This window comes from Solenopsis invicta, chromosome 8 (genome assembly GCF_016802725.1).
Source record: "Solenopsis invicta isolate M01_SB chromosome 8, UNIL_Sinv_3.0, whole genome shotgun sequence".
NCBI lineage: Eukaryota > Metazoa > Arthropoda > Insecta > Hymenoptera > Formicidae > Solenopsis > Solenopsis invicta.
In genome coordinates, this window is record NC_052671.1 from 22,897,505 (window position 1) to 23,041,683 (window position 144,179).

General features: G+C 40.3%; 12 protein-coding genes, 1 long non-coding RNA gene and 1 pseudogene across 20 annotated transcripts in view; 8 read left to right on the forward strand and 6 right to left on the reverse strand.

Moving 5' to 3' along the window:
* The window catches only part of LOC105200587 (nuclear factor 1 X-type), an 89,959-nt gene extending 85,395 nt beyond the window's left edge, over positions 1-4,564 (reverse strand). For 2 of the 7 annotated variants that reach the window (XM_026138992.2, XM_026138988.2), the window contains exon 1: positions 4,437-4,564. In XM_026138992.2, the coding sequence (XP_025994777.1) occupies positions 4,437-4,517 (81 nt within the window). In that variant the 5' untranslated portion in view covers positions 4,518-4,564. The other 5 variants (XM_039452296.1, XM_026138989.2, XM_026138987.2 and 2 more) reach the window with 5 other exon arrangements.
* Positions 4,565-29,147: 24,583 nt separating this feature from the next.
* Positions 29,148-35,391, reverse strand: LOC105208015. Its single transcript, XM_039453177.1, has 3 exons — positions 35,182-35,391; positions 29,576-31,323; positions 29,148-29,472 (listed from the first exon to the last, which is right to left on the reverse strand). Exons 1-3 carry the CDS (start codon positions 35,389-35,391, stop codon positions 29,148-29,150), a joined length of 2,283 nt encoding a protein of 760 aa, XP_039309111.1.
* An 11,672-nt stretch (positions 35,392-47,063) lies between these two features.
* LOC120358580 lies at positions 47,064-56,493 on the forward strand. The gene is made up of 4 exons (XM_039453178.1): positions 47,064-47,397; positions 47,836-48,844; positions 48,939-51,732; positions 56,119-56,493. The coding sequence occupies exons 1-4, from the start codon at positions 47,064-47,066 to the stop codon at positions 56,491-56,493; spliced, it is 4,512 nt and encodes a 1,503-aa protein (XP_039309112.1).
* Positions 56,494-56,799: 306 nt separating this feature from the next.
* Positions 56,800-61,332, forward strand: LOC105207012. The gene has a single exon (XM_011176460.3). It carries the CDS (start codon positions 56,800-56,802, stop codon positions 61,330-61,332), a length of 4,533 nt encoding a protein of 1,510 aa, XP_011174762.3.
* Positions 61,333-71,307: 9,975 nt separating this feature from the next.
* LOC105203224 (transcriptional regulatory protein AlgP) lies at positions 71,308-72,396 on the reverse strand. Its single transcript, XM_011171999.3, has one exon. The coding sequence runs from the start codon at positions 72,394-72,396 to the stop codon at positions 71,308-71,310; it is 1,089 nt and encodes a 362-aa protein (XP_011170301.3).
* A 93-nt stretch (positions 72,397-72,489) lies between these two features.
* LOC113003597 (uncharacterized protein K02A2.6-like) lies at positions 72,490-76,903 on the reverse strand. Its single transcript, XM_039453179.1, has 2 exons — positions 75,440-76,903; positions 72,490-73,725 (listed from the first exon to the last, which is right to left on the reverse strand). The coding sequence occupies exons 1-2, from the start codon at positions 76,901-76,903 to the stop codon at positions 72,490-72,492; spliced, it is 2,700 nt and encodes an 899-aa protein (XP_039309113.1).
* Positions 76,904-81,931: 5,028 nt separating this feature from the next.
* Positions 81,932-82,655, reverse strand: LOC120358581. The gene is made up of 2 exons (XM_039453180.1): positions 82,370-82,655; positions 81,932-82,311 (listed from the first exon to the last, which is right to left on the reverse strand). Exons 1-2 carry the CDS (start codon positions 82,653-82,655, stop codon positions 81,932-81,934), a joined length of 666 nt encoding a protein of 221 aa, XP_039309114.1.
* A 5,942-nt stretch (positions 82,656-88,597) lies between these two features.
* LOC105203543 lies at positions 88,598-90,170 on the forward strand. Its single transcript, XM_011172348.2, has 2 exons — positions 88,598-89,370; positions 89,516-90,170. Exons 1-2 carry the CDS (start codon positions 88,598-88,600, stop codon positions 90,168-90,170), a joined length of 1,428 nt encoding a protein of 475 aa, XP_011170650.2.
* A 57-nt stretch (positions 90,171-90,227) lies between these two features.
* LOC120358582 lies at positions 90,228-91,403 on the forward strand. The gene has a single exon (XM_039453181.1). It carries the CDS (start codon positions 90,228-90,230, stop codon positions 91,401-91,403), a length of 1,176 nt encoding a protein of 391 aa, XP_039309115.1.
* Positions 91,404-117,838: 26,435 nt separating this feature from the next.
* Positions 117,839-119,338, forward strand: LOC105203542 (uncharacterized protein K02A2.6-like). The gene has a single exon (XM_011172347.2). The coding sequence runs from the start codon at positions 117,839-117,841 to the stop codon at positions 119,336-119,338; it is 1,500 nt and encodes a 499-aa protein (XP_011170649.2).
* A 5,267-nt stretch (positions 119,339-124,605) lies between these two features.
* Positions 124,606-126,038, forward strand: LOC120358500. Its single transcript, XR_005575442.1, has 3 exons — positions 124,606-124,814; positions 124,907-125,182; positions 125,616-126,038. It is a non-coding gene; the product is annotated as an uncharacterized LOC120358500 (long non-coding RNA).
* Positions 126,039-128,693: 2,655 nt separating this feature from the next.
* LOC105206450 lies at positions 128,694-132,900 on the reverse strand (annotated as a pseudogene).
* A 5,294-nt stretch (positions 132,901-138,194) lies between these two features.
* LOC120358583 lies at positions 138,195-140,107 on the forward strand. Its single transcript, XM_039453182.1, has 3 exons — positions 138,195-138,462; positions 138,548-138,919; positions 140,004-140,107. The coding sequence occupies exons 1-3, from the start codon at positions 138,306-138,308 to the stop codon at positions 140,105-140,107; spliced, it is 633 nt and encodes a 210-aa protein (XP_039309116.1). The 5' UTR covers positions 138,195-138,305.
* Positions 139,851-141,710, forward strand: LOC113003761. 2 transcript variants are annotated; one of them, XM_026134569.2, is made up of 3 exons: positions 139,851-140,173; positions 140,337-140,537; positions 141,072-141,710. In XM_026134569.2, the coding sequence occupies exons 2-3, from the start codon at positions 140,375-140,377 to the stop codon at positions 141,587-141,589; spliced, it is 681 nt and encodes a 226-aa protein (XP_025990354.2). In that variant the 5' UTR covers positions 139,851-140,173; positions 140,337-140,374; the 3' UTR covers positions 141,590-141,710. The 2 variants fall into 2 exon arrangements, with proteins under 2 accessions (XP_025990354.2, XP_039308856.1); XM_039452922.1 differs by having other exon boundaries at positions 139,851-140,537.
* Positions 141,711-144,179: the final 2,469 nt, after the last annotated feature.

The window sequence follows — 144,179 nt, forward strand, 5'->3', positions numbered from 1 at the left end:
ACAATCCACTTCCAAAAATAATCAATTTTTGGGATGCCTCTGAACCAGAGACATCCTTTAAAGTTTACAATCTGATGAATATAATAAATGTAGATATGATTTTTCAAGTTTGTAAAAATAATACACATTAGATATACATATGAATACAATAGCTATTTTATAATAAATCAGTAAAATTTACTACAAAGAAATAATTTTCACTTGTTTGAGATAAACAAGTTACTTGAATAGTATTAATATATTTATTTAAGTTCAGTTATTTTTTCTTTCAGTGTGTGTATAACACAATATTTGCGTAACGTTCTCGTACTTGTATTTTACTACATAAAATATAAATTTTAATATTACTTAAATAAAATTTATTAGTAACATTTATCAATTTTTCTTTGAAAAACTCAAAATAAATTTCTCTAAATTAAAATGTGAAGTTAAAGCATTAAAACGAATACCATTTAATTGGTTTACCATTTAATTGGATTACCTATTACACTAATCCATTATGGTTATTGGTACCATAGTCTGATTATAAAAAACACATAATTGTATCAATCTATTGCTCTAATGTTACCATAAGCTATAGAACGAGCCACAATAACGTTAAAATGACATAAATATAAATCATGATTGCAAAGAGACTTCTTTTACTAATGATTTTGATGTCATAACTTTTTGTTTTGCATGTTTTGGGCATGTTCTGTGCATGTAATAAATTTTAAAATATTTTTGTTGCATTTTATTTCACATTTTATATCACAAGATTGTAGAAACTTTGTTGTAACATTTCATACGACATTTTGCAAAATTTTTTAGAATTGTACATGAAATGTGAAATATGTTAAAATCTTTCTAAAAAATGTGTATATATTGTATATATTGACAGTAATTTAATTTTTAATTGTTTGTACTTGATTTACTTCTTTTATATACGTTAAAAAAAATATTAAATAAACTTTAGTTTTGCGATTTACTTGTTATCAGATCTATTAACATCTTTAATATAAACGATGTGTATATCTGATGATATATCTAACGATAATAATTTAATTCAATAGCTTTTCTCTCTCTCTCTCTCTCTCTCTTTCTACACACACACACGCGCGCGCGTGCACACACAAAGAAAAAATTCTTATTCACCCACGTTTATTAAAGTCTTCAATTTTATTTTAAATTATGTATTATTCGTATAATTTTTGTACGCTTTAGGGTACCAAAGCACTAAATAAATGTCGATTTATTCATTCTCTCTTTTCTCTATTCATAATGAATATTATTCTCTTATCGTGTACATCTTGAATGCTACAAATTAATAGCTAAAGAATACAAACGAACCATCGAGTATTCGCAAACACTGCAGCCGCTGTAGTACACTACCGTCTGTCCGTTCCTCCTGTCAGCGTTTGGCTGTCAGAAACAGCGATTCTCGCGGTAATGATTGCGAAGACTCCGATGCTCCTCCACGCCGCAATTGCAGATCGCTCGCGGCCTCATCTGTACCGATCGGATCTGTTCTAGAGAAAAAGCGATCCTTCTAGAGAAGAAGGCTTCCTCGCGACTTTATAGCAGCCGAGCGCACACGAGTCAATAGTCGAGAATCCTTCCAAGACTTCCTTGATTCACGCGCTCGCGCACTTTTCTCTCTCTCTCTCTCTCTCTCTCTCTTCCTTCTCACGTATTTTTCTCCTATTCGACAAACCTATTTATCCTCACTTTTGACAAGAAGTCTCACACCATCGAGGAACCGCTGCCAACGACGGTAATCTTGCGACACCGTCTCTGTAAACGCTGTCGCGCCTACAATATTCTGCGTGTTCTGTATCAATTGTGCAATAATCCCGCACAACTCTTACTGACGCTATCACCGTGGAATTATTTTGACATTTGTTACTCGAGCGATCGTCCTTTCGAAGCGATGTCACTAATGTTAGAAGCGAGACAATCCTTTTCTAAAGAAAATCCCAAGCTCATCCCTATCGAATCTCACTTACAGCTCTTTTTGTTTAAAAGAGATTCTTTAAACTTGTTTCAGTTTGAATTTCAAGCATCAAAAGCACCAGCGATCCCGCTGGGTTCTCGAAACGTAAGCGAAATGTGCGCGCGACGAAGCGACGAAAAGAGGAAAAGGAATCGAAGGAGAAGAGTATATCGATAATGCTCGCGCTCTCTTCTTCGGTAGCTCGTCAGACATCGGTCGGACGAAGCGCCTGTCAGACGCGTACGGTTATCAGGCGAGAGAGAGCGAAGGAACAAACGTACGTATGAGCAAAATAATAAGAAACGAGCGCAATGGAGAGACGGGACCGTCGCTCACGGACGTTTTACGGACGCGCCATTGCACGTTTACACGCGCGTCCATTTGTCTATGTAACGCTGTTATTTTCGGAGGCCAACGAAAATCAGAAACATTAAACACTCGTCATCGCGGCAAGGATAAAAAAAAAACACATTGAAGAAAAAACGCGCGGTGAATTTTTGGGATATATTTGGGAGGTACAAGCGGAAAAGCCAAAGGAAACGATTCCAATGCGTCTTCTCGTCTCCTTTTTTTTCTTTTTCTTTTTTTTATTTTGTCTTCCTTTTTTTTTTTTTACTCTAAGTTACTCCTCACGCGAGAAAATTCATGCCAAAAACCGACGAGTAGCCAAGCGGGAAGAAGCGCAAAGTGAATCACTCCCGGAAAACGATGGACACACGGGAAACGTACCATTGTCAGGTACGAGCGATTTGCGAACTCAAATTAGAGTCCGTCAACTCCTCCTCCTTCTGTTCTTCCGCCACCACCGTTTTCTCCTCCTCCTCCTCCTTCTCCTCCTCCTCCTCCTCCTCCTCCTTCTCCTCCTCCTCCTCTTCTGCTCTTACTCGAGCAATAACGCGTGGCGCAAACTCGCGTTTGAAAAAATTCACGAGTCACAACTGACGAAACGTCTCGGGTTAACGTAACTTTTGCCGGTCATTTGTAGAAATGAAAAGAAATTCTCTATACAACGATATAGTAAATAAACAACAAGGCGAAACTGTGAGAGCCACCGTAAGAATGAGCCAGGTGTCTTTATAGTAAATAATGCATTGCGAGCATCGATTCGATGGGAAAGCGCGCAACTCGAATCCACCGATCAGCATGGAAAAAAACGGAGCGACGAGCAATCAGCGAAACCAAACATAAAATTAACACTTTCGATTCGCCCACGCAAATTCAAGCAGCGAGAATCCGTATCCGTCGAACATCTGGCTCTATATAAAGCGCTTGGTACAGTTTTCCCATATTCTTTCGAGAGATACGTTGCACCGCGCCATTTCAGCGTTGAAGCTCCAACGAGGCACAGTCGAATAGATGATTTTGAAGGAGCGCCGTAACTTTATTGCGATAACGCAGACACGAGATAACAAAATAACCGCCGAGATAATTTTTTCTTTCTTTCTTTCTTTCTTTTCTTTAAGCGCGAACCGTCACTTCGGCTGCAAAGGCAAGTTGGGCACGCAATTACGTAGGAGGGCGCTATTTTGGATTCCGCGGACTCGTACGTCTCGTCGTTAGCGGGACCGGCGGTGCGACGGATGCAACGTCGGTCGTCGCGACGACACTGAGACGCCGGTCGTCAGGACGCGCGTATCGAGACGCGGACGGTTCCGCGCGCGCGGCGGCCAGGTACGGCACCCTAAACAGTTATTAATAGCCCCTGTCCTAGCTTACTAGATTTGCCCTCGAACTGACGCTACGCAACGCAACGCGACGTCAGGCGATTCCTGCGTTTTCTTTTCTAATCCTTCCGCTCTTCTCCTATTAACACTCTTTGTCAAAAGGTAAAATTTGGATTTGTCAAATTTCGTAATGTAACCTTGCGTTTTACCCGTGATTTGGAATCAAATTTTAAATCTGGAATAAGAACGGCATCGAAGCACGTTGAATTGATGCGTAGTACACACATACGTGCACGTACGCACGCGGGCGCGCACACATGCACACACGCACACGCGCGCGCGCACACACATGCAAAGTTTACGTTGCATAAATTAATCGAGATGTGAGAAAATTATAATTGAAAGTAAACTGAAAAGATTTTACCTCTAATAGTACAAGATATCGTATGAATATTCTAGAATATTCTAGATATCGTACGAACATTCGCACAATATCGTGATATCGTGCATATATTATTGAAAATCACAATATTCGTTCTATATGTCTCATAAAATATAACGCTAAATAGATCGATCAGATCAAGTAAATAAGATAACGAAGCGCGCGCGTTTGAAACACGCGTACTCGTGTAATCACTGTCACCGCGCTTTTTAATATTGATAAAATCTATAAATGTTTGAAAACTGTCGATCAACAAAATAAAGTGGGAAGCAGAAGCGCACATGCACGAAATAACAAATTCGAGTAATTTTCTACGCGAATGGCGAATGTAAACAAGGTGTTTTAAAAATCTAAGCACCTGTCCAACAGAAGGAGCCTGCAGATAAGTCGAGACATCCGGTTCCACCATGCAGCTTCTCAGAGTGTCCGGGATGAACATGAGTAGTCTGAACGTTTTCTGAGAGCCAGGCTGGAGCTGGTTCGACCCTGCCGTCGGTGTCTGACGTCGCTGGACGTCGCTGGACGTCGCTGGACGCCGCTCGACGCCGCTTGACGCCGCTCGACGTCGCGCTTTAACACCCAAGTCCAATGACGGTCGTTACCATGCGAAAAAAGAGTTTAGTTCGGCTAAGGAGCGCGGAGTCCAAATTATCCGTTTTCGAAATTCCGTTATCGTTCAAATAACGAAAACCGCGTACTAGGAACCTTTTTCAATGTACAGCTGTACGATCGCTCTCGCGAGTTCTCGAGGGTAAAGCACGTGGATCGAAGGAATTTTCTTCCCTCGCGAGCTATCAGGAAAGTTTCAGACGATCCGGTGATAGTAGTGGTAGTAGTAGTGGTGGTGGTGGTGGTGGTGGAGGCGGTGGTAGTGGTGGTGCGGTCGTACCGAGTTCTCAAGCTCCGGGGGGATCTCCTGTCTTTGATGATTCGAGCGCTACCTCTCGCAAACGATCCCGCGCTCTCGAAAAACGTTCTCGTAGAACTGTCGTTCCCGACACCGACGAGTCTGCCGTTGGCGATAGTATTACGGATGCTATTGACACTGCTGAACTGTCGTTTGTCGGGTAGTGACGAGACGCCGCACCCAAGCACACGCATCCTATCTAACCGCAGCAGCCACAATTGCGAACTTTTCAATTTCGGATCTCCTTTGTGTGTGTCCCTCTTTCTCTCTCTCTCTCTTTCGTATCGTCAAAATTCGCGATTCTCCCCCACACATACACACGCACACACTCACACTGTATCGCTCCTTCCTCGTGTCTCTTTCTTTCTCTCTCTTTTACACTCTATTTCTCCTGCCTGTTTTTATCTTACCGATTTTTATTTCTTCCTATTTTTGATATCACTTTTTCTTTCTGCCTGTGGGAGGGTTGTTCCCTAGATTTCTCTCTTTCTCTCTTCAGACTTTTGTTTTTTAATGTGTTTCTTGCTCCCCCTCTCTCTCTCTCCCCCTCTTCCTCCCTATCTCTTGTTCTCTGTCTTTCTTTATCAGTATTTCACTTTTCTCTTTTCTCTCTCTCTCTCTCTCCTTTGCCGCGTAATTTTAATTAACTGTCTCTATTTCTACATCGACGAATGCAATAATAACAATAACGGCAGTAATAATGAAGGACTTTTATGCTTCGGTTCCTTTTAGCTCCCCTGTGTCCGAAGACGCCAAGCCTCGGACTACATCGACTCCAAACCGCGAACACTGCGTCGACGTCGGCGTCGGCGTCGGCGTCGGCGTCGGCGTCGGCGTCGACGTTGGCGTCGGCGTAAAAAGCCAGCAGCGTCGCGCAAGCTCGATGTCAGAGTGCAGTCCACCACGAGATATAGAAAGATAATCCGAAAGAACGAAAAGTAAAAACGTATAAATTGAAACAAATAAATAACGGGTCTAAATAATACGCGTATTGCTTGGAAATGAACCGTAATAGAAAAATAAAATTCAACTTTTATCAACTTTTTTTTGAAATAAAAATGTTGATATATCTTGATGACGTGTATATCTTGATAGCAACTCTGATAACACAGATTTATACAACATTGCGGGGAATGTTTCAATGTTATGTCTCTGCAATGTCGTAATGACGTTGCGTCTCTGTAAAGCTACAACAACGTCAAAATGTCCGCATCGATCTGCAAGAAATGTTTTTGAAATATCACAGAAATCTTTTTGAGAGATTCTTTTGGGTTGCAATGGCTTCTTTATCAATTTCATTTGCAACATTGCAGAAATATAAAAAAAAAGTTTTTACAGAAATAATATCGACTGTGTTTAGCAGACGAAGCAAATCAATAAGTGCTTGCCAGTGATTCTTTATTATTCTATACTTAGTTTTTACACTTAGATCCAGAAAAGAATTAAAGGCAAGAATCAATATAAATTACATTAAATTGTCATAAATTATATAAAATTATATTAAATGAGATATGTAGCAGTTTTTAATATTGTTTCAAACTTTGCAATAATTAAGTTCTTTGTAAGATAAACAAAAATGAGCGTCTGATAAATAAACCCTAAAATTGACATATTAGGCAGTAATGTTACATCCTTTTCTTTTCCTTTCGCACGAGTTATCTGTACAAAATACTTAAGTTAATATATGTATATAAGGTTTTCTAGAAATCTTTCAATTCGATATAAAATGTTTTTGTCATTTACACGAAAATCTCATACTATTTTGAAAACGCAATATGTACCACGACAATATCTAAAAATTAGAAAGTTACTATCTTACAATTAATGGATAGATATTATAATGCTATGCCTTCTATTCTGTCCAATGTAATTTTTATTATCTTATATCTTACAGTATTATCGACAAGTGTACCAGTTTACGCTGTAGTCCGATTTTATGTTTAAACTTCTAAGAAAGATATAAGGAAAGAGAAAAATATAAATAAAATGATTTTAAAATGCTACAGATATGCAAAATAATTCAATTCATTATCAATATTAAACTATTGATTAAACCACATAAATTGCAAAAACAACTCGTGCAAATTTTATTCTCATTTTTAATGAATTTATTTTTAGCATATTTTATATAGAAAAAAAGTTATAAATGCATGAGTTGCGTATGTGTAAATCTATGAATTTTTACTTCTTTAAACAGATATTTTAATTTGACGAATAAAAAAAACGATTTTTTCAATCAATTGTTTAAACTTTATATTTTTGAAAACTTTATATTTTGAAAATAAGTATGTAAAACGATTTAATGAAATTCAAAGAGTTAGTTGTTGTTTTCACATTTTGAAGAATGTGGCGCATGGGCCAATCAATATGTGATTTCATGCAGTGTAACAACGCGCGCGAAATAGCACGCAAATTTGTTATTTATTTGTTTGTAAAACCGATTGTTTTCTTCGCTCCCAAAACCTATATCGAAAGAAAAAGAGGAAAATGTATTTTATAGACCTAATATATCAGAAAGTAATTCATTCTTGTTATACATGCAAATCTTTTGTAAAACTTATTTAAATGTGTTCCAGGCTCAGAAATTGAACCGAGCGACTTCTGCTTTGAAGCATATTCGCAAGACTTGGATTTATGATGCACTGTTAAAAATATCATGATATTTAATGTATCTTTATGTTACACATTAAATTTAATGTATCAGTAAGTGAAAATCTTGTGTATGAAATTAGTGCACTTTTGACAACATTAAGTTTACATTAAATGTACATTAAATGTTTTTTAATGTACCTGCTTGATATTTGTTTCCGTTATTTTTTATTAACTTTGCTGTCGATTTTTATATCGTAACAGGATATTTCTAATATCTTGAAAAGTTTTTTCTTACAATAAATTAAATCAAGGTGCTGAAAGAGCAAGATCTTAATGCATATTCACATATTATTCACAATGAAAGGAATGGAGTACACATTTGGTCGTTTAAAAAATTTTTTTATTTGTACTTAAAAATTAGTAAACCCAATAATTCATACATTTACTTTGAAATTTTAGCTCAAAAGTTCTGTGATCAAAATATTAAGAAAGCTTACACAATCGAAGTAAAAAATTAAAACGTAAAAACACTCATTTTCCATTTTTTAAAACGTGTTCTAAATTTTGCCCATCTACTTTTAAGAGTAAAAAATTGAAAAAAATTATAAATCAACTTTTATACGTTCAGATAATATTTATTCATTAAACTATTTGTCTCAATTTACGAAAAATATAAATATTAAAAGGTAAAATAATGGAAGCATGAAAAATTGCACAAAAAATTTTTTTACATGAGATTTGAATATTTGAATAAACACACTTCATGAAACCAATTAAAAACACCTAGTAATCATCTAAATTGTACAAAAAGTACCTTGTAACTTTAACTTTAATTTTCACATACATGGAAAAAAGAATATGTTCCAAATTTTACCTCAGGGCAAAATTAGGAAGGGGAGGAAGTCAAAATTAGAAAAATAGCCATTTTCTATTATAATAACCGGTTCTCTACAATATATGGCAGAACGAGATTCCCACTTCAGAATCTCAAAATAGAAACAGTATACTATAAGTAGGCACAAGCAAGTAATAAAGTCACATAGGAGAGAGACAGGGCAAGATGATGATCTTGAGATTTGTCGATTATTCCTAATTTTTGTAATAATGCAATAACAATCTATTTTTTTTTTTAGATTCACTAAAGCTTTGTTTATTATAAGTAAAAATTAGAAGCTATTAAATAAACTGGAGGAGCTGTTACATAAATCAGAAATTTCTTAAATTTAAATTTGTTTAAAACATGTCAATTTCGCCATTTACCCCCATATGTGGATAAAATAATTTTTAATAATGAGTAAAATAAAAAACAGTTAAGTTAAAAATATACTTTTATAAATAAAAAGGATTTATTATAATATGATAACCTTATACTAGTTTAATATTACAATCCAGTTAAAGAAAATTGTAAATGGAACAAAAAATAAATAAATTATAATTGTGATGTACATTACATTACATATTACGATTAAACTTGAATTGTAGATTGTTAGACCAAAGAAAACTAATAATACACAAATCCAATATCTTGCCCGTGCATGATGTTCGTCATCTTACCCAAAGTCGCCGTGTTTATTTATTTATTAAATATAAATATTGCAATATAAAACTTTTAAAATATGAATACGTTACCAAATACGTTGTGTTTTTAGTTACACAATATTGTGATTTTTTAAAGAAAATAAAAATATTTACTGTAATCATGTCATTCCTTATGAATAAACATAAAAATATTACATATAAACGTTTCCAGAACACGTTTCTTATTATCTACTCTTGTGGACAAATTGAAATTAAACCACAAATTATTTATTATCAGCTAAAGTCTTTAATGAATTAAGCACTGGTTCGTTATTTGTTATTGGACAAATTTACAATTCGTCATCTTACCCACTTCGTCATTTTACCCCCTACTTTAGACACTGAAATTCGATTTCAACAATTAGCAAATATTATGCTGCATTCTATGTAAATAAACAAAACAATTTAACTCTGAGCGAAATGAACGGATGCTCATAGCAATATTGACAAGTATCAAGTTTCGTCTTTAGTAAAACTGTTCACACAGTTATCAGCAAACTGCAGCATAAATAGCTAAGAGCGGCTGAGGAACAAAATTAGGGAAGGCGATAAATTTCCCTTATTTATTTATATACATTTTAACAATTTCCCATATAATCATGTTTTGTTTCCTTTTTGGTATCTCTCACTACTTTCCCTTCTATATGTTTCCTATCATTTTATATTGTTATTAAATATCAATGGGTATCACTTAAACCGTTCCACTTCATCAATAAACACATTTTTTACACGTTATCATTCTTTTCATTGAAATGTCACATAAAAGTCGGAGTATATCTTCGAATATCTTTGAATTGAAATAATGAAATATCGATATTCTAATAAAATCTAATAGAACATGTTGTACATATCTTAACCATTTAAAAATCTGATGTTGAATATGTGATACAAGTAATCTCTCTTTTTTTAAATATCGTATAGAGCGTAAACTTCGAAATAAGCTTCTTTTGAGTATTATTTTGGTACGATGTAATATTGATAATTATGATTCGATTTGACATCAATTTGATAGATTGTTTCTCGTTGGGTCAGGATTGTGTATACATCAGTAATTCGAACTGTTAAGAAATGGTTTGAGAAATTTAGACACATGGTTTCTACCTTATTAATGACCATCAGCTCTGGCTGACCTTAGAGATGATGATATTGTACACAATTTAGTACGAAATAATTCACGGATTGCAATAAAAGAAACTACTAAAAGACTTAATATTGACAAATCGACTGCATTTTAGCATTTAAAAAAAAATTAGATACACTTTGAAACTCGATATATGGATGTCACATTTGCTAACCAAAGCGAACAAATTAAATGCGAATTTCTACAACTGTTTCTTTGCTTGGTCGACTAAATAAACAGTCGTTTTTAATTAATTTGTAACTGACAATAAAAAATGAATCCTGTACAATAATATTCAATGCAAGTGCATTTAGAAACTAGCATAACAAAAGACAAGACAACAAAACCCATAACAAAAGATAATTTCCTGAGAAGATGATACTTTCTGTTTGGTAGAATTGCAAAGGAATAATTTATTTTGAGTTGCTCTACGTTAACCAAACAAATAATTTGAACAAATTGAGAAAAACCATTCTGGTGAAAAAATTTTAATAAGGTTTTAATAAAATTTTTTGAATTTTGGAACATATTGATGAATGATTTCATCAAAATTTCATCAAGATTCAAAATTTTATTAGAATTACAATAAAATTTCATAAAAAGTTATTTTTATAATGTGTCAATTACAAATTAATAAAATATTGAATTTTTTATGACAGTTTACTAAGATTATTATAAAGTTTTCTTGAAATCTTAATATTTTACTGAATTTTTAACAAGAATTTACTGTAAGTATACTGAAATTCTAATGAAATTTATATAATGTAATAAATAAATGTTATAAATTTTTATACTTGACGTATACTATGTTATTATACTCCAACAAAGTAACGTTAAATGACATCTAAATAATATCTTAATAACGTCTATATTGTCAATAAGACGTCATTGAAATGTCGTTTGACATCATCTTGTTCGATGATCTTCAATGCTATTTCCTTGAATTTATGGAACAATATCGTAAAAATAGTATTTTACTATTTCACAATGAATATTTCGTTAGAATTCAGTCGCGACTAGCGAAAACTAAACACAAGTTTGTGATGAAAAATAAGCAAAATTTTACAAGAATAAAATAAAAATTTAATAAAATTATAACGGAAAACGTGCAGTACTATTTAAAAATAAAAACTTAAGGATTAAAATTAAAGACTTTGTTGGAAATTTTATCTTAAACAATTTTATTACAAATTTAATACAATTTTGTTATTTTGTCACTATGAAGTATGTGATTTTTCGTTGCAATTTTGTTAAAAATTTATTACTATTATATTTCGATAAATATCATTAATTTGTTGTCACAGGATATGTCCGATTCTTCATTGCAGTTTATCAAAAATTTATTACAATTTAGATAAAAATTCGTTATTTTGTCATTGCGGAATATCTGTGATTTTTTGTGACAATTTCATCAAAATTTTATTACAATTTCTTTAACATTAATTTGTCATTACAGATTAATAATTCCACACCGTAAAACATATAATATAAAATTATTACAAAACTAACTATACATTCTTGTGTCAATTGTGTGTTATTTAAATAGGTATATTATATTGTTATTGAAAAAGTTGATGAATATATTTATTTTCAATATAACAAAGAAACGGTTCTTGTAATTGTCGAAAGTGTCGAATAGCATGTCTCAACTTTTTAAGGAGGAAAAGTCATGTAAAAATTGATTTTGTTTTTATTACATATATATACACACACACACACACACACACACACACACATATACAGTTTGTCCCAAAAAGGTCGGGACACTTAAATATCTCGGGAAATATAAGTTTTACAGAAAAATGTTTCAGACAAAAGTTGCATGGTTTCGAGGAGGACATAAGATAGTGTCATTAATTTGATTTTGAATAGTTACTTGAAGGTCACGTGAAAGACGCTAGCCAATTTTTTAAATGGGACTGCAAACTTTTTATTACATATTCTTATAGCTTATCTCGAGACCTTTTCAAAACACTACAAGAAAGTTTATTTTTGTTGAGTACTTTCCGAGTTGTATGGTTTGAAATCTACGGTGTACTGTAACTTTCAAGCGTCACAACTCGGAAAGTACTTAATAAAAATAAACTTTGTTGTAGTGTTTTGGAAAAGTATCGAAATAAGCTGCAAAAATATGCAACAAAAAAATATAAATTGTTAAAAAAATACCAATACCCTTTAATTAAAAAACTACCGATACTCTAATATTGTATTTTTTATTGCGTATTCTTGTAGCTTATTTTGAGACTTTTCCAAAACACTACAAGAAAGTTTATTTTTGTTAAGTACTTTCCGAGTTGTGACGCTTGAAAGTTACAGTACTCCGTAGCTTTCAAGCCTCACAGATCGGAAAGTACTTAACGAAAATAAACTTTCTTGTAGTGTTTTGGAAAGGTCTCGAGATAAGCTAGAAGAAAACGTAATAAAAAGTTGGCAGTCCCATTTAAAAAATTGCAGGCGTCCTTCAAGCAACTATTCAAGGTCAAATTAATGACACTATCTTATGTCCCCCTCGAAACCATGCAACTTTTGTTTGAAACATTTTTCTGTAAAACTTATATTTCCCGAGATATTTAGGTGTCCCGACCTTTTTGGGACACTGTGTGTGTGTGTGTGTGTGTATACATATATATATATATATATATATATATATACACTAAAACATTTCAAGAATTTAAATTTCAAGTTATACCACCTCAGTTAGTTCACCTCATATTAGAGATCGACATATTAACGATCCTACAGACAAGCAGGCTTGGGAAAGTTACTTTGTAAAAATAACTAGTTACAGTTACAGTTTCTGTCTTCCAAAAAATAACTAGTTACCGTTACAAGTTACTGACTTTAAAAAATAACTCGTTACAGTTACAGTTATTGAAAAAGTAACTTAAAGTTACTTTTCAGTTACTTTTCTGTTTTTTTTTGGTAATATTATAAAACATTAATAATTTAAATATGAGACTTTTACTGAAGAGCATCCACGTAAAGTCTTTTCTATCTTTAATTGTGTAAAGCGTTATCTACAATAGAGACTTAAGCCTTTAACCTTAAGAAATTAACCAATAATAATTGATTTATAGAAGAATAATCGATTGTGTTTGGCCAATTTCTTAAGGCTAAAGGCTTAAGTCTTTATTATAGTCTTTATTGACGACGCATAATTTGCATGTGACATGTTTACATATATTAAATATTAATTACCTATATGTACAGATGAAAACTATGTGAATTATGTTCTAAATTTTTTGAGGATAAAGGTTGGTTTATAATAGCCGTAATCGTAAGAAATTGGTCAATCATAGTTGATTTATAAAAGAATAATTGACTATGATTGATCAATTTCTTATGGTAACGGCTATTATAAACTAACTTTAAGACTAAGTATAGAATTTAGACTCAAAGGCATTCTTAGTAACCAATTCTCTGCTGGCTGATTATCACACGTATGTACACGATAGACCAGCCAGACGATCACACAACACGCAGTGATTCTTCGCGAGCATCCCGGAATCGTACTTGAATATCCGGGCCCTACAAGTACAGTCGTGAGCTAAAAGGTTGCAACACGTTTTCTTGGATGGTTTTTAGAATGTAGACTTGCTCCTCGATCGGCGAACATAATTGGTTGAATCCACAAGTAAGAACCAATTACGTTCGCCGTTCGATGAGCAAGTCTATATTTTAAAAACCATCGAAGAAAATGTGTTTCAATCTTTTAGCTCACGACTGTATGTACATACAATCGTGTATCTACATGTAAATAACTTGTAACCTATGACTACTGGTACGGGGCTGCCAAATGTATAACATATAACCGTTCATTGTCACGTGTATCTTTCTAGACAGAACTTTTTCTCGGATCACATCATCTCTCATCATATCATCTCTCTCGGATCACATAAGAAGCATAGAACATAAAATTGTCACTGCATCGAGCAACAGTGGCTGCGTTCAGCAAACTCAGTGGTTGAGTGAGCGCTTACTGCTATTAGTGTAATCTTTTAGGTCTAACCAATCACCAATTATATTAAAGCTGCGTTTGAAAACATCAGTTGAGTACCCTCATATATATCATTTTATCCTTGTTGTTTACCGATTGTTAAATAAAGATAAAATGATACACGACGCCACTCGGGTGATGTTTGCAAATGCTATCTAAATTGGCAAATGAGTTTGAAATATATAAAGTAACTATAAAAATAACTATTAATTTAGTTACTAGTTACACAAATAATGTAACTAAGTTAAGTTTATAGTTACAGTTGAAAAAAAGTAACGAAGTTAAGTTACAGTTACCAAAAACAGATAACTCTAACTGTAACTTCGTTACAAGTAACGAGTTACTTCCCATCCCTGCAGACAAGTTCATACGTGCGCGCCCAATAGATAGTCACGCGTAGTTTAAACTTTAAATATGTTTTTCTCGAAACTATGTCTTTCAAAACGGCGTGCAATATAACTCAAAAAATATTCGATCAATATAGCTGAGACAGTGCAAGTTTATTTTTTACTAAATTCTCCCATGGAAAATACCTGTAAAACTTGCAAGAATAACCATCCTCAAACTATTTTTTTCACATGATAAAAATAAAAATTTTATGCGAAAATTCGACATTTTTTTCAAAATTGCGTAGAATTTTTTTTAAGTACTTTTTACTATCCAATTTAGGTTCTTCCGGTATGCAATTTTATCAAAAAAACAGATTTCTTTGATTTTTTATTTCAGGATGAGATAAAAAAATATTACATTGCACGCCATTTGACCCTCTCGAAAACTAAGACTTGGAGAACGACCGCTATTATGCCGCCATATTTGAACTAATTTAGTTTAAAAAAATTTTTTTTTATATCTACTAATTATAAGAAATATGTGAGAAAAGTTATGGATAGTTTATTAAAAATCTTGTACCGCAAAAAAAATTATGAAAATCAGTTTTTTTTCGACCGATTACATGACCTTCCCCCTCAAAGGAGAATTAAAAGAAACCTATTATATTCGAAGCGTTATAGAAGTTAGTTGACCTGAAAGTTGTCAGGAGTATTTGTACTACTCTTATAGACCTATAAAAAAGAATTTAATTTTGATACAAAAAATACCTGAAAGTAAATCATCTAAAAAATGGATAATATATGAGAAAATTAAATTATAGGGGAGAGTGGGATAAGTCGGACCTATTTGCAGTTTTTGCTCTCTATAAGGCGCAAATTAAGTCCGATCGTAAAACTGAAACATGCCGTTGGAAAAATAATTTAATTCTTTTCATTTTTGCTTGAGACTGTTTTAAAGTATTTTTCACCTGTGTTGAACTATAATGAAAAATGTAAAAATGTTTTTTCTATTCCGATTTGGAATCAGTGGTTCTTAACTACTCCCTGGTCCAAATCGGACATTTCTATTTTTACCGATTATTAGATAGAATTTTAAAAGATTTTAATATATTTTTCTTTTTAGTAATAAGTAAAAACGAAAAATTTTAGTAAAAAAAAAAAAATTAAAGAAAAGAATTAGTGACAGTTTAAATAATTACACGCTTCCTAATCATGTTATAATATTGTATAATTATAGTTGAAATTAATAAATTTTAATTATTCTAAGTGATAACTCATAATATTCTATTAATTTAATATTTCTAGGACCAGATTTGGTCAGCCGATTACCAGTGCTACAATCAGGTTGCAACTCCGAAGTAAAAGTCCGACTTGAACACAAGTCCTTTCAAACTTTGGAACAAATTTTACAATAAATCGTAAAAATGATCAGAAAATGCTTAATATTTTTTAATTTTACACACTTTAACTATCATAACTCTTAAACACACCAATCCTGTAAAATACGGAAACACATTTTCGGGTCTGAGAGACTTTTTCAACTTTGAGAAGCTATAACTTTGATTACAATCAATATTTTTTTACAATTTTTTTTTTAATAAAAATTTAGAATCTTTCAAAATATGACTGTATAATCGGCATTGCTGAAAAATTATTTATTGTGAAATTATAAAAAGAAATCACTAAGCAAAAATGAGAAATTGTTCAAAAATTAAGGGCTTTAAAATAAGGCATTTTAAAGCTAAAGAGTCATTCTTTCAAAAAAAATATTATGGTATTGCCATTCCTTTTAAAAAGTATAGTTATATAACAAGGAGAATATGAGGTAATCTTGGATGTCTAAAAATCCATTATTTTTTAATCATATCCTTGTAACAAACAACTTTTAAGGACTTTACAATACGGCGTTTTAAAGCTAAAGAATCACACTTTCAAAAAAAATTGTCGTTACCATTTCTATTAAAAAATATACTTACGTAACGAGGCGAATGTAAGATATTTTTGATTAACTCAAGATGTTAAAAATTGAAAATTGATGTGTTTCATAATATACTTTGAATCCTACGCAGAAGTTCTCTTTTCCACAGCAACATAGTATTTTAACCATAGACAGAGTAATATACGCGAACGGACTTGTTCGAAAGTGTTTTGTCCAGTTTTTTATATAAGATTATTCACAAAAAAGTTTCACTCACAAATAATAGCAGTTCCACAAACCCTAGCAAAACTTTGCTACTGTGCCTTTCGAAGTCTAGTTGACAAAAAAAATTGATCAACTATGTCAATTGAAAGAGAAGATTTCAAACTATTTTTACGTCCTGGTCCGAACTTGTTATCTCATTCCGTTTTCACACAGCAAACATTCGAAACTTCATATAGGGTCTCTTATTGTCAAACCCACTTATGTGTTTAAGGGTTAAATCAATTACTTTTTAAAATTTTAACATTTTTTAAATAATAATTTACAAAAAGTTTCTTTTTTTAAAAAATTTTACACAATGCCTGAAAATACATATTCGGGTATATTTTATGAATGTTATGACAGAGAACTGTTAAACTGCTGTCACATGTTTGGTGTTTTATAAGGATTTTACATTATAAATGGCACGCAAATCTGCTTAACCGTATTCATTTAAATTAAAATGGTCCTATTTGGAACACGGTCCGATTTAGTCTACTCTCTCCTATTATTTTGTTAATACATTTTTTATTAAAAAATAATGTACTATAAATAACAAAAGTTTACGTACTTAATATTTAAAAGAGACTTTTAAAGTATTGGAAGAATAGTCTAAAGCTATAAAACTATGTGTTGGAGAAATAAATCAGATCCTGCTACATAAAAACAAACGTTTAAATTTCAAACAAAAAAATATTTATGAAATTGTCAATTTTTGAAATATATATTGCAAATCCGTGTTTAAGAACATCGAATGGATATTTATGTGTAAAAATAAAATTATTTTTATTTGCTTGATAAAGATATTTTTGCTTTGAGAAACGCTTAATTGTTGAATAAATTCGAGAAACATGCATGATATTAAAAAAAAAAGTAATACAGAATTGTATCAGAAATATACTGTTTCTATAAAATTTTAAAATTCTAAACATATATTTCACAATTTCATAATCAATGGCATAACATGCCTATCTGCATTATTAATTTTATTACAAATAAATTTTTACAAACACAGAAACAATGTCTTGCAGTTTCTAGCAGATTTCGATGAAATGCATGTTGGCAAAAATTATAATTTCAAATTTAAATGATCTGACGTTGTTGTTAAAATTCTAACTGAAGCTGAAAGACGTAAAGGTAATAGGATTAAAAGCATTCTTAAGGAAAATAATCACATATTCATAACAATAATACAAAAATTAACAATACTTACGTAAGGCAATACCATTCTTCAAATTCTTTCATTAATCCTAGTACACAACATATCGGCGTCTATTGATTTCCTAGCATAGGGTCTGGGAGATAACTTTGCTACCAATCAATATTTCTCAGCAAAGAACCCCGCATACATTTCTATGTAAAATTGAATCCTGCTAAAATTAATTAGTTATTTTATATGTTGTAGTTTATGACCTGCTAAACGAAACATGTAAAACTTATAGTAAAAGATGAACAGTTTTCGTGTTTGATTTACCTACAGTCATCGACATCTTACCATAAAGTATTCAATAACTTCGAAACGGCTGATCCAAAATGAATAAAATTATGGTGCTTTGAAAAGATCTCGACAAAGGCTGCAAAAATATGTAAGAAGAAATGTGAGGTTTACGATTATACAAGGTGTTCCTTTTTAACTTTGATATAGAAATATCTTGAAGTGTACAGAAGAATGGAAAAATGTTTGAAACGAAAGTTGTAGAGTTAGAAGGGAGACATAAGAGGGTATCATTAATTTGACCTTGAGTCGCCAAGATCAGATCAAAGTCACATAGATTTTTTTAAAATAAAACATCCCATTTTTGGTTCCAGAATATAATAGCAAGTGTCAATAGCTTTCCAAAAATACTACAAATAAATCACTTTTTATTAAGTACTTTTCGAGTTATAAGGCTTGAAAGTTACAATACTGTTGCATTATCCAAAATGTACGCGATGGTTGGCCAGCCGGATTTACACTTTATTTGTGTTCAGAGACAGGTAGGAGAATGATCTAGCCAATCAAGACAAGATCGATCAGTGATCCGGCCAGCTAAGGCAAAATCGATTGATGATTCAATCATCTAAGGCAAGATCGGTCAGTAATCTTCATTGGCTGAATCATTCTCCAATTTATTTTTGAATACAAAAGAGGTGTAAATTTGACTAAGCAACCTCCGCACATTTTGAGTAATACGATGGTAATACGATGGATGTAATTTTCAAACTTCATAACTCAAAAAGTACTTGATGAAAAATAATTTATTTATAGTATTTTGTAAAGTTCTTGACACTAGCTATTTGATTCTGGAATCAAAAATAGGGTTCTATTAAAAAAAATCAATGTGACCAATAGTATCCTCTTATATCTTTTTTCTTATCTTATAACTTCTGTTTGAAACATTTTTCGATATCTTGTGTACACTTCAAGATATTTCAATGTCAAAGTTAAAATGGGACACCCTATATAATCGTATGTAAACTTCTTACTTCTTTTTATATATTTTTGCAGCCTTTATTAAGACTTTTCCAAAGCCTTATAATTTTCTCTATTTTGGATCAGCCGTTTTGAAGTTATTGAGTATTTTATGGTAAGATTTCGGCGACTGTAGGTAAATCAAACACGAAAACTGTTCATTTTTTTTCTCTGAGTTTTACATGTTTTGTTTAACAGATTATAAGCAACAACATATGAAAAAACCAACTGATTTTACTGGGATCTAATTTTACATAGAAATGTGTACGGGGTTTTTTTTTCTAAATAAAAGTTCAGTGTTTCAGAATGTAACTGCACAATCAATATTGCCAAAAAATTATTTATTATAAAATTATTGAGAAAAAAATCATTATAAAAAAACCAAGCAAACATCACAATTATTAAATAATACATTTTTTTAAACAAATCTTATCTTCGCAATAAAAAACTTTTAAGGACTTTACAATATCGAATTTTAAAGCCAAAGAGTAATACTTTCAAGAAAAAATTTTAGCATTTTTTTTTAAATTATAATTATATATCAGTCAATCATAGCGATCAAAAGGGGAGATTTCAATCTCTCCTCCCGCCGCGCCGGTTCGAACCTTCTTTCCCTTTTCATCTTCACACAGCAAGCACTCGAAATTTCATAAGTATCTCCTAGACTCGTATGCTATTTTCTAATATTAAGTATGATGTTAAATTATGTATCAAAATTGTGGCTGGCATTACACTACTTTATATCTATTTTTAACAAAAATGAGTGTACTTCCATTAATGTAAGCATTAATGCGGCATTCCACGTGAAAAGGGTCCACCTAAAAGTAAACTGTTTGAGATTTTTAAAATAATAATAAAAACATGTTAGCGAATGTATTATATAAGGTAAATGATAAAAAAAATAAGCATTATATGCCTTGCATCAAAGATATTGAAGGCTATCGTTTAAATTTAAAAAAAAATTTTTTTTTTTTAACATTTTTAGCTAAAAAATTAAAAAATTTTTAGAGACATGAATTTTTTATGATTTTTTCTGTACTTTCAGATAAAAATATTAATTTTAATGACAAAAATTTAATAGTATCGAAAAAAAATAATTTTTTAGTTTTAAATTAAAAAATGAACAATTTTATCCATTTTTAAAAATCTAAAAAAATCCTTCCTTGCACTTCCTTGTAAAGTAGCTTTTCTTACAAATTGTTTAAAATTTCCACCTTTCCCAAGTGATACCAAAAAAATCACACACATGGTAAAGCAAATTCTAATTTAATAATTATAATTTGCTTTACAATGCGCGAGATTTTTTGATATTATGGCCGAATGGCACTTCTTTACTACAGCACATCTGTCATGAAAATTTTAAACAATCAGTAAGAAAAGCTACTTTGCAAGGGTAATCCTCAATGCTGAGGTATTGTACACGTTGGCTAAAAATGATATGAAAGTGACAACAATTATATTTAGTTCAAAGACAAATCACGACAAATTAAGTAAGTTTTTGGAACCAAGATTCGCATTAGCAAAAACAATTTCAGGTACATTTAAATATCATGCAATTGTTCCTGCGAGAGAAGATCAATTAATTTAAAAAAAATTCAGTTTTGATGAGGAAACGACTTTTTTCCAAAAAATAAAAAAAATAAGTCTAAATAATATATAATACAGACGTCACAACTATTTTTTATTTTAAAGTTATTTGTTAGAAATATATTATTTACTTAGTACTAAATAATTGGCCAATAAAAAATGATATTATTTAGCTTTTGGCTGAAATTATAATTTTGTATTGGAAAAAATATTTGTTTTTGAGAGGATCCCATTGCGATCCCAAAATTTACTTTATGGTGCAATATTCTACAAGTATTAAAGTATTTTTGAGAATATTTTCAAATTTTTAAAAATGGATAAAATTGTTCATTTTTTAATTTAAAACTAAAAAATTACTTTTTTCGATACTATTAAATTTTTGTCACTAAAATTAATATTCTTATCTAAAAGTACGGGAAAAATCCTAAAAAATTAAGTCTAAAAATTTTTTAATTTTAGCTAAAAATGTTAAAAAAAAAATTTTTTTTTATTTTAAACGATAGCCTTCAATATCTTTGATGTAAAGCATATAATACTTACTTTTTTTTATCATTAACTTTATACAACACATCCACTAACATGTTTTCATTATTATTTTAAAAATCTCAAACAGTTTATTTTCAGTTGAACCCCTTTCACGTAGAATGCCCCTAATGTATAATACTATCTATTGATATGGGATTGAGAGATAGAAAGTAAGGAGTTACAGTAAATAACATCGTTACTTGTTATTCGTTGTTTTTTTCTAATACTTTTTTATAATTTGGTAATAATATGTTTTCCATAATAGTAATGGTAAGACCAAAGTTGGAACAGTCATGTTTGACAATCGACTCGTTGTCATTATGGATTAAAGGAAAGGAAAATGTTGTGGAATACCATTTTGTTATTTGACAATAACTCCTGTCAGTAAATAATAACGCCACACAATTCTAACCAACGCCAGTTTATTAACCATAGATTTCTACCAATTACTCTATAGGTAGAGGTTCATCGGGTATGTCGAAAAAACGTAATTTACAATTTACTGAAGAGGGAAAAAAAGGTTGCGTTTTGTGGAATACTAATATTACAAAAGGCATTTTTATTTATAAAAAGAACATAAATTAATGATCTTTCGTAGATTTTACACACAAATAAGTGCCACAAAACAAGATTTTACGAATATTTCATAAAACATTTTTTATGTATTCTTTGTTTGAAAAACTTTTTTTAAATAATCCTTTTGGCTTAAAAACTTTTTAAATAAAATTTAAAACTTTTTAAAATAATTTCTTTGCTTTTAATAAACATTATACATCTACAATGAGATTATTGTAATGTCTCAAGAGAAATTGCACATGGCATACAATTGTATTCCACGAGCACAACATATTATACAGGGTATTTTAGATTACCCGTACACCCCTTAAAATATAGAATGTTCGGGAAGTACCGATACCCTTTAATTAGGGAACTACCGATACTCTAACATTATATCTTTTATTGTATTTTTTTGTAATCAATTTCGAGAATTTTTCAAAACACTATAAATAAGTTTATTTTGGTTAAGTACTTTTCGAGTTATGACGCTTGAAAGTTATAGTACATTTTAGCTTTCAAGCCTTACAACTCAAAAAGTACTCAACGAAAATAAACTTTCTTGTAGAGTTTTGGAAAGCTTTTGATACTAGCTATTAGATTCTAGAATCAAAAATAGGGTGTTCTATTTAAAAAAGTTAATTTGATTTTGATGTGATCTTGGCGACGCTATCCAAGGTCAAACTGAAAAGATCAATAAATAGATTTTTTGAAACCCTACAACTTTTGTCTGAACATATTTTTGATAGGACCTACCTTATCAGCAGACAATGTTTTTTAAATGTTTTTTTTATATTTATTCTTTATTATAACATTTTTTAAATATGTATTTAAAAAACATTTAAAAAATATTGTTTCCTGGTAGGGCAATCTTGTGAAGATAAAAGGGGTGTACGGGTGGTCTGAAACACCCTGTATAACATGACTTTATTTGTCGAATTCATACACACATTATAAGTTCATAGATACATTAAACTCAATAATAATATGTGAAATTTCAAGATCTTTAAGTTAGACTGAAGTTAAAAAATTAATATGTAATATATTGTACTTCTTAAAATTACTACGAAATGAGAGTATACATCTGTAAAAATTTCTATTACCTGCAAAACTGAAATTCAGCTTTTACATATAAAACCACAGCAAATACTACCGACCAGTAATAATCTTACAATATCTAAACAGATTGTAATAAAGTAATTTTAACGATTGTTCTTAGAATTTAATATAAATTATACGAGTTATTATGATATTCAACCCAGGTATATTTCAAGGACGCCGTTCTGCTACATTGAAAAATATTAACTTGTAATTTTACTTGTTACTTAATGAGTCAACTAACGAGTTACTCTTTTCTTTACTTAATAAATAATGCATAATAATAACAAGTGGTTTATTAAAAATGGTTAGTCTTAAATTCTAGCGTTATCATTATCATTATCAAAAATTGTAATTCCATTACCAAATCATTATTATACAAAATAAAAATATTTAAAAAGTAAAATAGTAACAATAAAGTAGCGACGATATGACATCCCTGTTGATATTTATTTTACTGTTACGTCCGCCGGTTCGCGTACTAGCGGAGTAATAGTTTGTGAGTTGGCCGCTGTCACCAGTTATAATGATTCCGGGCTATACGCCCATCTTCACGACAACAATTATTTATTTAAGCCACTTTTCCTTACGAAAGCTTTCGTGTGCGCGCGTGTGTGCGTGAGTGCGTGTGTGAGTGCGTGCGTGCGTGAGTGCGTGCGTGCGTGCGGGCGTGCGTGCGGGCGTGCGCGCGTGTGTACGTGCGTGCGTGCTTGCGTGCTTGCGTGCGTGCGCGCGCGCGCGCGCGTGTGTGTGTGTGTGTGTGCGCGTGCGTGCATGCGTGCGTATGTGTGTGCGTGCATGCGTGCGTGTGCGCGTGTGCGCGCGCGTGTGTGGATGTGTGTGTGTGTGTGTGTGTGTGTGTGTTGTTTAGAAAGAGGGATTTTTACGTTTGCGCGGCATAGGGTGCGTGGTTCAAAAGAAAAGGTGCTAGAATTCGTTTACAACTTTTATTTATTTACTTGTGAAGTAAGCGTTAATATATAAAAGAAAGGTAACAATAATAATAATACCCTAGATAATCGCTAACGGAAATTCTGAAAAGAGTAGAGCGAGGGAGATAGGCTAAAATGCTTCTGGTTCTCTAATGATTTTGTGCAGGTCCTGTAGTGATTTTAGGATGGCTATGCCGGATGGTAATTTTAATAGGGAACATCTTATCCTCTCTACCCATGTTATTTGTGGTTTTGTTAGTTTGGTAGTGAAAGTTTCCGCTATAGAGGTTTGCTTCCTGGTTACTATCTTTAAGGACAGAGGCCTAGTGGGTTTTTTCTGCGGAACAAAATCGTTCAGAAGCTTAGCGATTCTCTTCCGGAAATCCAGAACGGGTTTTAGTGTGGGAGTTGGCGGTTGCTGGAAGGAGCGGGGGTGGGATTCCTGACCCCGGGACTCTGGTTGGGGTCCTAATAGGAAGTTTCGAGTTGTACTCTCGCTTTCCTTGCGTGAACACTGAGGGATCAAAAGTACCAAAAGCTGTGAACTCGTTCTTGAACTCTTTCAAGAATACGCGTTTGCCGGCTCGCTTCCCTCCCCGATGGGTCTTCCTGCCTATGATTGCCTGACTGGTAACATTTTTAATTAGTTTGTTTTTCCCGGAGAGCTTGCCACCAGAGTCTATGAATAGAATTTCTCACCGTTGTGAACATAGAAGAAAAGAAAAGAGAAAGAATGAGCGCGTGTAAGTGTGTATGAAGTTAGGCGTGATCTGGGTTTCTAAAAGAGAAGAGAAAAGTGTAATTTGATGTGAATGGTTTTTCATTGAGGATCAGAAATGCCCTACCCCTGCTTTTATTCGAAAAGGGTGATATTTTCGAGAGGAGTGCGGTTTAAAGGATCGAGTCCGTGAAGGCGCTGTATGAGCGGTCTCAAGAGCGCGCACTCGGATCTTGCTTTTTAGGATAGAGTAGATTTTTCCTGTCTCGACAAGGACCAAGGAGGCACTGTTTGAGCGAGGCTCATTCAGCGCACTACCTGGCCGCTGCCTCTGACATCGGAGTAAGGTGGAGGTTTTGGTGGAACGGTGGAAGTCAGGAAAGAGACATCCCGAGATCCTCCATAAAAGTTACTAATTATTGACCCACCCGTTATCGTATCAGCAATCTACAGTTTGAGGGGCTGCAATGGTTTGCGCCTTCACCGATTGCTGACTTGATAGAAGAGAAGTGATTTCAAATTTTGCGTCGTATTTATACCATCTGGTTGTAGACAAGGGGTACCAGGGAGGAGAGGTTCCCGAGGATCTGTTAGTTTTTCAATATAAGTAAGCCCTTTAATGATCACGCGCTCTCCGCGTGCCGCGCGGCTCGCGAGTTCAAGAGGGAATCGCATATGAGATCAAGAATTAATTTCAAAGCTTTAAAATTTAATATAAAATGTAATTTCCCAAGGATCTTTGAATTGAGCGCGCAGATCTGTAGTGCTGATTTTTCTAAGTCGTTACATAGCGAAAGAATTAGAATTTTACAACGCGAACTATTTATTTATCGATCTTGAATTTTCAGAAGAATCTAGCGGTTGTAATTTTTACGAAATTTTAATATAGTGCGACGGAGTGCAAGCCGGGAGTGAGTGTATAGTAAATGATTTTTAGATTGAAATTAATAAGTTTATTAAAAATACTATTTTTAATGGTCCCGTAAAGATAGACGGAGTTATCGTCGAGAGTCGCGAGGAGCGTGCGCCCGCACGCACCGGTGTCGCGACGAAAATTATTCTGAGATCCTTTAAAAATTCCTGTAGGTTACAATTCTTAAGCTATATTAATTTTGATTTGACCGGATGGTAATGCCGATTTTTCTGAATCGTTATGGCGGCGCACTTTTCGCTGCAGGAAGGCATTTCCAAATAGTTTAGTTTAAATTAAATTAAATTGCGAGAGGACGAGGAGTAGCAGAGACGGGTAGTACAACGAGCACGCGATTAACAAGAGCGGACACTTTATTCGATTTTCGCACAAATGTTTCTCTCTCGAAGTCGTACAGTAAGCTAAGGCTCGAGCTCGGAAAATCGCTGACCGAGGAACCGATCAGGAGGGGGGGAGGCGCGAGGCTCGGGAACGCAACCGCCGAATCTTGCGACGTTCCGCGAGATGGAGATAAGGGTCTCAAATTCGCTACTGCCGAGGTCCCTCTACAAGCATTCGTAATGCTCGTATGCGGAGCTCGAGTATTATTAAGAAGTACCCGTTTGCGGCGATAATTCCGCGCGAACATTCCGCCCGCCATCGCTCGAAGTGTCAGGTTCGAGCGATCGAACGATAGAATAACTTGGTGCGATCACAACCTAACATACATGTCGCGATAGACACAAACAAGATTACAGGGTAGAGGCTAATATTGTAACCCAACCTGTCGGAGGTAGACACACCCAAAAATTCACAGACTTAAGTTAAAGGTTAACAGGGTCAATACGATTCAGCAACCATGAGATGGCTGTGAAGAGGGTCTTAAAATTACAATTTCTTAAACACTAGTTGAATAAATTGAAAAAGTTTGTAACTAATAAGACCAGAACGCATGACTAAGCAAACGATTGAATTAAACTAATGGAACGAGTATATGTTACAAGAATAAATTAAGTACCCGCAACACCTAGAGATTAAACACTCAGTGGCAATTCAGAAGAATTGCGGGTATCTTTGGTCGACTAAACTTAAGTTAAGCAGTCACTGTACACAAGAGAGGTCACATATCTTGAGTCCTGATACAGCTCTCCTACTGGGCGCCGCCCGCCATGGAGGACTCAAATTGAGAAAACTTAACGAGTGTCTGTTCGTGTGCCGGCAGCAGAATGAGTCTGTTGACGAGGGTTGCACCAACTCCGACGTCGATGAGCGGATGGTGGCGACCCTCGTCAGCCCATCCTTCCCAGGATAAAGTTGCAACACTCTGGTCAGTGGCTACTTTGTCGGAGGAGTCAGCTTGTCCTTAAACAGGACCAAGTCTCCCACCTGAAGCTGCTGGTTTGGCTTAAACCATTTAGCCCACTGTTGCAGCTGAGCCAGATAGTCCAACCGCCAGCGTCGCCAAAAGTGACTCCTCATCAGCCGAAGCGAATGCCAGCCGGAGCACGGTTGCCCTGTCTGATCGGTCTCTGTGAAAGGTTCCGGGGGAGCAACCAGAGGCCTTCCGATGATAAAGTGACCAGGTGTCAGGACTGAGGCATCGTTAGAATCCGAGCTAAGCGCGCTGATCGGCCGAGAGTTTAGGCAGGCCTCTGTACTAGCCAGCACGGTCGTCAGTTGCTCGTATGTGAGCTTAGAATCGCCAATGACTCTATAAAGATGACGTTTCATCGACTTCACGTTAGACTCCCAGATGCCCCCAAAGCTTGGAGCTCGAGGGGGGATGTATCGCCACTCCACTCCATCCAACGCCACGGCAGCCGCTACAGCTTGGCCGATAGCGGAGGTCTCCGAGAAGAGCCTATGCAGTTCGACCTCGCTGCCCTTGAAGGTGGTACCGTTGTCGGTGTAGATCACCCGACAAAGACCACGCCGGGCGGTAAAGCGACGGTATGCCACTAACAATGCGTCGGTGGTCAAGTCAGAGACCAGCTCCAAATGTATGGCCTTGACTACAAGGCACACAAACACCGCCACGTACCCTTTCGATGTCTTTTGACCTCGCCCGGGTGAAGCCTTCACCCAGAAGTAGCCGGAGAAGTCGACTCCAGAGTGTGCAAATGGTAGCGCCGGTTTAGCTCAGATGGCGGTGCCATCTGCTGCTCGAGAGTGATGGCGTTGTGACGCGCGCACCTGACGCAGCTTCGCACAATGCGTCGGATCGACGTGTTGGCGCGCAGGATCCAATACCTCTGCAACAGATAGCTGTGTACTAGTCTGTAACCCCCATGGAGAGTAGAGATGTGAGCCTTGCAAATAAGGAGAGCGGTGACGTGATGGTCCTTGGGGATAATGACAGGATGTTTCTCGGATTCCGAGAGGAAGGAGTTTTGCAGTCTGCCACCGACGCGGGTCAACCCGTGAGTGTCGATAAATGGCAGAAGTCTACAAAGGGGGCTGCCAAATCGAACCTCCCCTCTCGAAGTTAGGCTCCGGAATTCTTCTGAGAACGCCTCCATCTGCACCAGCCTGAGAAGTGTCAATAATCCGAAGGCCAGTTCCTGCGAGGACAGAAAACTCCTGCGGCGATCAAATTTCGCCAGCTTCGAGTTGAGTCGCCAGCGGTAAACGTACGCAAGAATCGCGCACATCCTGTCAAAGGACGAAAATTTCCGTAGCCAGTCGGAAAGTGGAAGGTCGGATCGAGTCAGCCAGACGTTAACTCGACCGCGCGACTCCAGTTCCGTGGCCTCGAGTACAGTTTTAGAGGACCATTCAGTCTGTGGCCGAGTCAGCCACTCAGGCCCGCTCCACCAGATCCCGGATTATTGCAGCTGTCGTGAGGTACATCCCCTCGTAGCTAGGTCCGCGGGATTCTGAGCAGATTTGACGTGGCACCAAACAGCAGTGGGCAGCAAGGTGAAAATCTTGGTGACTCTGTTTGCCACGTATGCCTTCCACTTTGATGGGTGCGACTGTAGCCAAGACAAGACTAATTGCGAGTCGCACCAGTAATGTATTTGCGCCGGTTGAGCTTCTAGTTGCGGCAAAGTGCTAGCGATCAGCCGCGCAAGAAGAGAAGCCCCACATAGCTCGAGTGTGGGAAGGCTCACAGCCTTCAAAGGCGCCACTTTAGATTTGGCCATCAACAGTCGAGAGTAAGATGCTGCTGGTACCACGACATAGAGACTGCGAACGCACGCTCAAAAGTGTCGCAGAAGCCGTGGAGATGCCACTCCATGGTCTCACTGATACCCAGCCAGCGTGGAATGTTTATGGCCTCCAAATCCGTCAGTTCCGTCCGGTATGTAAGCCAGGACTGTGCAAATCGACCTGTGACTTGAGCGTCCCAGTCTACACCCTAAAGCCACAGGCACTGGAGAAGCAGCTTCGCTCGTATTACCACTACACACACCCAGCCCACCGGGTCGAACAACGTGGCAATTTGAGACAAAATTGCGCGCTTTGTTACTGCAGGAGGTGACGGCGGAAGCCGCACCTCGAAGTTGAAGACGTCCGTGTGAGGCAGCCACTTCAGGCCCAAAGTCGAGACTGCGTCGCTTGCTGTAAGCCTCCTGTAATGCAGCGGCTCAGCTGTACCGAGAAGGTCGGCGTGATTGGCAACCCATGTCCACCGCCATTCCCGAGGAGGATAGGATGCCAACAAGTTCCGTCTTAGCAGCTGCTGCTTTCTCGGGTGTGTCTCCTCCCGCCAAAAAATCGTCCACACAGCAATTTTTTCGGAGCAGCTTGGACCCGAGTGGGAAGCGATGCGCCTCCGCTTCGGCGAAGTCCAATAGACAGGCCTTGGCGTGAAACGGTGCAGAGGCGGTACCATATGTCACCGTGAGCAGGCGGTACGAAAGCAACGGCGTCTCGGGAGAACCTCCAGAAGATGCACTGCCAGTCCAAATCCTGCCGATGTATTAACATCTGGCAAAACATTTTCACCACATTGCAGGTGAATGCATACCGGAAGAAACACCATCTCAACAGCACGACCAATAAATCCTCCTACAACTTAGGACCAGCATGGAGCCTGGAATTAAGTGAGACGCCTATCGCGCCTTTCTGAGAGCCGTTAAACACGACTCGAATTTTGTCACAGTCTCTTTTGAAAACGGGGTGATGTGGCAGATAATAGGCCTGGTTTGTTGCCACCTCGCTCTCCGGAACCACCTCCATATGGCCAAGGTCGATGTATTCGCGCATGAAGGCAGAGTATGCGGATGCGACATCGGGTTGTTTGGCAAATCGACGTTCGAGACGCATCATGCAGACTCGCGCCTTCGTGTCGATGCCAGAAAATTGAGGAGTTTTGGAGAAGGGCAGCCGTACAACATAGCGGCCCTCTCTGTTGCGGAAGATCGTCCTCTTGAATTGGTCCCAACAGTCCTGGTAGCTCGGCTGATGCACACGCGGGACCTCTTCTGTCTCCCAGAACCTAGCCACGGCTTTAGTAAGCTCATAGTCGACGGAGACGTGATGCACGGAAGTCCTTTCGCTGAGACTGTTGTTCGGTTTTGCGCTGCCCATGAGGACCCAACCGGTCTCGTGCGCTATCGGAGCCTCAAGAGGATTGACAGCCGCATTCCGGGTAGCATAGCGACGCCAAAGACTGCCGAGCTGAGGATGCAGTCTGCTGGGCGCTCCGTAGTGAGGGTCGGCTAGGTGAAGGCCGTCAAGATGGCTCCACCTTTCCTGAGGCTTGACCCGCCGTTTGGGCACCAGATTGGAGATCTTTTTCAACACCAGAGCTGAGAACTTAAGTAAAAAATTAGCGTCTCGTTGCGATTTCAAAATGAGTCCGACGCGACTCTGAGCAACTGTATTTGGAGTGCCGCCCGTGCTATTGACAATGACGTGAGCGGGTTTGCGTTTCAAGTTGAGCGCCTGGACAACGTATTCCAAAACGATGCATTGCTCTGCGCAGGAATCCAGGAGCACGCGTGCAGTCAGAGACACCCCAGTCTCAGATTGCAAGGTGACTACGGCCGTCGCTAGTAGTTGCTCACAAAGAATCTGTGGAGAACTGGATGTAACATGCGTGGTGGTTTTCCTTGAGGATTCAGAGAGATGTTGCGTTATAAATCCGAGATGCTGTCCGTCTTGGTGAAGTCGCGTGTGGTGCAACCCAGCGCACACGAGACACCGCCCTTGAGATTTGCACTCGTCGACTTTGTGGTTGCTTTGACGGTTGCTGAGGCAATTCGTGCAAAGATCTTTGTTGACAGCAAGGTGCTTTCGTTTGCCCCGCGAAAGAGCGGCAAAGCCCTTGCACCTGCTGATGAAATGTGGTCCTTGACAATGCGCACAGGAACCAGGGTCCGAGAACTTCGAACTGTTTGATTTTGAAGAGGAGGAAACTGTCGTGTGAACAGCGGTGCTCTTCCCCTTTGGTTGCTTGCCCGAGCTTCCCTGTTGACCGTTAGAAAATTTGCCCTTGGAATCTGCTGATGCCTGAATTACGGCCTCGACTCTGTCCAAGGTCTGGATCCGGTCTTCAAGAAACTTCTTGAAAAGTTCAAACTTTGGGAAGAAACCGTCCTGAAGGGTTTCAACCTGCTTCGCCCAGTCCATGCGTGTTGCAGGAGCTAACTTGGACTCGATGCATTGAATGAACACCATATCCCAGTGTTCAACAGGAAGCTTTAGCGACTTGAAGGCGTTTATGCTTTCGTTAGTCGTATTGAGAAGGCCATTCAAATGCGCGCTTGTCTCCTTAGCCAAGGCAGCGCGAGCAACGCATTGAAGTAAGTGAAAAACCTAAGAAAAATGTTGTCGTATCGACTGCAGAGCGACTCCCAGGCAGTAGTAAAATTCTCTCCGGTGACCTCCAGTCCCTTGAGCTTGCCTCCAGCTTCTCCTTCTAAGGAGTTGAGAAGATGCTGAAATTTAATGACCGCGGTTATGCTCGGATCGTTCAAGACGAGCGATTGAAATTTGCTTTTGAAGCTCTGCCAATCCCTCTGAGTCCCGTTCGGGAGCTTGACGTGTTCAAGTTAGGAAGTCGAGGTTGAAACGATTGGACCAGATCTGCACGCAGGTCCACCGCTTAGCACAGTCATCGTTCTCGCGGCAATGCGCTCGGTTAGCCACGACTTCGCCAACATATAGGCCGACAACCCTGACTCGTAGAGGTTCTCCTTAAAATATGTGCGACCCTTGAGCTCCTCGGCATGAGGAAAGAGCGCATAATCCCTTAATTGGAAGTTTTTTTAATAATCTTCAAGGAGACGATCTCGCGTTTGAAAATCGCTTAGCGTCATGTCCTTTGCTGCCTTCTGTTTAGAGGTATTTGCCTGAAAGTTCGCGATCAGCTTAAGGTTCTGATGCGCCAAAGTCTCGTCAATTTCCGCACGCTCCAACGGCATGATGTAGAAAACAGCGCGTTTCAAAATTAAATTTGCGCCAAATAACGGCGCGAATAAAATTTAAGGCGCGTTTTGTTTCAGCACCGTCGCGGAAAGAAAGTAAACGAGAGTCCGGTCGCGAACAAATAATGCGAGTCGACGGAAAAAGAATCAGCAAATGTCGCACGAATATCGCACGAGTCAACAAATGTCGCACGAAAATCGCGCAAGGAGATGAGAGTTAAATGCGAGCGAGCGTCCAATACGGAGCACGCTGTAGCATGCACGTTCGCGGGCGTGCGAGCGAAAGCGCTGCACGCTGGAACGCTAGTGGAAAAAGAGAAAGCAACCGATTTCGCACCGTGCTCCGAGCGAGCAAGACACGTGCGCGAGGCGTGTAGATGCGTGAAGCGTAGATGCCAGTATCGTCCCTCACCGCGCCGCTCCCCTCTTACCAAACTTACGTTGCTTGCGGGGGAGGAGGGTGTGCTCGAGGACGATGTCCACGTTCCACCGTGGTTTCCGGTTGCCCCGAGCTCGTTTACGACTCGAGGATTTTGCGCACAGCTTTTTTCTCAATGTCCTGCTCCACGGCGCGTACAAGCACGCACGGCAACACGGTGTGAGCGAATGTAGAAAGCCCGGAGACCGGCTCCTGGTGTTCCGCACGGCTATGTCCTCGCTCCCAGTCAACAGTCTGACGTACCGTGCACTTGCGAGTCCACGCACACACACACGCTATGCGCCAAAGACAAAGAGTTCACAGGATGCACGGAATGTTTGTCGGGAACCGTGCCGGCATCCAAGATGGCTCACAAAATCGCGTGGCGAGTTGCCGACCTATCGCTCGTCCTTGCTCCGATTCCAACGCCGTTGGTATCCGGCTCGAAGGACCAAAAATTATGGTGGCGCACTTCCCGATGCAGGAAGGCGTTTCCAAATAGTTTAGTTTAAATTAAGTTAAGTTGCGAGAGGACGAGGAGTGGCAGAGCCGGGTAGTATAACGCGCACGCAATTAACAAGAGCGGACACTTTATTCGATTTTCGCACAGGTGTTTCTTTCTCGAAGTCGTACAGTAAGCTAAGGCTCGCGCTCGGAAAATCGCTGACCGATGAGCCGATCAGGGGGGGAAGGTGCGAGGCTCGAGAACGCGACCGCCGAATCTCGCGACGTTCCACGAGATGGAGATAAGGGTCTCAAATTCGCTACTGTCAAGGCCCCCCTACGAGCATTCGTAATGCGGAGCTCGAGCATTATTAAGGAGTACCCATTCGCGGCGACAATTCTGCGCAAACACGTTACGTTACCGAAAAATTTAAATTTCAATATTGCTTTTGGGTGAAATTGATTTTTATACTTTGGTCGCTTATAATGCTCTCAGTTTTCTCGTTTTTCTAGTTGCGCGTGCATAGTAGGATAGTGGAATAGGTGCTCTACAAGAATGCACGTTGAAGTTTGCAAGGTTATTATTCCTACTATGAGAAAACTATTTTTCTTTATGCCTGGATAAATCTTGGAGAGTTGGTGCGCGCGCGAGCTTGGTGACGCTGGCGGGGGCCGCAAGGCACGGGAAAACCGCGCGTGAGCGTTGTAAATTGCATTCCGCGCATTATTTCCAATTTAATCAAATTTATACTTTAACTAGTGATCTCAGGTTCGCATGTACGGCGCGATAGCACCTAGTGCACGCAATCATCACGCGATCACAAGTTTATTATTTTATTATTATTCTGTTAATATTTTTATTGAAAAATGTTACAAAATTTAGAGCGGTTATGTGATGCTATTATAATTCTAGATTTGACGTGGCTATTTATGTTACATTATCTCTATGTGTCAAAATTTGTTTCTGTAATTTTCTCTATAAGGTTTAAAGTTACGTTAACAAATGCATGCGGATGGTGCGTAAAGTTAAGGGAAAATTTTGGGCATCAGACGTAACTTTACAAAAAGTTAATATTATATTTTGGATGTAGGAATGGATGGTAATGCGTGAGGAGTGATTAAGTAACGGAGTGATTGAATGAAATTATATATATTTCTTTCAATAGAATAAGTTAAATAGCAATCTTAACCGCGACGGAGATGTGCTTGCAATCATAGTCAAAAAGGTTCTGGTCTGCGTGTTTGTCCGGGTCAAGCATTTTACTTCTGATCCATTGTAGAACGAACATGCTCTAACAATGGACCAATTTTTATGATTATCAAATGTTAGAAAATTTATGGCTAACATTCGGAGACCATATGCCCGAGACATAAACATTTTTTTTTCTTTTCTTTTTTCGTTTGTATGAGGATTGTGGCAATTGCTTGCCACATGATTTCTTGCCAGTAATACACCAGCAGTACGATAAATATTCTAAGCTTACTTACAATAAATGCAAGAAAAGAAATTAATGAATTAAAGTAACTAAAATAAGCAAATGTACTATGTAAAATACGACTACGTAAAAATAAGCAAATTGCGTAAATGCATGTTAATGATTAATAATAATAATAATAATACGCGTTTCAAATCTTTTTACTTCTATGAATATTTGATGTTTTATCATATAAAATAGATGTACGTTTGGATAAATTTTATTGTTATTTGAGCCTGAAATCAATCCGGGAAGCGAACCCTACGTCCGACTCTCGTCACAGCTCCTGTTCGTTCTCCAGGAATCGATGTGCTCTTGCCTCGTTCTCGCTCCAAGTCCTATGTATTGTATTGGCTGCGTCGTTGATTGTGTTTTGCCAGCATCTGTTAACAACTCTGAAAACAAATATGCTACGTAGGTTAACGGTTTATGGTCTGTATACACTGTAAAAGCTCGCGCCTCTAACATATTGTTGTGTGCTCGCCCTGAGGAAGCGATTAATATCGATTTGCGCAAGGCGATCGATGTGCGCAACAGGAGAAGATCGTTCCCTGTCAACGATTGTTGTAGTCATTGTCGTCTTGATCTTTCTTATAAACTGTCACGTTCTTATATTTGTAACGATGCACCCCCCCCCACCGACAAATAATATGCATCGTCCCCAGTCATCAATATCCGGAAAAGAGCCGCCGGGTTATAACCGAGGGGTGCGTGCTTCGGGCACTCAATTGTAAAAAATATCACAGGCTACGCGCGGCAAAACCGTGTCGAGCCATCGCACGCGCCAAGTCGGCGCGCACGCGCACGCACTTTTGTCCCACTCCGGCGACTCCGCCGTCAAGCGCCGAAAATGACGGAGGCAAACGGAGTCGCCGGGTATAAATAGGGTCACGTGCTCCGATAAAATCACCTGTTTTCCGTCAGCCAGCATCACCGACTGATCCGCTGCGCCTGACATCACGGAAAATAAAGTGGTCGAAGGTTCTTGGTCACGGCGAAGGTACTTCGCATTTCCGCCCAGCTCCTTCTTCTCCCGCATCTTCGCGAGCACGAGCGTCCGACTCTCGTCAAGGTTCTTAGTGAGAGGAAGACTCCTGACCAGCTCCCGAGCAGCGGACATCTCCGCTCCTCCGCGGAACGCAGACCGACGGGATCGCCTTTACGGGGTTTCGGTTGAGTTACTCGACGCGTTCCGTGGCTTCTAGACCGCCATCGCTCCCGGCACGCACGCGGCCGCCCGGCTGTCCTGCCGATTTGCACACCGCAACATCGTGCCGCGAAAGCTTTGTCCACCGCGCGACGATAGCCGTGAAAAAACCGCGCCCGCGTCGAGACGTCATCTGCGTCCCGTCGCCTGGCGACGGTTTGTACATATCCGCGTTTTGTAATTCGTCAGTCCGCGCACTGTCTCGAATTCGTCTTCTTTGTCCGTTCGCGAGTGTAGCACATCTGTAATCTTTCTGTTCCGCACACCGGAGAAAATAAATGTACATTCAGTCATACATCGCCGCGTAATTATTTCCAAGCCCGACTTCTTTTCTCTTTTCCCGCTCAAACCTTTCTTTCGCATCGCTCCGGCGAGCTGATCCGCGCGGAGAAAAACGGTACATTACATATTAAAGTTATCTTTTTAAAAGTCTGTCTTTTTATTTCAGGAGTACGCGTGTTATTGTCACAGCGTGAGTGATAACGAGACGACCTTCCCGATCGTAACATTTTAGGAGCTCGTCCGACCGTTCTTGGACTGTTTTCACGAATATAAAAATGAGCCATGACAGAATCAAGAAAGCAAATTTGCACGCGTTCGGTAAAGTGCTAGAATCCTCACGTGGAGACGGCGGAGACGGAAGCTGTCCTTCGTTCAACTTTAGAGGTGTTGAGGAAGATGCGTGAGGAGCGATACATTTGTTTACAATGTTGGAAGGAGTTAGCGACGTTATTTCGTCAACGCGATAGGAAGCTACAACATCTGCGGGAGACACAGCTAAGTCCTTCCACAAATGTTTATTTACGTGCGAGAGGTTTTGCTTAGAATGTTGGAGACGCATTTGTCCGCGTTGCTTTATCGTGAGTTTTCCGTCGAATATTCAAAGCACGTTGTTTCTGTATCGCTTGCACGCGAGGAGTTTTCGCGTTGGATGGACGGGGGGCGCGTTGCGTTTGCGTTGAGAAAGAGAGAAAAAAAAAAAGAGAGAGAAAGTTATAGTTTTAGCTTAGAATTGCTTCTTTTCGGGATTGAGATTTTGTCCCAGGAGGGAGGGAAACGATCTGGGTTTCCTTTCTTCCAGAAAGGCATTGGTTTAAAACTCGGACGGCGCTCGGTAACCTATGGCAGGAGCCAAGAGTAGAGCAGAAGGTCGTCGTGCTTCTCTGAAAGTCCTCGCCTTGGGGGATGGATTCGGGGGACCGTTCTTTCTTCAGAAGCTTAAAATTAGCTTCTATTATTTTAGAATGTTTTGATTTAGCTCAAGAGAATGGATTTGCACCATACGGTGTTTGACTTCCCGAAGCAGAGGCCCGGGTGAGAACAAGAGATTGTCGAGTAAATTTTGATTTCAGAAGTAGACGACGCTCAGTAACCTGTAGCAGGAGCCCAGGGTAGAGCAGAAAATCATCGTTTTTATTTGATTTTGCTCAAGACCACGCTCGATAACCTGTGGCAGAAGCCCAGGGTAAAGCAGGAGGTCGTCATTTTGGTTTGAATCGAGAAGGATGACGCTCGGTTATCCGTGGCAAAAGCTGGGGATGGAGCAGAAGAGAGAGATTTAAGATTTCTTTCTCTTCCAGAAAGAAGCTCCAATGCTGGTTTGGAAGTGACGCTGGCAACGCTCAGTAACTTGTGACAGTGGCCTTGGGTAGAGGTCGTCGAGTTTCCCTAAAAATCCTCACCTTGGGAGATAAATTCTAGAGATTGTTTTTTCAACAGGAGCTGAGAGTGAGCTTTGATTATTTTTCTTCTGGATCACAGAGGGCGGTGCTCGGTGGCCTGAGGCAGGAGCACAGGGTGGAGCAGAGAGTCGTCGGATTTAGATCTTTTCGCGAGAATTTTGTCTTAAATTTTGTTTAAGTTATAGGAGACGAGAATTCGTGACTAAAAAAGTTTTTTCCCTTAAAGGGGTATTTTATTTTAAGTAAGAAACTCGTTGGATTCTGTTTTAATTTCAGTTCCAAGATTCGTGCAAAGTGACTTTCTTTGTTTGAAACATCGCCATTCTTCTTTTTAAGAAAACCGCCCCGGTTTTTGATTTGGGGTTTTCCCGTGGGCCTGAGGGCAAATACCGAAGCGGGGACATGGGAAGTCTGAAAGGCGTTGGATCCTTGAAAGTTCATTCCCCTCCCTTGTCCAAAGAATAAAGAAAGAAGTGCGCAAGACTCAAAATGAAGAAAATGAGCGAACAACAAGTCGTGAGGAATCTTTCGGCCTTCTGAATTAGTTGTCGGGACGACAACTTTGAAAAAAAGGGCAGTGTTGTGTGCTCGCCCTGAGGAAGCGACTATTATCGACTTGCGCAAGACGATCGGTGTGCGCAACAATAGAATATCGTTCCCTGTCAACGGTGGTTGTGGTCGTCGTTGTCTTGATCTTTCTTACGAACTGTCACGTTCTTATATTAAAGTTATCTTTTTAAAAGTCTGTCTTCTTATTTTGGAAGTGTGCGTGTTATTGTCACAGCTTGAGTGTGTGATAACGGGACGACCTTTCCGGTCGTAACAATATGCAGGAAATGTTTAATTGCGAGGTACACTGCCAACAATTCTCTGTCGAACGCACTGTATTTCGATTCAGCTGGGCTTAATTTCTTCGAAAAGAACGCTAACGGCTTCCAACTGTTGTCATCTCGTTGTTGCAACGCGGCTCCGACGCTGTGATCAAATGCATCTGTAAACAAAGCTAGCTCCGCGCTTATCCTTGAATGTGCCAACAAAGCCACCTGTGCCAAGCTTTTTTTTGTTAATTTGAACGCTCGTTGTGCCTGTTGCGTCCACGGTACCGGTTCCTTTCCCTTTGCGTTATTTTGAAGAAGGTCATTCAGCGATACTTGTGTTTCGGCAGCTCTCGACAAAAACCTTCTATAAAAGTTTAACATGCCTAGATATCGCCGAAGATTTTTTACTGTCCTTGGCATCTAGTATTATCGAATAGCTTGCACACGCTCGGGCAGTGGCCGAGTTCTTTTTTCTGTCACCAGGTACCCGAGGAACTGTACTTCTGGCTGTCCAAATACGCATTTAGCAGGGTTAATTACGATTCCGTACTTCTACGATCGCTCAAACAGTATCTTTAAATGCTCCTTATACTTTTTCTCCCTTGCGCGACCAGTATATCGTCAATGAATTCTGAATTCCAGACCCTGAAGAACTTCGTCGATGAAGCACTGAAAGGTCTGCGCTGCATTGCGTAATCCGAACGACATATACGGAAATTTGTATAATACATACCAAACGGTGTTGTCGCAGTCTTTAGTATATTCTCTTCTGCTACCGGGATCTGATGATATGCTCAAACGAGATCCAATGTTGTAAAGATCTTCTTTCCCTGTAGGTTCTGTGCGTGATCCTGGATATGACGCACCAGATAGCAAGTACACAAGGGATCGTTTGTGCGTTGAACGCCCTGTAATCTCCGCAAGGTCTCCATTCTTCTCCTTTCTTGAGTACCATATGCAAGGGCAAGGACTAACAGCTTTTAGATGGTCGTACAATTTCGAGTTCCATCATCTTCTGTAATTCTCTTTTCGCGGCTGCTAACTGCTCCGGTGCGAATTTTCGTGGCCAACCGACTGGGAGACCCGGCGTCGTTTTGATAAAGTGCCGCGTATCATGGTTAGCCTCACTCGGTCGACTTTCTGGTCTCGTCACGTCAGGGTATTGCATCAGCAACTCGTGATACGGAGTTGCTCTAGTTATCGTTTTAATGCTTGTAATCTCACATCGTGAATATCATCCTTGCACTGTCAGACTCGTCATGCCGTTCACGAGTCAACCATTTCTTAGATCCACCAGTAGTCTGTAGAATGAAAGGAAGTCAGCCCCGATAATCGGCCTGGATACATCCGCCACGACGGAATGTCACACAAAAACTCGTCGCAATCCAAAGTTTAGTGTCAGAGAACTTCAGCGTCACTCTGTGCCATATGTATGGATAATTATTCTGTTTGCGACCGACAGCTCATAATTCGATTTTTGTCGCGAACCACGTACCATCCTCCGCAGATAGACACAAAGATCAGTTCAATGTATCAATCAGAAAACTGACTCTCGTATCGTGGTCCGTCACGAAGAGGCGACGTGTCAACAGGCCGGAATCGCTTGCCGCCATTAACGACTAGCCGTTGCGTTTCCCGCTTGCTGTTGCAAGGAGCATGGAGTCTTGCATCGTCTAGCGTCCGGGCCGAAACGCCAATGATAATAGCGTAAGCCATTAGTTGCATGGCCATGAGCTCGCAGGCAAGAACGCGAATGCAAACGCGAGCGCGTGTACCGTCGCTCGTTGCTATGGCCTTGCTTGGGTTCGCCGATTGCTTCGATAGATTTTTGGATGGCCGTTAGCTGCTCTGCCATCTCCTGTTGCATCGACAAGCGCATCTGCGCTATCTGCAAGTTAATTCTTGCCTCTAAAGATGTTGTCCTGTCCGGTGTTGCACGAAGCCAAAGACCGCGCCGTTTCCGCGACCTGCAACAACGCGTCGCCTCCATAATCGTATCCGCGATGTCCGCCACCTGATCCAGCGAATCTTCCGTTTGCGTCACTAGATGCGGCTGAATATGAGCAGGTAGACGGTTCAGCCAAATCGTTTGCAATACCTTATCGCCGATAACATTCCCGGCGAGGCTACGAAGATGACGCAAAAATTATGATGGATTGCGGTCGCCGATCTCCTTGTGCTCGAGTAAGCGACGCATCTTATGCTCCTGCGATGAGCTGAGGCATTTGATCGGTTCCGATTTTAATATTTTGTACGCGCGCTCCTTTGGCAAATTCAATACGATGTCTCAAACCTCGGCAGTATAACGCGGACCGATTGACGTCAATGCGTATTCGAACTTTTTCGAGTCGACCGTTATTTCTGCGGCTTGAAAACTACGGTCTATGATGCTAAACCATAATTCAGGATCCGTGGGCGAAAACTCCGGCATTCGCATGCCCACGCAACTCACCTCGGATCCAGGCACAAAATATCCTGGTGGCTCTATTATTGCAGATAGTACCATCGGCTGTACCGCCGACTGTGCTGGCGGCTGCACCAACGGTTGCCTATGCGGCTGCGTCGGCGCCTGTTCCTTGTCTTCGTGCATGAGAAGCATGTCGCTGCACTTCTGTTCCGTTCGTGCATTCACAATTTTACCCACGAACATGGGTTAATTGTCAAAATTCCGCAAAACTTTGCGTTTGGTCGTCAAAAATATTGAAAAAATGATCACGTCGGGGTCACCACTTTCCTGGCGAAAATAAGAAACTTTATAAAGCGTTCACAACCGCTTGTTGAAAGTTTTTTGAGAGTTTATACGCTTTCAAACTTTGTAAAAACGCTTACAAAACGCTGTTGGATTAGAACGCTTTTGAACTCTTATCAAACGCTGTATATAAGGTTTGATGACAGTTTGACAATGCTCAAGTAACGCTTTTTAGAATACGCTAGTAAACACTGAAGATATTTTGTATAGAGAGTTTGCTACCCGACGTTCAAACGTTTAGTAAACGCTTTTCCTAACGCCGTTTATTAAACGTTTTCCTTCGTTCAAGAAACGCTCATCTGATAAACCTCTTCCTAATTTTTTTTCACATAGGAGGTTAATGTAAAAGAAAAAGTTTATTTTCTTTCAAAATTAAATAATATTTTCTTTAAAATAATTAACGTTAGCCTCTAAGGTTCTCTATTTTTTACATTCTTATTAAAGCTATTATAAATTAATTAAAATTGTTTATAAATAAGAAATAGAAAAATATCAAAAGTTACACATTAAAAATTTATAAATTAATTTATTATAAATCAATTTAGAATACATTTGAAGTTAATCATCCCGATGACAACCAAAAGGTAGTCCACACACATAAGTATTATTAGGTAAATTTATTACAATACATGGTTCTTTAATAAGTGACAGTTTAATACACATCATTTCGGCTTCTCTTTTAATTTTGAGAATGTGTCTTAGAGCCACGTAATTATTATGAACTAATAAACGCTTAGAACATTTAACTACTTGTACAAGAAGTAAAATTTCCCCTAATGCTGATAGAGCAATGTATTTTATTTTTACAACTTTCCCATCTCTTAGGATAGCACAAGTATCATTATTTTTTTTGTCAACATATTGAAAGGAGGTATATCTCATTCCATTGCACAATAACCTATGAAAAAAGGTAAAATTCTTGATGTTACAATTTCCAAAATGGACTAAACATTGCTCTTCTTCAAGCAAAATCGAAACATTACGCTGTTCCCTTCCTAAGAGAAGTGCTCCATCGGAACGTACAAAATATGTAAGATTCTTATTCAAAATCTTTTCTGAGAAATCAATGGTGCTTTCAGATGACACAAGCTTCTCACATAGGGTAGATAGTGAATTAAACATAAGAAACTTGCGAGCAATCTGTGAAATAATTTGAAACGGACTCTGATACAGTTGTAATAAATGTCTATTCTGTCCTTCATAACAAAATGCATTATGTGTCCACAAGGGATCCCAGTTTATGACACATTTAGACACATGAGTAAGAAGATGAAGGTTGTATATTGTATGTTTAGGTTCTAAATACTTTTGACAATAATTACAATATTGAATGAAAAAGTGCGCTTCCTCAATTCCAGCACGAGATACAGAACGTTGAACGAGAATATTAGTTGCTTGGGAGAGCATCGCGAGATGAGCTAAATATTTGTTTTTAAGCAAGCCTTGCAAGCATGGTATACAATAAAATAATAGCCATGATTGTCATTCCAAAGCTTTCCACTTGCAACAGTATTCGATTGAACGAGGACTTCTACTTATTCCTGTTGAAGGTTGTATGCTAAGAAGACGACAATCTATCGTATCCGTCAAATTCTTTAAAGCAATAGTATCTGCCATATCTAGCCAACATTTCTTTTTAGTAGATTAAAACAGATATTCCATATGAGATTTTATTACACCTAAGAGGATAGCATGCATGTAATCGACGACAAAACCCCCCAAAAAAATCAAAATAGAGTAGATTCGTCAAAATAGATAAGTCCTTGACACCCTTGTAATGCTGCTTACTTATATATGGTTCATCTCTCCTTTGATGCGCTATCATTGCATCCTGATAAGTAGATTCTGCTATTCTGTCATCTGCTCTAGAGAGGATATTAAAGCATCGTGATTTTAAACCTGTTTTCTCTTGTTTTTCATAACAAAATGTACAGCCGTAATATGCGTGGAAGGATTGCATATTGAGAAGTTGCCAATGTGCAACAGAATCAGTTACAGCGCATAACTTTACTGACAATCTCTTTTCTCTCGTGAATTCAAGAAAAACCCTCAGACGAAAGTTTATTTGTTTCTTTAACAAAGGGTTCAAAGAAAGTCAGTTGATTCGGATCTTTAGGTCCAATATATAGCCCAGCAAGAAGCATATATCTGCTACGGTCTTTAAATGAGAGTTCATTAATAGTTACATAAATAGGCCACAATGATTTACCAGTCGACTTTCCAGTTGATATTCCATCTGTACAGAAAGAAAATGAAAAATTAAAAGGGGAAGAGAATATTCCTCCAGGACCGCAATGCTTTTTGAATTGTTTCTCATCATATATGTCCTCAAAAGCATCAGGATGTTCCTTCTTACGGTTAAATCTGTGGATAAGCAATAAGGTTGCTATACGTGAATCATTCACTAATTTTTGTAACTGCAACTCTAATGATATAGATAAGACAAAGTTTGACGGCTTAGACACATCTACATCATTAACGCAGTAAGGACAATGCATAGATTCTGACAAACAACTCTTTTCTCCTAGATACACTTCACATGTTGGACAATAGATGTGATAAGATATCGTCTCTTTTTCTTTCTCTATATATTGAAAGTATTTGTACTTTGTTAGTGGAATATGTTTCTTATCATAAATTGAATTGATCATTCGCAGAATATCAAGCTGTGCCTCCCATGTTAAATTATGCCTGACTCCTAACGCAAGACACATAAAAATAACATCACCGATTGTAGTATTTGTACAATTACATAATCTCTCTGGCAATGTCTTCTTTGTCTCTACATTGCTGTGATCGATAGGATCTGATAAAGTGTGTGATGAAGTATTATTAGCCAAAAAGTCGTTTTCTGATGATGATAAAGATCTTGAGTCTCTTTTTGGTGATGATGCGGATTTTGATGATGAATTCGAGGCAACCTCTCTGATTTCCTCGTCATCGTTAGATAAAATATCGGATTTACTTGATTCTTTCATATTGATAACGTTGTGTATTTTATTACAGTTGTTCTTAAAAAAAAAACGAAATGTTAATTAAATGTAAAAAAAGGAATAAAAAACAAGGTAGTCGTTATAAGAAAATGAGAATTCTTATTCTATCAAAATGTTATTTTCAGAATATTTTCAAAAAATTACTGCATACCTGCCAAGAACACGACGCATATTGGGCATCAGTAACTCTATTGATGACAGACATTAAATTGTTTTGTGTTATTTCATCTGTCTTTTTAGTGTCACTTTGCAATGTTGACGTTGCAAATGATATTGTATTCTGAAATAATTTCTAGTAAAAAATACATACATCGAAATTTTCATACAAATTGTCAGTATATTCAAATTATTTTACTTAAATTATTAAATATCAAATATATACAAAAATAATGTCAAACTACCACTTTTGAGATTATTAAGGACTATTTATTATATGTTATGATACGTAAACATATAATAAATATGACTCTAAATAAGAGCACAATCAAAAAGATAAAATTTTTTGTACATGCATCTGCAGAATGATTCTAGTACTGTTTTAACAGAAAAATGTCAAGCAAGTGATATAACTAAATAAACAATACCTGATCAGGATTGTAAGGATTCTGATAATTTAATGATTCTCTTTGACAAACGCCTCGTTGTCGTCGACGGCAAGCAGGTAAGCGAGGGATATTTTCTTCAGTGTATAAAAAACGTTTGTAACGACGCGGCGACGTCTCATTGTGATTTTCAATTGATATTATAATGAAGAAAATTGTAAGAAAATTACGGTTTTTGGACAATTATAATTTTTTGCTTTGGAAAATTATAATTTTCTTTTATTTTGATACCAGCGTGATTATGAGTGTCTACAATAGCTACGTTTAAAAAACATAAAGTCCATTACATATTGAAAATCATAGACACAGAAACAATGAATAACAACAGGTAACCGTGATAAAAATTGTTCTCAGATTTCTTCAAATACTTTTTCAGATTTTCGGTATAATTTTAGAACTCTCAATTTTTTTATACGAATTGGAACACTTTTCAAAAATACTCAGAAAGTCTACATCTTTTCTCAAAAGTTTTATATATGTTAAGTATAAAATATCCTGAGATTAAGACTTTTTATTGTATAATTTCTGATAAAATATTAAATCTATAATAAAAAAAGTTAAAAGTATTTTTTAGACATTATAGAATAAGAAATTTCAGAATATTTCAGATTTAACATGTATGAAAAATTCTACGAGAAGATGTAGACTGAGTATTTCTGAAAAACGTTCAAATTCTTATAATAAAAATTAGGAGAAAAATTTTCACCATTAGGGAATAGATTTCTATTAATCGGAAGTTGCGAAATCTATGACTTGTTATTCTCTGTGCCTGGGTTATCATTGTGCAATAAGTTTAATGAGCTTTCTACAATAAGCCGTAAATCGTAAGTCGTAAGAAAATAACCAATCACAGTCGATTATTTTTCTGTAATCTTGTTTGTGATTGGTCAGTAACTCGAGGGCGTAGCTACTTCTGCTTTTCCCTCCTCACCGCGCCGCGCCTACAGCCGCGGCTGCCAACGTCTCGGCGACCGGCGGGCGGTCCTTGCGCGCGGTGATACGCTCTTATTCGCAAACTTTATTAATTTTTTTTTCGTTAACTATGGCAAATATTAAAAAATTATAAAGGACTTTTCTGCTCAGTTTTACTTGATCTATCAATCCACGAAACCACGGGCGGTAGTTACCTGACATCCTGTATGGACCTATTTCATCTATTGATATAAATATTTATGTTTCTTAACAATACTATAAGGCACACAGTACCACGGAATCGCATGCCTTTTTTTAGACGTCTTAGAGTCAACATTTGAAGGATCTCTGCAGACGTCTATGCAAAGTCGATTTGCAGTCAACTTTGAAAGCTTGACTTGAATGAGTCGACTTACAGTCGATATACGGTTGTCGATATACAGTCGACGGTTGTACTTTTAGGGAATGTAGAAATTCAGCGGAAAATTTAGTTATGTCGCCCGACCTTAGTTTGCTAAATGCGGATGAATAATTATGGATGAATTAAATTAATATATTATTATACGCGAATAGTTTGCTTTGGTTCGTTATTGGCACTACTTTATTAAAAAATTATGATATTGATATATTTCCGGAATATTACTAGCATATGCAATGCAATCTTCCAGGCATATTGTTAATTTATGTTTCTGCAATGTCTCCGTAATATTGCATTGCAATCTGCAACATTGCAACATTGCTGCAATGTTGCTGGAATTTTCTATGCTGTATGAGACCTGTCTAAAACAATGCTCCAAATTAGTCATTTTGGAGCTTATTTCTGAAGCAACGCCCATCATCTCCCCACTGCTGCTTGTACCTTGACAGTCAAACCGCTGATCGCTCGGCTGGCGCTATGCCTCAAGAGCGTTCCTAAATATGCTTCCAGCATATTTTTCCTTAGATCCAATTATACCAACATTAATTTTGTTTTAAAGGAGACTTAAACATGTATTTGTCTTTATATTTCTCTTTCAATACATGAAGACAGTTGCATATTTAAGTCTTACTTAAAGTCAAAATAACGTTAGTGCAATCGGGCTTTAGGGACGCTCCTGAAGCATAGCAATAGTCGCGCGATTCGCGATTCGACTGTCGAGCTACGAGCGGCAGTGGAAAGACGATGGGCGTCGCTCCATGCTTCAAATATGCGAGTTTGTTTGAGACCTAACATGTTCGAACGTGCTTATTGTTACCGGATATCAATATTTTGCATTATTAACTGTTATTTTATTTTAATTGCAATGAGCGCAATAAACAGTGCTGTTTCCGTTTAAATCAAAAAAAGAAGGGATCAACGGTCGCTACGGTTACCTTCTACTCAAGGACCATAATATAAACATCTTAGATCATGCTCTTCGCGCCGAAAGCGACCCTCTCTCCTTTCTTTCTCTACCATTTCCACTAATTCACCTGCGAATTCTACGAAAAGGGGGGACCGGGGTTTTCCGGCGGTTGCCGCGCCTTTTCGCGAATGCTCAGATTCGTTTCTGACCGAGAGGCAATCATACTGTAGTAGCATAGTATAAATACATATTACTCAAGGAGATCAGAAGTGCTTTACTCCTTTCCATTCCTCTCGACGCGAGCCTTTACTAAGGCTGTACTAGCCAACATAGCGAATTAACACCAAAACCAGGAGAAATTCGCAAATCCAACATCAAATTGGTCCTTCGAGCCGGATCGTTGTCGAGAGAGGACTCGAGCCGATAACGTGCATTGCCTTACAGTCAAGCTAATTAGCCAACGTCTGATTGAGACGCAGAAGAGATCGCAGCACCAGAGGCGTGATGGCGAGTTACGAGGAGATTTTTGCGAAGCAAAGCAAATTAATAAATTCCATTGCCAACGCCATCACAAACTTCAAAAAGCTAGGTCAAACAAGGATGACCTACGCTGCCGCATCAAGCCGACTTGAACGAGTGAAGGAAGCATTCCGAGAAGTTCGAGACCACGACGCCAAGCTCCATGTCCTGGCCACTGAGGAGCAACGGAGCACCCACGCTTATTTCAAGGAGAAGCAGTTCGACAGCTGCGAGATTCAGATGGACGCTGCCCTCGATTATTTCACGGAGATGATCACGCCGATGACACACAATTCAACGATGGATCTCTCTCACGCAAGTAATGACATTCCGACCGCACCACGTCCGATTTCTCGCCTACCAAGGATCGACCTCCCCACGTTTGATGGTTCGAGCGCTGGGAGACACTTCGCGATCGGTTTAAATCCATGATTATTAATGATCCGAGTTTAACTAATGTCGAGCGATTGCATTACTTATGTTCGAGCGTTTCCGGATCCGCCGGGAATGCTTTAATCCACTTGACCGTAACCGATGCGAACTTTGAAGTAGCATGGCGCATCTTATCGGCGCGATATGAGAACAAACGTCGACTTGTAAATTCACATTTAGAATCACTCTGGGCGTTGCCCGCAGCCCCGCATGAATCCTCGAAAGATCTACAGACGTTACTCGACTCTGCGGATATGTCGATACATGCGTTGAAAAAGCCTTGGCTGTCCAGTAGATACATGGGATGATGTCCTTGTGTTCCTAGTGTCGCAACGTTTAGATAAGACAACACGAAAGGCATGGGAACTCAAATTAGAACAATCAAAAGAGCCTCCGTCGTATTCTGACCTTCACGTGTTTTTAGAATCACGGATTCGCGCCTTTGAAGTTCTTGCGCCAAGAAAAGCGAGCAGTGCCACCGATACTGCCGCGTCAAAGGCGAAAGCCGTGAAATCAATATCCTCGCATGCGACTTCAGTAAAATTTCAATGTTCCGTTTGCAAGGGAGATCATCCCTTGTATCAATGCTCACAATTTTGGTCTTATACTCCGGAGCGTCGATTCGAATTCATAAAAACAAACAAACGATGTTATAATTGCCTTGCCTCAAATCACACTCTTAAGGAATGTAAGAATCCGTACCGTTGTCGTGAGTGCCGACAAAAACATAATACGCTCCTTCATTTAGCGAAACCGGCGGAATCACCGTGCGAGGAAACGGCGAATGCGACAGAGCTTACCAAAATAAATACAGGCGACAGGACTGTTTCGCTTTCCATTGCAATGCCCGTTAGGACTAAACGAGCCGCTGTTCTAACAACCGCGCGTGTTCGCGTACATTCCCCGCACGGTCGGTTTGCAGTCGCGCGGGCATTAATCGATACAGGTTCGGTCGCTAACATAATATCCGAAAATCTAGCGCAACTCCTACGCCTTCCGAGAATGAAGGACCGCGTCAATGTCTCGGGCATCGGCAAAAGGAAATCCGCGGCGCATCATGCCGCAAATGTGATGATTAGTCCGGCAACGAGCATCGAGCCCGCGTACTCAATTAACGCAATTATTTTGCTATCATTGTCGGATTATGCTCCCGTTAAGGTGCCGTCGAGTGCGCCATTAACACACATTCAAAACCTTCCGCTGGCCGATACCGATTTCTTAAGTTCCGATCCCATCGAGATTGTCCTCGGTTCGGACATTTACGCAGCGATACTTCGGGACGGAATAAAGAGGGGAGCTCCCGACGAACCGATAGCCCAGAACACGTCGCTCGGGTGGATCCTGGCCGGACCGCCAGCGAGATCGAGTTCAATTAACACCGTTCACGTACATCAAGATTGTGGACGATCTAAACACCACGCTCCGCAGATTCTGGGAGATCGAAGACCTTCCGTCTGGCCACTTCCCTACTCCGGAAGAGCAGCAATGCGAACAACACTTCCTCTCTACGCACTACCGCGACAACGACGGCCGATATATTGTTCGTCTCCCATTCCGCGACGGTCCTCCACGCGACCTCGGAGATTCTAAACGCTCGGCGCTCGCGAGCCTGCACCGTCTTGAGCGACGATTCCAGCAGGATCCCTCAACCGCAAAAGAGTATTCCGCTTTCCTCGCGGAGTACGAGAATTTAAACCATATGGAAAAATTAACTCCTAACGACTTAACACAACGCGCTCCTCGGTATTATATTCCACATCATGCCGTAATTCGCGAAGACAGCGATACAACACGACTTCGAGTTGTGTTTAATGCCTCTTGTCGAACCGCGAACAATAAATCGTTAAATGATTCTCTTCTGATCGGCGCGAAGCTACAAACCGATTTACCCAACATAATTATGCAATGGCGGCAATATAAGTATGTGCTTGCAGCCGACATTGCAAAAATGTATAGACAGATTCGAGTCGATCCGCGCGATGCTGAATATCAGTGCATTCTGTGGCGGTCCTCCACCACAGCTCCCGTCGACACCTATCAACTTCTCACCGTCACTTACGGTACTGCTGCCGCTCCCTTCCTCGCAATTCGCGTGTTACAACAGCTGGCTCGCGACGAAGGAGCTCAATTTCCGCTTGCCGTGCCAGTAATCAATCATCAAACGTACGTCGACGATTGCACGTTTGGTGCCGACGAGATTAACCTCGCAAAAAACACACGGGATCAATTGATTTCATTGTTGTTAAAGGGTTGCTTTCGTTTACGTAAATGGGCGAGTAATTGCTCCGAGCTTCTCCGCGACCTTGATCCGTCAGATCATGGAATCGCTTGCGACAAAAGTTTGCAAGACGACGACACGATTAAAATACTCGGCATCGCGTGGAATCCGGACCGAGACGTGTTTACCTTCCAAGTGTCCACGACAATTTCCATAGCCACTACGAAAAGGGAAATCTTGTCCGTTGTTTCCAAGCTTTTCGACCCACTCGGCTGGGTCGCGCCAGTAATTATTACCGCAAAGATTTTCCTCCAACGATTATGGTCAATCAAATGTGATTGGGACAACGCTGTCCCTTCTGACCTCGCTACCGAATGGGAGAGATTCCAGACTCGATTACCATTGATAAAAAAGATCGTCATCCCGCGATGGACGCATCATCACCCGAGTTGCAGCAATATAGAGCTACACGGGTTCGCCGACGCATCAACAAAAGCTTATGCCGCCGCCTTGTATTTACGAGTCGTTTCGTCTGACGGAAAGATCACAACTTCGTTAATTATCGCGAAGTCGAAAGTGGCTCCACTCAAGGTTATTAGTGTGCCGCGTCTCGAGCTTTGCGCCACGCTCCTGTTATCGCAACTCGTGGTGTTCGCCCAATCGGCATTACATTTATTACAAGTTACTTGTCGATGTTGGACGGATTCAATGATCGTCTTAGCTTGGCTTAGCGACACCCCGTCGCGATGGAAAACGTTCGTCGCGAACCGGGTGTCCAAAATCCAACAATTACTTCCTGAAGTCAAATGGAGACACGTACCCACCCACAAAAATCCCGCAGATTGCGCGTCCCGTGGCATGGATCCCGGAAATCTCCAAAATTATTCTCTCTGGTGGACCGGTCCTGAATGGCTCCAAAATTCACACGAGAGCTGGCCAAACGGGCCGGCTCCAAATGCCGAAAGCCATGATGCCGAGCGTCGAGCGTCCATAACTGTGTGCGCAACTTGTCACCTCGAACCGTGGAATCTCGACTCGCGATTTTCGTCCTGGACAAGATTGCTGCGAGTCACCGCGTATATACTACGCTTTATCCATAACTCGAAACCCGCGCGCGGGGGACGCGGTGCTCTCCCCGACGCCGCATCATCACACGACTCGATTGCGCTACGCTCCGACGAGATTAACGCCGCGAGAGTGTTCTGGCTCAGATACATTCAAGCGAATTCGTTTCCTGACGAATTGTTGAGGCTTCGGAAGAATGAATCTGTGTCAAAATCGAGCCCATTAGCGCCGCTCGTACCATATCTTGATTCTGACGATCTCTTGCGAGTTCGAGGACGCCTAGAAAATTCAAATCTTTCCGGTGACGCCAAACATCCTATTATTCTGAAAGCCCACTCGCTCATAGACCTAATCATTAACGACATACATACGAAAGCATTCCATGCCGGTCCGCAATTGACTCTTGCGACTTTACGACAACAGTATTGGCTGCTTCGCGCGCGATCCACTGTTCGTTCTGTGCTCTACCGATGCGTCTCTTGCACACGCGAGAATGCGCGTGTTCCAGAGCAACTAATGGGCGAGTTACCCGATTTTCGCGTTAATAAAACATCGCGCCCCTTTATACACACGGGCGTCGACTACGCGGGGCCGTTGCTAGTTCGAACTTCCAAGGGTCGTGGGTACAAATCTCATAAAGCTTATATTGCAGTGTTCATTTGTATGACCACAAAAGCCCTGCATATCGAACTCGTGTCCGATTACTCTGCGGCTACCTTTTTAGCAGCGTATCAACGTTTTATAGCGCGCCGAGGAGCTCCAAGCTCCCTTTATTCAGATAACGGCACAACGTTCCACGGTGCTGATCGGGAACTAACCGCCTCCTTCCAAGCTACCACGCGGGATCCAAATTTTCAAAATTATATAGCTTGTGAAGGTGCAAAGTGGCATTTTCTTCCACCGTCAGCACCACATTTCGGTGGTCTTTGGGAAGCGGCGGTTAAAAGCATTAAATATCATATTAAGCGTTCAATCGGATCGCATACATTGACGTTCGAAGAACTAACGACATTGTTATGCCGAACTATTTTTAAATTCACGACCGCTTGCCGCTGCGTCCGATTCTATCGATGATTATGCTCCTATCACCCCCGGTCATTTCTTGATCGGTACGAGCCTGACCGCAAGTCCTGAGGCAAGCGTACTTGATCTCTCAGAGCAACGTTTGTCTCGCTGGCAATTAATACAAAAATTAAACGAAGAAATCTGGCGAGCATGGAGAAATAATTATCTTCATACTCTACAACAACGGCCGAAATGGCGTAGCGTACAGCAGTTAGCGAAGCAAGGACGATTAGTCCTGTTACGTGATCCTCTCGCGCCTCCGAGCAAGTGGAAACTTGGCCGCATTACACAGTGTCACCCGGGCCCTGATCATCTCATCCGAGTTGTTACGATAAAGACGGCAACTGCTGAATATAAGCGACCGATCACAAAAATCTGTTTCTTGCCTGTCGACATCAATTCTTACAATGAGCGCGACAACGCCACGGCGGGCGGTTTAGCACGATAAATAAACCTCGTGCCTGTATACGAGGTGTGTTCAAAAAGTATCGCGAATTTTGTGTTTTTTCAAAAATTATTTATTTATTCATGAATATCTATTTTGTCCCCTTCAAAGTAATCCCCATGAGATATTATACACTTGTGCCAACGGTTTTTCCAATCTTCGAAGCACTTCAAAAAATCATTTTTTTTTATCTTGTTCAGCTCCTCCTTCGATGCCGTCTTTATCTCGTCAAGCGTAGCGTAACGTCGTCCTTTCATGGGCCTCTTCAGTTTAGGGAACAAGAAAAAGTCACAGGGAGCCAGATCTGGGGAATACGGTGGCTGCGGCATCATTAGTGTGTTGTTTTTGGCCAAAAAGTCGCGCACAAGCAACGATGTGTGAGCAGGGGCGTTATCGTGGTGCAAAAGCCAATTTTTGTTCTTCCACAAATCCGGGCGTTTCTGGCGGATTGCTTCGCGCAAATTGCGCATAACTTGCAGGTAATATTCCTTATTGACCGTTCTACCCTGTGGCAAGAACTCATGATGCACCACGCCCCTGCAATCGAAGAAAACTGTCAGCAAAACTTTCACATTCGACCGAACTTGGCGCGCTTTTTTCGGTCTTGGTTCGTGCGGCAGCTTCCATTGAGATGATTGAGCTTTGGTTTCCACGTCATAACCATAAACCCACGATTCGTCACCAGTTATGACCCTCTGGAGCAAATTTGGGTCGTCGCGGACAGAGTCCAACATCTCATTAGCAATGTTCATGCGATGCTGTTTTTGGTCGCAATTGAGCAATTTTGGTACGAATTTCGCGGCGACCCGTCTCATGCCCAAATCATTGATAAAAATCGAATGGCACGAGCCAATCGTTATGTTTAGGTCCTCAGCAACTTCTCTAACGGTGATTCGACGATTGGCCAATACCATTTTCTCCACTTCATTAATTTTTTCGTCTGTTGTTGAAGTGCTCGGGCGTCCGGCACGCTCTTCGTCATTCACATCTTCTCGGCCTTCTGAGAACATTTTGTACCACCGATAAACGTTGCTTCAGTCCAGGGTAGCTTCTCCGTATGCCACAGTCAACATTCGGAATGCATCCGCGCACTTAATTTCGTTTTTCACACAAAATTTGATACAGGTTCTTTGATCCATTTTTTTGAATAGGTAAAAATCGAAGACGATCCAAAACACGTGCAAGCAAAGCAGCTGTCAACAATTAAGTGAACATTCAAAATGGCCGAGCTTGTCGGCATAAGTGAGAGACATGAGTACCAACATAACGCCACAAAAAGATCGAAATTCGAATATACGTAACCCGCGAAAATTCAAAATTCGGGATACTTTTTGAACACACCTCGTATATGTAAATATTAATCTCAGCTACTGTTCATTACATTGTTGTATTCCGCTTAGCTTTAAGACCGGTCGAATTTATCGAATGTCACACACATTCGAGGCGGGCGGTATGTTTCCGTTTAAATCAAAGAAAGAAGGGATCAACGATCGCTACGGTTACCTTCTACTCAAGGACCATAATATAAACATCTTAGATCATGCTCTTCGCGCCGAAAGCGACCCTCTCTCCTTTCTTTCTCTACCATTTCCACTAATTCACCTGCGAATTCTACGAAAAGGGGGGACCGGGGTTTTCCGGCGGTTGCCGCGTCTTTTCGCGAATGCTCAGATTCGTTTCTGACCGAGAGGCAATCACACTGTAGTAACATAGTATAAATACATATTACTCAAGGAGATCAGAAGTGCTTTACTCCTTTCCATTCCTCTCGACGCGAGCCTTTACTAAGGCTGTACTAGCCAATATAGCGAATTAACACCAAAACCAGGAGAAATTCGCAAATCCAACAAGTGCCGAATGGTATGCGCTCGTAAAATATAAAAGTGATAACACTACTAAGATAGTGCCACTGTGTAAAATTAAAGTAAAAGTGGGTAAAGGTTTACGAATACCATTCAAACCAAAATCATTGACAGATTTTGATAAAACGGCTTTTTATGTTGTAAACACTGCGCGCGGCAATAATGATGGGAAAGAGCATAGATGGTATGCTTTAATCGGTATGCTAAATCGGTTTACTTGTTGGTAAGTGATGTTATTATAAAATCTAACCTAAATCTAAAATCTCATAATCCAGAGATCACAGATTATATTTGGATCTTTTCACATGCCGCACACAAGCATAAGTGTCATATATGTTTTTGCTGAAGTGTGCTCGTATGTCTACCTCCGTGAAGTTGGAACCCGACTTTTACGAAATCAGATTTCAAAGTGTGTTTCTTGTAGGATTTTGTCTGTAGATGATTGTAATAAACATTATTTTGTTTGTAGTTAAAAAATAAATATGTTATCGGTTTTTAAAAAATAGTAAGAAATTATTTAATAGCTACAGCTCAAATGGTATCAGATTTCAATCTGAAATCGTTTGTAGTTGTTTGTAGTTCAAGAATTTTTGTTTATAGTTTAAAAATAAGAACGTTATCAATTTTTAAAAAACAGTTGGGAATTATTTTATAACTACAGTACAAATGGCATCCCACTTCTATATAAAATTGTTTGTAGTTGTTTGTAGTATCAAAATTTTTGTTTGTAGTTAAAAAATATATTTATAATTAACTTTTAAATAACAACTGGGTATTAAATTACAATAAAAAATATTACATCATATCGTCATTAAAAACCGTTTGTAGTTGTTTGTAGTGTAAGAGTTTTTGTTCGTAGTTGTTTGGGAACAGCGTAATACGCGAACGCGAGTCATGCGTTGCTACATGCACCCGCTACATGCGAGCGATCGATATCGATCCTTTATCACGCGAGGGCACCACCTTACGACGGTGTCCTGCGCAAGCCCCCTCTGGGCGTCCGGGAGCGCTTGAGCGGAAGCAGGCGTTTTTGCCTCTCAGATAGAGATTCGCGAGACTCCTAATCGTACGGCCATGACTGCCGGTTAATTAAATCTCTAATCTCATTTTTAAACTCACACGACCGTGTCTGTCGGTGTACCAAGTATCTCAGAGTACTTCCTTTAAAACTGTGCCTGTAGTGTCTAAGTGGCATTAAAGCAATTTGTGAACTTTAACGGTTTGTGTATTTCATTGCTCCGATTCTCACAGTCCAAAATCCTTCAATTACGCCACGATTAAGTGCGCACTCCTAACAAAAGATTTGGTCCTTCGAGCTGGATTTGTTGAGAATCGGATAGACTGTGGACCGCAATCCGATCACACTTGTGAATTATCGGCCCGTTTCACTGCGGCATAGAAAAGTTGGTGATCACGTGATCGCCGAGATTCGGCAACGTGATCGGCAGCCGTTCCGCTCACGCGTGCTCTGTGCATATGACTTTTGTGCATTGACCTTTGATAATTTACGCGTGCTAGAGGTGCAGTGTATCATATCCCGTGCGTACAAGCGACAAAACAGTACACAGGCGTGATCTAATGCTCTGTGAATCACGTGACTCCCTAGAACGGCGCGTGAACCGCGCTGCGTGCTACACACGTGATTAACGATTTCTATCGTCTACGCGTGTAGACAGTGCACCGCACGCAGGCTTTGGGTCGGTGCGTTGCACCTGACTTTGTGCATATTGGCAATCAACGCTTTATGCAAGCTCGATCAAGCGCTCTGCTTATCACGTGACTTTCAAATTTCGGAGCGTGAGCAGTGCCGCGCGTCGGAAAACGCCGCGTGGCGCGCACGTGATCAGCGAGTTCGGCAGGCGTGCTACAGCGTTTACTCCAGGAGTACCAGGGCCGAGTGGATCGACACGGGTCCCCGTGTCAGACATATTGTCTTGCTCGTATTTGCGCAAGCATTATGGAGCGGCTATTAGCAGAACAAGAAGACGTTCTCTATCAGATTGCGAGAACGGTCGACAACTTCAAGAAGTTGGGGCAAGGCAATTTTACTACATCCGTCACGCGGAACCGGATGTCCATTTTGGAGAAGCAGTGGACTCAGTGCCAAAAGCTACTGCGCACCTCAAGGCGGCAGTCAAGCCAGCGGAGCGAGATGAATGGCCGTATTTCAGTGAGGAGCAATTTCGGAAGGCGACAGAGGACTACTACGAAGCGTCTGACTATCTGAGCGAAGTATTAGAGAGGTTGACGAGACCTACCGCTCATGTAACCGCAAGTAGTACTTTAGATTTAAGCTCGGGCCAAGCTCAATCCCGTTGCCGCGAATAGAGCTTCCTAAGTTTTCCGGTCAGTATACGGAGTGGGTCAATTTTCGGGATATTTTTGAGTCGATTGTGATAAAAAATGAAGGCCTCACAAACGTGCAGCGTCTGCATTATTTAAAGTCGAGTCTGACTGGCGAGGCTCGCATTGTTATTAAAAATATTTCCGTTACCGACGCGAATTATGAGCTAGCATGGGGAGCCGTGAAAGAACGGTACGAAAATACCCGCGCGATTGTTTCTTCTTATCTGAATACTATCCTAGAAGCTACTCCGATGAAGGCTGATTCCGTCTCCGAATTGAAACGCGTGCATGATAGTATTAATTGATGCGGTCCTTGCGTTACGTAGTCTCGAGAGAAATTGCGTCGATGATTTCGTGGTTGCCATCCTGTCCAGGAAACTTGATGTGAATACCCGCACTGAGTGGGAAATCAGCTTGGGCAATAAACGAGAGCCAGCTTCCTTTAACGAACTGAGCACATTTCTTGTTGGCAGAATGCTGGCTCTGAATGCAGCGGGAGATACTCGCAGTTCAAATAATAGTAAAACAAATCGCTCAGCAGCCACCAAGTCGTTGACGGCTGCCATCTCTAATGTTAAATGTTTATACTGTGCGGGCTCGCACCTTTTGTTTCAATGCGCTCAGTTTAAATCCTTATCCACGGAGCAGAGAAAGAATGTTGCGCGGCAGCACCGTTGCTGCTATAATTGTTTGACCAAAGGCCATTATCCGCGCGACTGTAAATCGCGGGGCCGCTGTGCACGTTGCCAACGCAAACATCATACGCTTCTGCATGACGACGATATCAGCGGGGGACAAACGACAATGGGTGCTCCTGCTATAGCGAGCACATCCAGTGTAAACACAGTAAATGACGCTCCCTCTAAATCAAGTCTTTCAGCAAGGGTAACAACTCCTTCACGTTCCCTCCTGGTCAAGGGTACTGTACTACTCGCAACTGCACGAATCTTTGTACGTACTGATGGAGCTCGTTGTATAAACCTTCGAGGCATGATTGATACGGGCGCTGAGGCTACATTTATCACTGAAAGGGCTGTTCAAGCCTTAAAAGCAAAGCGTATTAAAGTATATTACACTGTCACTGGCATGGGTGATCTACAGGCTGGGGTCGTTACTCATGCAGTTAAGCTCCATTTAAGTGCGGGTATACAGTCGAGTACTACAGTTACAGTGATCGCGTTTATCCTCCCTGTACTTACTTCTTATGCTCCAAGAAGTCCTGTTGATTTACTTGCGCATCCTCATTTGCAGAATTTAAAATTTGCGGATTCTGATCCATTCAGTGATGAACCTATCGATTTACTGATAGGACTTGACTATTATAAGGCCGTAACAATGGATGGATCCCGCCGAGGACCGAGCTCTGATCTCATGGCGAAACCTACTATCTTTGGCTGGGTTGTCTTCGGCCCGTGCAACGACACTTCTGAAGGAAACCCTCAGTCGGTGTCCTCGTTACGCTGCTCTATTTCTCCTGGAACGGATGCGCTGATGAGGCAGTTTTGGGAGATAGAGGAAGTCTCGGTTTCTAATCCCCTCACTGAAGAGGAAGTCGAGTGCGAAAGGCACTTCGCATCTACACATTCTCGTTTGCCAAGCGGACGCTATCAGGTTCGCTTACCTTTTCGGACCGATTACTTGAATAAGGTCGATCGCTCCTTTCACGTCGCTTCTGGTGCCTTTGATAGGTTAGAGCGACGTCTAGCTCGCGATAGCGCATTGTCTGCCAGCTATCGTGGCTTTCTTTCTGAGTATGAGCAAATGGGTCACATGACCCGTGTAAACCCGAACGAGGTCATTAATAATAATTCGTTATATCTGCCTCACCATCCAGTGGTGAAGGCGAGTAGCAGTACTTCCCCTGTACGGATTGTATTCAACGCCTCGAGTCCCATGGACAACGGGTATTCATTAAATGATCTGTTGCTTACTGGACCTAAGTTGCAGTCAGATCTTTGCTCTATCATTATGCGCTGGCGAACTCATCTCTTCGTTTTCGTCGCTGACGTCGCAAAGATGTTTAGACAAATTATGATTCATCCGTTAGATACTGTCTTTCAGAGGATATTGTGGCGTCCTAGTTCAGGCCAGCCGATCCATCATTACCGTTTAATCACCGTCACGTACGGTACCGCCTCGGCGCCTTATTTATCCATGCGCGTCCTGCGACAATTATGCGAGGACGAGGGATCTGCATTCCCGCTGGCTGTGTCTATACTCAATAATTCCATCTATGTAGATGACGTGTTGTTTGGGGCAGACAGTGTGTCCGCCATACAATCCACACGTCAGCAGTTGAATGCCTTGTTATTGAAAGGAGGTTTTCACCTTCGTAAATGGACGTCAAACTATGACGAATTGTTGTCGGAGATACCAGTGTCGGATCGACTGGAGGACAATAGTGTCGAATTTGACGAGGACTCCTCCTTCAAGGTTTTAGGAATTTCGTGGAGTCCTATACTTGATCGATTCCATTTCAGGATACAAATTCCGGAGTTTCCGGTGATCTCGAAACGTAGCGTGCTATCCGCCATTTCGCGATTCTTTGATCCACTGGGTTGGATTGCCCCTGTGGTAATCACCGCTAAAATTTTCATGCAGGAACTATGGCTGCGTAAGGTTGATTGGGATAGCCCGCTCTCGAGTGATCTAGAGGAACGATGGACTGAGTATTCTCACAGTCTGACAGATCTCAAAGAGATTTCGATCCCAAGGTGGACGAATCAAAGCAACTCCGATCTGGGTATCGAGTTGCATGGATTTGCGGATGCTTCAACACGGGCCTATGCGGCCGTTGTATACATTCGCATTATTCACACTCGAAGCAGCTTTGGAGTAACACTCTTAGCCTGTAAATCTAAGGTCGCTCCTATTAAAACAATTAGCGTTCCCAGGTTAGAGCTGTGTGCAGCTACCTTACTAGCTCGTTTTCTTAAAAATATTGTTAGTACTTTAAGGTTAAGTTCAGTACCAGTATACTGCTGGTCAGATTCCATGATCACACTTGCTTGGATTAAGCAGCACCCCAATACCTGGAAGACTTTCATATCCAATAGGGTATCAGAAATCCAGACAAGCTTGCCGCAAGCTCAGTGGCTATTTGTCGGGTCTAAAGAAAATTCCGCAGACTGTGCGTCGCGCGGCATCAGCGTTCAGGAGTTGAAGTCGCACTCGTTGTGGTGGAGTGGGCCTCAATGGCTGCAGTCACCCTCGACTGTGTGGTCGGAACAGCCCTCCTCCCTTCGATCGGACGGAAACATGGAACGACGTAGCGTTCCAGTTTATTTAGCTCAGCGGGGCGCGGCAGGGTGGGATCTTTCCGAGCAAGTTTCCAGTTGGCCTAAGTTGTTGCGGATCACGGCCTATTGCCTATTGTTCGTTCATAAGGTTCGACAGCGCCTTAGAAGGGCGGATAATGATCAATTAGGTACGTTATATGTGTTGAGTGACGCTATCAGACAGGCTCGTAGTTTTTGGATTGCGTACGTACAAAAGATTAACTTTTCGAATGAGATCCAGACAATAAAACGTGGTGAGGGCCCGTCTAAATCTAGTCCCTTGAAAAATCTAAACCCGTTTTTGGACACGAAGGATAACCTTCGTGTCGGGGGACGTCTCTGCCGGGCGTCCCTCTCTTACGATGAGAGACATCCAATCATACTACCGAGGCATCGCATATCGGAGCTGATTGTTGCGCAGGCACACGATCGAACGCTTCACGGTGGGACACAGTTGACGTTAGGAGTTTTACGCCAACAGTACTGGATTCTAAATGCTAGAAACCTTGTAAAACATTACATTCACAGGTGTGTTGTTTGTATCCGCCACAGAGCTATTCCGATATTGCAGCAAATGGGTGATCTGCCGGACGTTCGAATAAACCCTTCTAGTCCGTTTCAACATACCGGCGTAGACTATGCCGGTCCTTTTCATGTCCTTCCGATAGTAGGACGTGGCCAGCGGACAGACAAGGCTTATGTGGTTGTGTTCGTTTGTTTGGCCACTAGGGCCATACACTTGGAACTGGCCAATGATTATACCAGCGATGGGTTTTTGGCCGCATTTAGAAGATTCACCTCTCGTAGGGGTCTTCCGGTCTCATTATTCAGTGATAATGGGACCAATTTTCAGGGTGCCGAAAAGGAATTGCGCAATGCGTTCAGAGCTCTGTCGCGTGATCCTGATCTCGTCGCGTATTTAGCCTCCGACGGCATCACTTGGAGATTTATACCGCCCTCCGCCCCACATTTTGGAGAAATGTGGGAAGCGGGCGTAAAGTCCGTTAAGCACCATTTACGGCGTGTAATTGGTGCTCACACACTTTCAAATGAGGAGTTCACTACATTACTAACTCAAGTGGAGTCATGTCTAAATTCTAGACCTATAGCTCCCTTGTCCGATGATCCCTCCGATCTCTCACCTTTGATTCCTGCCCATTTCTTAATAGGTACCTCGCTGATTGCGACGCCTGAGGAGTCCGTATTGGATTTGAGGGAAACGCGACTCAATCGTTGGCAGCGTGTACAGCGGATGCACGAGCAGTTTTGGCGGATATGGTCGCGAGATTATCTCCACACGTTACAGCAGCGCTATAAGTGGCGTCAGAAATCGACTAGTTTGAAAGTCGATGATCTAGTATTAGTTCAAAACCCGTTGCTACCGCCGACGAAATGGGAGCTTGGGAGAGTAGTAAAAATCTATCCTGACCCTCAAGGTCTCATTAGGGTAGTGGATGTAAGGACGCTTTCGAACACAAGAAGGCGTGCCGTAAACCGGCTATGCAAGCTTCCTATCGAAATTAATGCGGGGTTGCCGCAGTAGAGCTCCCATGGCGGGCGGCGATAGCATCTCAATTTGTTTATCCCATGCGTTGTAACTAATCTTTATATTCACAGTTCATTGCGTCGTTATTAATTTGTATTATTGTTTAGCTTTATCAACTAATATTACTACACTAAGTTCTATTAGGCGTAATGCTTGGTCTCCCGGGTACATCATCGTTTCGTACTATCAGTACGAGGCGAGCGGCATGTTTGGGAACAGCGTAATACGCGAACGCGAGTCACCCGCTACATGCGAGCGATCGATATCGATCCTTTATCACGCGAGGGCACCACCTTACGACGGTGTCCTGCGCAAGCCCCCTCTGGACGTCCGGGAGCGCTCGAGCGGAAGCAGGCGTTTTTGCCTCTCAGATAGAGATTCGCAAGACTCCTAATCGTACGGCCATGACTGCCGGTTAATTAAATCTCTAATCTCATTTTTAAACTCACACGACCGTGTCTGTCGGTGTACCAAGTATCTCAGAGTACTTCCTTTAAAACTGTGCCTGTAGTGTCTAAGTGGCATTAAAGCAATTTGTGAACTTTAACGGTTTGTGTATTTCATTGCTCCGATTCTCACAGTCCAAAATCCTTCAATTACGCGACGATTAAGTGCGCACTCCTAACAGTAGTTGATTATTGTAGTTCAAGAATTTTTGTTTGCAGTTGAAAAATAAATATATTATCGGTTTTTAAAAAATAATAAAAATTTATTTAATAGCTACAGCTCAAATGGCATCAGACTTCAATCTAATATCGTTTGTAGTTGTTTGTAGTTCAAGAATTTTGTTTATAATTTAAAAATAAGTATATTATTAATTTTTAAAAAACATTTAAGGATTAATTTTTAAATGCAGCACAAATGTCATCACAATTTCTGTTTTTAAGCATGCTTACTTTTAACCTACAAAAAAATTCTTGAATTGCAAACAATTTCTACAAACAATTTTATATAAAAGTATAATACCATTTGAACTATTGTTATATAATAATTTATAACTGATTTTAAAAATCGAAAACATACTTATTTTTAAACTATAAACAAAAATTCTTAAACTACAAACAACTACAAACGATTTCAGATTAAAATTTGATACCATTTGAGCTGTAGCTATTAAATAATTTCTTACTGTTTTTTAAAAACCGATAACATACTTATTTTTCAACTGCAAACAAAAATTCTTGAACTACAATCAACTACAAACAAAAACTCTTTCACTACAAACAACTACAAACGATTTTTAATGACAATATGATGTAATTTTTTTTTATTGTAATTTAATACCCAGCTGTTATTTAATAGTCAATTACAAACATATTTTTTAACTACAAACAAAAATTTTGATACTACAAACAACTACAAACAACTTTATGTAGAAGTGTGATGCCATTTGTGCTGTAGTTATAAAATAATTCCCAATTGTTTTATAAAACTTGATAATGTTCTTATTTTTAAACTATAAAAAAAAATAATTCTTGAACTACAAACAACTACAAACGATTTCAGATTAAAATCTGATGCCATTTGAGCTGTAGCTATTAAATAAGTTCTTACTGTTTTTTTAAAAACCGATAACATATTTATTTTTCAACTGCAAACAAAAATTTTTAAACTACAATCAACTACGAACAAAAACTCTTATACTACAAACAACTACAAATGATTTCGGAATGAAAATTGATTCCATTTGAACTGTAGCTATTAAATAATTTTTTACTGTTTCTTAAAAACCAATAACATACTTATTTTTCAACTGCAAACAAGAATTCATGAATTACAATCAACTACAAACAAAAACTTTTACACTACAAACAATTACAAACGATTTTTAATGACGATATGATGTAATTTTTTTTTATTGTAATTTAATACCCAGCTGTTATTTAATAGTCAATTACAAACATATTTTTTAACTACAAACAAAAATTTGATACTACAAACAACTACAAACAATTTTATATAGAAGTGGGATGCCATTTGTGCTGTAGTTATAAAATAATTCCCAACTGTTTTTTAAAAATTGATAACGTTCTTATTTTTAAACTATAAACAAAAATTCTTGAACTACAAACAACTACAAACGATTTCAGATTGAAATCTGATGCCATTTGAGCTGTAGCTATTAAATAATTTCTTACTGTTTTTTTTTTAACCGATAGCATATTTATTTTTCAACTGCAAACAAAATAATGTTTACTACAATCATCTATAGACAAAATTATACAAAAAACACACTTTGAAATCTGATTTCGTAAAAGTCGGGTGTCAACTTCACGGAGGTCGTATGTCTGTCTTTTTTTGCAATGTAAAGCTAGCGGAATTCTATAACTCTTAACGATAGTGTTGGTATCGTTACATTATCATTGCCTGGTTTTATTTTACCATATACAATATCAGCGCAACGATAATATAACGATACCAATATTGTCATTAAGAGTTACAGAATTTCGGTGCTGACGTTGCTGATAACAGAGTTGCCATGAGTTCACACGTATGTACATGGCACGTATGCTTGTGTATGGCATGCCACAGGATCCGTAATCTGAGATCCTTGTCATAATATAACTTATAATCTAAAAATGATTATACAAAGACATGCATGTAAGAAATTATAAAAAAGTTAATTAACAATTTTTTAATTAATTTTTGTTTTACAGATTCTCGAGAGGCATTAGAACATGCCATGAATGTGAAGAGAATTAGTTGGCCTAACATGTATTCATATGATGAACCATCAGAATCAAACACAACTGATGATGCGTTAGAGCGAGCAAGCCCATGTAATTTTATTATTGCTAATAATCGTAATTCCATTGTAAGTACAATACATGTAATGAAATTTTCGTAAATATTTGACAGTTTAACTGTATGGTAATTTGTTATTGAAATTTAATTGTGTAAATATCTTTCTTCTTTAGAGAAATAAAAAAAAATCAAAGACAGATGCTACTAATGCAATCCATGCAAAATTACTGTCTTCTAGGAGTTTGAGTACATCACCAAGATTAGGTAAGTTAATCTTTTTAAAATTAAACTAAAAGTTAGTAGCTTCTAAAATTATTTTAACTTAAATTAAATGTTTATCGTATGTTTTCGTATTATTTATATTAAATTAGAAATCTATAAATTTTTAAAGTTAGATTATTCAAAACAATTTAAATTTGGATCATCAAATAAATTAAATATTTTATTTGTATATAAATAATGTATATGAAATAACAAAGAAATATTTTCACGTAGGAATGTATTTTTTACATAATTTTTCTCTTTTACATCGATACATTTTTAATCTAAATCATGGAAAAATTTATTATAAAAAAAGTTAAAGTTTAAAAACAATTTTTTTAAACAGTTAAAAAAATGAAATTTTATAGTTCTTTATTTATTTTATCTTTGTTGTTTAGGCCCTGCGCATAATAGAGGAATATTTAATATTAAGAATAGGGATTAAAATTAGTCAGTGTCATAAACTTATAATCGACTAATTTTAGATTGCTGACGCAATTCTATGTTAGTATTTTAATATTGTATTCTGCATTCATTTCTGACTTAAGTAGTGTAGAATTTTCTCGAGCCAAAAAGATACTCCTTATTTTTACATGAATGTAAGAATAAAATTTGTAATTCTCTCTTATGTTCATGAGATGTATTTAGCTATAGTTACGCTCAATTCATAAAATTTAAGAACTTTATTGAATAGTGCTTCATCAAATAAATATATCGTTACTGAATCCAAAATTATATATGTAATAAATATATTTTGACTTGGAATCAATTATAGAATTCTCCGAAATTCAGAAGATTCAAATTTTATGGTGTTTCACAAAATAGTTTGCTATCTATACAAAATAGGTTGCTATTACTTAAAACTTAAATAATTCATATTTATAAGAAACAGTTTTGAAAAGTTTTGACTATATTTATTGAAAAAGGGACTAGAGAATATTTTTATTGATTAAGGAATACAAATGCAAGCACAATAAATGGATATAATTGTAGTAATATGATATACACGAGGACATGAATGCTTACCCATCTGGAGTTACCTGCGTTTCAAGTTTTCTATAGTTCACGTAACATATTCTATATGGAAATCGGAACGCTTTAAACCTCAAATGGGTAGGCATTCCTGTACCCATGTGTATCATATTACTACAATTACATCCATTTATTGTACTTGCATTTATATTCCTTAATCAACAAAAATATTCTCTAGTCACTTTTTCCTTTTCATATGAAAAAGAGTGATTAAACATAAATATGTGAAATGACACTTAAATTCACAAAACATTATAGCTCACATTCTCAACTCACTTTTATCGATAAATGCACTTTTAACATGTGGTTTATATACAGTGTCAAAAATTATCAGTAAAATTTAATGTAATGTAACAGATATTTCAAACAGGTACATTAAAAAATATTAAACATTGTCAATACTTTTCAAAGCTTTTCAAAAGCTTTTTCTTGTAAATGTAAATTATTTAAGTTTTAAGTAATAGCACTTAGATATAGCAAACTACTCTGTATAAAACACAATAAAATTTGAATCTTCTGAATTTCGGAGAGTTTTATAATTGGTTCCAAGTCAAAATATTTTTCTTATACAAATATGTGTAATTTTGGATTCAGTAACAATATATTTATTTGATGAAACACTATTCAATAAAGATCTTGAATTTTATGAATCAGGTGGAATAGACAAGTTATCATCTAATTATTTATATAACTAAATAAATAAGTGATATAAAATAAAGGATATAAAATTCTAACAAGGAACGTTTGGCAACCCGAAAATTCAAAAAATTCTGAAATTTGGTGTACACATAGAGGAGTTCATCCGTAACACAAAAATATTTTTTGTTGGTGCCCAATTTCAGTTTAAGGGGGTGAAACATCCCTTTGAAAGATCGGATTTTTTCTTTCCAAGCAAATATCGTCGAAACTATAAGAGATAGAGAAAAATGTTCTGAATAAAAGTTGAATGGCTGCAAGAGTACTTTATAACAGTGATAAAGAAAAATTTTTTTTTATTTTTTTTAATACTTTTCCCCACCACCTACCTATTTTTTTTAAAAATTTTCATTTTTTTTATAAGCAAAATAAAGCTTATTTTATTACGAATTCAACGGTATATGACAAAGCTATGTTGCAACATTTCCATTTTTTTAAAATAATTAAAAACCACTCCATAATGCATGGTACGCGCACCCGTCCGTGCACTATGAAAGTGTTCCCCTTCGATTTTGACGAGTCTTTAATACGTTGTCGTACAGATCAAAATAAGGGACACGTATTTTTTTATACGTGCCCACTTTCACTTTTAGGGGTGAAACACCCCTTTGAAAAAATCGGTTTTGTTTTTTCGAAGCGTGTATCGTCGAAACTGTAAGAGATAGAGAAAAATGTTCTGAATAAAAGTTGAATGGTTCGAAGAGTACTTTACAACAATAATTTAAAATAATTTTTTTTTTGTTTTTGTGAGATATTTAATTATTATTAACATACATTTCACATAGCTTTCAATTATTTGAGCACGACAATATTACATGTATACTCACGATGACATAAAAGATGAAACTAATTAAAAGAAATCATTGATGCATAACGATAGCAACTTACATTACTTCAATGCTATTTTATTACACTGTTATGTATACCGCACCATAAAAAAAGATGAAACTCTATTTTTTAACGTTAAAATATATATATAATAATTACATACAATTAGGCATGATTTATATATATAATTTTACGTATTTTTATATAACCATACATAATTGTTTACAGTGATATATGTACAGATAGATATACAATATTTCTCTTCAGCTTGACAAAAGATTGTCAAGAAGGAGTCTTGGTTTACAATATTACTCTAAAATTCATGCATCCATTCACACAATTCTACGCGCTTGCTACCTATTCTTCATCTTCCTATTCTCTACCTATATACATCTCTACACACTTTATAAATATTTTACCTTTTACATTTTTAACAATTATATAATGATTACAGAAAGTTGTGTGCAATTATTATATATAACTATCACATAGTTTTTATATATATTTACATATATTTACATGAAAATTACGGATTATATGTGCTACAGTAATGATAGTCTTCGTAAAAATGTTTGAAACAAAAATATTCGCCACACCATGCACAACACATAAATGCGGCCTTTCCACAGATACTACATTTTGGCACATGCTTTTCAGTTTTAAAATAACAATATTCTACAGGATTTTGAAAGTGGTCGGGACGCGTTTCTACATATCCGCTTTTAAACCACGAATATTTAAAAAGGTTTTTAAATCTAGGTGAAGATAGTTGATTGTGAGTTAATGATTGTAATTTAATTATTTCATTACGGGAGTGCAAATTAATATCTTCCTCTTGAAGAATGACATTATCTGAAAATGTTCGCACAAAATTTTTCCAAATTCGGAATCCAAAGACATCTAGAGGCTGAATGATACCCGTCGTCTTCTTTGGAATGGTTAAAAATGTAACTTCTTTACCTTGTGGTACATGTTGCTCTAGCTGGCTCGGGCAGTGTCCCGTCCATGAGTCAAGTAGAAGCATACTTTTACTGCCAGTATTCGGTAGATATACTTCGGTGAACCAAGTTTTGAAATGTTCTGCAGTGAGTTTTCCTGATTTTGAAGCCTGGATGTATATGTTAACTGGACGAAATAGAGTTTCTTCCACCCTCGGTCCAAATGTTCCTGTAGACTCCTTCAAAACGATGTACAGTGGTGAAAGAAGATTTCCACTTGCCGAAATAAGAGGCATTATAGTATAACTATGTGTTGTTGAAGATATGCTTTGAACTGCTGCCTCAATTATTTTCACTCCTGATTTCGCTAATGTTCGTCCAGAATGTATTTCAAGGTTGAAGCCACTCTCGTCTGCATTATAAACTTCTTCTAGTCCTATAGCTGGGATCTTGGACTTTACATTTGAAACAAATTCTTTTGCGACATTTTGTATATTTTCTTGATCTTTAAATGTAAATTGCGTTCGGAATGCGGTTATTTTTCGAGAAACAATTCCGTGTACTTTTTTAAACTTCCAAATCCACCATTTACTTGCCCTGAATTCGGGTAGATCCACTTGATCTTTTGCCTCCAAGGCCCATAATCTTAAATTCATATCATGAATGATTGATTTTCTATCACAAGCTTCTTGAAACTTGTGCAGTACATATTCCGCAATAAATGCAAATTTATCTGCATTTGTTCCACCTTTTTCTAAACTTGTCTCCCACCTGTATAGTTGATGATAAGATTTAACCTTGCGGAATTTGTGTTGTACTGCACTTAAAGTTCTGTAACGATGCACCTCCGCATCGTTCCCCCTGGGGCCACGAACCGCTCCCCTGTCCGGCCGAACACCCGCCGGACAGACGAACAGGCGCTACGCGCCGATAATCGCCTCACACGCGCGCACGAACGGTCCGACAAGCACGCCGTTAAACGCCCGAAGTCCGCGCGCACGCGCACGGATTCGCATGCTCCTGGCGTTGGAGCGACAGAGAGGCGTACGCTCAAGCGAGAGCGCGATACCGGACCGATCTCGGAGCAGCGGGGATGCTGTATTCCGAGAAGAACCGAACTCCACTCGAACATCCCCGACTCTCCGAGATCGGGGTATAAAAGGCGTACGATCCCGCAGAGAGATCGACTCTCCTCCGGTCCAGCCTCCGAGCCAGACCCAGGAAATCCGCGTGGTAGAGCGAGCTCTGTCACCGCCGAGAGATCTCGGCGATTTCCGATCCCGCTTTCCCGGCACCTAGGGAATCCGAGTGGTAGAGCGAGCTCTGCCACCGTTGAGAGATCTCAACGATTCCCTCAACCCATCTCCGTCCAAGAGTCCACGGTAACGACTGCCGCCAAGGGGGTAGAGATATCTCTGCCTCCATCGAGAGCTCTCGAGGCAGCCGACACCGACTCACGTCGGGGATTCCCTACTAAGGGAATCCCGCCGCGCACCTGTCGCGAATTCGCGGAACACCGACGCGGCTTCTAGCGTAGGGCGTCCCGGCCCGCGCGCGCCGACAAGGCCGGCGACGACATAAACATCGTGGAATCCTCGCGACGATACCAAACCAAGCGTGAGCGAGACCGCGCTATCGTGCGCTCTCTCGCACCGGCCGCGAGCCGAGTGCGAGCGACCGAACGCATGTAAATAGATCCCCGACCTGTAAATACCGCGTCTTCTTATTGTAATACCGCGTCTTCTTATTGTAAATCCGCGTCACCGTACCGTCGCGGATACACCGCGTGCATCCGCGAACTACGGGCACATATTGTCAGATCGTAAATAAAGTCATTTCTCATTAAACGCACGTCCGATCTCGGAATTGATTAACCCGGCAACCTTCCTTCGAGCCCTGGCTTCCCTGAGCTCGTCCGCGCTCGGACAAAACACAGGTTGTTACAGTTCTACAGGCCTTTTTTCCACTTTTCCAAAACCTAACCTAACCTAGTTTTCGGTATGCGAACGCGGAATTTGAGTAAACACGCAAATACGAGTTGTTGTTGAAACCGTGTCTTAAGCTGAGATACAATGCCACGAACAAAAGTCGTGGCCACATATGAAATTTATAGAATGCGAGAAACTGAAGGGACGAACGTTCGCGTGATATTAAATAGAATTATCGGATATATTTCTTACGATCTTTAACATACCGCTCGCCTCGAAACCATCGTTTCGAAAGATATGCCTGTAACGCTGGTGGTTTTCGTGCGGTTCTGGTAGGTGTCAGGATACGGTTGCGGATAAGCTCGCCGGATTGGTCGGGTTCGGTGTAATAATCGCACTCGGTATTCAGTTCACAAAAATACTAGATCTTTATTTGGATGTGATATTTACATGTAGTCTCATAGCTGATTGCGTCTAACGCCTCGTGACAAATGGACCCAGCCTTAGCGGGGACGCGATTGGCTCGCGGTGGTCGCGGCGACCAATTGTCGCTGCGCTGTCGGAATGGCGAGCGGTGGTAACGATGAGCGCGCGGTGACGTGTGGGCTAACGAGCGCGCTAGGCGAGAGCCAAGATTGAAGTTCGAGACAAGAATTACTAACCGCGAGAGTACAGATGAATCGGCAAAGTGACAAAAGATAATTCTAACTTATAATGAGACAAAATAAGAACGAAAGTACTAGAACTACGAAATCATAAGAATACATGTAACTCTAACTTAAATTAAATCGCGTGGTTTGAAACGGACTCGGTGTCCGGGGTGGTCGGGGAGCCGCGGAACGCGGGATCGGAGCGACGGCGACGATTCCGCGTCTCGCCCGAGCCGCCTCGTGCAAAAAGAGGCGAAGTTCTCGTCAGGACGCGGATGCCCTGACGAGGCTTTAGGTTACGAGAGACTCTTCCCTGAGGGAGAGGACGGATGGGATTGGCTAGGGATACCCAGCCTGCGGACTCGACGAGGATGCTCGTCGTGGGCGGTGATTCGCCGAGGATACTCGGCTACGGAGCACGGTGAGGATGCTCGCCGTGATTGGCTGTGTACGGTATTCGGTAGGACAGGATTAGCCGAGGATACTCGGCTAGCTGGAACGACGAGGATGCTCGTCGAGGGGAGTCAGGATGAGGCGAGTATTCTCGTCCTCTTGGGAGTCGGAGTGCGGTCGAGGATACTCGACCTGTCGGATTCGGCGGACCGGGAAGATCTGACTCGGCGTTCCCACTGCCGGCTTATATATCCGAACGCACGGTTGGGCGGACCAATCCATGCGTTCGGTCGGCTGATCCGGAGTGGGAGCGTTGCCGATCGCCACGGGCGGCGCGCGTGCTGCTGCGTGATCGCAACGACAGGTTAGCCCTGTGCGCGCACGTGGCGTTCTGCCGGTGTTTTGCTCGGGTGGACGGAGCGGAGTGGCAGTGCGCGCGAGGTGGAGGGGCGTTTTGTTACATCACCCCCCCCCCCCTTTGTGAGTGGCGAACTTTGGCCACTACGCCGGGAATTCCGGCACGTAGTGGCACTGGCCATCCCGACTAAACCGGAGCGTGAAACGGCGGTTGGCGAGGCGAACTTTGTACACTCGCGATACCGTGGCCGCGTAATACGGTACGTACACCGTTAAATCCTCCGTCACGCGCACGGGCATAGGCGGTCGGTCAGGGCGGTTGCCGGTTCTGCGGGTCGGCTGTGCTGGTGTCGGAGTCTCCCCGTCGTTGTTCGGTGCGGTTGCGGTGGTCGCGGTTCCCTGCGTCACGTTGTCGGGTGGGGCGCCGGCGGGGAACTTGGTGGTCGTATCCCTTGTCGGTGCTTCGGCGGCGTTGCCGCATGGCGCTGGGCCGCTGGTGCCCTTCGCTTCGGTGCCCCTAACACTGGATGGTAGTGCGGGATCGGCGATTTTCCGCGACGCCTTGGTGATGGCGTGGGCCTGTGGGTCGGCCGTTGTTGGTCGTACCGGGTGCCCTGGCTTGGCCGCGGGCAGTGGTGAAGGTTCGCAGGACGTGGTAGCTGGTGTCCTGCTCGCGGACTCCTCCTCCAGGTCCGACAACGGGTCGCCGAAGAGGGCGACCAACGTCTTCTTCCGTTGCTCTGCCGGTGCGAGTCGCCGTCTAGGTGGCGCGGGTTGCTGCGGGTTGCCTCGATGCTGGCTGCCGTTGCTCGGCAGGGACGGCTCGGCCATGAGTGCAGCCCATTTTTTCGCATTGGCTGCGGAGGATCGTTGGATCCGTACGCCAATGACCTGTGGTCGTCTCTTCGGGGCCGGCCGGGCCGTAAGACGCTTCGCCGGCTTTGCTTCCCGTATCAATCCTTGGGAAGGTGCGCGAATGGCCAGGACCGGTTTGGCACGGGATGGCTTAGCCGGTGCCGGTGAGTCGGTCGTGACGAGGGGCGAGTTGATGGACGTGGGCTGGTCTGCTGCCGTGGCGGTGTTCTGATCGGCGCTCGGTCCGGTCGGCCGCTGAGGGGGCGACGGGAACAGTCCTGGTGCGCTCGGTGTCGTCTCCATCATCCTCTTCCAGAGCCCGTCGAACTCGGCGTCGTTGCTCGGTACGTCCAGTAGTGCGTCCAGAATTGCTTCCATGGTGGATTCGGTCTTTCTGCAGGTTCCTGGTTGCGGTGACCCCCTATATATATTGTGCCGGATTGGGGGAGGTAGCTCCTTCCCTTCGGTCAGTCATGCCGTCCGGGCGTGATCGGCACGAGCCCTGCGGATGGACGGGTCGACGTTCGGTTTTGCAGCATCATCGTCGGCGTCGTCTGCTCCGGATTCATCGGTCCCGCCATTGTCCGTCATGGCGTCTCCCTCGGCGTCGTCTGCGGTCGCGTCGTCTGCTTCCGCGTCGTCTGCTTCCTCACGGTCCGTCTCTGCGTTGTCTGTTCCTCGGGTCTGTTCGTGCCGATGACCCGGCTTAAGGTCCTGCACATGTATGTGACGATGCCACTTACCGTGCTTGTCCCGCAGATCGACGACGACTGGAGAATGGATTTTTCGGACCTCCAATGGCCCGATGTACTTGGGTGCCAACTTTGAATTGAAGGATTTGCCCTTGTTCGAGAGGGGATGGTCCTTTTTCCAGACTAGGTCCCCTATGGCGGGTTTCCACGCCCGTCTCCTTAAATTGTAATATCGTTCTTGGCGGTGGAAGGCTCGGGCGAGGTTTGTTCGGACTACCTCGTAGGCCTCCTGGAGTCGTCGCTGGTTGGTGGCTGGAGCGGCCGTCGGTGCGGGTCTCCCGTCAGTGTCCCGTGGTGGCGTCTCGAGCTCTCGCCCGTAGTTCAGGTAAGCGGGTGTGTAGCCGGTGGCGTCGTGGACGGCGGTGTTATACGCAAATTGCAGTGCCGTGATGTGCTGATCCCAGCGGCGGTGATCCCGGCCCATGAATTGCGCGATCATGGTTTTGACCGTCTTGTTGGTCCTCTCGACGGGGTTGCAGTGAGGGCCGTGTACTGGAGCCGTCCGGTGGCGGATGCCCAGGTCGCGTAGCCGTTCGCGCACGTGCCCCGCCACGAATTGTGTCCCGTTGTCGGAGATTAGGATCTCGGGGCAACCGTGGCGGTAGACGACGCGGTCCGTGATGTTCTGGGCGATGGCGGTGGCGGTTGCTCGCCGCAGCGGCACCAGCTCCACCCACTTGGTGAAGCGGTCTTGCAAGACCAGCAGCCAAGCGGCTCCGTTGGTGGACCGTGGGCGGGGTCCTACCAGATCGGTGGTGACCTGTTCCCAAGGCGCCTCCACGTGGGTTGCGTGCATCAGTCCGGCCGGTCGGGCACTCTTGTGCGCCTGGCAATTGGCGCACGCCCGTACGTGACGCGCGATATCGGAGAACATTCCCGGCCAGTAGTAACGTTCCGCGGCTCGGGCAATGGTTTTGGCGATGCCGAGGTGTCCGGCGGCAGGGTGGTCGTGCACCTGTGCCAGCACGGCCCCTCTTTCGTCGCGAGGTACGCATCGCTTTCACTGCGTCTCGGCGGGTTCGTCTTTAAAGTTGGTCGAATGGAGTATACGGTGGTATAATCGACCCTGTCGGATCTCGTAATCCGCAAAATCCCCCGGTCGGTCCCGTACGCGGAGGAGCTGGCGGCGGTACCATGGGCACGCGGGGTGTGCTTGGTTACTGCACACGGCCGGTAACCTGGATAGCGCGTCGGCGACCCGGTTCAGCTTTCCCGCGCGGTACCGGACGTCGAACGTGTACTGCTGGAGCTCAAGCGCCCATCGGCCGAGTCGGCCGGTGGGGGAATCCAGGCGGCGCAGCCACTGGAGGGCCTGGTGGTCAGTGATGACCGTAAACTCGTATCCCTCCAGGTAACCGCGCATACGAGGTGTGTTCAAAAAGTATCGCGAATTTTGTGTTTTTTCAAAAATTATTTATTTATTCATGAATATCTATTTTGTCCCCTTCAAAGTAATCCCCATGAGATATTATACACTTGTGCCAACGGTTTTTCCAATCTTCGAAGCACTTCAAAAAATCATTTTTTTTTATCTTGTTCAGCTCCTCCTTCGATGCCGTCTTTATCTCGTCAAGCGTAGCGTAACGTCGTCCTTTCATGGGCCTCTTCAGTTTAGGGAACAAGAAAAAGTCACAGGGGGCCAGATCTGGGGAATACGGTGGCTGCGGCATCATTAGTGTGTTGTTTTTGGCCAAAAAGTCGCGCACAAGCAACGATGTGTGAGCAGGGGCGTTATCGTGGTGCAAAAGCCAATTTTTGTTCTTCCACAAATCCGGGCGTTTCTGGCGGATTGCTTCGCGCAAATTGCGCATAACTTGCAGGTAATATTCCTTATTGACCGTTCTACCCTGTGGCAAGAACTCATGATGCACCACGCCCCTGCAATCGAAGAAAACTGTCAGCAAAACTTTCACATTCGACCGAACTTGGCGCGCTTTTTTCGGTCTTGGTTCGTGCGGCAGCTTCCATTGAGATGATTGAGCTTTGGTTTCCACGTCATAACCATAAACCCACGATTCGTCACCAGTTATGACCCTCTGGAGCAAATTTGGGTCGTCGCGGACAGAGTCCAACATCTCATTAGCAATGTTCATGCGATGCTGTTTTTGGTCGCAATTGAGCAATTTTGGTACGAATTTCGCGGCGACCCGTCTCATGCCCAAATCATTGATAAAAATCGAATGGCACGAGCCAATCGATATGTTTAGGTCCTCAGCAACTTCTCTAACGGTGATTCGACGATTGGCCAATACCATTTTCTCCACTTCATTAATTTTTTCGTCTGTTGTTGAAGTGCTCGGGCGTCCGGCACGCTCTTCGTCGTTCACATCTTCTCGGCCTTCTGAGAACATTTTGTACCACCGATAAACGTTGCTTCGGTCCAAGGTAGCTTCTCCGTATGCCACAGTCAACATTCGGAATGCATCCGCGCACTTAATTTCGTTTTTCACACAAAATTTGATACAGGTTCTTTGATCCATTTTTTTGAATAGGTAAAAATCGAAGACGATCCAAAACACGTGCAAGCAAAGCAGCTGTCAACAATTAAGTAAACATTCAAAATGGCCGAGCTTGTCGGCATAAGTGAGAGACATGAGTACCAACATAACGCCACAAAAAGATCGAAATTCGAATATACGTAACCCGCGAAAATTCAAAATTCGCGATACTTTTTGAACACACCTCGTATGCCGGATGCCCCACACCACGGCCAGGCACTCGAGCTCGGTGGCACTGTAGTTCTTCTCCGCGCCGTTGAGCGACCGGCTGGCGTACGCGATGACGCGCTCCCCCTCGTCAAAATGCTGCGAGAGGACGGCGCCAAGACCGTACGTGCTGGCGTCTGTCTGGAGGACAAACCGGCGCGAGAAATCGGGGCACGCGAGGGTGGGTGCGGAGGTTAGTGCGCGCTTGAGCTCGCGAAAAGCGGCCTCCTCGTCGGGTCCCCACGTCCATCGGGCGTTCTTTCGCGTGAGGCGGGTGAGTGGCGCGGCGGTCTCGGAAAAGCTAGGTGTGAAGCGGCGGTACCATGACGCGAGTCCTACGAATTGTCGGACTTGTCGTACGTTTGTCGGGGTTGGCCACTGTGCGACGGCGCGAACCTTGTCGGGGTCGGTGCGGATCCCCTGGCCATCCACGATGTGGCCCAGGTATTTAAGTTTGTTAAGGCAGAACTGGCATTTCTCCGGATTTAACCGGAGCTTGGCTTGGCGTAGTCGCCGAAAAACTTCCCGCAGGTGCTGCAGATGGTCGGAGAACGTGGCGCTGGTCACGAAGATGTCGTCCAAGTAGACGAATACGTGCGGTTCTAATTCTGGACCTAGTATTCGGTCGAGCAAACGTTGGAACGTCGCCGGAGCCGAATGCAGTCCGAAAGGCATGACGGTGAACTGCATTAGGCCCCGGCCCGGAACGGTGAAGGCGGTGATTGGCCGGCTATCGGGCGTGAGTGGAATCTGCCAATATCCTTGCTGTAGGTCGAGCGTAGTGAGGTATCGGCCCCCGCGCAGCTTGTCTAGTGTGGCGGGGATTTGCGGTAGCGGGTACGCATCCCGCTCGGTGACTTCGTTTACCTTCCGGAAGTCAATACAAAAACGGTGTTTTCCGTCCTTTTTCCTCACTATAACTACCGGGGAGCTCCATGCGCTGGTTGATGGCTCGATAATACCGGCTTCTTCCATTTTGCGGACCTCCTCATCGATGATGCTTTGCATCGCCGGGTTGCGCGGTCGGTACCGTTGTTTGATCGGTACGTCTGTTTTTAGCCGGATCTGGTGGCTGGCCTGGTTGGTCGGCCCTCGCACTTCCTCGAACTTGGCCAACTCCATGGCCAGGAAGGCTTGGAGCTCCCGCTCCTCTTGTGCGGTTCGTCTTACCATGCCCGGGGTCACTGAGTACGCCGCGGGTGGCGTTTTTCGGAGCTGGAGAGGTGGCGGGGGTATAGTGATCTGTAGTCGGGCCCATAGGTCGGTTCCTATGAGCATCGGGCTGTCTAAGGACGGAAGGATCTGGAAAGTGTGTTCGAGTTGACGGCCGGCGATTCGGAGGCGGAGTTTGACGCGGCCGGGCGTGGTGGCAGTGGTGTCGTCGGCTAGGTGGATTGCCTCCTCCTGTTCCTGCGGCCATATCCGCATCTCCTTGGCGTACCCGGCGACCTGTCGGTTGATGATGGATACTTCGGCCGGTGTCTAGCAAAGCGGAAATCCGGTGTCGTCCCAGGCGGACCGGTACATGGGGTCGTGGTGTGTACTTTATGCGGACTCGGGCCGAGGAGTGGTTGTATCCCCGGCCGTTGCGGCGTTTCCCGCCCGAGGATGACAGTCCTTCGTGAGAACGCCGTCCTTCCCGCACTGCGAGCAAAATTTGCGTGCGGGTCTCCTGCATTCGAAACGGCTGTGCCCGCGCTGCTTACAGCGCCAGCAGGCGGTTGCGCGGTCGTAGGGCGGGATGTCGGCGGGTGTAGCGGCGTTGACCTTTTTTCTCTCGGCACGGGCCTCACTCTCCCGGGCCCGGGAGATATCTTCGAACTCGGCAGCCTGGTCGGCCAGGTCGGCAAGGTCCGTGGCGTCGCTCATGCGTACGTACAATTTGTATTCCGCCCGCAGGTTCTCGTACAGGCGGTCTACCTTTTCTGCCTGGGTAAAACCCCCGGCGCGCCGCATCATTGTAAGAAGGGCGGTCGCGTACTTGGCGTAAGCCTCGTTGGGTTGTTGTCGGCGTTCTTGGATTTCGCGCATTAGTTTAGCTTGGTACCGTCGCGGTAGGTAGTGCCGTCGCAGGGCGCTGGTAAAGTCGGTCCACGTTTCCCAGGATTCTCGCTCATTTCGATACCACGCCAGAGCGTCCCCCCTTAATAACTCTGGCAGTCCGGCCTTCAGCTGGTTGTCGGTGTACTGGTATTCTTCTTGCAGCTCGGTTACGCGCTCTAAGAACGACAGAGGGTCGCGACCGTCGAAGTGGCAACCCCATTTGCGTATTTGATTCATAATCTTACTATGCGAGTGAGACTCGTTTCCGGTGACCGGTGGGGACGGGCTCGCGGTTTCCGGCGCGGGTGCGCCGGCGGACTGGTTCGGATTGGTCATCGTAAAGAAGTGACGGGTTACGCGGTATCGTAACTCGTCAAGTGTACCGGTTGTCTCTATTTGATACGTTTGAGCTAACAACTCGAGCTGGTCTCGCGGTAGCTGTTCGGTCCACTCGGCGAGAGGCATTTATCTCCGGATGCGATTATCGGTTTCAAAACGGTCCCTGTTCGGGCGCCATGTAACGCTGGTGGTTTTCGTGCGGTTCTGGTAGGTGTCAGGATACGGTTGCGGATAAGCTCGCCCGATTGGTCGGGTTCGGTGTAATAATCGCACTCGGTATTCAGTTCACAAAAATACTAGATCTTTATTTGGATGTGATATTTACATGTAGTCTCATAGCTGATTGCGTCTAACGCCTCGTGACAAGTGGACCCAGCCTTAGCGGGGACGCGATTGGTTCGCGGTGGTCGCGGCGACCAATTGTCGCTGCGCGGTCGGAATGGCGAGCGGTGGTAACGATGAGCGCGCGGTGACGTGTGGGCTAACGAGCGCGCTAGGCGAGAGCCAAGACTGAAGTTCGAGACAAGAATTACTAACCGCGAGAGTACAGATGAATCGGCAAAGTGACAAAAGATAATTCTAACTTATAATGAGACAAAATAAGAACGAAAGTACTAGAACTACGAAATCATAAGAATACATGTAACTCTAACTTAAATTAAATCGCGTGGTTTGAAACGGACTCGGTGTCCGGGGTGGTCGGGGAGCCGCGGATCGCGGGATCGGAGCGACGGCGACGATTCCGCGTCTCGCCCGAGCCGCCTCGTGCAAAAAGAGGCGAAGTTCTCGTCAGGACGCGGATGCCCTGACGAGGCTTTAGGTTACGAGAGACTCTTCCCTGAGGGAGAGGACGGATGGGATTGGCTAGGGATACCCAGCCTGCGGACTCGACGAGGATGCTCGTCGTGGGCGGTGATTCGCCGAGGATACTCGGCTACGGAGCACGGCGAGGATGCTCGCCGTGATTGGCTGTGTACGGTATTCGGTAGGACAGGATTAGCCGAGGATACTCGGCTAGCTGGAACGACGAGGATGCTCGTCGAGGGGAGTCAGGATGAGGCGAGTATTCTCGTCCTCTTGGGAGTCGGAGTGCGGTCGAGGATACTCGACCTGTCGGATTCGGTGGACCGGGAAGATCTGACTCGGCGTTCCCACTGCCGGCTTATACAGGGTGTTTCAGACCACCAGTACACCCCTTTTCTCTTCGCAGGATTAGGACCAATCAAAAATGTGTTCAGACGAAAGTTGTAGGGTTTCAAAAGATCTATTCAATGATCTTATCAGTTTGACCTTGGATGGCGTCGCCAAAGTCAGATCGAAATCACATTAAGTTTTTTAAATGGAACACCCTATTTTTGATTCCAGAATCTAATAGCTGGTGTCAAGACCTTTCCAAAACACTATAAGAATGTTTATTTTCGTTGACTACTTTCCGAGTTGTGCGGCTTGAAAGTTACACTACCGCCAGCATCAGCATTACTCAAGATGTACCATGTGGTGGTTACTTAGTCGGATTTAATCTTGTGTGTGGGTGTGTGCATACGTGCATGCGTATGTGTATGGGGGAGGAAAAAGGGGAGTCAAAGTTTTATGTACTCTGCTTCTGTTTATTAACTGGATTGATTATGTTTGATGATCAATCATGTCCAGATTGACTGTATGCATTTTCCCGTGCTTAGCATTATCCAGAATGAACGACGTGGACGTGACGAGAATTTCATCCCATTGGGGTGCTTGATTCACGTGAGTCCCCTTGCCTCTCACGTTTGGGGTGCTTGATTCACGTGAGTCCCCTTGCCTCTCACGTTTGGGGTGCTTGATTCACGTTAGTCCCCTTGCCTCTCACGTTTGGGGTGCTTGATTCACGTGAGTCCCCTTGCCTCTCACGTTTGAGGTGCTTGATTCACGTGAGTCCCCTTGCCTCTCACGTTCGGGAATGAATGAGTGTATGTTTTGTTAAGCGACTAAATGTTCAAAGTGAGCACCATTCTCTGCGATGCAAGCATCAACTCTATTTTGAAAATCATTGGTTGCTCGAAGAATTTCCTTGGCACGTAAGGATCGAATTGCTTCACTTATTCTACGAATCATATTATCCCTCGTAGTCGGACGTTCATGATAGACCAAGTTTTTTATCCTTCCCCAGAAATAATAATCAAGGACGGTGAGATCTGGTGATCGGGGTGGATAATTGATTGGACCGTATTTGCCTATCCACTTGTCGGGGAACATAGTATTTAATGCCGCACGAGCAACTCTCGATGTATGAGACGGACATGCATCTTGTTGGAACCACATGTTCAGGCGCAATTGCAGAGGAATATTTTCTAGTAAGACAGGAAGATCTGTCATTATCAAGGCGGAATATCTATCACCGTTTAGATTTTCGTCAAAGAAAACAGGACCTATGATTTGACTTCCAATAATTCCACACCAAACATTGACTTTCCAAATGGTTTGATGATCTACTTCTCTCAACCAGTGAGGATTATTTTGTGCCCAATAACGAGAGTTCCAAGTATTAACAGATCCATCACTTTTAAGTGTACATTCGTCAGAAAATAAAATTTTCAAGTGGAAATCAAGTGGTTGCTGTCTTATAAAGTTGCAAAATACAAGTCTCTGTCTAATATCGTTATAATTCAACGCTTGATGAACAGACATTCTGTAAGGGTGAAATTTGTTATTTTTTAGAATGCGCCAAACACTGATTTTACTAACACCAGAATCTTGTTCTCGTCGTCTTAAAGAATCATAAGGGTTCAATTCTGTCGATGCAAGAATTTCCACTGTTCTTTCATCCATAATCGGACGACGAATTTGTGTACCTTTGTTATGTTGAGGCTGAACGACACCTTTAATTTTGATTCGTTTAGCCAAACGTGAAAAAACATTTCGCGAGTGAGGAGTCCGATCAGGATAACGTTCCCGCCACAATCTTTCCGCTGCAATGAATGTACCTCGACACTCACCTAAAATTAGCAGCATATCATATGCTTCTTCATTGGAATAGGACATGGCTAAATAAACCTAGACTAATAAAGAGGGTCGGATTTTTGTTGCGCGATTGATACTGATATGACGGTTATTGAAGACGTAGGTGACAAGTTTGAGAGAGTTATTGTCACTCGTGTTGAGTTGAGTCACAATAGCGTTGTGGTGAATACATCTCTACTACATCCTATGCAAATAACAATATGTATAAAATCACGAGTTAGACATCGTTACGCAGAAAGCCGCGCTCGTTATTGCTCGTGTGCTACCGTTAAAGTAATAATGTAATTACATAATATTATGACATACATATGTATGTGACTATCTACGGTCGCGACAGCTAACTTTCACGATTTTTCATGATCTGTTTTTGTTGGCCCGGCTCGCGTGTTTACTTTCTTTGTGTCGGCTGCACGGCTTTCTGCGTAACGCGTGATTTTATATTGTTATTTACATTGTGTTGGCGGTAGTGTAACTTTCAAGCCGCACAACTCGGAAAGTAGTCAACGAAAATAAACTTTCTTGTAGTGTTTTGGAAAGGTCTTGACACCAGCTATTAGATTCTGGAATCAAAAATAGGGTGTTCCATTTAAAAAACTTAATGTGATTTCGATCTGACCTTGGCGACGCCATCCAAGGTCAAACTGATAAGATCATTGAATAGATCTTTTAAAACCCTACAACTTTCGTCTGAACATATTTTTGATTGGTCCTAATCCTGCGAAGAGAAAAGGGGTGTACGGGTGGTCTGAAACACCCTGTATATCCGAACGCACGGTTGGGCGGACCAATCCGTGCGTTCGGTCGGCTGGTCCGGAGTGGGAGCGTTGCCGAACGCCACGGGCGACGCGCGTGCTGCTGCGTGATCGCAACGACAGGTTAGCCCTGTGCGCGCACGTGGCGTTCTGCCGGTGTTTTGCTCGGGTGGACGGAGCGGAGTGGCAGTGCGCGCGAGGTGGAGGGGCGTTTTGTTACATGCCATTGATGAAGAGACAGGAAAGAATTTTTAGTGGTTTACTGAGGTGATCGGAATGTCGAGTAGACGTATGACTTCCATGAAATCGGGAGCATGAAGACAATTTATGCGGTAGGTTCCAGGCTCTCGATATCGATGGGAAGAAGACACAACTTAGTTAGAGATCGCTTATATTCGGACGCCGCAGTCTTCACCGTGACAACGCGATTCAATCCGTCTTGACCCGGGTGACATCGAATTACGCGCGCAAGTTCCCATTTGCATGGGGGAAGCAGAGGGTTGCGCAACAATACTAATTGATCAACGCGGATCTCCATTTTGGCAGGTCGCTTCCACTTGACGCGTTGTTGCAATGTATTGACATAGTCGTTATGCCATAATTTCCAGAATCTTTCAAAGATTTGGCGTACGAGTTGCCAGTGGGACAATCGATTTTCGTGTATGTCAAGAACGGAAGGTTCGGGAACGGCCGTCAAGGCCGAGCCTATCAAAAAATGCCCAGGCGTAAGCGACATAATCATCGACCGAATCGTTGAGCGCACTAAGCGGTCGCGAGTTCAGGCAGGCATCGACGTTGCAAAGAACAGTTGAGAACTCCTCAAATGTGAGGGTATAAGCACCGACAACGCGCCGGAGGTAGTGTTTCACACTCCGTACACCAGCCTCCCATAATCCGCCGAAATGCGGAGCGGAAGATGGCATGAAGTGCCATGTTACTTGATCGGAAGAGGTTTGATTGAGAAAGTTCTGATCTTTAAGCGCCGCTCGAAATGCGGCAGAAAGTTCACTATTGGCGCCAACAAAATTAGTTCCGTTGTCCAAATACATGGACGCAGGCAAGACGCGTCGGGCACAAAATCGAGAAAAGGCGTCAATGAAGGCTGAAGTCGAATAACTCTCAACGAGCTTCAAATGGATGGCGCGCGTCGTCATACAAATGAAGATCGCGATATAGGCTTCTCGGGAGGTAATGCCGCGGCCGGACAAAGGTCGAACAAGTACCGGACCCGCGTAATCCAGTCCGCAGTTGAGAAAAGCGCGTGCCGGGGGAGTTACTCGCACGCGAGGCAAGTCTCCCATGAGCTGAGAGAGAATCGCGGTCTTTTCGCGCGTACAACTTACGCAGCGAAAGATCGTTTGCTTCACGATTACGGGCGCGCAGTACCCAGTACTCGCGCCGCAGAGTAGCGAGCGTTAATTGTAATCCCGCATGGAGAGATATTACATGAACGTGACGCAAAAGTAATGCGATCAATGGGGCTAGAATAATCGGGTATTTGGCGGAAAAAAAAAAGCGGCGCATGCGAAAACACGGATTAATTTATCCTCGCCGAGGAACGGATTGAGGGATAGAATAGAGCTTTTTGAAGAGATAGCTTGTTTATTTGTAAGCGCAGCAAGCTCGCGAGGAAAAAGCTCCGTTTGAATCCGTCTTAGTAAGAATTCTTTTGCAAATCGACATTCGCGAGCTGACAATGCTACCGTGCTCTCATTGAGGTGGCCAACGGGACCTGGTTGCCTTCGAATTTTGCGAATAAAGCGCATTATGTACGCTGTTGTGCGGATTAAGCGCGGCCAAGATGAGAAGCGCGTCGTGAAATCGCAATTGAACTCCGTCGCTGCCAAATGAGTATAAATGAGTTCCCTTTGTTCGATCTGACTATCGAAGGCATTCGAAAGAGAGGTAGACCTCTCATCAAACGTTGAACTGCGTAGCCACAAAGGGCCGCACCACCAGAGCGGGTGAGATCGAAGAAGGGACCCGGCGATTCCGCGAGATGCGCAATCGGCGGGATTTTCGTCAGTGAGAACGTGGTTCCAAACGGCGTGCGGAATACGCGATTGTAGTTCTGAAACGTGATTCGCCACAAATGTTTTCCACTTAGCAGGTTGTTCAGTAATTCAGGCTAAAACGACAGTAGAGTCTGTCCAACAGTAGCACGGAGAACAAGAGCGGTTCGCACGAATTCGAGTGACCGAGCCAGCAGCACGGCTGCGCATAGCTTCAGCCGAGGAATATTGAGAGACTTAATTGGAGCGACCTTTGATTGGCCAATTAGCAAGTGCACAGACACGTCACCAGAGTGAGAGATAAGACGAAGATACACTGCCGCAGCGTATGCATGAGTGGACGCGTTGGAAAATCCGTGGAATTCGCAGCGGACAGTGTCGGACCCTCGCTGAATCCATCAACTCAATTGGAGGTCATGGAGTTTGGTAAGGGAATCTTGAATGTTTCCCACTGTTGTAGAACGTCAGTCGGAAGAACATCGTCCCAGTCGAGTTTTAATTGCCACAACCGTTGCAAAAAGATTTTGGCTGCAATCGTGACTGGAGTGCACCACCCCATGGGATCGAACAATTTCGCGACGTATGAAAGGATAGAACGCTTAGTGCTCGACACAGATGGAGGGGGAGTTATGGTAAATTTAAACGTATCGGAAACGGGGCTCCAACTTATGCCCAGAATTTTAAGGCTTTCGTCAACGTGCAGAGTGCGATCGCATGCGAGGCTATGATTATCGAGTGCGATATCAGTTAGCAGCAAAGCTGAATAGCCCATTTTCTCAACTCGAACCGCCCCCGACCGAGCAAGGCGCAGACTTGTTCGCGAGTTTGTCTGAGTAGCGGAATGTCGTCGGCGCCGAAAAGAACATCATCGACGTAGATGTTTTCCTGCAAGATCGGCACGACAAGAGGAAACGAGCTGCCCTCATCCTGTACAAGTTGCTTAAGAACCCGAAGAGCGAGAAAAGGCGCGCATGTGGTCCCGCAGGTGACTGTGGTCAACTGATAAGCCTGCCCGGGCTCGGAGCCGCTGGTACTCCATAATATTCGCTGGAAGTCGATGTCACGCGAATCAACACGGATTTGGCGGTACATTTTCGCAATGTCCGCTGCGTATACATACCGGAATTGTCGCCATCGCAAGATCACAGCAGGCAACTCCATTTGGAGTTTTGGCCCTGCTAGCAAATGATCATTTAAAGAAGTCGAATTTGTCGTGCGACTGGATGCATTGAAAACAACTCTCAATCGCGTGGTGACACTAATATCTCGAATGACCGGATGATGCGGAATATAAACGTGTTGAGCGGAGTTCGTCGAGTCTGTAACTTTACGCATATGGCCTCGTAATCGCGCAAGAAATCCTCGTACTCTGAAGCGAGAGCGGAGTTCGAACGCAAGCGCCGGTGAAGACCGGACAGAAAACGCTCAGCGACGGCATGCGACTTCCCAATGTCGATTGGTGGTCCGCGCCTGAACGGCAAACGCACGACGTAACGACCGTCTATGGCACGCCGTTTTGCTATTTATTAATAAGATTTTTTAATCTAAAATAAAAATTCAGTAATTGATTTAAACTGAAGTAGATGTTTTTCGGAACCATTTTTATTATGTCATAACATAATAAAAATGAATTAAAATTATGTATTCACGTAAAATTAATTCAAAATAAAAATTTTATGAATAAATAGCAAAACGGCGTGCCATACATAGTGTTCAGAACCAAATGTATTCAATCGTAGATTTTATTATATATATTGTATTTTAGCATGTATCGCATAAATTTTCAAAAGTGATAACTGTTTAATTGATGAAAATTATATTTCTGTTCCTTGCAATAATTATTAAGGCAATATTGACACTGATACTTGTAAATATCTTTGAAGTTGTCTTTCATCTCTATTTGTCTCCCGTCACGGTCAAATCCGAGGATTCTGTTATTCTTTTCACGAGCATCTCTGCCCGTTAATTTGCTCATCTCCGAAGCAAATAAGTTTCGCGCCAAGGTGCGCGCGAAGGAGAGTCAACGAACATCGATATTTCCCAAACACCGATTTGAACGGTACGCGCTTTCGTTCGTTCAAATCGGTAATTCCCATCAGGAGGGCCGCTTGGCCAATAATCTTCATTTCGGGAACAATTCGGTCCTCCCGACTCTCCTTCGCGGAACACCGTTTTTCCGGGGTTCGTGCTATCGTTCGAGAGTCCGACGCCTCAGAAGCGAGAGAAACGCGATCGATTCAAATTCTCTTTTGCAAAAGTGACCGCGCGAACGGAATCAGACTTCTCTATATCGATACCGAACATTTATAGTGCACTCGATCCGACTTATCAGTAACAGTAGAAAATTTGTGACAAGTTATAATAAACACTTTGTGAGAACCGACAAAACTGTACATTCAGTGCATCCTTGATCACCTCCTGTCGTCCGTTCCTGCACTCGAGCGCCGAACCGCTCAGTTCTCTCTTGTTCGCGTGTGTCGTCGTCGCTCTCTCGCACTCTCTCTCTCCTTGTCGTTCGCGGTACTGCTGTCTTTCGCGCTCTCAACGCTCGCTAGCAGTATCGCACGAATTCAAAATTCACAGCTCCCGCGTTCTCTCTCTGAGAAAAAACCGGCTTCCAGTGCTCGTTCGTCAAATCCTAAATCAACGAAACCGAGTCCACTGAACACATAGAGAAAGGTACAGCTTATATGTCGAATTACTTTTATGTCAAGACATAATTTTAATTCATTTTTATTATGTCATGAGATAATATTAATGTATTTTTATTATGTCGTAACATAATAATAATTGCAGAAATATAAATTGTGTAAGCTATCATAGTAATTCTGTAAATTAAAATTATGCTACAACATAATAAAAATTCACGAATTAAAATTATGTCATGGTTAATAGAATTTCAGTGAATAAAAATTATGCCATGACATAATGAAAATTGAAAATTAGAATTACTTGCTACTATTATTTCAATCCTAGATTTCATATAAAATGTCTAGACGAAATATTAATTCTGAATTTATTTTATGTTATGGCATAAAATTTTTTCGGAAATTAAAATTATGCACATAATTGTAATTGCCGATTTTGTATTATGTACATAATTTTAATTCTAACAATTTGTATTATGTACATAATTTTAATTCTCGAATTACCATTATGTACATAATTTTAATTCTTCAATTTCTATTACGTACATAATTTTAATTCCTGAATTTTTATTATGTCTAGACATAATAAAAATTCATCCAATTTTTATTATGTCTAAACGTAATTTTAATTCTGCCGCTAGGGAATTTTTAAGTCGATTCTTATGAATCAAGCTTGAATTCGATGTCCACGTGTCTCAGGTTGCCGATGACGGGGTCCAGATAGTGCGCTCCATAGTTTTCGGTGTCCAGGTGTAATAATACCTCGAATTCGATGTCCACGCATCCCAGGTTGCCGATGACGAGGTCCACATAGTGCGCTCCGTAGTTTTCGGTGTCTACGTGTATTAATACCTTGAATTCGTTGTCCACGTGTCCCAGGTTGCCGATGACGGAGTCCAGATAGTGCGCTCCATAATTTTCGGTGTCCAGGTGTGTTCGCGCCAACAGTGCGATTTAAGTAAAGCCCGAACGGGTCCGTAAAAACACCAGCGAGATGGCGCGACTGGAGAGCGGGGGGATCTGGAGAGAACTAGGAGAAGAACGAGTATATGTTTAAGTCCGTCAATGTATAACAATCCAATCGTACAATAAAATATCAGAGTGAAATCGAGCAACAAGAATTTTCAATATCACGCTGAAACAAATGGTCCTTCGAGCCGGATGTACAGCACAGCCGGAATCAGTCGTATAATTCGAAAAGTAAAGAATTCGAGCGATATAACCTCAAAGGCAAGAGGCGGTGCTCAGCAACAACGAGCGTAGTCGAAAGAATATCGTACCACGAGAGGCATAGCAACCGCACTGCAGAGAAGCAACGACGATACAAATGGACAAGACCATTGGCACCGTCGTGTGAGTCGCATCATCATCGATCATTGCAGAATTCGAGGAAAAGCAACGAGGAAACGGCCAAGACGAGAAAGGAATTCGTCGAGTCGACGCTGCAGTTCCAACTTCCCGAAAGAATTCCAACATCGTTAAGCAACCAAGCTAAGTTACATTACTATTCGAGTAGCTATTGCATCATATTTCGAGTCGATCGAGATCGCACGTGTCATAAAACATAGTCGAAATGGCGGATACGAGGAAGCTCGTGAAGGCGCACGGGAGAAACAAGGCACAGATGATGCGCGCGCGGAACTGGCTTCGCGTTTTCGACATACAAGGTTACCAGATTGAAGAAGTAGAAGTTAGGTTTGCATCGATACAACAAGCATGGGACGAATTTCGCGTAAATCAAAATGCACTCGAGGAATTGAGCAAAGAATATGAGGATGATGGAGAACGCGAAGCGTTCGAAGCGGAATACTATACAGCATCCGCGAAAGCGCTCATCGCACGGCACAGCCGACCGCGAACCGCCGTGCAAGAAATTAGCAAAGCCGACAATCATAACGGTAAGGCGATTAATCCGATCGATCGAATAAAGCTGCCGCCGATTAACTTACCAACGTTCGACGGATCTTGTGATCAGTGGCCGAACTTTCGAGACACGTTCAAGGTAGTCATCGACGAAAACGGAAATCTATCGGACATCAAAAAGTTTTACTACTTACGGTTAGCTCTGAAGGGCGTAGCTGCGGAAATTATAGAGTCCATGGAAATGTCTGCGGACAATTATGACGTTGCATGGAATCTCCTAAAAAATCGTTTTGAAAATAAACGCGTCTTAGTTCATCACGTCTACAAGCAATAGTCGAATTTCCAGCTATATAAAAAGAATCGTACAACGGGTTGCGGTAACTGTTAAACCATACTGAAAAACACGTGCGAGCTCTAATAAAGCTTGGTGAACCCACCGATCAGTGGAGCACCATTCTCGTTCATTTAATGACAGCAAAATTCGACAACGCCACTAAACGCGAATGGGAAACTAAGACTGCAGCTAGAGAAGTTGCAACATATACACAATTTATTAAATTCACAACGGATCGGTGCGTTATGTTAGAAACCTTACAGCTCGATAAATCCAAGTCCGCAAAATCCTCAGTAGTCAGCGGCGACACAAAATCAATTAACGCAAACAAAAAGTCAATCGCCGCGGTGGCGTCTGAAGCAAAATCCGCAGAATGCTTAACGTGCAGTCAAGGAAAGCACAGGATATATCAATGTCCTGCATTTCTTAATTTAACACCACAGGCTAGAAATAAAGAGATTAAACGATTGAAATTGTGTTTTAATTGTTTTAAGGGAGGTCTTTCCATTGAAGCCTGTGGATTTGGCACGTGCAGATTGTGTCTCAAAAAACATAATACGTTATTACACGTCACCAAGGCCAAGGATACAGAATCTGAAGGCGTCAGTCAAAGTTCAGCCATCGAACCAAAGACATCAACCGAATCACAAGCCGCAAGCGTAACGCCTCATGTCATCCATCGCGATAATCGTGGGTTATTGGCCACTGCAATCATCCATATCCGAAACAAGGCCGGAGAGTTCCAAGAGTGTCGTGCATTTCTGGATCCCGGCGCACAATTAAATTTTATGACAAAGCTCTGCGAACGTTTAGAACTTCCGCAGCAAAAGAATTACTCACCACTTCGTGGAATCTACAACACAAGAACATCAACTCTCACAGATACTCACACAACGATTCGATCAAGGTTCAATGCATTCGAGGCTCATCTTACGTTCTCAGTGTTACCTGAGATTATAGGAATGATTCTTCTGTCGGAGATTTACAAGCGCAGCGTGAAAATACCTGAAGCAATTAAGCTAGCTAATCCATCACTTCATATGCCCGGGAAGATTGACGTATTACTTGGAACTGCCATATTTTGGGATCTCCTGCGTAGGTCAAGTGAAATTGGGAAGAAATCAACCAGTTGCACAAAAGACTAAATTATGGGTCATCGGTGGACCTCTAAAGGTCGAAAATCCTCGAGAAGCGTCAACTGCGGCTATCTGTTTGACGTCTACCACCAACACTATCGAAGCTCAGCTGGAACGTTTTTGGAAAATAGAGGAAGGCATTCCGCATGCAGAACCATCAGAAAATGATAGGATTTGCAAAGACGAATTCGTCCGATATCACAAGCGTAATGCAGAAGGGCGTTTCGAAGTAAGGCTGCCGCTGCGTGACAGTGTTGAGCGGCTTAGACAATTTCAAGAAGTTGCTATCAAACGACTAAAAAGCTTAGAACGAAAATTTGCTAAGTCGCCTAATTTAAAGCAACAATACACAAAATTCATACAGGAGTACAAAGAGTTGGGTCATATGACCAGAATCATGGATCCAGAGCAAACCAAGACAACGTATTTTCTGCCACACCACGGAGTTGTCAGGGATGATAATTTGACCACCAAACTTAGAGTGGTGTTCGATGCGTCGTGCCCCACGTCGACTGGAGTCTCGCTAAACGACATACTACAGGTAGGACCAACCATCCAGCAAGATCTGTAGTCCATAGTACTCAGATTTCGTCAACATAAATTTGTAATTACAGCAGACATCAAACAGATGTACCGGCAGATACTTATTCAAAATGATCAACGTGATTTGCAAAGAATTGTATGGAGAGAAGACGCAAGCGAGTCTATTCGTAAATATCGTCTTAATACCGTGACATATGGGACTGGAGCTAGTGCACCATTTTTAGCTATTAGATGCCTACATCAACTCGCTATCGAGAACCAAGACAAATATCCTGAGAACAGTGATATCATACGTAATGATTTTTATGTCGTCGATCTGTTGTCAGGCGGCGAAGATGTTGACACCATACGAAGACTCAAGAACGAATTAACTGAAATCTTGCAATCGGCAGGTTTTCAGCTTCACAAATGGAGCACCAACGAGCCTACCATTCTCAACACATCGTCAGAAATCAAGGCTCAACCAAAGGACGACAAAATCAAGACACTAGGAGTCTGTTGGAATACTACTAATGATTGTCTACAATGCAAGACACAGGCAATCACAAAAACTCAACGAGTGACGAAACAATCAGTATTATCGACTATCGCTCAAGTTTTTGATCCCTTAGGCTTGATGGGGCCTACAATCATTCGTGCCAAGATCATACTGCAACAACTCTGGCAATTGAAAATTAGATGGGAGGAATCACTCCCGCTGCCCTTACATACAATGTGGGTACAATATCAAAATCAAGTCAACGAAATAAATTCAATTTCGATACCGAGACGCATAATAGGTGACGAACCTCAGACAATAGAACTACATGGCTTCTGTGACGCGTCGGAATCGGCGTATGGGGCCTGCATCTACATGCGAAGCACCAATCGGTCAGGGGAAATCGTCTCTAGACTGCTTTGTGCCAAATCAAGAGTGGCGCCTCTCAAAAGCATCACTCTACCTCGCCTGAAATTGTGTGGAGCCGTGATGCTCATTCGTTCAACTCGGAAAAACGCCGCAGCAAGCACTTTCAATCAAATTCGATTATGTGCAATATTGGAGCGATTCGACCATAACCTTGGCCTGGATCGCACATCGACCTGGAGAATTACAAACTTTCGTCGCAAACAAAGTTGCGACTATTCAACGTACAGCACCCGAAGCACAATGGACGCACGTCCGATCCAAGGACAATCCAGCCGATATCATCTCCCGAGGAGCAACTCCACAGGCACTCAAGGACTCGCCTTTATGGTGGACAGGACCGGCATGGCTGAGTAGTGGGGGGGAGATCGACGGGAGTGGCCGAGTGAACTCCACTCAAACGCGACAGACGTACCCGAACTCAAAAAACAGACATTATTATCTCATTGCATTCTTTCAGGGTTTGAATTGTTCACTAGATTTTCATCTCTCTCTCGTCTTCAGCGAGTCGTCGCGTACTGTCTACGTTTCAAAACAAACACATTGAACAAGCCCGCGCGAGAATTCGGCTCTTTATCGGTGCAAGAGTTAAGACGAGCCATAGAATCGTTAATCCAAACGACGCAATCAAATGAATTCGCTGCCGAACTTTCGGATCTTCAAGCAAGTAGACTCGTATCTACCAAAAGTAAGCTAATAACTTTAAATCCATTTTTAGACGAGAACGGAATCATCCGGGTAGGAGGTAGACTTCGTCACGCGGATGTCGATCAATCAATAAAACACCCGATAGTGCTACCTGCTAAACACCCGCTCACCGACCTAATTATTCGCGACTGTCATTTAAAACAAATGCATATGGGTGCTCAAGGACTTCTCGCTCATCTACGGTCAGAATTTTGGCCATTGTCCGGACGCAAATCAATCCGACGTGTATTGCGTAAATGTATAGCATGCTTCCACGTTCGTCCCGACAATCAAGTACAATTGATGGGAGATTTACCGAGATCTAGAGTAATTCCGAATCAACTGTTTTTTAATTCAGGCGTAGATTACGCGGGTCCTTTTCCAATAAAACTGTCACGAAATAAAATTGGAAAAGCGTATCTCTGCATCTTTGTATATCTTGCAATCAAGGCCACCCATTTAGAAATAATCAGCAATCTGACTACGACAGCGTTTCTTAACGCGTTGAAACGGTTTATCGCTCGGCGAGGCCAGCGCAAAACTAGTATCTGACAATGGCACTAATTTCATAGGTGCGAATAACGAACTCAGGGCACTTACAAATATGTTAGAGCAGGAACGCGGCAACGTCGAACAGTTTCTAGCGGATCAAGCCATACAATAGCAATTTATCCCAGCACATTCACCTCACATGGGTGGGCTCTGAGAAGCAGCCGTGAAGTCGACAAAAATACACTTAAAGCGAGTCATCGGCAATCAATCATTAACGTTCGAAGAACTCGGAACGATATTCGCTCAAATCGAAGCGGTGTTAAATTCACGACCGCTCTGCGCTACTTCCAATGATCCTCAAGATTACGAAGTCCTCACGCTAGGACACTTTATTATCGGTGAACCATTGAACTCCTTCCCCAGAGCCCAACCTTGTTGACGTGCCCACTAATCGGTTAACACGGTTTCAATTGTTATCTCAAATGAGACAAAATTTTTGGAAGCAGTGGTCCAGCGGATATCATACTTCACATTCGCTACAAATGGCAAAGACCTACTTATGAAACAATTAAAATCGGAACGCTTGTCCTACTAAAAGACAAAGATTTACCACCACTAAAATGGCACATGGCCCGAATCATCGAAACCCATGTCGCAAACGACGGATGTACGCGTAGTTAGCGTAAAAACGTAACCAAACGCGCTATCAATCAAATCTGTGTCCTCCCTATTGACAATTAAGCAAGTAGCTTTAAGTTCGAGTTTTACAACAAGATTGAAAGATACCTTTCAAGGCCGGCAGACTGTTCGCGCCAACAGTGCGATTTAAGTAAAGCCTGAACGGGTCCGTAAAAAGACCAGCGAGATGGCGCGACTGGAGAGCGGGGGGATCTAGAAAGAACTAGGAGAAGTACGAGTATATGTTTAAGTCCGTCAATGTATAACAATCCAATCGTACAATAAAATATCAGAGTGAAATCGAGCAACAAGAATTTTCAATATCACGCTGAAACAAGGTGTAATAATACCTCGAATTCGATGTCCACGCGTCCCAGGTTGCCGATGACGAGTTCCACATAGTGCGCTCCATAGTTTTCGGTGTCTACGTGTATTAATACCTTGAATTCGATGTCCACGCGTCCCAAGTTGCCGATGACGAGGTCCACATAGTGCGCTCCGTAGTTTTCGGTGTCTACGTGTATTAATACCTTGAATTCGATGTCCACGTGTCTCAGGTTGCCGATGACGGGGTCCAGATAGTGCGCTCCATAGTTTTCGGTGTCCAGGTGTAATAATACCTCGAATTCGATGTCCACGTGTCTCAGGTTGCCGATGATGGGGTCCAGATAGTGCGCTCCGTAGTTTTCGGTATCGTAATAATACGTTGAATTTCATGTCTAATTTTAATGAGATTTGTTAATTATTTTGGATAAAATTTGGGAAAAACAAATTCGTAATTCCTACCAGCCAACACGTCGAAATTACGGATTCGTTTATCCTAAATTTTAGTCAAATTAACCCTTAAATGCCACACTTCTCAAGAATCTCGTAAATGACACATGGGGTCTAAAAGACCCCAGCATGAAAAATGTCTCCTTACATATGGATTTTTTGATATTTAGTTATGAAAATTATTTTCAATGTTGTTCAAGGCTTAGAAAAGAGAACAAAATTATATTGTTAAAATTTCAATTTCAACATAGCATAAAAAATTAAGATCGCTAACAGTTAAAATATTGGCTTCAAAATAAAAAAAAATAAATAAATAAAAATAAGCTCCATTTTTGGCGGGAACATTTGAAAATATATAATTGTAAAGGGTCTGGGGTCCGCTGGACCCCGGGAGGCATTTAAGGGTTAATTAACAAATCTCATTAAAATTATGCTCGTTTTAATCAGTAAGATCAGCCGTAACCCGGTACAGAGCCGGATTTTTCATTTTGGCTTTTAAAAATTTATAATAAAAAAAATACAGACTCGCAGCTAACCCAACCTGACACAGGTCTCCACCGTGACTCCTGCCGATTCTTAAGGATCGACAGCAGTACGGGTGCACTTTATGCTCTAAGGTCGATATTCATAGTCGATTCTTATTTTAAGATCGTCTTGAGTAACGTCTTAAGATGCTAATACGGCTCTCTGATTGGTTGATGGCATCTTAAAGTGACACTTAAGACGAGCTTAAATATAAGAATCGACTATGAATACCGGCCTAAATGCATTTTAAACTGCACTTTAACTGCAATATTTGTAATTATGTACATAATTTTAATTCATGAATTTTTATTACAATTTGCGCAATAAATGCCTTCCAATATGGTGACGCCACATTCATTGATGAGTCACCACATTTATCTTCTCGGTAGTTTTCGCGTTCATGACCATAGAGAACTTGGCATTTTCGGCCAATCTAGTCCGTCCGATTATAGCCACAAACGTGAAAACGACCTAGAAGGTAACACGCAATACCAAAACAGTATTGGAAGGCATTTATTGCGCGAATTGTACACACGGCGTCAGAAATGCTTTTACACCAAAATGGCTGATGTACCCCAATAGTGGCCATTTTGGTGTAAAGGCATTTCTGACACCGTACGTGTGTACATAATTTTCGTGAACTCTAGGAACTTGAGACAATAACGTTCGCAACACTGATAATGAAATTGGCTACAGGACATGATTCTATACAGCCCTAGCGTTCACATTGGTGCACGTTACTTTTCCCGCGTTTTTACATAACTTATATAATAGTCGCCATCCAAACTGTGTATTGTGTTCCTGGAGACAAGTTTGTGTTATTGAATAATTCAATTATTTGTAAGTTTTAACTTGATGCAATTTATCGGTAAGTGTACACTGTTATTATTATTAGTATTATTATACCATGTCAATAGTCAAATGGAGGGGTTTCTTGTTTTTTCTGTGACTTATTTATAAGTTCTGAAATTACCAGAAAAGCGTAATAATTGTCGTTTATCAGACAAACAAATCTACATTTAAGGCTGATCTACAATGTGCTCTTTGCTTCCTGTTTTCTGCTCTTAACGATTATCTCGTATTTCGCAATTCCGTCGCGTAACGCAATGTTTTTTGTTCTCTGTCGCTCAAGATGAAAATTGTCGAACTTCAGAAGAGACAAGAAACATCATCTTACGCGACGAATTGTGAAATATGAGATAGTCGCAAAGAAGTTAAGAGCAAAAAACAGAAAGCAAAGAACCCATTTTTATTGTTGATATAGCGACAGATATTGATTGAAAATTAAAACATCATAATATGTTTCAGCGAAATAGAAAATTGTGTAGACGTACACGTCGTGCGTACTCTTCGTAGAATTAGAAAAATCCTTAGTGAAGCAGTGAGGTCTTATCAATATGATGGAAATATAGAGCAACATTTGCTTCCTGTTGCTCAGCAAAATTTACAAAGGATATCTACAGCGATATCAGAAGAAACATACAACCAATTGAAAGAAGCAATCGAAGGCTTACTACTTATCGAAAATGATCGACAACAAACCCTGGGACCTACGTAGCTCCGAAAGTTAACTCGAATGGTGATTTTTTTATTATTACTTCAAAATTTATTTGAAAGATTTGAAATGTTTAGTAAATTTTTAATGGTAAAACGTTTTAGAATAACTTTCTTTCCGAAGTTATTAATCTACTTGCTCTAATTTGTAACTTGAAAATTTATTTAAAGGACCAGGGCGTCCCACCGTCCAAATAAATCAAGGTCAACTAAAAATGCTGTATGATGACGGATGGACAGTAAGCGAAATGGCGAAGCATCTTGGATGTTCGAAAAAAACTGTTTATCAGAAGTTATATTCTTTAAATATGCATATATGTGCACGATATGCTCAAATTTCTGACGATGACTTAAAATTAGAAGTTGTAAAAATCCACGAAGAGCATCCAAACGCTGGACAAACGGTAAGATTCCAAATGCGTCTAAACATATTATTCTTATTTTTATTTACATTATGTTCATTTACAGATGGTACAAGCATTTTAAAAGCAGCGGGTTTTCATGTACAAAGATATAAAGTGAGACAAGCTTTAAATGAAATCGATGCCATAAAAACAGCGAATAGATGGAGTCAATTAATCAAGAGGAGAACTTATAAGGTACCAACACCAAACTCTCTGTGGCATATGGATGCACATCTGATGCTCTCCAGGTATGTACGAATATATTTTATTGCCTTGGTTTCTAAAAACGTTTGTAAATATATGTTTTCTTTTACAGATGGAGCTTCGTAATTCATGGCTGTATTGACGGATACTCTCGGCTGATATTTATTTGGCATGCAAGACTTCTATTCAAGCCGAACCTGTCGTGACTTTGTTTGCAGAAGCCGTAGGCAGCTATGGATTACCGTCACGAGTACGGTCATATCACGGTTATGAAAACATTCTCGTGGCTTTTTTGATGAATACGATTTGTGGCTTGAATAGGGGAAGTCACATTACTGGAAAATCCGTACATAATCAGAGAATAGAAAGATTATGGGTTGACGTTTTTAAAGAAGTGTGTGATTCCGTTTATTCTGAATTATATGCACTGGAGAACGACAATATTATGGATGTGAATAATCTTGTGCACAGGTTTTGTGTACAGTATGTATATAAGAAGGTTATTGATAGACGACTGATATCATTCCAGTCTGCATGGAATGTTCACAATTTGAGAACAGAAAATAATCGCTCACCGCGTCAACTGTGGCTCGAAGGAATGTTGCAAAATTATAATACAACTTCGACCGCAGTTCAGGATGTTTTCGAAACTAATATGAATTTACACGAAAGACTTTCTGAGTCCTTGAGAATATTAGGAGAAGATGTTTCTCCTATAGTAAATCGTGACAATACTGATTCCCTTTCATCGAATTTTACTGCATGTTTAGACCTAAATGAAATACAAAAAAATGCATCTGGAAAATGTAATAGCTTTGGATAAATCAAATCGCGAGAAGTACACATTATGTGTAAATTTATTGATGAGTTGATTTCTCTACCTTATCGACGCAAGTAAAATGTACATTTATAAGTTTTGTTAATCTATCAGTGACCAATAAAATTCACTCATAAAAACTTACATTCGTTTAAGTTTTCACCAGTTTTTTCTTCATAAATTAAAGGAAACATTGAATTCGTTGAATAGATATTCTTCAAATTTTTATTATTTTCACTTCGTACATCTTATTGTTTGGTACAATTGCGTAAGAAAATATGTTGTATTTTAACACTGTTTGTGTAATTGTTGTATGTCTGTATGTAATAAAATAAACGAATGTCATTGCTTCATAATTCCATACATAACTTAAAATGGCTTTTCCTCTTTGATAATAATAAAATAAATGAATGTCATAACAAAACAAATGTTGTAATAATTAATGGTAATAATACTAGTAGCAGGAACATTATCAAAAAACTTCATAAACCTCATACATAACTTAAAATAACTTTTTCTTTTTTCTTGCACGTTTACATGAGTATGTACTATTCCTTCAAAATTGCCAGTAAAAATCAATCAACTTATCAACATATATCACATTTATCTTTTGTACTGTTTACCGTCTAATCGCACATGTACGTAGTTTAAAAATGAAACTGAATATTTAGCTCATTGATTTAACAAACTAAAAGAAATTTTAACATCAATATGACGTATACTCTTTGACTTCTTCGGTATGCAAACAAATGTTTAAATCATTTTTTAACTCGTTATAATTTACGTAAGTTTTTGGCAAAATTAATGTATCCGTACATGTGGTGAATATAGGTCTTTGGCTCAATCCAACAGAGTCATTAAACTTAATATTAATAACATTTGGTATTTGATACAAAGCTGTTATTAAAAATATAAACTTTAGTAAATTGTCTTTATCAAGACAGTTGATGTACATAATCAAATAATGTAGCACCTCATTTTCCTCATTTGTAAGATAAGGGTCGGTAACTAAGCAATTGACGACTTTGGTCGGAGTAGGTACCAGCATATCTAAAAAAACTGTTAAATCGCAACGTCCCCAAAAATCGGGATATTTTTCTGGTTGTACACCCTGACTAAGTTTGTCAATTAATTTCCGCGGGATGTCGACCAACAATTCGGTAGCAATTACTTGTAATTGTTCTGAAAAAGTCTCAGAGATGGGTTTTGCGAAAAATTTATTTGATTGGAAAAAGTCCCCTGACCAGTTTCTGGTCTTTTTCTGTCAGAGATGAGAAATTTCTTTGACCTTTTTGAAGAATTTTTCTTAAATATGGATTTACATTGTTACGTCCCGACCGAGCGCGGTCGCCGTGGGGCAGAATACGCGCGTTTCGGCAAAACTGGCTGTTTCGAAGCCTAAACTTCGGGGGCTCCACAGCCCAGGAGCGGATCGCGTGGCCGGATTTACCGGCGGATGGGCCCGATTTTCCGCGACCGATGGCCTAGTGAGGGAAGTTTGTAACCTTAGAAGGTATGCCGCGAGAGCGCAAGTATGGTATCAGAGTCGTTCCAGGGACTATCTCCTTCTCGTATACGTGATGAATTCTTCCAACTCGTGGGGGCAACGGTCACAATCGAGAGGGTGGCGGCGGGCACGTGGCAAGAATCGCAGTTTTGCGAATTGTATGGATGGCCAAGATGGATATCGTGGGTAATTACCCCGAGATAATTTCCCTTCTTAGTGCTCGAGTGCTTGCTTTTACACTCGAGGCATAATACCGTTGATTCGTCGTCGTTGCAAAAATACAGAGACGTTACGCATTGGGCACTGCGTAGCCATATATTGAACGAGCGGTTTGCTTCGTGTTGGGCACGGACCGAGAAAATGGCAATGCACGGCAGTGGGCACATACTCTAATTTACCGTGTGCGACTATTATTCTTCGGGGCATAAACACGTGCACGTCTCTTCTATCTCTATTATAGTAGGCTCGGTATTAAGGTATGGCTTGTCTTCTGAGTCGTACAAATGACGCGCGAGATCGTTCAGTGCTTCGTAGCACTCGACGCAGTCAACCGCGGTCTCCGGAAATGAAATTAAGCGATTGCAGGACGAGCAGCGTATAGCTTCTTCGTCCCCGACAATTAAACAGTGACGCGTGATTGAGTTGTAAAATACGCGGTCGCGAGGAGGTAGGTTATTTTGGCACCTGTCGCAAATGATAGTGTGATTAATTTGGTGCTGATGGAAGGTGGCTAGGCTACACAACGAGGAGTTAAGCCAATTGAAGTATGGGGCTTGGATTGAAAAATACGCGTTATGTGACATGCCTTATTGGACGTTGCGACTTAGCTTTTAGAATGACGGTTGCTGCTGAGACTGTTGCCTATGCCTTGTTGGCCGCTCTGGTCAGGTGATGATCGTCCTCGTCCTTCTCGGCCGTCCGATTGTCTTCGGGTCTCGACCGTGGTACTTCTATTTATGCACTACACTCGCGTCGCGGTGTTGCATGCATGGAAGCGGGAGAGGTTAAGCGTGGAAATTGAGCGAAAGCGTTTGTGTATAAACTACCCTTTTATTACTACAATATAAAGGGTAAAAGAAGCGAGTTACAAAAGCACAATTTAAAACTACGACTACATTAAAATTAAGCTTACAGTAAAATTTAAAAACAAGGTGGATCTAGGGTTAGGCTTAAAATTAGAATTAAATTTAGAATTAGAATGTGTCTTGATTTAGAATTTGAGTTAGAATTTGAATTAGAATGGATTTTCGAGTTAGAGTTAAAATTGGAATTAGGATGATTCGCTTGAATTGATTAGCGCGAACTCAGTAGCTCAGGGGAACTCGGTCGCTACAATTGCAACACGGAACCGTCCCGGCTACACTAGCCCTGATCTCTACTATCGAGTTCGAACTGTCCTGCGTCGCGGGCTGCATCCCTATTTATACGATTTTGAGACAAAGCTCTGGAAAAAGCGCGGCAAGTCGATACTCTTAGTGGGGGTTGCTGCTGATGCAACCACCACTCAGATTTCTTAAATGAGGAAACTCAAATTCATGTGCCGTGCGAGCGGACTTCTCCGCCGCGACCATCCGGCATTGAGAAACGTCAAGGAAACGTCAGTTCACGATTTTATGACTTTAACGGTCGCGCAACAGATTTCTCTGTCGCGGTAGCTTTCAAGTGCCGTGTGAGCGGACTTCTCCGCCGCAACCATCCGGCGCTGGAAAATGTTGGATTGAGATTTTATTACTTTTCGAGTGTCGTGGGCGCAGTTTTCCTCTAGCGACCCTCCGTCACTGGAAAATGTTAAGTATGATTTTACGACTTACTGGCCGTGCGTACAGATCACTCTGTCGCGACTATTCGGCGCTGGAAAATGTTAAGAACAGGATGCGACCTGACAGTTGAATTTGTTAGTGAATGCCGACTTGCCCGTCTGTTCAATATCGGTGTCGAAAAATTTATACTCGCAACGTCGCGGACGTGACAACATAATTCATTAATTTCTGCAACAGTATTGTAGGATCAATATTGGCATCAGACTTTCCGATCAATGTTAAAGTAATCCTCGATAATTTTGCTGGAATACTGTTAGTTAAAATCAACATGTGTTCGAGAATCCGTCCAATTGTAATGAATTTGTCTTGTTCGCTCCGTTTGTTTAATGGCAAGTACGGAACGAGACAATCTTCACCTTGGAAAAACGTGCTCGAGCATTTGTCAAAAAAGATGTTAAATAATTCTTTCGTGAGGCCACCGCCATCAATTCTTATTTCGCCGATAAATTTCACGGTTAAATTTTTGCTCAGGAGTTGCTCGTCCGCATAAAGACTCAACAGTTCATTGACACAATTGGTTCTGGAGATATCGATGGTTGCAGTTTCTGCGTTTTCAGGTAGAGATGGGAATGAAACAAAATTATTTGCTGGATCAAACTCTTCGGCAAGAAAAAAATTAATTTTGGTTTTTACCTACGCGTTACTGTAATAACAAATCATTATTTGCTGGTGATTAAATAGTATATATTTATGAATTCTTGAAAACTATCCCTTTTCGCTATAAGAACATCTTACAAGACAAATAACGTTTGCATACACAAATGATCATCGTCATCCTCGTCTAAATTCTCTTCGTCCATTTCTTCAATCCTTTGTCGCCATGTCCTAGTCGAATGACGGCGTTCGCGAAGAGTGGTATTGGACAATGTTGAAGGTGAACTTTGTTCTGGATTATTCACATTCCGTGCGAGATCTCTCGTTTGATTTACGATTGAAGCACGAGTTGGTGATAGAATGGAATTAGTGTGCAATGATGGACGAGGAACAATCTTCATCTGCAAGAATTGGCAAATCGTTTGGAAAATCTTTCAGTGGTAATACCACTATTTTACTCTGTCCTATTTCGGTCTCCAAGTCAGATCCATTGTCAAAACTGATACGAATAATTTTTTTATTTTGCTGCATTCTTGCTATCACAATTCCGCACATTCGTAACATATGCTGAATGTGCGGATGGAAAAAGATAATTATGCTCGCCTTGATTTCCTCGCAAGAACTGTCTCTTGTACTGTATTCGCTTCATCTAGATATAACAAGCTTTTTAGAATCATGACACAACGCATTCTTCTCAATAGTATATGTTTATTGTTTCTTCAAACGAAACAATAAACATTTTACCATAAATACCTAGTCCTCTTTGCTTTAAAAATTTTAGTTCCGGCTTTGATGGGAAAAAATCGGCGTTCGACAGCTTCATTAACACGACTTTTTTTTTAAAGTTCTCATCCTTTTTCGACCTCCGCGAGGGATGAATGTCAATTCCTGTCTTCTAAAATTTTTCCTTGTTGATTGAATCAATGAAGAAAAATTTTTCTCTTCTAATGTTGATTGATTTGATGCATTAGCTGCGATTTGGATTAGCCGATGAGCTATATTTTCGTCGCTCGACATTTCTGATTTCTTTTTTTTCCTGAAAGGTAGTTAAACATGTAGCTTACAATTAAAATCTACCAATCAAAACAAATTATCTTACCTGATTACATGTAAGATTCAGAACTATAGAGACTATTGAAAACACTCATCGAGGAACATTATTAAATGGTTAAATACAATTGTTATTCAAGGTTATGTAAAAACGCGGGACAAGTAATATGCACAAATGTAAACGATAGAACTGTATAGAATCATCTCCTGTAGCCACTTTCATTATTAATGTTGCGAACGTTATTGTCTCAAGTTCCTAGAGTTCACGAAAATTATGTACGGCGTCAAAAATGCCTTTACACCAAAATAGCCACTATTGGGGCACATCAGCCATTTTGGTGTAAAAGCATTTCTGACGTCGTGTGTACAATTCGCGCAATAAATGCCTTCCAATACTATTTTGGTATTGCGTGTTACCTTCTAGGTCGTTTTCACGTTTGTGGCTATAATTGGACGGACTGGATTGGCCGAAAATGCGCAAGTTCTCTACGGTCATGAACGTGAAAATTACCGAGAAGATAAACGTGGTGACTCATTAATGAACGTGGCGTCACCATATTGGAAGGCATTTATTGCGCGAATTGTAATAAAAATTCATGAATTAAAATTATGTACATAATAAAAATTCGGAAATTAAAATTATGTACACCCAAGGACTTTGATTCTGTCCATGGGGAAATTTTCCAAACTGAGAAGTCACCACTTTCTACATACACGCAGTTCATGATTAATGAAACGACTAGAGCTTATTGGTCGTTACGTTAATCATGAACTGTAAGTATGTAGAAAGATAGCGATTTCTCAGTTTGGAAAATTTCCCCATGGACAGAATTAAAGTCCTTGGGTGTACATAATAGAAATTCAAGAATTAAAATTATGTACATAATTACGAATATTGCAGTTAAAGTGCAGTTTAAAATGCATTTAGGCCGGTATTCATAGTCGATTCTTATATTTAAGATCGTCTTAAGTGTCACCTTAAGATGCCATCAACCAAATCAGAAAGCCGTATTAGCATCTTAAGACGTTACTTAAGACGATCTTAAAATAGGAATCGACTATGAATATCGACCTTAGTGCATAAAGTGCAACCGTAGTCCTGTCGATCCTTAAGAATCGGCAAGAGTCACGGTGGAGACCTGTGTCAGGTTGGGTTAGCTGCGAGTATGTATTTTTTTTTTTATAAATTTTTAAAAGCCAAAATGAAAAATTCGGCTCTGTACCGGGTTACGGCTGATCTTACTGATTAAAACGAGCATAATTTTAATGAGATTTGTTAATTAACCCTTAAATGCCACCCGGGGTCCAGCGGACCCCAGACCCTTTACAATTATATATTTTCAAATGTTCCCGCCAAAAATGGAGCTCATTTATTTATTTATTATTTTTTATTTTTTTTATTTTGAAGCCAATCTTTTAACTATTGGCGATCTTAATTTTTTATGCTATGTTGAAATTGAAATTTTAACAATATAAGCATTTTGTTCTCTTTTTTAAGCCTTGAACAACATTGAAAATAATTTTCATAACTATTAAGAGTACAAATTGAAAACCGCCGTTTTCGTGTAGATGGCGCCAGCGGTAAATGCTGGCGTCAAACGTTAGATCAAAAATTTTAAATGTAAGGTTGGGCATCTGGCAACAATTCCTTATCATTGCAGTTGTGAATTTTTATACATTTTTTTGTGATCGAAAATGTCGAAATTTGTGCCCAATAAGCGTCATTTGCGGGAAGTTTTGCTTTTTGCTTTCAATTCAAAAAAATCTGCGGCTGAGGCGCGTCGAATGATTGTAAAAACTTAAGGTGAGGCTTCCATTAGTGAAAGAACGTGTTGAGAATGGTTCCAACGCTTCAAAAGTGGTAATTTCGGCGTAGAAGACAAAGAGCGTCCCGGACAGGTGAAAAAGTTTGAAGACGCACAATTGGAAACATTACTGAATGAAGATTCATCTCAAACGCAACAGGAGCTTGCAGATTCATTGGGCATGACTCAACAAGCTATTTCACATCGTTTGAAAACCATGGGAATGATCCAAAAGCGTGGACACTGGGTGCCATACGAATTAAAGCCGAGAGACGTCGAACGGCGTTTTTTCGCGTGCGAACAGCTGCTCCAACGGCAAAAACGGAAGGATTTTCTGCATCGTATTGTAACCGGCGATGAAAAGTGGATCCATTATGATAATCCAAAGCGAAAAAAATCGTGGGGCTACCGCGGCCATGCATCAACATCGACGGCCAAGCCAAACATCCATGGCTCGAAGCTCATGCTGTGTATTTGGTGGGACTAGCTCGGCGTGATTTATTATGAGCTGTTGCAACTGGGTGAAACCATCACAGAAGCTCGCTACCGAACACAACTAATGCGTTTGAGCCGAGCATTGCAGGAAAAACGGCCACAATACGAGCAAAGACACGAAAAAGTGATGTTGCTGCACGACAACGCTCGGCCACACGTTGCTCAGGTCGTTAAAACCTATCTGGAAACATTGAAATGGGACGTCTTACCTCATCCGCCGTATTCTCCTGACATCGCCCCTTCAGATTACCACTTGTTCCGATCAATGGCGCATGGCCTGGCTGAGCAGCACTTCCATTATTACAAAGAGGCCAAAAACTGGGTCGATTCGTGGATCGCCGCAAAAGATGAGCAGTTTTTTCGACGCGGGATTCGTATGCTGCCCGAAAGGTGGGAGAAAGTAGTGGCCAGCGATGGACAATACTTTCAAGAATAAGTATGTAACCATTTTTCAACAATCAATCCTCAAATTTTGACAAAAAACGGCGGTTTTCAATTTGTACTCCTAGTAAATATCAAAAAATCCATAAGTAAGGAGACATTTTTCATGCTGGGGTCTTTTAGACCCCATGTGTCATTTACGAGATTCTTGAGAAGTGTGGCATTTAAGGGTTAATTTGACTAAAATTTAGGATAAACAAATCCGTAATTTCGACATGTTGGCTGGTCGGAATTAGGAATTTGTTTTTCCCAAATTTTAGCCAAAATAATTAACAAATCTCATTAAAATTAGACATGAAATTCAACGTATTATTACGACACCGAAAACTACGGAGCGCACTATCTAAACCCCGTCATCGGCAACCTGAGACACGTGGACATCGAATTCAAGGTATTAATACACGTAGACACCGAAAACTACGGAGCGCACTATGTGGACCTCGTCATCGGCAACCTGGGACGCGTAGACATCAAATTTGAGGTATTATTACAACTGGACACCAAAAACTATGGAGCGCACTATCTGGACCCCGTCATCGGCAACCTGGAACACGTGGACATCGAATTCAAGGTATTAATACACGTAGACACCGAAAACTACGGAGCGCACTATGTGGACCTCGTCATCGGCAACCTGGGACGCGTGGACATCGAATTCGAGGTATTATTACACCTGGACACCAAAAACTATGGAGCGCACTATCTGGACCCCGTCATCGGCAACCTGGAACACGTGGACATCGAATTCGAGGTATTATTACACCTGGACACCGAAGACTATGGAGCGCACTATCTGGACCCCGTCATCGGCAACCTGGGACACGTGGACATCGAATTCGAGGTATTAATGCACGTAGACACCAAAAACTATGAAGCGCACTATCTGGACCTCGTCATCGGCAACCTGAGGCACGTGGACATCGAATTCAAGCTTGATTCATAAGAATCGACTTAAAAATTCCCTAACGGCAGAATTAAAATTACGTTTAGACATAATAAAAATTCAGGAATTAAAATTATGTACATAATGGAAATTCAAGAATTAAAATTATGTACATAATGGAAATTCAAGAATTAAAATTATGTACAAAAAAATTCTAGAATTAAAATTATGTACGTAATAGAAATTGAAGAATTAAAATTATGTACATAATGGTAATTCGAGAATTAAAATTATGTACATAATACAAATTGTAGAATTAAAATTATGTACATAATACAAAATCGGCAATTACAATTATGTGCATAATTTTAATTTCCGAAAAAATTTTATGTCGTAACATAAAATAAATTCAGAATTAATATTTTGTCTAGACATAATTTTAATTCTGCCATTTATGTAATAGCTTAATAATAATTCAATGAATTATAAATATGTCTAGACATAAAATAATTTCTTTTCTTTGAGTATCAATTTAATTTGGTAGAATTTTTATGATAGTATTAAATAGCAAAACGGCGTGCCATAACCGTCAGCATCGCGCGAATGCATAGTTGAGAAGTGATTTTCACACTGTTGTTCTTTTGGACTGAGAAGTGCTCGGCGCGGCACTTCTTCGACTTCCCAGAATAATCTGAGTTCTCGATCGAGATTGTCCGCGCTCGCGCAATGCTGCACAGTAGTCGATCGATGCGGCGAACCGGAATTTGACGTGGGACCTGTGAGGACCTACCCGAAGATCGTCTCCTGGGCGATCGGTTGTCCGCTCTTTCCCCGTCGTACTCCGTCGAGAAACAATTCGGGATAAAGATCCGCACCGGTGGTATGAGTTCAATTGGTTCGGCACTGGCGGGAGTCGGATCCGCGAGATCAAGACCCTGAAGATAGCTTAAATCGCACTGAGGGGGTGCCGGTAATGGCGAGTATTTCGTTAAAGCGGAGAGAATTGACGCGGTTGTCGTTATTACCGGAGTATTATTGTAATTGATCGGAGCGATCCTGAGTGCAGTGGCAAAACGACAAGTGCCCGCGTATACAGCGCCAACGGCCGAAATTGAGAGTGGCATTCGAAACCGTGGCAATCTTAAATTTTGTGCGAGACGCTCTGTGACAAAGGTGATTTCTGAACCTTGATCGAGAAGCGCTCGCACGTTGAGTGTGCGACCCGACGGCAAAAGAACGGTAACGCGAGCTGTAGCAAGTAATACATTTTTGCGTCCGCGGGTGCCGCTGTCGTCGAACACAACGTAGTCATCGAGTTGCTTTCCCTTTGTTCTAACGTCATGTTCAACGCGGTCGCTGAGTTTGAATTGTTAGGAGAAGAAAAGGTCGAGTCAGAATGTAACATCGAATGGTGTTTATTTTGACAGAATCTGCACGAGTATTTGCTCAGACACGCGTTTATTGCGTGTTTTGAATTTAAGCAATTAGCGCAGCGATTTGTCGCTTTAACGATTTTAGACCGCTGACGCTCGGCGTCTTCTTCACGAATTGTGGACATTTACTCATAAAATGAGCTGCTTGACACAAAGGACACATTAGTTTGGATACGGTCGCTGAAACGCTTGAGATTTTTTGCAAACGCATTTTTCCGGTTTTCGCCGGCGTCAATTCTTCGAGTGCACGGACTCGCATTTCCAGAAACCGATCGAGAGCCTCGTATTGCGGAATTTGCGGATCCTCACCGGTTTTCACACGCCATGCTTTTCGAGTTGCATGATCCAGCCTTTGAGTTACACAGTGAACGAGAATGTCACTGAGCATTTCCTCGGGTGAACGATTCAGCGCTTTCAATGATGCGATTGATTGATTCGCCTTATCGCGAAGTTCGTTGAACTCGATCGCGGACTCGCGCGTCGCCGTCGGAAAACCGAATAAGGCGGATACATGCACCTTGACTAAGCGGCGCTTATTGTCATAGCGCGAGACGAGTGTTTTCCACGCTATTTCGAAATTAGCCGCGGTAATCGGAATGGATTTAATTGTGTCTAACGCGCGACCGGCCGTGAGGCTCGAGGTCAAAAAATGCATACGCGAAAATTGAGTAAGATCTTTATTTTGAATAATAAGAGAGTTGAAACGATCTCGAAAATTTTCCCACTCGTCTAGAGTTCCGGAAAAGGGCGGGAGTTTAATCGGCGGTAAATGCGTGAGCGAAAATGAAGATCGATCGACGCTACTTATCGATTGCAGCGGAGACGACGACGCTGACGGCGCAGGTTCCAATTCCTCAAGGCAGTCGGCCAGTGTTTCCTCGTAGACTTCCTGATGTAGGTTGAACTTAGCGTCCTTGAAGTAACTGATGTTGGCATGCTTCTCTTCTGGGATTGTCTGCATGAGGATGGCATGGTTTTCCCGGCATTCCGCCCAAGATTCCTTCAACGTCATCCGTTGTCGAATTTTAGCGGCCGTATAATTATTTCGACCAATCTTTTTGAAGTTGGCGAGAGCTCGCTCAATCGTTTGCAGCACTGTGATCAGTCGCGCCATATGCTCGGTCATGTTGATGTTCGCCTTGAATTGCCCTTGCCCCGATAGAGACTTCCGTCACCACGCTATAATGGAGGGGCCACAGAACAGACTCGCACAGAACCACCCCGATCCGGCTCGAAGGACCAAAATTATGTTCGCAAACTGAGCTCCGTTCGCTCGAGTTCGACGGAACGAACTGCTGGTTCCGTTCCGCGAGAACGCGGGGTGTTGGCGCGAGACGAGGAGCACGACTTCGATGCGTGGTTGAATGGAGAGCAAGCGCCGTAGCAAGCGCAAGCAAGGAGAGTGAGCGAGAAAGTATGCGAGTAGAATAGAGTCCTATATAAAGAGAGAAGCGACATTGATGTCCGAAGCTCTGATTGGTAATCTGATTGATACTTGATTGGCTAAGCGAGCAGCCATATTGTGACCACAGCTGTTTGCAGAATGATACGAATGGTGTTTGATGACGTTAAAGCGGTTCTAAAATGGCGGTGGAGGATTCAATTGGATACTGAAGGTTGTGGTGGGGGTTTGATGTCGCTTTTCTCTTTATATAGGACTCTAGAGTAGAATACGGGAGTGTGAGAAAGCGAGAGAATGCAAGAGCGGTTAGAGACTGAGTAAGTGGAGAACGCGATAGAGACGGAAGGAATAAGATAAGCGAATGAGGTGATGGTGGATCAAGCAACACCGTTAATGATTGCACAGTCACACAAAGTTTATATTTTGTAAAAACAGGTTGTTGTTAATTATCAGGTACAGTTTTAAATTTAAGTTGCAGTTTACAGAGACGCCGATTCGCGCCGCACTCACTCACATCACTAGGTGAGGCTACACTCGGATGATCGAGTGACGAACGGATTAGTTATATAGTTTTACACAATATTAAACTGATAAGTCGGTTTTAATAAAGTCGTGTACATTGTAATCACGTTCGTAAATTGTACGACGCTCCTTAGTTCGCACAAGAGTTTTTCGCGTAACCACGAAAATTCGGCTAAGTCTTCTCTATCGCAGCTATAATGATACGTCTCAACTGCGCGCTTGCTAACTCGCGTCTCGCTTCTGGGTTTGGCAGGAATTCTTATCCGCGCCCGAATTTGCCTATTCGATGATGGGGCACCGTTAGCTTTACAATATCAGGCGAGATCGCCTCCTAGTTTTCGGTATGCGAACGAGGAATTTGAGCAAACACGCAAATACGAGTTGTTGTTGAAACCGTATCTTAAGCTGAGATACAATGCCACGAACGAAAGTCGTGGCCAAATATGAAATTTATAGAATGCGAGAAACTGAAGGGACGAACGTTCGCGTGATATTAAATAGAATTATCGGATATATTTCTTACGATCTTTAACAATTATATTAAATTAATCAATTTAATATAAATAGTGATATTACTAATTCTTATTCGACATGCTGTGTTACGACTAAAAATTAATTCGGCACACATTCTGGTTGAATTCGGAGAAGTATATAAAATCACACAAATAAATATAAGCACTAAGATCTAGCTGCGACCGAAGAAGGCTTTCTTACTATCAAAAATTTTATTATTTGCAACCCTGGACAGTTAGAGAAGAGCGGCTATGCGATAGGCACTTTCTTGGATATAAAGACGTTTAACAATACTCCACATAAGGTGATGTGTGAAGAAGCATTGCGCAGGGGCGTACCGGAGAAATTCGTTGAATTGATTTTTAAAATTAAACTTGAAACGTTCAAACAAAGATCCTGTGAATGATAATGTTCCAAATAAGTGTCACACATTGGAAAGGTGGGCCTCTCGAAACTCAATCGTTACACAAAATAAATTTGATAAAGCTGTATTACTGTTTATTATCGAAAACATTCAACCCTTTTCCATTATAGATAGTTTAGCATTCATTAATTTGCTAAGAATTGAAGTTTCTTCACATATTCGTATAATGTGCAGGAAAACATAAAAAAAAAACTTTGCTAAACATATCTTATAATAAAGACTGCCCTAGAAAAAAAATAACGAAAATAGAAATAGTTGGGACAACGGCAGATTTGTGGAGCAAGGCAAAAAAGTATATATAATTATTATATATAATTTATTAATTTATATTGCAATTATATAACTTTGTTAACATTTTGCTTTTTTCAAAATGTACATACATACAATTTTTTAAATGTCTGTTACGTCTGGCAGATAAAATTTTTTTTATTTTTCCTCGCCATCCGTATTAAATCATTTAATAAAAACAAATCAAACATCCTTCGACCAATTAAATAAATCCCACATCAAAATCATAATTTGCTATCATTCGATCTGAATAAATCTCATACGGATCTTACATGCGCAACCACTTGGCAACATCGTGGCGCCGTCCCCTCGATGCGCAGCGTCTATAAGAGCTGCACGAACATTGCGCGCGCCGACCTCTCGACTCGCGACTCCCTCTAGCACCACGAGGCTCCGCACATCAAAATTCCACCTATTTTTTCAATTTAATTAAAAATATTAGGAACGGTAAATTGATAATTATTAAAGCGTAATTCTTTTGCGGATAAGTGTTGCTACCGCACCATGCAACTCAAATTAAAATAACTTTAAAATTGCAACCAATAAAAATGCTAAAAGATTTTGGATAAATATAAAAATTAATTTTATGTAAATAACAATAAAACTTTAACTTTTTAAACATAAAACAATAGCGTGTATATGGCGCTACTGCCCTGTACGGGAAGGTACCGATAGCGCACAGTACTATTACACACAGCCAATCACAGCAGCTGGTGCCTAGTGATATTCTTCTGTTCAAGCGCTATGAGTGGTTGTAAGTGGCTTGTGTGCAATAGTACTGTGCGCTATCGGTACCTTCCCAAATTTAATTTCCTGCAGTAGCAAAAATAAAATATTAAATTCTAACATTAACGCTTCAATACATGGTCCTCCACCATGTACGCCCAAATTAAGATCCTTTAAGAAACATAATTTATATTAATTTTCTGAGTATAGGAATTTGTATCGAGGTGTAGTACGCGGTAGCCCCCGCAAGTCGACCCCTGGGAAAGTCTACAAGCACCTCGCGCGAACTGTAGACGCAAGTCGCGCGGTCGCAGAATTGTGCGGATTTCTAAGGGCTGCGCGTTTAGAAAAACTATTGCTCCGATTTTTCCGCAAACCTGCGAAAACATCCCGCAACATCTCTTGCCCATATCCTTACCTATATAAGAAGCGAAATTGGAGCTCTAAAACTCAGATGAGTTTTGCTGATTAAGCAAGATTTGCCTGAAATAAACCCACCCGTTGGTGAGATTGTACTTGGTGGTCTGTATTATGGCGGTCACCACAATACAAACCACCAGGTACTATCTCACCGACGGGTGGGTTTATTTCAGGCAAAGACATTGGTCTTCGGGGGTGGCCCCGGTCAAATTGCCTTTTCCTTTTCTACCATCCTTTCTCCCTCCCTCCAATTGGAGACTCGGAGGGTTGAACCACACCAAACATTAGCTAGAGTGTGGCCTCACTCGTTTCTCTATCTCTCCCTCCCATCCTGGCGATGAGGAAGATTCACAAACGCCACTCTTCGACGTCTTCTTTTTCTCTCCTTCTTCCGTGACGCTAAGGAAGATTCGCAAACGCGACTTCTTGACGTCTCCTTTCTCTCTCATTTCGCAGTCCCGTCGAGGTAGATTCGCAAGCGCGACTCTTTGACGTCTTCTTTCTCTCTCCCTTTTCCGTGGTGCTGAGGAAGATTCGCAAACGCGACTCTTCGACGCACTCGCTTTCGTTAACCAATAACTCTCAACCTTCCTCAATATAATCTTCACCCTTAAAAAGGCATTCGGACGGACCCCGCCTCCGACCCAGCGGATTTATTTTTCTCTATTAAATAAAAATTAAATTTCGCTTTATTGTCAACATATTTTCTTTACTGTTTTATTAATAATAAGTAACTTGCTAAATTTACAGATCTCTTGCGCAATAAAAAAAAGGGGGGCTTCTATCTCCATTTTTTATCATTTAACTTTTCCTTGGAAAGACCAGTAAGTCATTTCACATTCATATTTTCCATTTTTGTGGTAAATCTCACAACTGATCATGTATTATTTAAGGAAAACATGAGACGAAAGAAGGCACATTATACCTACGCAGGGAGACGTCGTCGATTTTTTTGAAAATTGATCCGCAAATATCACACCGGAGGTGAATTCAATTCCTCGGCGTTTTCGCCCCCGCGACTTAGCCCTCTACCTTTACCGATAGTAGAACGGGCTTTAGAAACGAAACTTCTATCTATGCCGGGCCTAAATAACGACCAGCAACCAGATAAGGTCGTAGAAACTCCGGCGGTCCCTCAGCACGAATCTCCATCAATTCCGCGACTTAAAATAGCTCGGACCCCGCAAGACAGGACACCGCGACTCGCGAGGCGCAAACCCTGAAAAGCGATATCAACCTTCGTCCCTAAGCGTGTCCCGACGCGACTCCTGTCCCCAACGGTTACTACTCAGAAACCCTTCGCCATCAACAACGGATCCCCTTCAGCAGTTCTCCGCAAGCAACCTATAATTCTAGAGAATGTAAAAACGAAATTTAAAGTATGCTCCCTCAGAAGGTCATTTTCCTCAAAAATAATTAAAGCTCTTTAAGTCTCACCTCTGGTTATTCAGTTATGACACAATTATTTTCTTTTACCTTTCATTGCGCAATCGTCATCAAGAGACGCGATAGCGGCTCGCGTCATGTATATTTTTTCGTCCTTCCATATAAAAGACGCTACCACGTATCATTTACAGGAAGGAACACAATTTTTTACAAATAAATGGTTGTTTTTCTTAAACAAATTAATTTTATTAAAAAATGAATATAGTGGGGACAAATATCGATTTTTCTGAGTACAATGACACAAGACTGATGTCCGTAAGTGCATTCAATGCTGAAATATGAATTATGCATGTATTTTTCAGCCCGATTTATGCCATAAAAAAAATTCAGATACGTCGTCGTCGTTGTCGTCGTCGTCGTCGTCGTCGTCGTCGTCGTCGTCTCCATCTTCGCAACATTTCAGATTTGTCCCCCTTGGTCCAAGTATACACAACACGAATGGGGAACTGTACGGGGATGAATCCAACGGGGGTAAATAGTATTCTTGGAATACTTTAACATTTATCTTTGGTATCAACTCTCTATCACCATCTTATAAAGTTATTTGATGATATCTTTGAAAAATTTCAGATTTGTCTCCTTTGGCGGTAATTTTGAAAAAATATACAAATATATATATATGAAATATTTCAGACTTTGTCTTTTTCCTTCTGTTTTTCATTCTCTCCTTTGCTTACTCTCGTTCTCCGACTCTCTCCCCCGCTCTCTACCGCTCTCCCTTGCTCTCTCCCGTTCTCTCATGATCTCTCTCTCGCTCTCTATTGCTCTTTCTCGCCCTCTCTCGCTGTCTCTCTCTCTCTCTCTCTCTCTCTCTCTCTCTCTCTCTCTCTTTCTCTCTCTATCTACCTCTCTCCCTCGTATTTTCTCGCTCTTTACTGCTTTCTCTCGCTTTTTTTCGATTTTTACCGCTCTCCCTCGCTCTCTACCACTCTTCTTTGCTCTCTATCGCTCTTCTTCGCTCTCTAACGCTTTTCCTCGCCTTCTCTCGCTCTTCCTTGCTCTTTATCAAACTCATTCGCTTTCTCTCTTTCTCTCTCTTTGTGTCTAGATATTTATTTTTGTGATTAAAACATATAATTTCTTTTGTGTCTATATAACCTTACTATGTCTATGATATATATTGTTACTGTTCCAACATACTTAGCAAAAATTCGTGAAATTCGCGTAAAAGACATTAAAAATGTAAAAGAAAGTGCTAAGTATATTTTTTTCGTTATGCTAAAACACCAATGGATAAAGTTATCCGCTTAAAAGAAAACATTAATTATGTAAAAAAAGAGCCAAGTATATTTTTTTGTAATATATTATTAATGTATCAAAATATTTAGCAAAAATTTGTGAAATCCGCCTACAAAAACCTTAAAAATGTAAAAAAAAAAGCGCCAAGTATATTTTTTTGTAATATAAAACCAAACCAAAACTACAATGAATAAAAGCAAATATAGTATCATCAAAAAGAAGTGAAATCAAAAATATTGCAAGATATTATTACCAATGAGGTAGGAGTCTTATGACCACGTTGCAATTGACCAGCCACTTACAATGTTAAACAATGGAAAAACTCTAGGTACCAGACGCTCAAATGACTGTGATCAATCGCAACGTGGTCAAACGGATCACTCCCGTACTGATGAGCAGTAAATTATGTGACAAATAAAATCAAAGATGGGCAAAATCTCTAGCAGCAGCGTACTTGGCGGACCCGTTTTTTTACTTATATAATTTTTAGAGCACGCAGTCCTTCTATTGTTTATACTATTACTTAAATCATTGACGAATCTCAAAATATTCTATTCACCTATTTATAAGTTTCCATAATACTTCAATAATAATTACTTAGAAAATAGTAAGTACTTTTTCATTATTTTTTGTAATGCCACAATAAATAACGAGATTTAAAAATTACATTATTTGATGGTTAGTATTAAATTTAATAATAAATACTGTACAAATTCTGTTATGTATGTGTGTACATCAGCTTAATACGCGCGCTCAAGATCTACACTTCTAGTAGCGCGCACGCCTAAAGCTCCGCGAATAGGCTCGTGACACGCGTGCGACGATCGCGAATCGAGCAGGATTAGGGAGATGTCGCGAGGAGCGTGCTTGACAGGGAGAAGACGGAAGTCCACATTGATTCGAGATCCTTCGTACACACACACACTCGCTGTAACGGTTGTCGGACATTTTCCTAAATATAGTGCTGTTTAATTATTCTGCGCCTTCTGAGTTTTTCTTTATGGCGATTTCCTTAAATACACAACAATTGGCGACGAGGATGGGATCGCCATAATTCGTTCTGCTAAAGACATATTCTCTCCGCGGCGAAGCCGGCTAACCTGTGCGTGATCGCCACGTGCTGAGAATACAAAGGCTCGTGGTACGATTCGTGATACAAGGATCATGGCGCAACCGACAATACCAGGATCTCTCGCCATCGAAGCTTTCGACCCGGCGAATACTACATGGAGGAGATGGCTACAGCGTCTTCAAGGAGCCTTTCTGATTTTTGGAATCAAAGAACAGGCTCGGGTCCCGTACTTGTTACATTACGTGGGGCCCACGGCTTTTGATATGCTGAGTGATCGACTGGATCCGGTCGATCCTTTCACTGGCCAATACAACGACTTAGTTCAAATATTACAAGATTATTACGCGCCGGCACCGCTTGAGATTGCTGAGAATTATTCATTTCATCAGCGGAAACAAGGAGGGTGAGTCCGTACAACAATACGTTGCTGCACTAAGGAAACTCAGTATACATTGCAAGTTCGGCAATTACCTCAACACCGCCTTGCGGAACCAACTGGTTTTCGGGCTGCGAAATAAAAAGGCTCAAAGTCGATTGCTGGAAAAGAGTGATTTGGACTTCGAGGAGGCCGTTAGAATCGCAGTTACAATGGAACTCTCCGACAAGAGCTCTGCGCAGATGAAGGATACTAATACAGAGGCTGCCAGCGTGGACTACCTCAAGGCAGGCAAGAAACCTTCGAGGAAAAATGCAGGTGATAAAAGGCCGATGCAGATGGCCACGAAAGACGATAATTACATCCGTAATAATAATAATAAGTTTTCTAACCAGTACAAAAACTCTAACATAAAATGTTACAGGTGCGGTAAGGGCCATTTGGCAAATAAATGTAATATTGATAGAAGTGTACGTTGTCACAACTGTGGGAAACTGGGGCACTTGCGTGCGGTCTGCTTCAGAGCTACGTCCTTCACTAATAATTTGGAAGAAATGCTCAGTTTAGAGCATGTGAACTACCGTGACAAATTCCTGTTATCATTGGAAATTGAAGGAAAGAAAGTCAAGTTCGAGTTGGATAGTGGAGCGGCGGTTACAGTCATGTGTGAGTCTGAAGCGATCAAACTTTTCCCAACAGCGACCATTCATCATACAGACTTGAGATTAATTTCGTTTTGCGGCCGCGCACTTAGATGTAAGGGTTATATTACAGTTCGCGTTAAGTACAATTCTACAATGAAAAATTTAAACATTTACTTAATTAACGGAGTTAGAATGCCCCTGTTAGGGCGAGAGTGGATTAGGCAACTCAATGTTTATGATTCATTAATCTGTAATGCACGGGTAAATAATGTAACAATAAATTCACAAAGCAAATTACAAGAAATATTAGATAGATATCGGAACATTCGTTCTCCAGAATTCGCTTCAATTAAAAATACGCAAGTACATTTAAAATTAAAGAAAGATACGTCTCCGGTTTTCATGCGAGCTCGATCGGTGCCTTTCAAATTACAATTGTTAGTTAATAAGGAGCTTGATATACTAGAAAAAGCCGGCGTTATCGAAAAAGTAGAGTCGTCAAAATGGGCTACACCCATTGTTCCAATTTTAAAGAAGGACGGAAGAATACGTATTTGCGGCGATTATAAAGCCACGCTTAATCCGCATCTGATTGTCGACGAGTACCCTTTTCCTACAGTAGACGAGTTGTTCTTGAAGCTTGCAAACGGAGAAAAGTTTTCCAAAATTGACCTAAAACAAGCTTACCTACAGTTAGAGATAGCACCCGAGGATCGGGAGTTGCTAACTATCAGTACATGCAAGGGACTCTATAAAGTAAATCGTATGATGTATGGAATTGCCCCGGGGCCTACTATATGGCAACGCGAAATCGAAAAAATTTTGCAAGGAATACCGGGGGTTGCGATTTTCTTTGATGATATCGTTATTACAGGTAGTACAGATACAGAACATTTAACACGACTCGAGGAATTACTAAGTAGATTACATAAATTCAATGTTCGTATAAATCTAGATAAGTCCAAGTTCTTTATAGATAAAATCGATTATTGCGGATACGTGGTTGACAGTGTTGGCATACATAAAGATAATCGAAAAATAGAAGCTATACAGAAAATGCCTCGGCCTAAAAATGTGTCGGAAATCAGAGCTTTTACAGGCATGATCAACTACTACGGTAGATTTATTCAGAATCTAAGTTCTATTTTACATCCATTAAACAAGCTGCTGCAAAAAGGAGTACCCTTCGTATGGTCTCGTGATTGTGAGACTGCTTTTAATAAGGCTAAAGCGGCTTTTACTAGCAATCAAGTTCTGGTTCATTTTAACCCAAAGTTACCTTTGGTATTAGCGACCGATGCAAGTTCGTACGGAGTCGGAGCGGTGCTGTCGCACCAATATCTTGACGGATCCGAAAGGGTCATTCAATTTGCTTCACAAACATTTTCAAGTGTTCAGTCAAAGTACTCGCAGATAGACAAAGAGGCGTTTGCAATCATTTTTGGTGTAAAAAAATTTGTTCAATTTCTATACGGAAATAACTTCACGCTAATAACGGATCATAGACCGTTGGTACAAATCTTCTCGCCCTCTTAGAGTTTGCCTATATACTCAGCAATGCGCATGCAGCATTATGCTATATTTCTACAAGGATTTAATTATAAAATCGAGTATAGGAAATCTGAGAAACATGCTAATGCGGATTGTTTATCCAGACTCCCTGTGGATGCGCCACAAACCATAGCAGACGTGATAGATGCTTATCAATTAGAAATAATTGAAACCTTACCGGTAACTGCGAGTAAACTTGCTTATGAAACCCAAAAAGACAAAGACGTAAGCGAATTACTAGAAGCATTACAGACTGGTAAAATCATACATAAAACAAAGCGTTTTAATATTGAGCAAAATGAATTCGGTCTAGTGAATAATGTAATTATGCGAGGTTCACGCGTTTATGTTCCCAAAATACTACGAGCGGAAATATTAAAAGAATTGCATTCAGGACACTTTGGGATTGTCAAAATGAAAAATTTGGCTCGAAGCCATTGTTGGTGGCCAGCCATTGACAATGATATAGAGAAATTAGTACGTAATTGCGCAAACTGCAATAGTCACAAAAACAATCCTCCAAAAGTGGAAGTACATTTATGGGAAGCGCCATCAGCGCCAATGCAACGCGTACATATCGATTTTGCGGGGCCATTCTTGGGAAAAATGTTCTTGCTTATGATTGATGCATTCTCGAAATGGCCCGAAGTACATATTGTAAGAGATATCACAGCAAAAACTACAATTACAAAATGCCGGGAAATCTTTGCTGCATACGGGATACCACAAATGGTAGTAACTGATAATGGTAGAAGCTCCACTTCTGCGGAATTTCAACAATTTTTACACATGAATGGTATTAAGCATAAACGTACTTCACCTTTCAATCCCGCAACAAACGGTCAGGTAGAACGTTTTGTCCAAACATGTAAACAAGCGCTAAAACGAATGAATTGCGATACTACAAATGTTAATTTTGCACTAAGTAAATTACTATTACAGTATAGGGCAATGCCACATGCGATAACTAACAAAACTCCTGCGGAGATGTTTCTCAATCGGAAAATATCCACTAGATTAGATTTAATGATACCAGTACATAATAACTCAAAACTATATGATAACACTACAGAAAATGTGAAAACATTCTCGTGCGGGGAGAGAGTTGCGTGTCGTAACTATTCCGGGAGCGTAAAATGGAAGTTCGGCATAATATCGGCAAGAAAAGGAAAACTACACTATTCAATTCGGCTGGATGATGGTCGCTCTTGGGAAAGACACGCTAATCAAATGCGTAAAATAGGCGAAAATACTCCAACGAGTTGTACGGAGAACGATCACTATTACTGGGACATTGAAGAGTCTCGGGAACCGGAATGCCCGAGCGTTTCCCAATCATCAAATACGGAGAATCATCCGGACGCGCCTCAAAATGCTGCGCCAGTTTCCCCACAGAGTAATATAGGCGTAGATGCGAGATCTGAAGTGGAAGCTCAGCGGCGTTCGGTTAGATATAAGAAGCGTCCAGATTTCTTTTCCGAATGTACAGCAAAATACAACAAGTAGGAATTTTCTTTACGAGAGAAGGTGTTATGTATGTGTGTACATCAGTTTAATACGCGCGCTCAAGATCTACACTTCTAGTAGCGCGCACGCCTAAAGCTCCGCGAATAGGCTCGCGACACGCGTGCGACGATCGCGAATCGAGCAGGATTAGGGAGATGTCGCGAGGAGCGTGCTTGACAGGGAGAAGACGGAAGTCCACATTGATTCGAGATCCTTCGTACACACACACACTCGCTGTAACGGTTGTCGGACATTTTCCTAAATATAGTGCTGTTTAATTATTCTGCGCCTTCTGAGTTTTTCTTTATGGCGATTTCCTTAAATACACAACAAATTCAAATAAGCTATTCGATACATTCGACAAGCTTGTCTTTATATTAATCTTACCTAACAATTTTTCTAATTCTTTATTTTTTAGCATACTGTATTTTGTAATATTATTTTTATCGGAATTTGGATTAATTTTGTTAAATATTAATGTCATTATTCAGAGTATATTCCAACCAATGCCAGTATTGAAAATTGATTTAATCATTATTTAAAAAATCTTGTAAATAATGATTAAAGTGTACGTTATATTTTTTGTTGATTGTGTGTGTGTGTGTGTGTGTGCGTGCGTGCGTGCGTGCGTGCGTGCGTGCGTGCGTGCGTGCGTGCGTGCGTGCGTGCGTGCGTGCGTGCGTGCATGTGCGTGTGCGTGTGTGTATGTAAAAGATAACTTTAACGGTATTAGTTATATAAAAAAGTCGGGCGCGCCAAGTACGCTGCTGCTAGAGATTTTGCCCATCTTTGATTTTGTTTGTCACATAATTTGCTGATCATCGGTACGGGTGTGACCCGTTTGACCACGTTGCGATTGATCACAGTCATTTCACCGGCTGGTGCCTAATGTTTTTCCACTATTCAACACTGTACGTGGCTAGTTGTCAATCGCAACGTGGTCATAAGACTCCCACCCCATTGGTAATAAATATACTTGCAATATTTTTTATTTCACTTTTTTTTTGATGATATTATATTTGCTTTTATTCATTGTAGTTTTGGTTTGGTTTTTTATTAAAAAAAAATGTACTTGGCGCTTTTTTTTAGATTTTTAATGTTTTTTTTTTAGGCTTATTTATATACTACCATTAAAATATGCGTTTTTCTTGTTGTTAGTTTATTAATACAGGACTAGTATACATCTATAATGCGTTCTTATACATTTGGCAAGCTTAAAACGTTTACATCTTTAATTTATGTAATAGCACTTATTATAATAATGTTATTTACATATATATATATATATATATATATATATATATATATATATATATATATACAGGGTGTTCGTTAATGGTTGTCCAGCCTTTTACCGTACGTAGATGCCGTACCGACTGAGCTTGCTAATTTGCTAAACGTTTCCTAGATGACAGCTGCTTCGGTTGAGCGCGCGAACGCGATCTCGCAGGACCGAGTGACACGTACAGGCCCCTGGTGAAAATTTTTCTCATATTTTTTTCGTATAATTTTTCCGAACATCTGTATAATTTTTTATGAAACGTTATAAAATGTAAAAAAGTTAAAAGTATTTTGTTAAAACTGTGAGATGAGAAATCTCAGAATACTTCAGAATGTACGTGTATGAAAAGTTCTAACAATAAGAGATGTAGACTTTCTAAGTATTATTTCTACGTATTTCTGAAAAATGTTCCTATTCGTATAAAAATTATGAGAAAAACTGTAACCAGGAATGTTAAATTCTATAAACGAGAAATTTTATAAAAAATTATTAGAATAGTTTTTACCGGGGAAAGCTGTGCATACTTTGTTATATTACATTTGTTACTAAGATTACTATTTCTATTTATTAATCAAATTAATAAATAAAGTAGTAAATAGAAACGTAGAATACTGAATACATTTAATAATATATCCACACAATTTTTATCACAAATTTTTAATACTTGTAATCTTTTGAATTTAAATATTATCTTTGAAGTACTTTTAATTTAAAGAACTTCAGAAATAATATTGTAATGTGATATCAAGTAATGAAAGCTAAATGGTAACGTGGACTTCCACACCACCTTTGAGGTTCCACGATTGGCGCGTTAGGTTTTTTGAAGTGGACCTTCGCCTAGAGCCATATTATACCACATTAAAGACCTATTTTTTTGGTACATAAAGCTTAAATAGATATTTTGAAGTCATATTGCGAAGGTCTAGGCGAAGGTCCACTTCAAAAAACCTAACGCGCCAATCGTGGAACCTCAAAGGTGGTGTGGAAGTCCACGTTACCATTTAGCTTTCATTACTTGATATCACATTACAATATTATTTCTGAAGTTCTTTAAATTAAAAGTACTTCAAAGATAATATTTAAATTCAAAAGATTACAAGTATTAAAAATTTGTGATAAAAATTGTGTGGATATATTATTAAATGTATTCAGTATTCTACGTTTCTATTTACTACTTTATTTATTAATTTTGTAACGCTGGTACTTTCTCGGAGTCGGTTACGGGATTTTAGGTTCAGGATAGGATGCTCGGATGTGCTCGCCGGGTGTCCGGGTTCGTATTCAATGATAACGCCGTGGTTTGGTAGTGAAAACGAAAGAGGTTAAATATATTTGGCTATGCTTTAGTACAAAAATGAAATGATACAGATCCGATAGTGTTATCGGGTAATACTGAACTACTCGAATAGTATTGCGGCACTTAATTGCGCGGTCGTCGGCCCGCGTGACATCAAGAGATCGGTCACAATATATTCGCGGTACACTTAATATCTAAAACACTTAGGAGTACGTATCTTAGGAACTCCGCGATTAGTAGTACGGCACGGGAGTGCTTAATTGCGCGGTCGTCGGCCCGCGTGAAACTAAGAGAACGGTCACGATGTATTCGCGGCGTACTTACTATTTAAACGGAGCGGATTCCAGGAGCTCCGGAACGAACGGACAGGAATTGTGCGCCCAAGCGCTCGGAAGTAATGATCGGAGGGCCGCGAAGCGGCTAACTTATCGTACAGTTAAACGGGCCGTTATTGGCCCGCGCGGCGGTCGGTCGCGATACGCGGAATCGGTAGTACTCGGTGCGGCGAACGGTTCCGCGATACGCGAGTGCGGTCGACGGTAGAGACCTAAGCGGTCTCTCCCTGCGGAGTGTTGTCACCCCGTAGGGAACAGGTTTGCGGAATGAGCCTTAGAACGGTGTCGGGCATCCCCGACGGTGGTGCGGGTCTCGAGAATCCCCGAGAACGGAATTGAGGGACGGACGGTTCCTGTTGGCCGAGAATACCCAGCCGCGGAAACGACGAGTATTCCCGTCGCGGAACGGAGGATGGGATTGGCCGAGTATTCCCAGCCGTTAGGACCGACGAGTATTCCCGTCGCGAGAAAGTTAGAACGAGAATGCCCGTTCCGGGGAAGTGCTTGAGAATGCCCAAGCTAAGGAGCGTCGAGAATACCCGGCGCAGGAGGTTTGAGATCGGTGGCTCGGAGTGATCTGATCTCGGCTGCTCGCTGCCGGCTTATATAGCAGTCCGCGCGGTCGTATGTACTAGTCAGCGCGCGTAGTGGGGCCGGCCGGAGTAGGGACGCTTGCCGAGCGCGGCGCGCGGCACGCATGGTAGCGCGTGATCGCGGCATGCTTAGCTGAACGCGCGCGCGTGTTTGATCTTACGCGTTGCGTTCGGCGGCGGAAAGGCGTAACGTTACAATTTGATTAATAAATAGAAATAGTAATCTTAGTAACAAATGTAATATAACAAAGTATGCACAGCTTTCCCCGGTAAAAACTATTCTAATAATTTTTTATAAAATTTCTCGTTTATAGAATTTAACATTCCTGGTTACAGTTTTTCTCATAATTTTTATACGAATGGGAACATTTTTCAGAAATACGTAGAAATAATACTTAGAAAGTCTACATCTCTTATTGTTAGAACTTTTCATACACGTACATTCTGAAGTATTCTGAGATTTCTCATCTCACAGTTTTAAAAAAATACTTTTAACTTTTTTACATTTTATAACGTTTCATAAAAAATTATACAGATGTTCGGAAAAATTATACGAAAAAAATATGAGAAAAATTTTCACCAGGAGCCTGTACGTGTCACTCGGTCCTGCGAGATCGCGTTCGCGCGCTCAACCGAAGCAGCTGTCATCTAGGAAACGTTTAGCAAATTAGCAAGCTCAGTCGGTACGGCATCTACGTACGGTAAAAGGCTGGACAACCATTAACGAACACCCTGTATATATATATATATATATATATATATATATATATATATATATATATATTATATATATATATATAACAAATATAACAAATATATCTATACGGGTGTTATCAGATCTGTGTCCACTATTTCATACTCTCCCACGCCAGGTCAGTCACACTTGTCAAAACCTTTTTTTTATTTATTATTTAAATAAAATATTATTTTATTTTATTGCTAACTAATTAATTCATCATTCACCCTCCCAAATTTCCACAATCAAATAAATTGTTGTGTACTGGGCACAGTATTCGATAGCCTCAGGACACAACTGATGACAACTGCCTTAATTTCTTAAAGATCAAAATTAATCAAAAATAATTACGTCCCAGATTCAAACATCCGCAATCCACGGACGTAACAGTTTTGTTAATTAATTAAAATAAAAATGTGTAGAAGTTACTTGAGAATAACAATCCATTGGATTAATCCTGACACTTTAGAGAGACGATAAGCGGCATTGATTTGTCACAGGATGAAAGACAGACATACAATGTTTTAGCTAAAGCAATTATTCAATGTTTCTCTAATATCACATCCAAAATAAAGTATTGTTGTACCCGCTTTTCGGCTGAGCTTGAGAAGCTGGCCGAAAGAAGATCGATCGATTTGATAAAATAAGCGCGACCGGCTTTTGTTCTGTTCTGGGACGCGGAGCTGTCACGAGATATTTAGAATAATTTCACCACAATTTATTTGTATAAAGTTATTAGATTAAAGTTAGTGTTCTTTTTGATAAAAAAGTGTTCTTTTTTTCAAGTTGTGAAAACGAGTATCTTTGCGTGAGATAACTGTGTACTCATTTCTTCAAATACAACAGTATGTTGTACGACAATCGACAATGGATCTAATTTCGCTTTTAAATATATTTTTTATATATTTAAAAAAATTGTTACTGTTTTAAAAAAATGTATTAATATAATAGAGAAAAGGAAGAATTATAGAATACCATTTTACTTTTTGACAATAGGTTTGTTCTTTTCAGCAGAACTTTCTGCACTAATTCAAAAAGTGTACACTGAAGCGTTCTTTTTACCAGAAGTGACGTCAAGAGTTACTGTTCTTTTCATTAGTATATACAACAGAACTTAGTTCAACAGTTCACTGAACTGCTTGCCCCAGGTCTTGAGCAAGTGCAAGCAGTGCAAAGGTGGAAAGTCTGAAATGGCCTGGTTCTTTTCAACTGAACTGCTGCACTAGTTCAGAGGTTAGTTTACTGCCGTAACTTAAAAGGGTAAATATAAAGGATAAATATATGTTTGATATGTATTTTATATTTTAAAGTTTTACTTTTTATAGCGCTATATTAGATCCGAAGGGTGTTAATAGTCAAATTAAGGAAACTATATTGAGTCCTAGTCAAGGAGATAACGATTCCCCACCAACGCAATTAGGTATATGATTATCAGATGTATAGTGAGAGCTTTATAGAATTTTAATTTTTTAAAATATTAAAAACTGAATATTTTTTAGAATATTAAAACATGGAAACAACGGGAAGTGCATACATTAAAAGGGATGCAGCTGAAAATATTTTGGTTGATGAAAATGGAAATGTTACTTGTGAATCCAAAGGTACGTCAAAATTTATCTAAATATATAAATGAGACAAATAATAAAACGTCAAGCCTAATCTAAAATCTGCAGTAATTAATTTTGTTAAAAGTAATGTGTAAATATATAATAAGTATCCAAATCTACAGAACGTTACATTTACTTTATTTATGTTAATACAGTAATTACTGTGGATATTTTCGATTAGGCTTGATGTTTCATTATCTTATTTTGTTTTTTTGTGATTTATAATTCTATCTAATTATATGCGTTTATACGATGCATGTTTATATCCTTTTATCATGTCTTTTATGTTATTTATTTATTTATTTATTCTTTCAGATGGTGTAATATTTTACTTAAAATATAAAGATATTGACTTTACCTGTGATACGTTGCAATGTTATGTTGATGTAAATTAATGTCTATTACATTACGTCCAAATGTGGAACAGAACGAACAAACAAATGATACAAATAGTTATGGAAATTGTAGTCTAGAAAATAATGGTAACGATGAAAATAATGCTAATTATGAAAATAATGCTAATAGAACAAACCAAGATAGAAGAGAGACACTTTTTGGGATGATGCAACAACTAAACTGTTTTTGGAATTATATGAGAAAAACAGTGATCTCTTAGTGAACAGAAAAATTAAAACCAAGAAAATATTATGGCAAAAAATAACAGAAAGTATGCAAAAACATGGATACAACGTGACACTTGTACAAGTCGAAAATAAATATAAGTCTTTAGAGAGATCGTTCAAAAATATGGTTTTAAATAATAATAAAACAAGCAGAGCTCGCATGTCATGTCCATATGAACAGTAAATATTAAATTTATTTCAAGCTTAATGTAACTTTATGGATAACATGCAATGAAGTACAATGCGTTGATAATAGTTACAAACAGTTAACTAAACTTCTGGGTCATAAGCACAACATTCGACCATTGGCAATATCTGGAAAGCAAGGTCTACTTTTAAGGGATGATGTTCAAATTAGCACACCTTTGCAAGTTCCTAATCTTGAGATTCAGACTGATAAGTACGAAATATTATTTAAAAAGATATATTAAATTCTACATATTTATAATTTATATTTATTATTACTTTAATGATAAGACATAACTGTTTTATTTATCCATTGTATACATATTACAGAGCTAATACCTGTGATATGAATAATCAAAATGGAGTTAATTTAAATACAGATGTAAATGTAGAATCAACATCAAATTCAAGGAACACTACATCGGAAATAAATGCAAGCCACACTGAAAATGATTGTTCAAATCAAGTAAATGTGCTATACATCCTCTCTATTGATATAACTAATATTAATGTAATCTTTACAACATATATATATTGCAAACATTGTCACATAGTACGCACAGAAAACAAACGGTTAGAACGACAAGAGTTACAGAAATTTTTCACAAAACGATCGAAAAACTTTTAAGCGATATTCAACATAAAAAGGAGATAAAAATGAAATACAAACACAGTTTGTAACGGAATATAAAGCAATGAGAAATACCTACATATGAACAATCAATGAAAAATATAGAGGAACAACTAATAAAGGCAAATCAATTGAGAGAAGAAAGAAATGAATTGTTAAGAGAAATTTATCTGAAAACAAACATTAACATTAATAAGTATTAAAAAAATTAGAAAGTTAAAAATGTATAATTCAGCAAGAGTACAATTTACAATTTGTCCAAGAGTTCAACGCAGTAAATAAATGCGTGAAATTTTATTTTAATTTTATTTTATTTTTTCGGATTCAGGGAAATTGTCCCACAAGTTCCTTGCTTTAAGAGCAATCTTATAAATAAAACGTTATTAATGATTAAGAAATGTTTTGTTTTACATATATATACGCATATATTAATATGCATGTACAAAATACATATAATAAATTACAAATGTTGCATTAAGCGTTTGACTTTTATTTGCTCTATCTTTTTATTTGTTTACTTTTTATTTAATTTTATGAGCCTTCTCCTTTTTATTGTTAAAATAATATATTTGTATTATAAAAGATAGAAATAAATTAGAGGATAGAATAACAAGAAAAGCAATTGTTTATTTTTTTACATTAATTTAATTGCTGAGATTATTACATTTAATTTTATTGACAAGGAGAGGACTAGGTGAGAGACCCTGGGATTTTGATCCCAATTTTTTTAGTTATTCTGGAGACGAAAAAAAAATTTACGTCTCCCGGTGTTTCATTGAATAGGCCTTAGTTTCGAAATAATAAATTTGTGAAAATTGGCCATTCCGCGGCGCGACGTATGAGCCTTCCCGATAACTGTTCTCGCAACCAGTGCAGTCGGCTCTGTGCGTTAGGTGCGTTAGGTGCGTTCACAATCGTGAGATCCGGGTTCGCTCCCGGATGTGTGCAATATTTTTTTTTCTTTTTTCTTTATTTAATAAATGTATTTATTTTGATGATATTAATATACTATGCAAATTTCTAAAATTGTAACGAACCGCCTTCCGACCCCCCCCCGGATCGCCAAACCGTCCGAACCGTCCTACCGAACATCCGCCGGACGGCCGTTAAATGGCGCATAGCGCCTAATAAATACACGAATATCGGAGCAAACAAGCGATCGCTCCCGCGCTCTCATCTTCGCGCGCACGCGCTCTCGTTCCCGCGCCGTCCGTAGCCACGATATGCGCGCGTGGTCCGGAGCGAGAAACCCGAGATCGAGTGGCGGGGATGTTGCCGCCGGACCGCTCCGCCGTAACGCGCCGCGTATCCCCCTCTCCTCGATCCTCGGGTATATAAGGCGACGTTCGCCGGAAGCAGGGACCTGATCCGCTTCTGGCCGGTCCGCCGAACAGAAGTCTCCCCAGGTTGTCACTGAGATCGAGCGCCTCGGTCTCCGCTAAGTTACTTAGCTGGCAACCGCCTCCGAGTCCGATCCCGAGCTCCGCTTCCCGACTCGTCAACCTGGGCTCAAGTACACTTGGGCCCCGTCAAGTCACTTGACACGAAGGCGATTCTCCATCCACCCCGCCTCCCGAGTCCGACGCCACCTCACGTACGGGGGTACGGTGCTCCGTGCCTCCACCAAGCGCACTTGGCGTGAGGGGGTGTCCCCCGGCGAACATTCGCGGTCTTAACCGCCTCGCGACGGTCCGCGCTACGAAGCTGACGACGAAAGACGGATCCGTGTACGCGCCGCGCTCACTGCTCCCCGCGCCGCGCTATCGCCGAACGTCATGGCCACAAAAACAAGGCCGCCGGGATTCGCAGAAAAACACGCGACTAAATTCCACGAACCGCGTCTCGCACGACAGGTGAACCTGTAAATAGATTCCCGCGTATATAGACTACGCCGAGCCGAATTTCTGTGTCACGTCTGTCCGCGCGCTTAACCGATTTAACTCTGGATATATGTATCGCGTCCGTCCGAGCGTCTAGGAGAATTAAGTATGTATCGCGTCCGTCCGAGCGTCTAGGAGAATTAAGTTTGTGTCACGTCCGTCCGCGCGTCTTGTAAATCTAAGTTCTACAAGTTTGTATCACGTTCGTCCGCGCGTTCGAACACAAAGCTCTGTACCGCATCCGTACAACCGCCGATGTCAATGTAACAACGTCTAGTAGAATAAACACGTTGATATTTTCTACCTTTAAGAAAACGTCTAATTCCTCCAAGCGACCTTTCGCGCCCGATCCTGTACCGTCGACCGTCCGTGCGCGAAACACGGTCGTTACAAAATAGAAAATTTAATTTAATATCATTTTCTAAACTTCAATTTAAATTTAATTTGAAAGGAATTTGAATTCAAGTAATAATATTTGAAATAATAAATAGGTTATAATAATAATAATATATAAGTTATTTGAAATGGATAACATATAAAGGCGACGTATCTAAATTTTCAAATTGTTTAATTTAAAATTTTATTGGAAATAATATTAACAGTATAGTAAAATTCTAGTTTTTAAAATAATTAATTGTAAAAGAAGAATAATAAACAAACATCTGATTGTGAATGTAAATGTAAATACTTTTATTACAAAAGTTAATTATTTAAGTATTGCAGATTTTACTTATATATTATTATTATTATTACCTATTTATTATTTCAAATATTACTTGAATTCAAATTCCCTTCAAATTAAATTTATATTAAAGTTTAGAAAATGATATTAAATTAAATTTTTTATTTTAGAAATTTGCATACTATATTAATATCATAAAGATAAATAAATACATTTATTAAAAATAAAAAAAAAGGAAAAAGAATATTGCACACATCCGGGAGCGAACTCGGATCTTACGATTGTGAAGCAAGCACCTAACGCACGGAGCCGACTGCGCTGGTTGCGAGAACAGTTACCGGGAAGGCTCATATGAGGCGCCGCAGTATGGCCAATTTTCACAAATTTATTATTTCGAAACTAAGGCCTATTCAATGAAACGCCAGAAGACGTAAACTTTTTTTTCGTCTCCAGAATAACTAAAAAAATTGGGATCAAAATCCCAGGGTAAATGACATAATTCGTCTCGGATATGCACTCCAGTTTCATATTCTCTTACTGCTTCATCAAAATTAACACGCAAGTTTTGTGCTTCCATGTCAGGATACTGGTCATTTATTGGCTCTTCAAGATATTGCAAATCTTCAATTTTTGCAATATTATGAAGTACGCAACACGCATGTATCACGCGTACCATACGCACCATATCGCGCAATTTGAAATGATATAGTTGTCTAAAATGTTGCTTGAGACACCCAAATGCGTTTTCAATTATTACCCTGCAGGAACTTAGTTTCTGATTAAATATTCTCTGTGCATGTGTCAGATGTCCGTTATCTCTGTATGGTACAATTAATTCTTTCAAACATGGGTATGCGCTATCTCCAAGCAAAAAATAATTATCTATTAGAAAATGTATAATGTTAAAATATCAATTTTTTATTATTAGCCTTTAAGACTTATATTATTTATAGAATTTTTCAACTAGCCTGTACACAATTCATGTAAATCGTTACGCAATGATGAATTTTTGAAAACCCTTGCATCGTGGACCGAACCAGGATATCCAATGAAAACATCAATAAATTTTATGATTTACTGTTCCTTGAATATGCAAAGAAAAGTATTGCTTTCGATTAATATAAGAATCTGGATCTTCTCTGGGTTTATCAATTCTAATATGTGAACCGTCAATAGCACCTGAAAAAAAGAAACATTAGAGCTCAGACACAATGAGAAGAATAAAGAATAAGAAAAAGGAATAAGAAACAAAGAATAAAAGTTTATAGTCGTATCTTATTTCAATACACGTATATTGAAGTAAGATGCGACTATGAATTCCTATTCTTTGTTTCTTATTCCTTTATTCTATTCCTTATTCCTCTCATTGTGTCTAAGTCTTTAAAGTATTCAACATCTTATAGCTTCTGCACACAGGACGTGGAAATGCTTGCCATTCGGTTAGAAGTAACGCAGTAGCCAATAATTTTTTGCTCTTACAGAAAAGCAAAAAAAAAATTTAGCCGCGTTGTAAGCGTTTCTGCGTCCTGTATGCAGAAGCTATTACATGCATAAATATAAACATAATCAATGATATGAGGAAATCTTTTTACGTTACATTACCAATTATACAAGGGAATCCTTTTCTTTCTCTATAATATGTTGCAGTTTCTTCTTTTTCAGCTAATGTTGGATATTTAATGATGTCAGGTGCTAGTAACATTATAAAATTTGTTACTCTCGTTATTATATTGTACAAAGTACTCAGTGTTATTCCAAATCGATCAGCTACATCACAATATGATGCAGTTTGATGTCCTACGAACCACAGGTAACACAATAAATGTTTCTCAGCCGTTATATTAAGATGTCCAGCATCATCTAAATGTAAAGTTAAATGTCAATTTCCTTCATGTCCAAAATAACACATTCTTGTTATAACACCCACACACGTGCGCGTGCACACACAGACATATTTTTTATATACATACAAATATTATTATATAAAATTTTATATATACATATAATACATACCTTGTAAAGAAACAAATATCTCAGATATTCTGAATCGATTTATCAGTTCGTACGTCTTTTCTCTTGATATCCGAAAGTACATAATAAAGTCTATCTCATTATAATTCTGAACAATATCTACGTAATTTTGTATTTTTACACGCTCAATTCTTTGAATCAATCCAAAAATTAGATGTATTATTCGTAACTCGTTATGATCTGAAATATAATTATATTAGATTAGATTGTAGATGATATTTATTTTGTTAACATTAATCAATTTTGCCACATAAAATAATAGTAATTACCATCATCATCTTCATCCCAGATAGGTTCTGCGTACAATAACAGTGGTGGTGGTGGTAAAACAAAATCTTCGTCTGATAAATCAACGTCTTCAATTACATGTTGCGCTATGTTGATAAGCACTGTGGCGTTCTTTTCCTTCCTCTCAGTATTCTTGCACTAGAAAAATTTCTGCTGTACTCCAGTTTTAGTTCAGAACCAGTGCAGTACCAATGCAACTGAAAAGAACAAACCTAATAACTTAACAAAACACTGTAATTTACCGACTTTCCGCGCACGGATTAGCTCGTCGGGTTTCGGTGCTAGATCGCGAAAATGGTTCAACGCGGGAGAAAGGAAGGCCGGCGGTGCGTCTTAAGATATTATACGCAAGATATGGTTTAAACTGACATATATTTAGCTCGTGGGACGGACAATATATACACGGTAATCTACATACATATATATCTATATATACAAGTGTAGACGCGCTTCGTCGCCGGATCGTACAATAGTATACCGATGTAATCTTTGCATGGGCGCGGTCTACGGCCAGCGTGCCGTGCTTCGTGACGCGATGGGCGTGGTTTTCGCGGTACGGTATGCGGGCTAGCCGTCGTATCGCGGTTCTCGCGGGCGGGTCGACTTCCCGCGTGGTATGGCGGTTGCGACGGGATCGTCGCAGCTAGGCTGGACGCGCGGCACCCTGTCAAGTAACTTGACCCGGGACCCCGAACACGGCGGTCGCGGTTTTGGTGAGTGTCGCGAAGTGAGGAGAGTAGCCTCAGGGTCGCCGGGAACCGGCTCGCCGACCAAGACTCTTGGTACTTGAGCGGGTCTCGGCTCGTGGAGGCTGGTGTGTATTCGAAATGAATTGGCGTCGAAGGCGGAGTACCCTCTCGCCGCGGCCAAGCACTCTTTGACCGGGTTTCCGACTTCGGGAGCAGGATATCACCAACGCAACGGATCGTTATCGAAAAGCTGGCCGGTGACAGAGTCGCTGTTTCTCACCGCAGTGGCCCTATTTATACCAAGCAACCCCGCTCGCCTCCGTTATTTTTTCGGCGCTTGACGGCGGAGTCGTCAGGGTAGGGAGGACCGCGTGTCCTCCGAGTGCGCGTGCGCGCCGATTCAGCGCGATGGCTCGGCGCGTCTCCTCTGGCGGTGTTTGTCGCCAGGCGGTATCGCGGTATTCGGAGTCTTAAAAACGGGTGCCCGAGGCACCCACGGTTATGGCCCGGTAGCCTTTCCGGGTGATGTTCGCCGGGACGATGCTTTATATGGGGTGCATCGTCACAACACTAGTCACCAATAATAATCCTACAATGTCTAAATAGACAATAACAAAGTAATTTTAACGATTGCTTTTAGAATTCAAAACGAATTATACGAACTATCATGATATTCCATAGCCTCGTATATTCCACGACCATCGCCTTTCCTCTACGTTTATATGTATTTAAAACTTTCTACATGTAATCAATACTTTTTATATATTTATAATATATTATGTATTTATATTATATTAATACAGTTTACTACATATATTAATATAATATAAATACGTATAAAAAGATTTGATTAACATTAATATAGAATCTCTTTGCCAAAAAAGTTATAAACATGTCTAAACTGTTTATTTTTAAACTATTATAACTTAGTGAAAAGAAATCATACAATAATCTTCTCAGAATCATTTTAAAATGGAAACTCTACTTTAAGGCACAATAAAGAGTATAATTACTATAATTAAAATATAATTAAGTAATATACTATATAATTAGCAATATATAATTAACAGATAAAATGTTATAATATAATTTGTAAATGCAAACTTTAATCCGTTTTTAGTTATTTTAAGAAAAGTGAAGATGATGAGGAATCTACTGAGGAAGTGTTTTATAGTTTAAGTGAACTTTTATATATGGACGATGTAGAAAATGTAGATGCAGAAAATTTATTGACACTTCCACCATAGATGTATCAGCCACACTTTGAATCTTGCCGTGGTGAAAAATTCTGAGAAAGCTGTAGACAGAAATGCTATATATAAGAAAAAATAGAGAGTGACATTTGCTAAATTAATAAAGCTATGAAATAAACAAAACCAATTTATACAAACAGATAAGCAGATAAAATAAACAAAATATTTGTAGTGCCTATTTAAAAACTCCCGTTACTACCAGGTAAAAAGCTTGCTTATTATGAAAAGTAGGAAATATGAAACTTATTTGCTTTTAGAATTTGATACGTTTTTTCATTATGTCAAAAAGATAAAAAAAACTTTAGATCTTCTATTAATAGCTGTTAAACTGAATAAGTTGTAACATTACGCCCCTCCACTGTGCCGCCACTCCAGACCGACCAACCGTCGAACGCACCGCAGCCGAGTACGTGTATCTTACGTAAGACCCACGCACGTACGATAGGCTTACGTAAGACCACCGCGTGCTACCGCGCACGACCGACGCGCTACGCGCCGCGTTCCGAAAGCGCTCCCACTCTAGCCGGCCCGTCCGCGCGCGCTGATTGGTGCGTCCAGCCGCGCGGAACGATATATAAGCCGGCAGTGGGCAACGTACCAGAGATCCGTCCGAACATTCGATCTCATCGGATCCTTTCCAGCGCTGGGCATACTCGGCGCCTCCTAGCTCGGGGATTCTCGAGCACCTCCTCGGGAACGGGCATTCTCGTTCCAACCTTCCCGCGACGGGTAAAACCGTCGTCCCCGAGGCCGGGTATGCTCGGCCAATCCGATCCGCTTAGCCGCGCGACGGGCATTCTCGTCGCGCAGACCATCCAATCCGATCAGCCGTGTGACGGGCATTCTTGTCACGCGGCCAATCCGGACCGTCCGGCCGGACGACGAGCATTCCCGTACGTCCGGCTAAATCCGATCCGAATCCGTTGCGCCGTACGGCGGGTATTCTCCCCGCACGGCAATTCCGTTTCCGTACAGCCGGACGACGGGCATTCTCGTCGTCCGGCCACTCCGACCAGACCGTTCCGAGTGTCCCCGGGAATTCTCGGGGACCGTCCGCGCCGACACCGTTCCAGTGTCCGCCACCGTACCTCCCGGGCTAACCCCGCGAGATGAGGCCGAACCGGCCGACCCCGTCGACAGCCCGCGCACAGCGCGAGGGCGTCGAGTACCGAGACCGTAACCGGTCAACCGCACGGGCCAATCGGGCCCCGAGCACGGCATTAGAGTGGACCGCCGCGCGGCCACTCTAACAAACGGATACCGTACGCATAGAGCGTAAACCGAAGCCGTCCGTAGATCACACGACTCATCCGAGTCGTTACATTGCGATAACCGCGAGTCCGTTCCGACATCGCACGTTCCGCCGCGAACTATGTATATAGATCTATGTTGTTAAACCGAGCAACCCCGCTTGCTACTTCCGCGCGCAAAGCGCCTAGTCACTGTCCGTCCGTTTCCGAATTGTTAAAGTCCTTTCCGTTTAGATATTAAGTACCGCGCAAATACGTTGCGACTGTTCTCTTAAATTCACGCGGGCCGACGACCGCGCAGTTAAGTGCCGCGACACTATTCGAATACCACGTGATCGTTCTCTTGATTTCCCGCGGGCCGACGACCGCGCAATTGAGGGCCGTAATGTTGTACAAGGAGCTCAGTATTATCCGATAACGATATCGGAACTGTATAATTTCATTTTGTACTAAAGTATAGCTAAATATATTTGACCTCTTTCATTTTTACTACCAAAATACGGCGTTATCATTTCGACACGAACCCGGACATCCGGCGAGCACATCCGAGCATCCGATCCTGAACCTAAAATCCCGTAACCGACACCGAAAAAGTACCAGCGTTACAAAGTTTTAGTTAGATTTTTTTTCTTTTTTCACGATATTACATTTATCGACATTTTAATTTCTTATTGCGTTGTTATTAATCACTAAATATAGATATATTTTGTCTTGAAATAGTAAAAGCAGTTAGAGAAGATGGTATTATGTAGATATAATTGCCACTGATATTATCTTTATTAATAAAACAAGTTCTACCCTACCGTAAATTTGGTATGTGAATCATATATCAATAGTATACGAATGATATATGAATCATATCTGATTGTATAAGAATTATATGCGAATCTTATACGAATCGTATGCGATCACATGCTAATCGCATGATTAGACATATGATAGTACACGAATTACATATCACCGTTGGACATTTGTTTCGGAACCACATGTGACATGTTTGACGTATGTTCCGAATCATATAAGATTGCGTATAAGGTACATACGATTTTTATATGGGGTCACATGGTAATCGCATTATTAGACATACGATTGTTATGCGATCACATACGAATTACATATCACGGGCGGAAATGATATAGAATCGTGTTTAACATGCGGATTTATCGTATAAGAATCATATATGATTTTATACGATAGCACATCCATCATATACAAAATACATGCATATTTTACCAAACATAACTCTAATTAAATCATTGAAGTCATCATTTGGGAAAAAGTCTTCTGAAACCGAGTTTCTTCTCGCATAACGACAATAAATGTTAACTCGATTTATAAATTATCTTACATTTTAAAATAAAAGTTAAGACTCTTATAAATAAATTAAATTAGAGAAAAATGAGCTCAAGAGCCACGCAGGATGTCGGGTGCAAATAAATAACAAAAATCACCAATGTCAGGCAAACGTTTCGACCTTTAATGACGGTCTTCCTCAGTGATAATACAAGTCTATAAAACAACAATCGCACTAATTAAGATATGAATTTATCACAATAAGCAAATAAAGAACAGAAATAAGAAATGAAAACAAGTCACCGAATAGATGGAGATTGTGCAAAACCGCGGTGTACATCTTACTACAACGTCTTGGAATAATAGTATTATGAAAGACCTCACAGAGCGTGTGCCGAGACAAGAGTTTTGTGAAACCACATAGTTGGTTGCTAACAAATAAATAAATAAATAAATAAGAGAAAGATATTAAAATGATGACTTTAAAACTTGTGGCAAACAACCATAAAAATTAAATAATTAAAAAGGTGAATAAACGGAAAATCAATAAAAAATTAAATAAATAAATAAAAAAGAATAAAAATGGACAAGTCATTAGATATAAAATTGTAAAAAAAAACGCCTTATAAATTAATGTAAATTCAAAAAAAGGGGAAAAAAGGAAATAGGCCAAAGCGAAAATTATATACAAAATATCTCTAAGCACCAAAACTCGTGTCACAGCCTTGAGATAGGATGTTACATCTCGGTGAAAATGGAGACGAATAATAAGGACCGAAACGAGATAGCCTCGGTGGCCCGAACAAAAGGAATAGAAGGAGGGGTGATGAACCTAAGAAGGGGGAATACGCTCGAGGATAGGAAGATACGCATCCGAGAGAAGTTCCGTGATGGCTTTGTTTATTGAGTCCGTGCATTTGATTTTTGATGTGTAGCATCTCAAATATAGATCTTTTGACATAAGATGGTTCCTTGTCTAAAATTTCCACGTTCTCCCAATCGAATTCGTGATTTGTTCCAATGCGTTGTAGCGAAATAACTGAAGGAGGACTGGCCTTCCTAATGTCTGCTTTATGTTTGCTAACTCTTGTTTTTAATTGGCGTTTTGTCTGTCCCACATAAGAAGAATCGCAGTCTTTACGGTTAATTTTATAAACTACGTTATTACAAGAAAGACGCTCTGCATAGTCTTTGCCAGTAATTATAAATTTGTTCAGTTTGGAAGGGATTGTGAACGCAACACTGCAGTCAAACTTACATGAGAAAGACGAAAATTTTTCTGATACGGACTCAATGTAAGGGATCGTAAAAAATCTTCTCACACGTTTATCATCCACGCAGGTGTTATCTTTATAAAAAAGGTGTTTGAGTCTGAAATTTATCATAGAGAAGATAAAATTTAAAGAATAGTTATTTTCTAATAAAATGTTAACTAAAATTGTGAAGTTCTTACGGTGGAATTGAGGATCTGATAATAACAGTAATTTGTCAACCATACCAAAAATAACACCTTTTTTTATGACACAGGGGATGGTGTGAGAAAAAATTCGATGGGGAGAACATGGAAATTTTAGACAAGAAACCATCTTATGTCAAAAGATCTATATCTGAGATGCTACACATCAAAAATCAAATGCACGGACTCAATAAACAAAGCCATCACGGAACTTCTTTCGGATGCGTATCTTCCTATCCTCGAGCGTATTCCCCCTTCTTAGGTTCATCATCCCTCCTTCTATTCCTTTCGTTCGGGCCACCGAGGCTATCTCGTTTCGGTCGTATTGGGGACATAGACGTACATCACTGATAGCCGATCATGTTTTGGTTTTTATGGTAAGAGGAATTTTGAAAGGATGGAAATTTCCATTATCTTACAACTTCTGCAAAAGTCAAACAAAATCTGCACAGTTAATTAGATGCATAAAAGAAATTATAAAAGAATTATCTCAAGCTGGTTTGACAATAATTGCAATTGTATGCGACTAAGGGGGACGAAATATGACATCCATTAAGAAACTTCTCGAGGATTCAAGAAGTAAATGTATACAAAAAAGTCAAGAATATTGTAAGTATTCTGTTTTAATTAATATATATTAGACATATAATAGAAATATAAAATAATTTTTAATTTTTTTGAAGGAGGTTTTATTAAACTTTTGGGCAAAATATTGTACCTATCTATGATCCACCGCATCTTTTAAAAGGAATCCGTAATAATTTATTATTTAAAAATTTGGAAATTAATGCCACTAATTCAGGAAAAAAGGAACGACAGTTTGCATCATGGGACATCATTGATCAGGCATATAAAATGGATATTTACACAAATACATTAAATCGTCAATTGCCAAAATTAACCGATGAACATGTTATTAGATCAAAAATAAAAAAGATGAAAGTTAAATGTGCTGCTCAAATTTTTAGTGCAAGATTATCAGCATATATTGAATACAACAGCAAAATCAAAGGTAATTTGATAAGTAATAGTTATAACTTTCTTTAATTTTGCATTGTGTGTGTGTGTGTTTATTTATTTATTTATTTACTTTGCAGGAGGATTTATCGAGACACAGATTGGTCCATTACAAATACCAAAGGCAGGATATGACACAGCAATAGTGTTAGATTTTTTCAACAAAGTTTTTGATTCCGTGAACGCTCATACTTTGCATCCAGAGACTCCTTTACGTGTTGCGGTAACAAAAAATAGCAAACACCATGATTTTTGGCCACATGCTACTAAATTATTGTCCGACATGCAATATGTAGATCCGAATACTAAGCAACCAGTTAAGTGCATACCATCATTAAAAAATTGGATTTTTACTCTACGTGGATTTCAGAACATATGGAAAATAGTTGATAACGCAGGTATAAAATTTTTAAAGACAAGAATTAATCAAGATCCACTAGAAAACTTTTTTGGTATGATTCGTAGTCACGGATGTAGAAATATTAATCCTTCGTGTAGCCAATTTTGTGGATCATATAAAACATTATTAATTAATAATTTAACATCAAAACGGTCTATGGGATCTAACTGCGAAGATAAAAATGACGGTAACTTATTATTTAATTTAAAACAATTTGTGAAAAACGTTTCTCATGTAAATAACGCATCAGAACAAATAGTTGAAGAAGACTCTGTAGCATTCCAAAATAACACAATAATACATAACATCTCATTACATAAAAATAATAGTCAAATGTATATTTCTGGTTGGATTGCAAAAAAGATTTTATCTTTGAAACAGTTTAAAAATTGTTTAGAGTGTAAACAGAGTCTTCTAACAACAGATATAACATCTGAAGAATATGTGCAACTAGTTCATAGAGAATATGCACGAGAGGAACCTTCTTTAACTTATCCATCAATGACTTTTTTCAAACACGCATTTATTAAAGCCGATTCTATTTTAAATAAAAATATTTCTTTATTATTTCGCAGAAATGTTTCTACTTTGTTATATACACTTTTAAACGATAAATTAAGTTTAGATTTTATACGTTGTAATAAACATAAAAAAGAATCAAAACATGTTGTAATACAAAAAATTACAAAACTATTTTTATATACATTTTGTAAAATAGTCAATAGAATTTTATCTGGTCGTGACACTCGATATGTTTCTACAAATATTATATTTCAGCAAGCTATTGAACATTACAAAAAGAAGCAAAAGCGATTTATAAAAAAAATGTAAATATTTTGACAATATATCAAATACAATATATTAAATATTTATAGTAATGTTTCTCAAAATTTATTTTATTCATATATTCTTATTAAAGTTGCAATTATTAAGTTTATAATTTAATAATAACTATAATGCTTTTATCATACTTTAATTAAACTAATGATATGACCAATGTAATAATTTATTTTTCAGTTTATAACTTTATAGTTGCAACTTTTGTTATTTTTTTTTAATTTTACTACTGCTAATAAATATATTGTATTAGAGGTCGTCCATATTGAATATTAGTTCGTTTACGTATATTCGCCTAGGTGGCGATAAAAACACTATTCCACAGCAAACTATGGGAGTTGTTTATCTATTTACTTATATGATCTGTGGTATTCTTTATACTTGGGTGCCCGAGGCACCCTAGGTTATAGCCCGGCGGCTCTTTTTCCGGCTGTTGGTGGCCGAGGACGATGCACCTTATTTCTCGGGGGTGTGCATCGTTACAGATTAATATACGATCAAAAATCTATAGATTATTTTGTTAGAACAATGAATTCTAATCTTACTTTTTATTGCACCTCTTAAATAGCTCTGACATATTGTAAGCTCAATAATTTTTTTAACGTTTAAATATGTATTATTTTATTTGTTAGAGCAAGTCAGGAAAGGTATAGTGACGAAGCAATTGGATATGTGGAGATATGTCGTCAAAAAAGAATGTGTACCATTTGTGCTAAAATATGCCCTGAACACAATTAAAGTTCGTAACAAGGAATACGCAGTCGAATTAATAATCAATGAAAGAAAAAATGAAATTAAAAGTGCACAATGCTTTGATTGTGCAGCTTCTTCAGGTGAGATTTACTTTTACACAAAATTTATCTAAAAATATTAAAACTATATAAAACAGAGTACTTGTTTGTTGCTCTAACATCATCACAAAAGATTTTAGCTAGGCTGTGTAAAGAATGTCGATTACTGCATTAATTTATTATAGTAATTGCTTTTTGCTAGAAACAAGTTATAATAATATAACATATTTTTATGAATATTATAAACAAGAGATATTTTTATGAATAGTATAAATAATGATCTAGCCAGCGACAAAAATTAATTAAAGTAATCCATTAAATGAAAGTGAAACATTTAGCATTTCTATAATTTGAGTAAAATGAAGAAATTTGTGATTAATTATTCTCATGTTAATTATAACAATATCTAAATAATTATTTTATATTTATTATAACTAAATAAATAACGTTAAATAAATTTTTATATTTTTTATTCGAAATTATTGACAGTTCTTCAGGCGATGAAGAAGTGAACCAATCATTTTGAATTTTACTCATGTTATTAAACAAGTTTCTCCAAATATACGATAATTTTAGGTGGTTGCAAGTACGCCATAGCATTTTTAATGTGGGCACATCGAAAAAGCGAAGAACCTGCTCCAACGTTTGTAGCATGTTATTGGAAGCGTCCCACAATGTCGTCAATAGGAACATCATTAAAATGTGTAACTGCGAAGGTGTTAAGTAGAAGCAAATATGAAGAATCTACAGTGTTAAATACAAATTTTTTGGAAGATTTCATCAAAATAGCTAAAGCAAGAAAACTCGATAGTCAAATCATGCGTCATTTCATACATAATTACGACAATTCTTTAATGTCATTATCATTACATTCTTTTCTTTTAAAATATTGTAACTGTAGTGATCGATATAAAAAAAATGTTGCTGATTTTTTACTTTTTGCAAAGCAACACATGAACTCGAATTTGTGCATTAAAGCTGCAGAAGCTACAAAAGAGCAGAGTTCCTGCCCGCTATGGTATAAACTACAGTATGGAAAGATTACAGCTTCGACCATATATGAAGCTGCAAACTACAAACAGTTTGTCTGTTAAAAAAGTTATAGGTGTGGGTGGATTATGATTCCGATTACACTAAGTATAATATCCAATTCATCAAAATTCTGGAAAAAAAATATTCTTCCATTACTTTTGGAATCTGTACAAAAATAGAAAAGAAAACATATATTGAAATATAAAAAATGCATTGAAAAATATCATTTTGAGCAAGATATATGCTAGTTGGAAATAAAATAATTAAAATATTGCGTTACAAAACTCAACTTAATATTTTCTTCTTACTGATTTATAATTGGTTATTTTAAATTAATAAGTGCTGCTGCAATAATAATAATATTAGGAGTATAAATAAGTTTCCGCTGTTTTTTATCAAAAATTGGGCATTTATTGTGAAAGAACGGTACCTAATGTTTTATTCGAAGTATTGTCCATCGCTAGCCACTACTTTTTCCCATCTTTCTGACAGCATACGGATACCGCGTCGGAAGAATGCTTTATCTTTTGAAGCTATCCACAAATCGACCCAATTTTTTGTATCTTCATATGATGTGAAGTGTTGCTCAGACAGGCCATGCGCCATCGATCGAAACAGGTAATAATCAGAAGGAGCAATGTCTGGTAAATACGGCGGGTGGGGTAAAACTTCTCAATTGAGTGTTTCCAGGTAGGTTTTGACAGGCGCCGCAATATGTGGACGAGCATTATCATGCAGAAGAATAACTTTGTCGCGTCTGGAGTAGTAGTGGGCACGTGTTTCCTTGAGTACTCGGCTCAATCTCATCAATTGTGTTCGGTAGAGAGCCCCAGTAATGGTTTCATTCGGTTTGAGCAACTCATAATACACGACAAATCCCACCAAATACACAACATGAGCTTTTTTCCATGAATGTTTGGCTTGGCTGTCGATGTTGAAGCATGGCCAGGTGGTCCCCATGATTTCTTCTTCTTTGGGTTATCGTAGTGGATCCATTTTTCATCACCAGTGACTATACGATGCAAAAAACCCTTTCGTTTATGCCTGGCAAGCAGCATTTCACATGTGAAAAATCGGCGTTCAACGTTTCTCGGCTTCAGTTCATATGGAACCCAGTTTCCTTATTTTTGAATCATTCCCAATGATTTTAAGCGATGTGAAATTGCTGGTTGAGTCACTCCTAATGTAAGTGCAAGTGCTTCTTGCGTTTGGCACGAATCTTCATCTAATAATGTTTCCAATTCCGCGTCTTCGTACACTTTCGGCCTTCCGCTACGTTCTTTGTCTTCGACGTCAAATTCACCGTTCTTAAACTTGTGAAACCACTCACGGCAACTTCTCTCATTTAAGGCAGCCTCACCATATGCTTCTACAAGCAATCGATGCGCCTCGGCTGCAGATTTCTTCAAATTAAAAAAGTAAATCAAAAGCTCCCGCAAATGACGCTTATTCGGCTCAAAACTCGACATTTTCGCACGAAAAAAGATATATGATACTGATATGATACAAAATGGCTAATATTTTAAGGTTATGTTGTTGCCAGCTGTCCAACCTTACGATATAACGTTTTACAACAGACAATTTCAACCATAACATACTAGTGGCGCCATTTTTTGTGAAACGGCGGAAACTTATTTATACTCCTAATAATATCATCAGTTATACTAATGACTTTATGATGAATGCAGGAATGAGGATGAAGAAAATTAAATTCTCTCACTCTTATTACTCGTTCAATATGTATTCGCAAACTTGCAATCCTTTTAGTTTGCATCACTTCTGCTTTTGATGGTTTAACAGAACTTGCGACGCTGAGAGGTCTAATTAATACACATTCCTTTTGTGTTATTAAATGCTCGATATGTTTAAATCCACGATCTGCCATAATTCCGCAGCCCGGAGGTATTACATCTAAGTTGCCACAATTTTCTACGATAAGCGCGTTTGTTGTTCTTCCTCCATAACCGCAAGAAATATAATTGTTCATTCCATCTGGTGTAAAAGATATTAGATATTTTAAGGTATTGCATTTTTTGTAATCTGACCACGTTAGAGCTTGATGTATTGCATTAGTAGGTTTTTGAATTTCTATTCCTAGACAATCAATTGTAGACTGTACATTATTATATCTTGCTCGAAATGGTATAGGAAGTAAAAACTGTATAGTATCTTTTTTTGGTCAAAAAATAAGAGACCTTAAACAATTTGCTATTAATGGAACAGATTACAAATTCTATTTGCATGACTAGCAGACATGCCAAACTCGCTTAAGCGAGAGAACGTATTATTCATTTTAATTTTAGTTAATGTTAAATATATGTCTTATAAATTAAACCTGTCTTGTTGTGCAAAAGATCTATGACATATAAAAACTGCTTTGGAATACCTTTATACATTTTAAGTTTTTTTTTTATAATGAAAAGCTTCACTTATTTTCTTGTAATATCGTCTAATTCCATTTTGTGCGTTTTTAATTCTTCACTCGTGTATTCTTCCAAAGGAAAATATTCATTGGTACTCTTCAAAGTATCCTTAGTTAGCGATGTAATATCATCAGTAATATTACTGCTGGATTTATCAATACCACTTTTTTCTGCGCATTTATATTCTGCTTAATAGGAGAATAGGCCATGTCTTTACTTATAAGTTTGC

What these genes read in the sequence shown, in the direction of transcription:
- LOC105208015 (XM_039453177.1), bottom strand. Translation starts at nt 35,391, where the DNA reads ATGTCCGCTGCTCGGGAGCTGGTCAGGAGTCTTCCTCTCACTAAGAAC. An exon ending in TGCTGGCTGACGGAAAACAG is followed by an intron (nt 31,324 to 35,181) that starts GTGATTTTATCG and finishes CATTTTTCTTAG; the next exon opens with GTTTTTCACTTACTTCAATG. An exon ending in CTCCATGCTGGTCCTAAGTT is followed by an intron (nt 29,473 to 29,575) that starts GTAGGAGGATTT and finishes ATACATCGGCAG; the next exon opens with GATTTGGACTGGCAGTGCAT.
- LOC120358580 (XM_039453178.1), top strand. Translation starts at nt 47,064, where the DNA reads ATGGCGAGTTACGAGGAGATTTTTGCGAAGCAAAGCAAATTAATAAAT. An exon ending in GATGGATCTCTCTCACGCAA is followed by an intron (nt 47,398 to 47,835) that starts GTAATGACATTC and finishes TTGTGTTCCTAG; the next exon opens with TGTCGCAACGTTTAGATAAG. An exon ending in GCCCAGAACACGTCGCTCGG is followed by an intron (nt 48,845 to 48,938) that starts GTGGATCCTGGC and finishes CACGCTCCGCAG; the next exon opens with ATTCTGGGAGATCGAAGACC.
- LOC105207012 (XM_011176460.3), top strand. Translation starts at nt 56,800, where the DNA reads ATGATAGTATTAATTGATGCGGTCCTTGCGTTACGTAGTCTCGAGAGA.
- LOC105203224 (XM_011171999.3), bottom strand. Translation starts at nt 72,396, where the DNA reads ATGGAAGCAATTCTGGACGCACTACTGGACGTACCGAGCAACGACGCC.
- LOC113003597 (XM_039453179.1), bottom strand. Translation starts at nt 76,903, where the DNA reads ATGCGGATATGGCCGCAGGAACAGGAGGAGGCAATCCACCTAGCCGAC. An exon ending in ATACGAGGTGTGTTCAAAAA is followed by an intron (nt 73,726 to 75,439) that starts GTATCGCGAATT and finishes GTGCTGGCACAG; the next exon opens with GTGCACGACCACCCTGCCGC.
- LOC120358581 (XM_039453180.1), bottom strand. Translation starts at nt 82,655, where the DNA reads ATGTATTTGGACAACGGAACTAATTTTGTTGGCGCCAATAGTGAACTT. An exon ending in CCTGAACTCGCGACCGCTTA is followed by an intron (nt 82,312 to 82,369) that starts GTGCGCTCAACG and finishes ATTTTTTGATAG; the next exon opens with GCTCGGCCTTGACGGCCGTT.
- LOC105203543 (XM_011172348.2), top strand. Translation starts at nt 88,598, where the DNA reads ATGACAGCAAAATTCGACAACGCCACTAAACGCGAATGGGAAACTAAG. An exon ending in CACACAACGATTCGATCAAG is followed by an intron (nt 89,371 to 89,515) that starts GTTCAATGCATT and finishes ATGCCCGGGAAG; the next exon opens with ATTGACGTATTACTTGGAAC.
- LOC120358582 (XM_039453181.1), top strand. Translation starts at nt 90,228, where the DNA reads ATGTACCGGCAGATACTTATTCAAAATGATCAACGTGATTTGCAAAGA.
- LOC105203542 (XM_011172347.2), top strand. Translation starts at nt 117,839, where the DNA reads ATGCGCATGCAGCATTATGCTATATTTCTACAAGGATTTAATTATAAA.
- LOC120358583 (XM_039453182.1), top strand. Translation starts at nt 138,306, where the DNA reads ATGGATATTTACACAAATACATTAAATCGTCAATTGCCAAAATTAACC. An exon ending in ATACAACAGCAAAATCAAAG is followed by an intron (nt 138,463 to 138,547) that starts GTAATTTGATAA and finishes TTTACTTTGCAG; the next exon opens with GAGGATTTATCGAGACACAG. An exon ending in TCCACTAGAAAACTTTTTTG is followed by an intron (nt 138,920 to 140,003) that starts GTATGATTCGTA and finishes ATATTCGCCTAG; the next exon opens with GTGGCGATAAAAACACTATT.
- LOC113003761 (XM_039452922.1), top strand. Translation starts at nt 140,375, where the DNA reads ATGTGGAGATATGTCGTCAAAAAAGAATGTGTACCATTTGTGCTAAAA. An exon ending in TGATTGTGCAGCTTCTTCAG is followed by an intron (nt 140,538 to 141,071) that starts GTGAGATTTACT and finishes CGATAATTTTAG; the next exon opens with GTGGTTGCAAGTACGCCATA.